The sequence below is a fragment of the Theropithecus gelada genome, chromosome 11 (assembly GCF_003255815.1).
Source record: "Theropithecus gelada isolate Dixy chromosome 11, Tgel_1.0, whole genome shotgun sequence".
NCBI lineage: Eukaryota > Metazoa > Chordata > Mammalia > Primates > Cercopithecidae > Theropithecus > Theropithecus gelada.
The window spans coordinates 108,619,327-108,750,173 of NC_037679.1; the positions used below are offsets into that span (position 1 = coordinate 108,619,327).

A 130,847-nucleotide genomic window follows, 5' to 3' on the forward strand; every position below is an offset into this window, starting at 1 on the left:
TTTTTTTTTTTTTTTTTTTTTTTTTTTTGAGACGGAGTCTCGCTCTGTAGCCCAGGCTGGAGTGCAGTGGCCGGATCTCAGCTCACTGCAAGCTCCGCCTCCCGGGTTCACGCCATTCTCCGGCCTCAGCCTCCCGAGTAGCTGGGACTACAGGCGCCCGCCACCTCGCCCGGCTATTTTTTGTATTTCTTAGTAGAGACGGGGTTTCACCGTGTTAGCCAGGATGGTCTCGATCTCCTGACCTCGTGATCCGCCCATCTCGGCCTCCCAAAGTGCTGGGATTACAGGCTTGAGCCACCGCGCCCGGCCAGTAATTCTTAATATTTGTCCTTCTGTGTGCAATGTCTTTTTTTCACCTTTGACTATCTTCACAATTTTTTTATTTTTGGTTTTCAGCAGTTTAAATATAATATGCCCAGATGAGGGTTTGGGAATTTATCCTAACTGGATTTCTCTGAGATTCTTAAACTTGTGATTTGGTGGCTGTCATTACATTTGGTAAACTCTTTCATTCTTCAGCATGTGGATCTATAGTTTTCTTACCCTTATTTATTGAAGAGACTGTCTCTTCTCCGATGGATGTTTGTAGTGCTTTTCTTGAAAATCAGTTGGATCTAAAGGCATGAATTTATTTCTGTGTTCTCTGTTCTCTTCTATTGGTCTGTCTGTTTTTATGCCAGTAATGTGATTTTGGTTACTGTAACTTTAGGCATTATTTTTTCAAATATTTCTTCTGGATTATTTTGTCTGCTGGGATTCCAATCACATACATGTGAGACCATTTGATATTCTCCTACAGTTCTTAGTAGCTCTGTTTTGTTTCATGCACTTCTTTTTCTCTTTGGTTAGTTTGCATAATTTTTTACTCCTGTGTTAAAGTATATTGATTTTTTAAATTAGTTGTGTGTAATTTTTATTATCTATTTTTAATGTCTTGAGAAACCTTCATACTGTTTTTCATAGTGGGTGTATTTTCATTCCCACCAACAGTGCACAAGCATTCCATTCTTCACATCCTTGCCAGCATTTGTTATTTTTTGTCTTTTTGATAATAGCCATTCTAACTAGGGTAAGGTGATATCTTTATTTTATTTTAATTTTTAAAAATTTAAATAGCTTTACAGGTATGAGTGGGGGTGAAGTGATATCTTACCATGGTTTTGATTTGCATTTCCCTGTTGAACATTTATTTTTTCATATATCTCTTGAACTTTGGTATATCTTATTTTGAGAAATATTTATTCAGGTATTTTGCTTATTTTTTTTTTTTTTTTTTTTTTGAGACGGAGTCTCGCAGTGTGGCCCAGGCTGGAGTGCAGTGGCCCGATCTTGGCTCACTGCAAGCTCCACCTCCCGGGTTCACGCCATTCTCCCGCCTCAGCCTCCAAGTAGCTGGGACTACAGGCGCCCGCCACCACGCCCAGCTAGTTTTTTGTATTTTTGGTAGAGACGGGGTTTCACCGTGTTAGCCAGGATGGTCTCGATCTCCTGACCTCGTGATCCACCCACCTCGGCCTCCCAAAGTGCTGGGATTACAGGCTTGAGCCACCGCGCCCGGCCTATTTTGCTTATTTTTGAAATTTTAATTTGGAGTGTGTGTGTGTGTGTGTGTGTGTGTGTGTGTGTGTTGGCTATTGAGTTGTTTGGGTTACTTATATATTTGGATATTAGTCATTTGTTGGATGAATAGTTTGCAAATATTTTGTTGCACTCAAGCAGGTTGTCTCTTCACTTTGTTGGTTGTTTACTTTGCAGAAATTTTTAGTTAAATATAGTTCCATTTGTCTATTTTGGTTTTTCTGACTATGCTTTTGAGGTCTTAGCCATAAAACTTTTGCCTAAGCCAATGCCTTGAAGTGTTTTCCCTATGTTTTCTTCCAGTACTTTCATAATTTGAGGTTTTATGTTTAAGTCTTTAACAAACTTAGAGTTGATTTTTGTTTATGGTGAGACATGGGGTCTAGTTTAACTCTTTTGCATGTGGATGTATAGTTTTCCTACCCTCATTTATTGAAGAGAGTGTCTTTTCTCCAATGCATGTTCATGATGTTTTTGTTGAAAATCAGTTGAATGTAAAGACATGAATTTATTTCTGTGTTCTCCATTCTATTATATTGGTCTATGTGTCTGTTTTTATACCAGTACCCTGTGGCTTTGGTTACTGCAATTTTATAGTACATTTTGAAATCAGGTAGTGAAATGCCTCCAGCTTTGTTCTTTCTGTTCAAAATTGCTTGGCTTTCTGGGGTTTTTTGGATTTCCATATGGATTTTCTTTTTCTAGTTCTGTGAAGAATGCCATTAGTATTTTGATGGGAATTGCATTAAATCTTTACATTGTTTTGGGTAATTTAAACATTTTCATATTTTAATTCTTTGAATTCATGAACATGGAATCTTTTCCATTTATTTGTGTCCTCTTCAATTTCTTTAATCAGTGTTCTATAGGTTTTATTGCAGAGCTCATTTAACTCCTTTATTAAGTTTTTTCCTAGGTATTTTTTTTTCTTGGAGCTATTGTAAGCAGAATTGCTCTCTTGATATTTTTCTAGTTAGTTTGTTATTGAAATACAGAAATGTTACTGATTTTTCTATGTTGGTTTTGTATCCTGCAGCTTTTCTAAATTTATTTATTAGTTCTAACAGTTTTTGGTGGAGTCTTTTAGGTTTTCTATATATATGGTTATGTTGTCTACCAACAGGGAAAATTTGACTTCCTTCTTTCCAGTTTGGATGCCATCTATTTCTTTCTCTTGCATAACTGCTGTGGCTAGAACTTTCAATACTATGTTGAAATTATGAGGTAAATGTGGGTATCCTTGTCTTCCTTCAAATCTTACAGAAAAAGTTTTCAACTTTTCTTTGTTCACTATGATGTTAGCTGTGGGTTTGTCATTATGGCCTTTATTGTGTTGAAGTATGTTTCCTCTATGTCCAATTTGTTGAGAATTTTTATCATGAAGGCAGGCTGAATTTCATTAAAAGCTTTTTTAGCATCAGTGAAAATGATTTTATGGTATTTATCCTTGATTTTTTACTTTGATGTATCATCTTTATTAATTTGTGTATGTTGAACCATTCTTGCATCCCTGAGATGAATTCCACTTGATCGTGGTGAATGATCTTTTCAATATACTGTTGAATTTTATTTGCTAGTATATTGTTGAGGGTTTTTGCATGTATGTTCATCAGTGGTATTGGTTTGAAGTCCTTGCCTGGTTTTGGAATGAGAATAATGTTAGCCTTGGACAATGAGTTTGGAAGTATTCCCTTCTGCTTAACTTTTTGAAATAGTTTGAGTAGAGTTGGTATTAGTTTTTCTTTAAATGTTGGTAGAATTAAGCAGTAAAGCCATTGGGTCCTGGACTTTTCTTTGATGGGAGAGTTTTTATTACTACATCAATCTTGTTACTGTTCTGTTCGGGTTTTCTATTTGTTTATGATTCAATTTTGAAAGGTTGTATGTGTTCAGAAATTTATACATTTCTTCTAGATTTTCTAATCTATTGTTATTTAGTTGTTCCTAGTCTGTTATGATTCTTTGTATTTCTCTGGCATCAGTTGTCATGTTTCCTTTATCATCTTTGATTTTATTTATTTGAGTCTTCTCTTAGGAAGTCTAGCTAAAGGCATGTTGTTTTGTTTATATTAAAAAAAATTTTTTTTTGCTTTGTTGATCTTTTGTATTGTTTTAAAAATCTCTATTTCATTTAATTCCATTCTATTACTTCTTTTTTCTACTAATTTTGGGTTAAGTTTGTTCTTGTTTTTCTAATTCTTGAGATCAAGTCATCTTGCTTGACATTTTTCTACTTTTTCAATGTGAGCATTTATTGCTATAAACTTCCTTCTTAGAACTGCTTTTGCTGTGTTCCATAGATTTTTGTATGTTGTATTTCCATTTTCAGTTGTCTTAAGAAAAATGTCAATTTCCTTCTTAATTTTTTCCTTGACCTAATAGTAATTCAGGAGCATGTCGTTTAATTTCTGTGTATTTGTAGAGTTTCCAGCATTGCTCCTGTTTTTTTTTTCTTTCTTCTTTTTTCTCACATGCCCATGCCCACTGTGTCAAATTCTCCTGTCATGGATTTCTAGTTTTATTCCATTGTGGTCAGAAAAGATACTTAATATAATTTTGACTTTAAATTTATTAAGACTTGTTTTATGCCCTCACATATTATCTGTCTGGACAAATGCTCCATGCACTTTTGAGAAAAATGTGTATTTTGTAGTTGTTAGGTAGAATGTTCTGTAAAAGTCTGTTAGGTTCATTTGGTCTAAAGTACAGTTTAACCTCCATGTTTATTAATTTTCTGTCTGGATGATATGTCTATTGCTAAAAGTGGGGTGCTAAAGTCCCCTACTACTTTTATATTATAGACAATCTCTCCCTTCAGGTCTATTCATATTTGCTTTACATTTTACCTTAGTATTGGGTTCATATATATTACAATTACTACATCTCCTGTTGTATTGACACCTTTATATTTATATAATAGCTTTCTTTATTGTTTGTATACTATTCTTGACCTGAGTCTATTTTATATGATATAAGTACAGCTACTCCTGATCTTTTTGGTTTCCATTTGCATGGAATATCTTTTCCCGTTCCTTTGATTTCAGTCTGCACATATCTCCAGAGGTGTAGTTTCTTACAGACAGCATGTAATTAGGTCCCGTTTTTCTTTAAAAAAATTCATTTAGCTACTCTGTCTTGTTTTTTTTGTGTTTTTTTTTTTTTTTTTTTTTTTTNAGTGCAGTGGCATGATCTCGGCTCACTGCAACCTCCACCTTCTGGGTTCAAGTGATTTTTGTGTCTCAGCTACCTGAATAGCTGGGATTACAGGTGTGTGCCACCATGCTGGCTAATTTTTGTATTTTTAGTAGAGATGGAGTTTCACCATGTTGGCCAGGCTGGTCTCAAACTCCTGGCCTCAAGTGATCCAACTGCCTCAGCCTCCCAAAGTACTGGGATTACAGGCGTTGGGCCATCGTACCTGCCCTACTCTATGTCTTTTAATTGGAGAATATAATCCATTTACATTCAAGGTTATTATTGATAGGAACATGTTTTCTGTTGCCATTCTTTTAAGTGTTTTTTTTTTTTGCATTTTTCTGGTAATTTTTTTATTTTCTTCCTCTCATACTGTCTTCCTCTTTGGTTAAGTAATTTTCTCTAGTAGTATGTTTTAATTCTGTGCTATTTATTGTCAGTGGCTGTATTATAGATTTCTTTCTTTGTGGTTACTATGAGGCTTACATAAAACATTTTATAGTTATAATAAGTTATTTTAAACTGAAAAGAACTTAGCTTTGATTGCAAAGGAAAGCAAAGCAACAAAACACACTATACTTTAACATCATTCCTCCTCCATGTTTTGACTTTTTGATGTTTTAGTTTACATCTCTTTATATTGCCTTTCAACCAATTGTTGTAGTTATTATTATCTTTAATAAGTTTTAGTCTTCATAAATAAGATATTATCAGTTTATATACCATAATTACAGTATTATTCTGAATTTCTATTCTTACTTTTACCAGTGAGTTTTATACCTTCAGATGTTTTCTTGTTATATGTTAACATTCTTCTCTTTCAGACTGCTGGACTCCCATTAGCATTTCTTGTATGAAAAACCTTATGTTGATTAATTCCCTCAGGGTCTTTTTTTTTCTCCTGGTCTGGGAATGTCTTTATCTGTTCCTCATGTTTGAAAGATAGCTTTGTTGGGTACAGTATTCTTAGCTGATAGTTTCTTTTTCTCAACACTTTGAATATATATCTCACTCTCTCCTAGTCTGCAAAGTTTCTGCTAAGAGATCTACTGCAAGCTATATTGGAGCTCTATTGAGTGTGCTTTTTTTTCTCTTCCTGGTTTGAATATTCCTTCTTTATCTTTGATTTTTGATAATTTTATTATGATATGATTTGGGGAATTCCTCTCTGAATTTGACTGGTGACCTTTGAGCTTCCTGTACCTGAGTGCTATCATCTTTCTTCAGTTTGAAAATCTTTCAGCTATAATTTTTAAAATACGACCCTTTTCTTTCCCATCTTCTTCAGGAATTCTTATATGAAGGTTAGTTTGCTTGATGGTATCCTATAATCCTTTTTAATTCTTCTTTTCTGATGGGTAATTTCATATGTCCTGTCTTCAAGCCTATTGATTATTTCCTCTGATTAAACATGCTATTGAGGCTTTATAATGAGCTTTTTCAGTTTAGCTATTATATCCTTTATGTCTAAGTTTCTATTTTTATGTGTGTTTTTACATTTTTTCCTCTGTCAATTTTCTCATTTTGTTCCTGGATTGTTTTTCAAATTTCATTTAATTTTTTAATCTATACTTTCTTGTGCTTCTCTGAACTCTTTAAGAAGATTTTTCTGAATTCTGTCAGACATGTTGCTGACATGTCTGATAGACCCCAATTATTTGGGGTCTATTACTGGAGCTTTGTTGATTTCTTTTGATGGTATCATATTTCCCTGAGTTTTCACAATCCTTGTGTCTTTACATTGATGCTGCACATTTGAGGAGATGGCCACCTCTTCCAGCTTTTACAGTCATTCTTTGGTGGTGTTAGACCTTTAGTGCTTAATATTGTAACTTAGTCACTGGTCTGCTGTTGCTTCCTGGTCTGGGGAAGCCTTAAGAGAATGCTAGAATTTAAAGGTTGTTTAAAAGAAAAAAAACCTTTTAGTTGTTTCCAAGTGAGAAGAAGATTCCACATTAGCACTGGGCTTTGTGGGAAATCTAACCAGGGATTCAGGCTTTCCTGTGGGTTTTGCCTCTAGTAAGACTGTTGCATCATCCAGTTTTCTCAGTGTGGCATCTCTGCTGATTGGAGCAGAGCAGCTGCAAGGTCTGCATGTCAGTTTCAGCAATCAGCACCTCCGCTTTTCGTCCCCAGTTCACCCCTGGTGTTTCAGCCCACCTGGTACTCACAGTGGTTCATGAGACAGGACCAGAGTGAGCTTCTTGTGAAGATTCTCAGACTGGTGGGGAGATCAAACTTCCATCTCCAATTTTCTCCTTTTCCCTCGTAAACTGTGGGTCTAAGGAAATTATCTGTGAGTGGTGTTACGCCAGCTTGGGGGTGGCACAGTCTAAAATGAAGTGGGTATTAAGATTCATAATTTACTGATGAAAGATCAGGAGCTTGGAGACATGGATTACTTTATAGTTAGAAAAGTACGGTACAGGAACTTGACTTTTGCCTTGGTCCCATACTTAGATCACTGCCATCCACATTGTTAATTGGACAAGCTGAAGCAACACCTCTGTTTAAAGGTCAGAAATTCCCTCACGTGTAGCAGGTGATACTAACCTTCAATGTTCTCACCCTTGAGTAACAATGCTAGCTTTGCCATACTTCAAGGTGAGTGAATGTAGTCAGTTTTTCAGTAAGTGCAAGATGATGTGACTGATGTATTCCAGGAAAATGGGCAAAATAGGTAGAAACGCATACACAGTCTTGGGAAACCTTTAGCTTTTATTCTTTCCTAATATAGAGCATATTTTCTGCAAAAATTATGAGTTAAATATACTTTAATGAAGATAAGGTATTTAAAATATAATTATGACAATTTAAAAAATCTTATGAATACAGAAGGAAAAAGAGCCAGTAAACAAAAACAATAAAAACAAACAAAAAATAAATGAAATAAGAATAAAATCTTCTCAAGTTCTAGATAGTCTATTCATTTCTTTTCTTTTCCAGGTGGAAGCTGCCTGGAACAACTGCTGGAATGAGGCTCCAGAGTGGAAGGTAAGTATTTCACTGAGAACACACATCTGATTCATGCAAAAAGTCCATGTTCCAGACAGGGCAGCCAAGCCTAAGTACATTTCTGCTTCATTGAGGTCTCAGGAAAATGCAGGCTTTCAGGACACTTGAGGTCGCTGCCTCCGTGCAGCTGTATTTTAATTTGCGTGAGTCCTTACACCTCATTTAGGTTTAAAAATAGGTGCTCTCCTTGTCTGTGGTATTCAGTTGCAAGTATTCCAGAGTGCCTTTTTTATAGCTGGCTACTCGTCTGGGTTTTTGGCTTCTTATCCCTGCTGCCTGTCTTTTCTGTAAAGAGTTGGCAATCATGTCTGAAAATTCTGCTTGCAAACGCTGTTGATTCTCCCTGCAAACAGGGTGGGAAGAGAAAATAGAACTTCTCAGCAATTCATACAGAATATTCCTTAGCTCCAGAATAATCAGTTCAGTTCCTCAGTTACTCTTTGAATGCCTATTCTGTGCTAGACACAGGAAATCCAAAGAATACGAAATGATCCCCGCCTTTGATGAGCTTAAAAAACTATTATCTCTGCTAGGAAATTAGACTTCAATTTCAAAGTGAAATGATCTGCTGCTGGAATTTGGAGGCATGGTTGGGACGATCTAGGTTTACATATGCCACTGCAGGAAGGGGAAAAGAAGCAGGGAGGAATGCTCGGCCCCTGCCACACAACCCTGAAAACTCATTGTCCCACACATACTTCACAGTGTGAGTCTTGTTTGGGGAAGGCTTAGAATGGTGGAGGGGGCCACGAGTTTAGAATGGATTTGGGACACTCCAAGTAAGGAGCTAGGTTTCTCATGCCCCAGGGAAGATTTGGCTTGTTTTGGCTTTTCTAGAAGCTTGCCATCTCTCTGGGTCTGCCATCTAGGCCTCTGCAAGACAGTTTCTCAACCATAGCAAAAGCCGAGGAAATGGCCATCTGGTTGCAATAACATGTATTGATAGGCAACTGGATGACAACTTGAGTCACCTTTAGGAGAACTGAAACCTGTCAGTTAACCCTGAAACTTTGTCTTCCTCATCTCGGAGAACACAGACTTCATGTTAAGACCCAGAACCACAGTCTTGAGGCTGAGGCAGGTCCTGTTTTCATTAGGCAACTCAACAGAAAGATGAAGACAGGAGTGGAATGCAGAGAGCCTCTTTGCCCCCAGTGTGCTCCACTCCTGTGAGAACCAGACACGCATGAGGTGAACTCTAAAGTGTCTTCTGTTCCCCCGAGCAAGCCTGGAACACAATGCTAGCTTTGCCATTGCTTTATTGCAGGGCAATATAGTCAGTTTTTCAGCAGGGACAAAATGATGACTGGTACAGTCTAGGAAAGTGGGCAGAATAGGTAGAAGCTCATACCCAGACTCAGGAAACTTTTAACTCGTTCTTGTCTAATATATAGTATATTTTCTGCATAAACTGTAAGTATACTTTAATGGAGATAAGACATTTAAAACATAATTTTGACAGTTAAAAATATCATGAATACAGAGCCAGTAAACAAAATGAAACACATGAAATAACAAAATCTCCTCAAGTTCTAAATAGTCTGTTCATTCCTCCTCTTTTCCAGGTGGAAGCTCCTTCTTGGGATAAAGGATCCAGAGCTTAAAAAAAAAAAAAGGTAGTTTTATACTGAGACGACACATCTGATTCATGGAAGCAAAGTCTATGTTCCAGACAGGGAAGCCAAGGCTAAATACTTTTCTTTTGTCATTGAGGTCTCAGGAAAATGCAGGCTTTCAGGATAATTCCCTTCTTGCAGTCTAAGAAGGGAGGTTTCTAAACCTTCTCATGTATAGTCCCTTCTTATGCAATATATGCCACTTGTAAGGCACTTGCCAACTTAAATTGGCTTTAAGTAGCGTAACTTACAAAGCCAAGATCTCTGATTTCCTCCCTGTCCCTGCCACACCCAGAAGCTTACACAGTAGGAGGGGTTGGCAGGTTGAATTTCTGGTCCTTCATCCCGGTCAGCCAGTAGGTAGTCTCATTTCCCCTTCCCTGGTAAGACAAAAGAGTTAGGTACCACGGAGGCCAATGAGTCAGTTCAGCTGTAGACCACTGTTCCCATAGTGATCTGTTTCCATGACACGTTTCACTTCCGCATTTCTCATCAGTGCCAATATTTAAGCACATCACACATTCCTGTTACGATTTGCATTATCTCTAGACAGATTTTTATTTCCAAGTGCCTTTTTAAAAATAAGTTTCTCATTCAGCAGACATCCTTTTCTTAAAGTAGAGTTTTCTTTTTTTTCCCCAAAAGACATTTTAAAATATCACTCTAGCAACATCACAAGAACTCTAACTTAAAAAGGAAGAAAATTCATCTGCAATTCTGCTACGTCAACAAATCCAACTGCTTGTCATTGTCCATATTTCCTTCTAGCCTTTTTTTCAATAAAGTTTTGTCACAAAACTTTTGCTACAGTTTCCCTATCTTATTACAAACACATGTACACCACAATTAAGAACTCATTAAGTGGCATTTGTGGGGTCCATCTGGAGGCTACGGAATGTATGGAAATTTACTGGAATACTGGAAACTCTGGTTTTGCTAAAGCTGGTATTTGAAAAAGAGATACAAAATACATACTGTCCAAACACAGCCAGTGAACCATTATTTAAAAACAAAAGTGTAATAATATATATCTGTAATATAGATCAATAATTTAAAAATGAATGATATATATATATAACGGTTATATATTATTGAACTCATTTAAAAAAATAGTGGTTCATTGGCTGTGTTTGGACCATAGTAATCCATAAACCGGTTCTATTTTGGGGTAAATGTTCTTTGTAAAAAATGTATCTATGGAGGACTCAAAAAGCAAGTGTGATGATGTTAGGACACTTACATAAAAGGAGACTTTTCCAAGGTTTGCAATCAAAATACAAAGGCCAGAAGCACTATGGCTACTGGAGGCAGGTAACTTACAGTTAATAGTTGCTTTGCCAGTTGTGAAAAGATTGTAATAACTTTGGAAAAGCAGCCTGAGAAGCGACTGGAGACATCTGATGGCTTTGGAGGGCAGCTGTTTTAAATGTGAGGAACTGCATGAAGACGCTAGAGTAGTGATTCTCAAATATTAGTGCGGTCATCTTGTTAAAAAACACATCATCTTGTTAAAAATATAGATTCCTGATCTACACCCACAGAGAATCTTGCATAGCAGGCCTGGTGGAGTGTCCAGACATCTGCATTTTAACAAACTTCCAGATGAGGAGGAGGAGGAGAATGGGGCCACACCTTGTCATTCACTCCTTGTGATTCTAGAGCTTCGGAATAGTAAAGCAACTGGCAAGAGAGGTGACCTCAGATCATAGCAGCGTTGTGTAGTAAGAGTAGGGAAGTAAGTGGGAGGACGAGGGTTTTGATTTAAATTAAATAAGTCCTGGACCAGACAGTATGTAGCTCTTGTGTTTGGAGGGGGAACTGCAGACAAAACCTGGATATGGCAGGGGAAATGGTGGCAGAGTTCAGAATGTCAAAAGGGCTCTTTGGAGTAAAGGAAAATTCTGAGTTCACAGTTTTTGGTGGTCATTTCTCTTGCAGAGGATGGAGGGTGCTCACTGTGACGAGTACAGAAAAGGATGAGCATGCTCCTCAACTTTCCTGGCCAAGGCTCAAAGGAGGTGGCCCAAGCGTGTCTGAGAGCTTTTTCCATGTATTGTCTCTGTGGACTCCTTACCTTTAAGTACGTTTCTCCTCTCACTTCATACAGGAACTGGCACTCAGTTCTCTTCAGAATGGCTATGGTGGAGCCACTCACGTGAATTCTCAAAGCTGGAAATGCAAAATAGATCAATAAAAATATCAGCCATTACATGGCCTATTTGTTTTCCATTGATTCAGGATATCAACAACACCTGAGATAAGAATCCTAAATCAAGAAGAAACAATTGTGGCTATTTTAATGAAAGAACACTTAAAAATAACATCAGAGAGCTAAGAAATGGTATAGTTTGGATATTTGTCCCCACCCTAACCTCATGTTGAATTTTAATCCCCAGTGCTGGAGCTCTGCCCCCCCACCAGGTGTCTGGGTCACAGGGGTGGATCCCTCATGACTTGGTGCTGTCTTTGCGATAGTGAGTTGTCACAAGATCTGGTCATTTAAAAGTGTGTGGCACCCGCCCCCTGCCACTCTCTCTCTTGCTCTTGCTTTCTCCCTATGAAGTGCCTGCTCCGGCTTTGCCTTCTGCCAAGAGTGAAAGCTTCCTGAGGCCTCCTCAGAAGCAGATGCAGGCACTATTCGTACTGTACAGCCTGCAGAACCATAAGCCAATTAAACCTCTATTCTTATAAATAACCCAGTCTCAGGTTTTTCTTTATAGCAATGCAAGTATGGCCTCACACAAGAAATATAATTTCACATGGGAAGAAAGAAGGCCTGGCATCAGTTTTCAGGGCCCTGAGTGATGGTGATCCCAAGGTTTTGCTCCATAGATTCGCATTCCAGCTCAGAGTAGTAGCCTGAGGGACCTTGTTTTAGATTTGACTGGTAGTGCCAAGCTTGGGTGTTGGAGTTTGGCTTTGGGTGCCTGTGGAAAAGTTCCAGTAAATAGCTAAAGACTTGTGGGCAAGGTGAAGATTCGGGAGAGTCGTGGGGTCTTGATTTTCTCCAATTTCCTTCTTCTGGAACATTGTTATCCTTTGACAAAAGAAGTGGTGAGGGCACGCCCATTCACAAGTCCATTGATGTGTACCACCTTTCCCAATATAGGGGCCTAATAGCAATACCACGAACAATAACAACAGTAGGAATAATGACAATCCCAAATTGTATACCTACCATGTACCATGATTGCTAAACGCTTAACTTGACATCATCCCAAATGTTTCAGAAACCCTCCTGGCAAGGTTGGTATTCCATTTTCAATTTATATCTTTATCTTTCTGAGGGCTAGAAGGATCAGGTAGCTTTCTCCCCAACTTATACTTACAATGATTAACATAATTTCAATCATAACCCGAGTGTGTCTGACCCCAACCATATCCTTTTCCTTGACAGCATGATTTGCCAGGACAAACTAGTATCAGATTGTCAGTACACTACCAAAATACCATTCTGCCTCCTGTGGTTTTGTAAGCTCCAGCCATGTCTACCAATGCTTTTTTTCTCTCTTCTATATATTTCTACTACTAGCACTGTCATCAATATTTATTGAACATCTACTTCATGCAGCACAATCCAAGCAAATGCAATATATACCTTTGTATATAACAAATCTTAGATTTTTCTTTACTAAAATCAATTTTCAGTTGGGCATGATGGCTCTTGTCTGTAATTCCAACACTTTGGGGGGACCAAGGCAGGAGACTTCCTTGAGCCCAGGAGTCTGTGGCCAGCCTAGACAACATAGGGAGACCACACCTCTACAGAAAAACTTAAAAATTTAGCCGTGCATGGTGGCATGCCTGTAGTCCCAGCTACTCAGGAGGCTGAGGTGGGAGGATCACTAGAGCCGATGAGTTCAAGGATGCAGTGAGCTGTGATTGTGCCATGGCACCAAAGCCTAGGCGACAGAGTGAGACCCCATCTCAAACAAATACACAAAAATCGATTTCCAGAAAAATCGAATATGCTTTGGGAGGCCAAGGTGGAAGGATTGCTTGAGGTCAGGAGTTTGAGACCAGCCTGGGCAACATGGTGAGACCCAGTCTCTATTAAAAATTAGCTGGATGTGCTGGTATGTTCCTGTAATCCCAGTTACTTGGGAGGAGGAGGCCAGGAGTTCAAGTTTACGGTGAGCTATGATCGTGTCACTGCACTCCAGCCTGAGTGACAGAATGAGAGCCTATCTCTAAACAACAAAAACAAAAAAGCAAAATAAGAGGGAAACAAGAATGTGAACCAGGGTGTATAGTTCTTACCTTGCCTACTGATTTTTATTTTAACGTTCATGATTCTATGGTAAATGCCATGACTATTCTAAGTAGAATATCCCCGGATTCATTGTATATGAGCCAAAAATATAGAATCAGTCTAAAACTGAGCAAAAGTGGAAGAATAAAGTAATTATCAGTAAACAACAACAAAAGCAAATGTAGCAAAAGCTGGATTGACACAGGTTTGTGTTCAGCTAATGTGAAGAATTATTGTACATCTCGCTGGCACTTTGTATCTACTTATTGTGCATTTTATCTCACAGTCGCCCTCTGCTGGAAGACGGAATATTTGTCCTCTGAGAAAAACAATCTCCCTTCTTACGGAGGCCAGTGGATTCCATCCTAGAGGCTGTGTTGACTGTATCTCCAAATAGACAATAACGAGGCATCTTGATTCCCACAACTCCAGCAGCGCAGGGACCTGAAATGAAGGACAGAAAGCAGGAAGTGGAGGCCATAGAAATTGCAGAGTAGAGTGAAGACAGGTAAGCCTCTCTGCATGGTCACAATCTGAATGCTTCCTGTCATGGACAAGTGGCTGAGGATGTGAAATGTGAGCTGGGGCTTTCGCTTTAAATGGATGAATCCAATGAAGCATCATTATTCAGTGCATGCGATCATAAAGTATTTTGCTCTCGCAAAGAAAACGATATTTGCAGCAAATAGGAAGGCATCCAGAGTTCCAGATTGCAAAGGTGATTTTGAATAGAAGGCTCTCGGGAAGGATGAAGATGAGCCCCACTGCTTGCTTACTAGGCCAAACCGCACAACCCTGAATTTTACACTGCTGGAGGGCACTGTAGACTTGAAACTTCAATGGCTCAAGTTTGTTTTATTTTTATTTTAAGGTGGCATTTCTGGGATTGGTGCCATGACAATGGAAGACAGAAGACAAGACAAAGGCATAACCTTCCTTAAGCATTTCATGGACCAGGCAGATGCAGCTGGATGGGGAAGCCTGTGGCACAAGGAGGTTCTAACAAGCAGAACAAAAGCCCAGGCTAGACTATGCACTGTGGCGTATTGGGTAGGAAATAAGGGTTATTCAGTCAAGCATTTGCGTAGAATGACTGAGTGCAAGGAGTTAACAGTTTTAGAAGTTAAAGATTAACTCAGAAACTGCAAAGCTGGGTTTTAAGCAATGCTTTGCAAAAGATTCATCTAGATGACTTCTGAGTTCCTCTTACTATGTTTTTCTATAACACCTGTAACTCTTCTCAAATCTTGACGTTCAAGGCTGTTGAATTAAACTAAGTTTGGCCTGAGGCTGCCTCTTAGGGGTCCCTACAAAACAAACTGCAACCTAGCTTGATACATAAACAAACTAAAAGCCTAACTAGGGTATACTTATGTTACAGATAGCTGAGTCTCAGCCAGTCGCAGTAGCTGAGCTTCAGCCAGTCACAGGCTGTCAGCTGATCTGACCTTGATCAAATCAGGGAAACACGGAGCTGTGACCAATCAAGTTGCTTCTGTCCCTCACTTCTGTTTTCTGTCTATAAACATTGCCTGCCCACCTTGCCCATGGAAGCTCTCTGAACCTCTTCTGGTTCTAAGGGCCATCTGATTTGAAAATTGTTCTTTGCTCAGTCAAACTACATTAAATTTAATATGCATAAATCTTTTCTTTTAACAAGGCTATGTAACTTTCATGGTCTTTGAAAGCGACTCATGTACTTTCTGTACTACTGCAGTGGCAGGGAGGGGAGGGGGCATAAATAGTATAGAAATTTCACCAGCTGTTTTTTATTTTCCCTGGTAGATAATCTGATCCACTGAAGATACTATAATATTTTAGTGGGAAAATATATTGAAGTTGGGGGTGGGGAGAAAGGGAATGGGGAGGAGATAAATGAAATCATAGGTATGGTGATTTAAATAGGAGTGCAAAGCTTCTTGTTTTTGTACATGTTATTTCAGCAGTCAGTGGTGCCCTCAAAGGTCTTGTTCTTAGAGCTCTTTAGGAACTGGGTCTGAATATCTCAGGATGCATAGTGGGACCTCACATTTGGCAAAAAGAATTAAGAGTAAACGTGAAGTCGATCACACTTGAAGACCTTTTATCCTTTCTGATTTAGTTGGTGCCCAGCAGTACATAGTTCCCAATTTGCTAAAATGCTCAACTCCATACCAGAGTGAACGCCAATGCGAATCCATATTGGGAGGCCAGGAAGATGCTCCAGCTCAAAGGTCCCCATGAAGCTGAGGATTTCCAAGGCCATCTTGGCAATGTCTATTGCATGCCGATTGCCATTTCTCTTAGGCAAACCACTAGCCACCATGTAGGCATCACCAATGGTTTCCACCTGTGGAAACAGTTTCTCATGAGTGGCTCTGCCCCTTTGAAAAGCATAGACATTAAACAGAAGTAATTAATCACATATTAAACACAAAAAGTGGTTTGGGAACACAGTATGAGCATAGCCCTTTACACTTTTTCTGGGGCCAATTCAATCAGTTCTATGCTGATTTCTTCAGGGTTTTTATAGTCTAGTTAATGGGTGATAAAATAGCTATAAAGGAATTTAGCCATTTAAAAATACTTCATAAGTATATAAATTGTCCAGATGTGGTGACAGTTCTAGAAATATTCAAATAAATAATCTGAATGGTTTTATGTAATTTGAGGAACACCCTTAGTTACCTGAAAAGTAATCCTTTAGCAAATGTCAACATACTATTTGACAGAATATTACATTTTGTAATGTGTAATTGTACACATTCTTGTAGTACAATTTTCTATTTATTATAACCCCAGTGTCTTTGCTTCATTTGCAGTCAGCTTAAACACTGCCCATTCTTTTGGAGGTGATTTAAGAGTATGCCATTTTGTCTAAATTTAGTACTTTAAATTCATTCCTGCTGAACTTCCTGTTGTACCTTTTGTGCTGCTTTTTTTTTTTTTTTTTGAGACGGAGTCTGGCTCTGTCGCCCAGGCTGGAGTGCAGTGGCCGGATCTCGGCTCACTGCAAGCTCCGCCTCCCGGGTTTACGCCATTCTCCTGCCTCAGCCTCCCGAGTAGCTGGGACTACAGGCGCCCGCCATCTCGCCCGGCTAGTTTTTTGTATTTTTTAGTAGAGACGGGGTTTCACTGTGTTAGCCAGGATGGTCTCGATTTCCTGACCTCGTGATCCACCCGTCTCGGCCTCCCAAAGTCCTGGGATTACAGGCTTGAGCCACCGCGCCCGGCCCTTTTGTGCTGCTTCTTAAATGGTAATTTTCACTTCTCACTCCTCTAATTCTACTTCTCTTCACCTTTAGCTCAGATTCAACCACCAATTCACTAAATGTGAAACTAGAGAGGACAAGAGTAGTAACAGAAATAACCAATTCAGGCTCTGATGACCTCGGGTTGTACAATTAATGGTTTCAGCCTGTTAGGTGATGTGGTTACCTTGTAGACATCATGATGATCAACAATGTGGTCAAAACTCTTATAGATGTCATTAAGCATGTCCACCACTTCCATGGGGGTGCTGTATTTGCAGATAGTAGTGAAACCTACAATGTCACTGAAGTAGATTGTAACTTCCTCATATAGTTCCGGCTCTACAAAGCCTTTCTCTTTCAGAGACTTTACCACTAGCCTAGATGAACAAAGGAAACAAAATGCCTTCAACTTCAGCAAATTTTTTTCTTGTTTCACATAAATCTTTCAGGTAGTAGTGATTGTCTACTAGAAATTCTAGAATTTGAGACTTCCAGTGAATTGAGTGAATAGGAAACAAAGAGAGGTTGTTTACATCATATACATGAATATATTACACACATACACATACAATAAATGTTGTGAACACAGATGAATATAAGCAGGTTCAACATTAACTTAGTGTTTGATTATTAGCCCTAATACACATGAACAGAGAACTTTAATAGCCTAAAAACTCTCATATATACACACTTGCCCACTTTTTGCTTCTCTATTGATAATCAACTTCTTACAGATATGGCTCTATATGCAGAGGCTGAGGAGAGTGTGGTATTACTTAAATCACCACAGGTATCAGATCTGAATTTCCCAACAAAATTGATAGTTTTACTTTCCTGGAATGTGTAACACGACATTGCTTAATATTACTATGAAATAATTATGAAATTAATATGATTTATTACTATGAAATAATATTACTCTGAAAAATTACTATGCATTTAAAGAACCAGAGTTTGATACATTTTGAACCAGATTTGGGTCATTTAAAAAGCAAAATTAATCATGTAAATAAATTACACTAAAATTGTAGAAGTCAAATTAAAGCAACTTTTAGAATATCTTTGGTGAATGAGGAGCAACATATCAGATTCAAGATTGAGGAAAGAAAACCAGAAGGGACTCCATACTTGGTGTGCCAAGTTACCTCTTCATTGAGAAAAGGGAGTGGAGGCTGACATGAAGTGGGATGTTCCCTGTCTGTCCTTGGCATCACTTTGTAGTGGCCCTGAGTATGGAACCACTAGAATCAGAAACTGGAAGCTGGGAGGTTCCACAGAAGTCATTGAAAATGAATCTTTTATTTTTACAGATGAGAAAGCTGAGTTCTAAAAAAGTATGATTTCCGTAAGGTCCCACAGCCCATTAGAGACAGAGCCAGGATTAGAACTCAGGAACGCTTCGGTCGCACCCACCAGTCTTTTTTTGCACTATACTCCCTGCATAACCCAGGCCTTGGATATTCAGGGAGATGGGGAAGATTTGGAGGTATGCTGACTGTAGCAAAGGAGGTGGGCTGTCCCAGAAAGAAAACAACCAATCAACCACAAAGATTTCTAACACTCATTTGGAGAACCCCCAGAGCATCTGGAGAAACCTTTTTAATTGGTGCAATGACAAAACTTGGAACCTTTGAAAAACATTCCTTTGCTGTGGCTTGGATTCCTAGGGACACATCTGGAGTGGTTGTTCTTGATGTGCCCTGTATAAAGTACATAGTATTTTGGAGGCTACATAGACGCAATGACAAAATTGGATATTCTGCCATATTTGCAATTCATTGTACTGCTTATATCTGAAAAGTCATATGAGTTTGGTGATATGGTTTGGCTCCGTGTCCCCACCCAAATCTCATGTTGAACTGTAATCCCCAACGTTAAGGGAGGGACCTGGTGGGAGGTGATGGGATCGTGTGTGCAGATTTCCCCATTGCTGTTCTTATGTTAGTGAGTTCTCATGAGATCTAGTTGTTTGAATGTGTGTGGCACCTCGCCCTTTGCTCACTCTCTCTCTTGCTGCCATGTGAAGAAGGTGCTTGCTTCCCTTTCACTCTTCCACCATGATTGTAAATTTCCTGAGGCCTCCCCAGCCATGCTTCTTGTACACCCTGTGGAACTGTGAGTCAATTAAACCTGCTTTCTTCATGAATTACCCAGTTTCAGGCAGTTCTTTATAGCAGGGTGAGAACAGACTATTACACTTGGAAAATAGGGTGTTTTCCAGAGAGAGAAACTCATGTTGTAAATAAATGAAGGAAGGGCTGGGACTTAACATGATGAGCTTTGATAACAGGTCGTTGCTGACATAGATAAAATTAGTATACAGAGTGGATCTCTTAGAAAGTCTTCCCATAAGAAAAAACTTCTGGCCAGGCATGGTAGCTCACGCCTGTAATCCCAGCACTTTTGGAGGCAGAGGCGTGTGGATTACCTGAAGTCAGGAGTTTGAGACCAGTCTGGCCAACATGGTGAAACCCTCTCTCTACTAAAAATGCAAAAATTAGCTGGGTGTGGTGGCAGGCACCTGTAATCCCAGCTACTTGGGAGGCTGAGGCAGGAGAATCATTTGAACCCAGGAGGCAGAGGTTGCAGTGAGCTGAGGTCATGCTATTGCACTCCAGCCTGAGCAACAAGAGCAAAACTCCACCTCAAAAAATAAAATAAAATAAAATAAAAATAAAAATAATTAAAAAAGAAGAAACTTCTATTTTAATGTATTTACCCCAAGGGGTACTGTTCAAATAAATGTTTAAGTGATATCTGGTTCCTACATGCAGTCTTAAGTTTATTTGCCCTCTGCTACACGTATTTCTTTTTGATTCTTCTAGTTACTGCTCATGCATGTTTTAGTTTTATCTTGCAAATATAATTTTTACATGAATAACCAAAGTGAGCTGTGTGGAAACCATGATGTATTGTAGCTCCTGAAGAGGCTTGTGTGATATAATCTTTGGAAATCCAATAAAAACATCTACCAACTAATGGTCCAAGTGGCATATTGAACTAAGGCTAGGAAAAAAGCTGAAATGGTGAGCCAGCTGATTCAAATCACTTGAGTGACATTACTGGTTAAAACCACCGCCAATGAAACCCTGGGAAGGCAGCCAGATAACCAGGATATGGTTTTTGTCACAACTCAGCATTAAAGACCAGGCAAGGAATTATGCATTATGTACCCAACATTTATGGAGCTCTGATAGAAATTATCATCCTTGAAGCGAGTAGGAAGGGTTCCCTACTGTTTCCAGGGACTCTGAGGGCTCATGGGTTCTGCCCTTCTATCACAAGGTTACGAGACACCATTTGCCAAGTGTCTTCCAACTCCTTTCCCCCAAGCTGTGATCCGCCTCCTAGTTTTCTTGCAGGTGATTTGACTTTCAGAGGTTTGAGATTTTGAGGTCAGAGTTGCTAAAGGAGATCAGGGACTCCAGCTTGGGCCTCTTGGGTAGAATCCCATCTCTGCCATTCACAGGTGACCTTCAGGACATTACTTAGTGGAGTACAAACTGAAACAAAGCTTAGCAAAATACATGCATTTTAAAACCAATAATCTACTGAAGAATATATAAAAGGAAACAAATCCTATATAGACACAACGAAAAGCAATGCTAGAAGGATATGCTGAATATTTCAGCTCCCACATCAGCAAGACTTGCCTTACCTTGGAAGCAACATAAAGTTAAGTCTGTCAGCCCTGTCCCTCTCTGCCTTGTATAGCTGTGTCCTTTCCTCTACCAGATGTTCCAGGTTTCGAGAATATAGCTGTAGACGTCGGATCAAGGTATCCATATAGCTTTCATTTTTTTGGTCATGAAAAAGTCTGTAGGTAGTAATAGATAAAGAGCTCTTATATATTATTAAGAAAACGTGAACATCCAATAAAACAATGGACAAATATGATGAACAGATAATTAAAGAAAAATAAAAGCCAACAAACACAACAAAAAACTCAACCTCGTCCAGGCACAGTGGCTCACGCCTGTAATCCCAGAACTTTGGGAGTCCGAGGTGAGAGGATCACTTGAGGTCAGGAGTTTGAAACCATCCTGACCAACATGGTGAAACCCTGTCTCTACTAGAAATACAAATATAACCTGGGCATAGTGGCGCTACTCCAGAGGCTGAGGCAGAAGAATTGCTTGAACCTGGGAGGTGGAGGTTGCAGTGAGTCGAGATCGTGCCAGCTACTCCAGAGACTGAGGCAGGAGAATTGCTTGAAGCTGGGAGGTGGAGGTTGCAGTGAGTCGAGATCATGCCACTGCACTCCAGCCTGGGTGACAGAGTGAGACTCTGTCTCAAACCAACAAACAAAAAACCCAACTTAACCTCAGGACAAAAATAAGATTAAAAAAGGGAAAACAAATGTAAAAATGATGGTAATCAGTGTAGAAGGAGGAAATACATACAGGACAAAACCTTCCTGAAGAGCAATTTGGTAAAAGTCTGTCACAAGCTTTAAGAATGCATATACCAATCAGCTTATAACTCTGTTTCTGAGAATTATCCTAAGGAAACAATCATGAATGTGTTTAGAGTTAACAACAAAAAAAGTCACAGTATTCTTTACAAGAGCAAACATTTGAAAATAATCTAAATATATAACAAAAATGTAGTTAAAATATGATAGGACAATGGAACATTAACATTCTAATTTGTATCATAAAATACAAATTGGTATTGTCAAATACATAGAAAGACACTCCCTCTGTATTATTAAGTGAAAAAGTCAGTTTATAAAATAGCAAAAATTATAATCTCAATTTTATTTTTTGAAGACTGGTGGTCACCTATTGGGAAACAGGTGACGTTTTACTTTCTTGCTTGCTTATTTGTATTTTCTAAAATGTAAAAGAAACAATTTGCAATAAAGGAAAATCTCTTAAAAGCTGGTCTAGAAGTGATAAATGAAAGTGTAGGAGAAGGACTAAGAAAAGCCAAGCCAAGCCTCATATTAGCTCCTCAGTACAGACAGCCAGGGTCCTGACACCAGAAGCCTAACTCTGGATTATTTTGTCAGATCAAGGAGACTTAGATGAGATGCCAGCTTTGTGTGACAGTGGGTGGTATGACAAACCTTGGTGCAGAGGTCGGGGAGAAGACACATTGAGTTCTAGCATTGTGAGGATCAGAGATAACGTTCATAACATCTAAGGCACAATTGAAGGTGCTGAATAAATCACAGTCATTTTACTATTACAACAATAACAATCACTCTGATCTCAGAAGAAGATGGCCTGCATCATCATCCCCTGGGACAGGGAGAGATGTTTGTTAAAAATCCAGCACAGTTTTGTGCCCTACACCAGACCTATGTGACTGAAAATTGCTAGGCTTGGAATGAAGAAACAGAATCTTTTAACAAGTTCCCCAGGGAATTTTTACTTGAAACTGCCAGTACAGAGTCTAGTTGGGTAGAATGGATGTGGGAACAGGTGTAAGAGATGAAGTTGGGTAATCTTGCTCTAGGATGAAATGATGCAATTGAAACCATTTCTCACCTTTGACTGCATATTTTAATCACCTGGGAGCTATTAAAAATCCTGACACCAGCGTGTACCCAGACCAATGACATCAGCCTCTCTAGGGTAAAACCCCAGTATCAGTATTTTTAAAGTTCCTCAGGTGATTCCAAGCTGCAGCCAAGTTTGAGAACCACCACATACATTAAAGGCTGAGTGTCAAGGACCCAGTGTCTTCATGAGCATACATTTTATCAGTCACACATAAAGTCTCATCTGGACAGGACAGCAAAGGAGAAAAAAAGGGGGGCTAGAATTAATTAATTATTATTTCCTGCTCCATTCCCACAACTGACAGCTTAGTTCTACTAATTAATGACCACATGTTCATTAACTTCACTCCACCTCATCTCCTCCAGCTCTAGACTTTTAGTCTCATTACGTATCTGAATCTTTTGACCTAATGAGAACTACAGAAAGACCTGAAAAAAATCATAAAAATCATCTTGTTCAATCCAAATTTTCTAACAAGAAAAGTGATACCCAGTGAAGCTAAGTGTTTTGTCTAATGCCCCACAGCAAACTCTTATCAGATTTTAGTCTAGAAATTGGATTGCCTAACTCTTAATTCAGTGTTATTTTTCTCATTCTGCAGTGTATTAACTGAAAACATGGGTTATCTAGAAATTAATCTCACCAGATAATTATGTACTTTTCTCCCCCACCTTGAATTATGCTCTGATTCATGACATGTCTTAAGCACCTAGGGCCAAAGCTGGAGATTATAAGACTTTAAGATCCTAAGAACATGCGGACGTTAACAATTGTCTAGGAGCTTTACAGATTCTCAGAACTCACGCTACACTTCTAAATCCTAATTACCCACAGAAGGACCCAGAAGCTCTATTTGTAACAGACAAATTTATAATCAGCTAAAGTTTGCTTTTTAATCAGATAAGTTTTGACCTTGACTATTTAACTTTTCAAGTGATTATTTCCCTGGGAAAATGGTCTGATAGTCTCCATATCATTTTAATGTTATGAAACAGGTGTTGGTTGCAACCTGGAATTTTTCACTGGAATAGACATTCTCATTCTTAGGTGCCACTGAATGTCAACTACAATTTTTTTAAAACCCTGAAATTAGTGAATAAAAGTAAACATTGCAGCAATACCCAAATATCTTGGCAAGTGTAGTCTCAATTTTTTTGAAATCTGGTCTCTTTTCTGGATCTTCTTCCCAACAGCTTTTTACAAGTAGGTACACCTGGAAGAAAAAAATGGGCAAATTAGCTCAGTGGATAGTAAACTAAATCAAGAGAGAATTCTTATTCCCATTGATGGGAGTGATTAAGAGAAGGAATAGTTTAAAAATATCTTCAAGTCTGTCAATGCGGACTAGAGATCTCCAGCTCTCTGGTTTCTGTCTCAGGCATGACCACCTGCATTATCTTATCCAGTTATTCCCTTGGGTGAAATTAATGAAAAATGTGATACCAATTTAGATGAGGCCAGGTTGATAGGGGAGACTAAGTGAATTTACAAGAGCTTGCAAGATTTACGTTGGAGCAAGAAAAACGTAGTGAAGGTGTGGCAGGCCTCTATAACAACTGTTTCAGTACTGACTGCATGGTGAACTTAAATATTAAAAGCCAGTGCCCTTATACAAAGGCTGGAATGTAACAAAAGTCCACCAAGAGTTTTGCGTAGGCCTTTCCTGGGCCTTAAAGCATGACAAAATAACGAAGGAATTCTTAACAGGACCCATTTAGGATTAAACAAGTTTTATTGGGGGTGTGAAGAAACTCCCCAGACCTCCACAGAGAAGTTTATTGGGGGTCTGAAGGAACTCCCTAAACCTCTGTGATTTAGCAGGAGACAAGATAAGGGTAATCATCCCAGCACCTGGATGATTTAGATTAAGTAAACTTACTGAGGCTCTAGAAGAAGGTCTTCAGGACTCAGACCTTAGTTATAGATTAAAAGAACTTAATCACGTATGTCTTTAAATGAATGCATACTTACATGTAGACATATAGAAGGTATAGAAGCTCGGAAAAAAACTGTAATTTTCAGTTGGTCTGGTGATAATTTCCAGGCCTTCTCCCTGTAACTGGTTACAGAAATAAAAACTCTCTTCCTCCTCAGTTCATCTACATCTTGTTACTGGGCCACGAGAAATATCAGCCCAACCCTCAGTTTGGTGGGGGAACAAAGGCTCAGTGAGTATGAGGCAAATGGCTCCAAATGAGAATAAAAGCCCTACTGTCCATGGTTCTAACTTATAGCAAACAATAGTATCACCTGGGGAACATTTGCACAATTTCTTATGCCTAAGCCCCACCCTAAGTCATTCTGATTTAATATATTTTGAAGTGGTCTTACTAGGGTTTCCAGATTTAGCAAGTAAAAGTAAAGGACATCAAGTTAAATTTGGATTTCAGACAAATGATGAATAATTCATTAGTATAAGTATGTCCCAAATATTGTATGGGCAAAGGGCAGTCGTAGATTTTTAAGCTCTTCAGGTGATTATAATGCACAGCTGCAGTAGAGAAGTGACATGGAGAAAAGGAGGTATGGAGGAAGAGGTAGGGAGACAGGAGGAAGCCCGTGGAAACCTCATCTTATCTGCTACCACCTGTTTGCAGCTTTTTTTGTTTGTATCAAAATGTGTGGTGAAGACCATTTGTCTTAAATAAAGTTTGTTTTTCAGTCTGTCTAAAAACAAGATCGTAAGTGACACTAGATGCAATCCCTGTCCCTGTACTTTGCCTGAACAATTCCCTGGGAAGGAACTAGAGCCGCGGTATAGCCTGTGGTTGCCAATATTCACCACTAGATGATGCTCCTGCCTTGGTAAGTCATCTGCTGACTCCCTTAGAGCAGTATAAGCAGAAACAACAAACAACTGGGCCGATCCAGTGCCACAGAGTGAAGTACTGTCAGCCCTGTCTCCATGGAGTCTGCATTCGGGATTCAACCAATGGGGATGGAAAATATTTGTAAAAAACAGGATGGTTGTGTCTGTATTGAACATGTACTGACCTTTTTTTTTCTTGTCATTATTCCCTAAACAATACAGTACCACAGACATTTACATAGTATTTACATCATATTAGGGATTATAAGCAATCGAGATAATTTAAAGTACATAGGATAATTTATGTAGGTTATATGCAAATAATATGCCATTTTATATCAGATCCTTACGCTGCTGTGGATTTTGGTATCCACAGGGGTTCCTGGGACCAATTCCCTGTGGACAGAGGGATGACTATACCGGGTGTTTCTGGGCATTGCTGAGTGATCTAGTTTCGACTCTGTATTCTATTGGCATCAGCTACTTGACATGAAATTTTATTCCTCATTTCTAATTCCAGAACTGTCCAACTACACAAATGAATTAAAGACGATGCTGTTTTAGCGAATAAGGTTTTAAATATTTGGATACACTCAGATTAGAAAAAAAGGGCTTGAGAAAGGATATGCTGATTGTGTGGAGGAATCCTGGAATTCAGAAAAGCAGGAGGAAAGAAAGGAATGAAGAAAGAAAGGAATGAGGCTAGGAGCAGCTGTATTTCAGAAAGTTGTATTTCAACATACTATTACTATTGAAAAAGAAAGGGAAGGGGAGAGGTAAAAATGGCCCACTCATGCCGTGCAGAGTCTGGCCATAAAACTCATCTGGCAGTGTCTTTGTAAATGGAAGGAAAATGTTTCTATTTTTATCCCACAAGGAAGAAAATATGTTTTTATTTAAAAATAAATATCTTAAAATACTTTACTCGCTATCTTCTTGGATTATTAAGGCTCGGGTAAAATGCTAAAAAGAAAAATAATTAGAAAATTTTCACAGGGCTTCAAGGCCTTTTTGAGGGACTATTTAAAAAGCAAATGTAAAGAGCTTTTGCTCCATTTCCTTCAGAGGAAGGATAAAATGAGTGAAAGTACATTTCTCTATTCTTTCTAGAAGTTGGCATATTTCCTTTTAAATCATTAGATGGTATTTATAAGTCTAGTAAGTATTACACATGCACACCTTGTTCATTGAGCTTATAAAAATTGAGAAGGACCCCTGCCTACTGAAGCCAGTGCCTGTACACACCACGGGGTGGCGTCTGAAGACAGGTCTGAGGACAGGTTCACCTGGCTCACTTGCACCCTCCCAGTGCTTCAGCATACCATGCAGGGGCCCTAGAGATCTCCTAGCCCAGTCCACCACTGTTGGCACCTGAGTACACCTTCTGGGGCCCACATAACCTGCTACTACCACCACAGCTGGTACCCACCAGCATATACCACTTGTGGACCTGCAGACTGGCCTGCCCAGCCTGTCACAGCCACTACCAACACCAGTGCAGACTGCTTGAGAACCAGAAGCTTGTCCTATCATGGCTACTTCCATTACTCATGCCATGCCTGCTGCCCAGGAACCCAGGAATCCACCCACCAGCCTAGGCCACTGCTGCTACTGCTGGCACCTGAGGAAGTTACTTGGAGGCCAAATAATTGATCTGCCTAGACCCACTAACATTGGTACCAGCATAAGCTGTCCTGGGGCCCAAGGACAGCTTATGCTGGCACCAGTGCCTCCAATGGGCCCTGAGGACCAGTCCACCTGGCATTCCAGTCTTCAACAATATGTCACCACTGCCTCCCCTAACAATGACATCCTAACCCACTAGGGAAATAACAGACCCATTGACACTGCTCACAGATGAGTAAATTATGTGGAGACTACACTAATGCATGCACCCAGAATCAAAGCCAAAGTGCCTCACCCAACCAGTACTATAGACACATCTTCAGGAAAAAAGTCTTCCCCTATGAAAGCAAATGTTAAAATTTGGAAGAAGTAATTGTTACACCAGATGCACAGATATCAACATAAAGACACAAGAAGTATGAAAAAGCAAGGAAATATGACACCTCCAAAGAAACACAGTAGTTCTGCAGTAACAATTTCCAATGAAAAGGAAATGAATAAAATTCTGGAAAAATAATTAAAAATAATATTAAAGGAGCTCAGTGAGATACAGGAGAATAAAGAAAAATAATACAAAGAAATTAAAAAAAAAACCTCAGGATATGAATGAGACATTTGCCAAAGAAATAGATAACATAAAAAAGAATAAAACAAACTCTGAAACTGAAGAATTCATTCAATAAAATACAAAATACATTAGAAAGCTTCAACAATATGCTAGATCAAGCAGAAGAATTTCAGAACTTGAAGACAGGTCTTTTGAAATAATTCAGTAAGACAAAAATAAAGACAAAATAACAAAAAAGAATGAGCAAAGCCTACATGATGTATGAGACACCATAAAGTGGCTAAATATTTAAAATTTTTTGTGTTCCAAAAGGTGAAGAGAAAATAAAAGGAATACAAAACCCATTTAACAAAATAATAGCAAGAGATTTAGACATTCAGATACAGGAAACTCAGAGATCCCCAAATAGATATAATTAAAAAAGATCTTCTGCATGGCACATTATAGTCAAATTGTCAAAAGTTAAAGAGAAAATTATAAAAACAGCAAGAAAAAAAGCGTCTGGTTACTCATAAGGAAACCCCCATCAGATTAACAGTGAATTTTTCAGCAGAAACCTTACAGGCCAGGAGAGAAGGGATGATGTAGTCAAAGTGTTGAAAGAAAAACCAAATTCCAGTCAAGGATACTATATCCAGCAAACTTATGCTTCATAAATGAAGAAGAAATAAAGGCTGTCCCAGACAAGTGAAAGCTAGAAAAATTTATCACCACTAGACCTCCCTTACAAGAAATACTTCGGGCGTCCTATGCCTGAAAGTGAAAGGATGACATCTACCACCATGAAAACACATGAAAGTATGAAACCCACTAGTAAAGCAATCACACAAAGAGGGAAGAGAAGGGCCTCAAATGTTACCACTACAGCAAATGAGAAACCATAATGATAAACAAGGGAAAGAAGGGAACAAAGGATGTATAAAACAACCAGAAATCAATTAATCAAATGAAAGGAATAAGCCCTTACATAATAATAACCTTGAATGTAAATGGATCAAAATTTTCACCTAAAAGATATAGACTGGTTGAATGGATTTTTTAAAATGACCCAACTATAGGCTGCCTACAAGAAACTCATCTTGTCTGTAAAGAAACATGTAGACTGAAAGTAAAGGGATGGAAAGATATTCCCTGAAAATGGAAACCAAAAGCAAGCAAGAGTAGCTATACTTATATTAGATAAAACAGACTTTAAGTAAAAATCTGTCAAAAGAGACAAAGGTCATTATATAATGATAAAGGACTCAATTCAGCAAGAGGATATAGCAATTCTAAACATATGCACACCCAACTTTGAAGCATACAGACATTTAAAGCAAATATTATTAGATCTAAATGAAGAAGTAGATTCCAAACTAATAATAGCTGGCGACTTCAACACTCCACTCTCAGCATTAAGCAGATCATAAAGACAGAAAATTAACAAACAAACATTGGATTTAAACTGCACATTAGAACAAGTGAACCTAACATTTACAGAACATTTCATTCAATAGCTAAACAATAAACATTCCTGTGTTCAGCACATGGAACATTCTCCGGGATAGACCGTATGTTATGACACAAAACAAGTCTCAACATATTTATAAAGAACCAGAGTTATATCAAATATGTTCTCAGGCCACAAGGGAATAAAAGTAGAACTCAATACCAGGAGGAACTTTGGAAACTACACAAATACATAAAAATTAAACAACATGCTTCTGAATGACCATTGAGTCAATAAAGGAATTAGGAGAAGTTTAAAAAAATTAAAACAAATGAAAATTTAAACACAGCATACCGCAACCTATGGGATACAGCAAAAGTACTGCTAAGAGAGAAGTTTATAGCAATAAATGCCTGCATCAAAAAAATAGAAAAATTTCAAATCTAACAAGGCACCTAAAGGAATTAGAAAAGCAAGAACAAACCAAACCCAAAGTTAGTAGAGGGAAAGAAATAATAAAGGTCGGAGTAGAACTAGAGAAAATAGAGGTTGAAAAAATAATACAAAGGATCATTGAAACCAAAAGTGTTTTTACAAAAAGATAAAGTCAATAAACCATTAGCTAGACTAACCAAGAAAAAAATGAGAAAAGATCCAAATAAACACAATCAGAAATTAGAAAAAGACATAAAAACTAGTTGCACAAAAACATGAAAGATTATCAGAGACTATTATGATCAACTATATACCAGCAAACTGAAAAATATAGAGGAAGTGGAGAAATTCTTGGATAAATGCAATCTACATAGATTGAACCAGAAAAAAATAGAATACCATAGAATACATGAACAGACCAACAATGAGTAATGAGACCTAATCACTAATAAAAAGTCTCCCAACAAAGAAAAGTCCAGAACTGGATGACTTTACTGCTGAATTATGCCAAACTACCAAAGAAGAACTAACACTAATTATCTTCAAACTATTCAAAAAAATTGAAGAATAGGGAATTCTCCCTCATTCTACAAGGCCAGCATTACCCTCATACCAAAACCAGATAAGGATACAACAAAAAAGGAAAACTGTGGGTCAATATCCCTGATGAACATAGATGCAAAAATCCCAAAAAAAAAAAAAAAAAAAACTACCAAACTGAATCTAACAGCACATCAAAAAGATAATATGCCATGATCAAGTGGGATTTATCCCCAGGAAGCAAAGATGATTTAATATATGCATATCAATAAACATGATACATCAACAGAATGAAGAAAAAAAGCCATGTGATCATCTCAATCGGTGCAGAAAAAGCATTTGATAATATTCAAGATCCCTTCATGATAAAAACTCTCAAAAAGCTAGACATAAAAGGAACATATCTCAACATAATAAAGGCCAGCTATATATCACACACCCACATAATAATAAAAGCCACATATTACAAACCTGTAAGTATCACACAGAATGAGGAAAAGCTGAAAGCTTTCCCCCTAAGAACTGGAACTAGACAAGGATGCCCACTTTCACCTCTCCTATTCAACATAGTACTGAAAGTACTAACCAGAGCAATTAGGCAAGAAAAAGAAAAGGCATCCAAATCGGAAAACAGGAGTCAAATTGTCCCTCTTTGCAGATGATATGATCTTACATCTAGAAAACCTAAAGACTTCACAAAAAAGCTCTTAGATATGATAAATTCAGTACAGTCAGAGGATTATAAAATTAACATACAGGCCGGGTGCGGTGGTTCACCCTTGTAATCCTAGCACTTTGGGAGGCCAAGGAGGGCGGATTGCCTGAGCTCAGGAGTTCAAGACAAGCCTGGACAACATGGTGAAACCCCGTCTCTACTAAAATATGAAAAAAAAAATTAGCTGGGCTTGGTGGCAGGTGCCTGTAATCCCTGCTACTTGGGAGGCTGAGGCAGGTTGCTTGAACCTGGGAAGCGGAGGTTGCAGTGAGCTGAGATCACTGCACTCCAGCCTGGGCAGCAGAGTGAGACTGTCTCAAAAAAAAAAATTTAAAAAATTAACATACAAAAATCAGTAGTGTTTTTATATGCCACCAATAATAAACTCAGCAGGAAAGAAATCAAGAAGACAATCCCATTTACAATAGCTACAAAAAAAAAAAAAAAACCCAAAAAACAAAAAAACCCACCTAGAAATAAATTTAACAAAGAAGGTAAAAGACCTCTACAAGCAAAACTACAAACACTGATGAAACTGAAGAGGACAAAAATAAATGGAAAGATATCCTATGCTCATGGGTTGGAAGAATTAACATCACTAAAATGATTATACTGCCCAAAGCAACCTATAGATTCAATGTAATCCTATCAAAATACCACGGTCATTTTCTCACAGAAATTGAAAAAACAATCCTAAAATCCATATGGAACCAAAAAAGAGCGCAAATAGCCAAAGCAATCTCAAGCAAAAAGAACAAAGCTGGAGGCATAACATTACCTGATTTCAAAATGTTCTATAAAGTTACAGTAACCAAAACAACATGTTACTGGCATAGGAACAGACACATAAACAATGGAACAGAATAGAGAACCCAGAAATAAATCCACACATTTACAGCCAACTGATTTTCAACAACGGCTCCAAGAACATACAATGGGGAAAGGACATCACATCTCTTCCCATATACAAAAATCAACTTAAGATAGATTTAAGACTTAAACAGAGGACCTGAAACTATGAAACTATTAGAAGAAAACATAGAGAAAAGACTTTAGGACATTGGTTTAGGCAAAGACTTTATGGCTAAGACCTCAAAAGCACAGGCAACCAAACCAAAAATAGACAAATAGGACTATATTAGACTAAAAGGCTTCTGCACAGCAAGGGAAACAACAGAGTGAAGAAACAACGTGTTGAATGGGAGAAAGTATTTGCAAACAATCTGACAAGGGTGATATTCCAAAATATACAAGGAACTCAAACAACTCAGCAGTTAAAAAAAATTCCATTAAAAAGTGGGCAGAACTCATGAATAAACATTTCTGTAAAGAAGATTTATAAATGACTACCAGGAATACAAAAAAATGCTCAACATCACTAATCATCAGGGAAATGCAAGTCAAAACCACAATGAGCTACCATCTTACCCCAGTTAGAATGGTTATTACTAAAAAGCCAAATAATAACAGATGCTGGCAAGGACGCAGAGAAAAGGGAACCCTTACACACTGTTGATTTGATGGGAATGTAAATTAGTATGGGTACTATGGAAAATAGGATAGAGATTTCTCAAAACACCAAAAATAGAACACCCATATGATCCACCAATCCCCCTGCTGGGTATTTATCCAAAGGAAGAGAAATCAGTGTATCAAAGGATGCCTGCACACTCACATTTATTGCAACACTATTCACAATAGCAAAGATACAGAATCAACTTAAGTGTCCATCAATGGATGAATGGAAAAAGAAAATGCGAGCTGTGTACACAATAGAACACTATTTAGCCATAAAAATAATGAAATCATGTCATTTGCAGCAACACATATGGAACTGGAGGTCACTATGTAAAATGAAAGGCACAGAAAGACAAATATCACATGTTCTCACTCAAGCAGGGGCTAAGAAAGTTGATCTCATGGAGGTGGAGAGAATAACGATAGCCAGAGGCTGGGAAGGGTGTAAGTAGGAGAGGAGATGAGTGAAGAGAGGTAGGTTAATGGGTACAAACATATAGTTAGAAGGAATAAGTTATAATGCTTGATAGCAGAGTAGGGTGACTACAGTTAACAACAATGTATTGTATATTTCAAAACAACTAGAAGAGAGGACTTGAAATGTTCCCAACACATACAAATGATAACTACTTAAGGTGATGGATCCCCTAAATACATGACTTGATCATTACACATTCTGTGCATATGACAAAATATCACATGTACCCCACAAATATGTACAAATATTATGTATCAATTTAAAAATAGAGAATGAGGTCAGGCGCAATGGCTCACACCTATTACGTAATCCCAGTGCTTTGGGAGGCCAAGGCAGGTGGGATTGCTTGAGGTCAGGAGTTTGAGACCAGCCTGGCCAACATGGTGAAACCCCATCTCTACTAAAAATACAAAAATTAGCGGGGCATGATGGCAGGTGCCTGTAGTCCCAGCTACTTGGGAGGCTGAGGCAGAAGAATTGCTTGAAGCCGGGAGGCCAGGGTTGCAGTAAGCCAAGATCCTGCCACTGCACTCCAGCTTGGGAGACAGAGCAAGACTCCATCTCAAAAACAAAAACAAAAACAAAAACAAACAAAAACATTAGAGAATGAGATGTGTGCTTTAGAAGCCAGATCATTCCTGAGTTGGGGAGTGGTGGAAGGGCATGGGGAATGTGGTAGGCTGAGGCTGGCTCCCAAAGACATGCTGCATCCTAATCCCTGGATCCTATGAATGCTACTTTATTTGGAAAAAAAGCCTTTGCAGATATAATTAAGTTAAAATTATTGAGATGAGGTGATTATTCTGTATTTTCTGAGTGGACCCAAATGCAATCACATGGGTCCTAATAGAAAGGAGATAGAGGGAGAATAGACAGAAGAGAAGCTGTGACCAAGAGGCAGAGATTGAATTGTGTGGCCGTAAGATAAGAAATGTTAATAGCCATCAGAAGCTTCTGGAAGAAGTACAGAATGGATTAGCCCCTTAGCTCTTCTGCAGGAAGTGTGGCCTTGCTGAGCACTTGATTTCGGACTTCTAGCCTCCAGAACTGTAAGTGAATAAATTTTTGTTGTTTTAATCCATTACATTTATGGTAATTTTTATAGCAGGCCAAGGAAACGAATATGGGAAGGTATACTCACTTCTAGCTCTTTTTCCTCTGCTGTTTCCAAGAATAAATCTGGGCGGAAGGGTTTCATTCCATTGGAATTTTCCACTCTGAAAATCTTCTCTGGTTGGGTGAGAAAATTTTAAATTACAAAGAAGAATACAGCATGAAGAAATGGAAGGAATTTCAACAGAAATCCAGTTGGTTCACTCCCCTGGATGGCTCTTAGCTCAGTGAGAGTGCTGCAGAGCCTAGATCAGCACTCAGTAGACAGGTGTTAATTCGATGAGGCACCCAGTGAAAAGGTCTCATCCCACTTATAACCAGAAGGTTACCTTAAGGGATAGGCTACTGGGTGGGGCACAGTGCCTCACACCTGTAATCCCAGCACTTTGGAGGCTGAGGTTGGGGGATCACTTCAGCTCAGGAGCTCAGTCTGGGCAACATGGTGAAACCCTGTTTCTACATAAAGTACGAAAGTTAGCCAGGCATAGCGGTGTGCACCTGTCATCCCAGCTACTTGGAAGGCTGAGCCAGGAGGATTGCTTGAGCCTGGGAGGCAGAGGTTGCAGTGAGCCAAGATCATGCCACTGTACTTACTCTAGCCTGGGGGCAAGAGAGCAAGATACTGTCTAAAAAAAAAAAAAAAAGAAAAAAAAAAAGAAAGAAAAGAAAAAAAGAAAAAAAATGCTACTGACCCTGTAAAACTCAGCTCAGGCACCACTGCCTTCAGTAGGCTTCTTCTGTTCATACTTTGACCCCACCCTCTCTACATCCCTTAGTCACCGTACTCCCCACCAACCAGTTAACAGTTAGCACATAATAAATGCTCAGTAAGTGAGAATTGAATGAATGGAAGGAAGCATTTTCCCCTGAGAGGACACGTGGCCAAAAACTATAGATCTACTCCTAGTGAGAACTAAACTATGTATGTCAACCTGTTAGAGTGTTCTAGTTTAGATGTTAAGCAGGTACATTCTCTTATTGGAATCAAAAGGAAAGAGGAGAATCGTAAAGGAAGATTGTTAACAATAATACCGACAATAATAACACCTGGCAGTGTATGTTGTCTTATGCTTTTCAGTGCACTCTAATATTTAATCTTCCTAATCCTCTTATAAAAATGTATAATGCCGATGATAAGTCATTAATTTTGCAGACGAAGGAATTGTGATGTGGTTACAAACAGATTAGGGTCTCAGTAAGCCTAGAAAGCAGGTTGGCTGACTCCCAGAGGGGGCACGTGAAGGGGTTTAGGTGTACCGTTCCGGTCTCGACAGCTCGAAGTGTAGAAGGTTTCTTTCCGCAGGATGATCTCCTGTGCGATGATCCCGTAGCTGTACACATCTCCTTTCTGAGAGACGTTGGCTTGGCGGAGGTGCTCTGGAGCTGTCCACAGGTCTGTAAATGCAGACATTGAGATTACAAAATTGAGCGGGGTGAGTGGCTCATAGGCCTCCAACCTACCTTTGCTCTCTAATTGCCTACACCGTCCACTCTATATATGGGTGATCGCTTATGAGTGGCCTTGAATTGATATGATTCCAAGTTTTTGAAAAATTTTGGCTAATACCGGTGATCAAAGAGAGAACACACACCTTTTAGACTAACTATGAAATGTTAGGATTTGGGTGAGGTCATATGGCAGTATGTTATTTAAAACTGCTAGGATTACAGCCTTGAAAACTCTCAAGGTTTACCTGGAATGGGGTCTGATTGTGGTAAATGCTCAGTAGATATATGTTGAATGAATACAGTAGAATATGAGAGGTTGAAGAATTTAGTAGTTTATGGGACATATGGAATGAACCTATGAAATCCTTTAAAATACAAATTTTGGCCCAGCACGGTAGCTCATGCCTGTAATCCCAGCACTTTGGGAGGCTGAGGCAGGCGGATCACAAGGTCAGGAGATTGAGACTAGCCTGGCCAATATGGTGAAACCCCGTCTCTACTAAAAATACAAAAATTAACCAGGCATGGTGGCGGGTGCCTGTAGTCCCAGCTACTCAGGAGACTGAGGCAGGAGAATAGCTTGAACCCAGGAGGCGGAGGTTGCAGTGAGCTGAGATGGCTCCACTGCACTCCAGCCTGGGTGACAGAGTGAGACTTCATCTCAAAAAAACAAAAAAATTTATGTATACTAAATATATTTTATTTAAATATTATAATTTATTATTTAATGTGTACATATACATATTTAAATATAAATTTACCAAAAGAAGATAAAGACAGTACACTAAGACAAAGAGACTATGACTGATATTTTCGTTTTTTTTTTTTTTTTTTTGAGACGGAGTCTCGCTCTGTCGACCAGGCTGGAGTGCAGTGGCCGGATCTCAGCTCACTGCAAGCTCCGCCTCCCGGGTTTACGCCATTCTCCTGCCTCAGCCTCCCAAGTAGCTGGGACTACAGGCGCCCGCCACCTCGCCCGGCTAGTTTTTTGTATTTTTTAGTAGAGATGGGGTTTCACCATGTTAGCCAGGATGGTCTCGATCTCCTGACCTCGTGATCCGCCCATCTCGGCCTCCCAAGGTGCTGGGATTACAGGCTTGAGTCACCGCGCCCGGCCATGACTGGTATTTTCTAGGCATAACATACTGGCAGCTTCCAACTCAGCTAGGGCCCACAGTGGCGTTTTTGTTGGTTCCCGCAGTATTCTTAAAAAAGTAATGCATGTAATTTAGTCACAGTTTACTCCTGTCCCTGCCACTCCCTAGTGTCTACATCTAGTTCACTCACTTCACATGAGTGCAATGCTGTATTTAGCTCCCATAGATACTCAAGTTTTGAATCTTTATTACACATCCTATTTAGTAATAACAGGGGCATGCAATTAATTTTTCTTCAACATGCTTCGCAAATTTTTCGGGATCACCTTACTCCTTATAAACTTTCTCAGACTTGTCTTCACCAGTTTCAATGAAACCTGTATAGATTCGTGTTGTTAGGTGCAGTAACATGTTTATGATGATGCACATTTTCCTTATTTGGTTCTCTGTCCAAATGTACATCACCTTTTTGAATTTATGTCTTGTGAATTTTTGTGACTTGTGATTCATGTCCAGTTGATCGTAAAGGTTAGAGGTTGTAGAAAAGGTAAGTAAATCTACTTATGCTAAAATTTCAGGTAACCGACACCATAGGTAGGTAGGTATAAGTGAGTGCTGTTCAAGATGATAGGATTTGACTTGTAATTTATCTGATTTTTGTCATGCTGGGTTATCTGATGATGATTTGTACTACTATGTCATGAACGATGCTTGGCACACAGGTCTTCAATAAGAAATTACTGGATTGAGTTCAATATTATATTACACTTTACATGATGTGGATGTAGGGACAGAATTGCAATTTTTCTTTTATTAAGGAAAAACGAAAGGATCGCAAAGTTGAATTAGAAATATAATTTAGTGTTTGGATCTAGGTAGTATTTCTTTTTTTTTTTTTTCTGGAGACAGAGTTTTGCTCTTTTTGCCCAGGCTGGAGTGCAGTGGTGCGATCTCGGCTCACCGCAACCTCCGCCTCCCGGGTTCAAGCGATTCTCCTGCCTCAGCCTCCTGAGTAGCTGGGATTACAGGCATGCGCCATCACCCTGGCTAATTTTGTATTTTTAGTAGAGACGGAGTTTCTCCATGTTGGTCAGGCTGGTCTTGAACTCCCGACCTCAGGTGATCCACCTGCCTCAGCCTCCCAAAGTGCTGGGATTACAGGCGTGAGGCACCGTGCCCGGTTGATCTAGGTAGTATTTCAAGGCAACGTGAGTGCTAGATATCTGAGTCTGTTTAACTGTGAGTCATAGTAAATGTTCAACATGAAAAGCCCTTTATACTTTACAACTCTGTTTTCTTTATGTTATCTTTTTTGACTCTCACCACAATCCTGCAAGAGGTAAGAATATATTTTACTGGTTAGAGTTTTTTCCTTAATATTTCTTATTGCCACAGATAAATGAATGATGTCTCAAATGGAAAGTCGGTCCTCTGGTTTGTACTCTACCTTCTTGGACAAATCTGAGTCTCAGTGCTGTCCTCCATAAAGGAAAAAGGTTAAATTAGATGATGTCTAAGGTCTTTTCCTGCTCCAACCTTCTGTATTTTTTTCACCTAGTTCAAATCCTACAAGCCATTAAGTTATTCATGATTTCTCAGTGATATCAAGGGACACATGGATGAAGGAAATCCACAGAGGACATTTGTTTAACTCAGGAAATACTTGCTGACTGACAAGTGGGAAGGTCTGGAGAATGAGCCAGCTGTTGTCTCTTGTGGCTTTAAGTGCTTATCTTCTGATCAGTATTACAATTTCCTGACCATGCTACATGGGTTTGAAAAAAAAAATCAGTTAGGTAACTAGTGAACACTTCATTCATTACAGACCTTTTTTTGGAGGTAAAATGGAATTGCAGCCAAAATCAGTGATCTTCACCACCATTCTACTGTCCACTACGCAGTTGGTAGATTTCAGACGACCATGGACTTCTGTCTTACTGGAGTGCAGATATGACATTCCCTGTAATTTTTCAGATGATAGAAAAACCGAAATGTGACACACTTCAGCTGCTTCATTATTTTAAAGAAAAAAGTGACATTTGGAAACCATTTCAGCAGACAGTCACACCATCAGGTTTTAATTTTAGTCCCACTATTTTTACTTTAATGTTACTGAAGCCCTAATATTTGCCTACACATTATATCTCGTTTAAAAGTCTGTTTAAATGACAGAGTAGAAGGGAATTGTCTAAAATCTCTGCTTAAGTAGTTGTATATAATATGAGGCAAAGGGTTGATTTTTTTTTTTAAGTGTTTCTACTTACCACCGTGACCCTGGGTAGGTCTCTGGTCCTTTTTTACATGAACTTAAAATAAACATACAAATAATAGTGCCTTGTCTTTCCAAAGGGGCAGGGGTGCCAGGCTAGATTATTTCCTAAAGTGGAACTGGTTTCATCCTATTTTGAAACAATGTTTCATTCATTCTGTTTCAAAAGGGGAAGCCTAGCCCCTTGCAATGGCTCAGGCCTGTAATCCCTGCACTTTGGGAGGCCGAGCTACTCGGGAGGCTGAGGCAGGACAATCACTTGAACTTGGGAGGCTGAGGTTGCAGTGAGCTGAGATCGCACCACTGTACTCTAGCCTGGGGGACAGAGTGGGACTCCGTCTCAAAAAAGAAAAACAGAGGAAGCCTGTTTTTGGCTGATGTGCTTCTCTCTGGTGGTTAGAGGGTGTCTCAGCTGAAGCTGGTTTGCAGCCTGGATCATAGGAGTGAAATGTGTGTGGCAAATCGATTTTCGTAACGCATTTTTCAAACTGATTCTGAACCCATATAACTTTCAGATGGGTTAAGACTGTATCAAACAGCTTCCTCTCATAACCAACTTTTCTTCATTCTTGAATGAGGCCCTGGTTACTCATGTCCACTTCTGTTTTCCTATCACGTCTGAAAATACACATGTCCACATTTATTATTGATTCCTGCAAGATGGTTTCCTGTACTTAATATTTTCTCTTATAAAGTTGAGGATTCAGTTGTCTTTTTTATTTTTGAAATGGAGTCTCACTGTGTCACCCAGGCTGGAGTGCAATGGCTCCATCTTGGCTCACAGCAACCTCCATCTCCTGGGTTCAAGCAGTTCTCCTGCCTCAGCCTCCCAAAGTGCTGGGATTACAGGCTTGAGCCACTGCGACCAGCCCAGTTGTCTTTCTCGTAGTTTTATATGATTTCGATTTCTGGAAAATCTATGAAACTGCGTGCCCCACACACAGACTACAAAGAATATAATAACATAATAATAACTGATGTATATTGAACATTTCCTTATACCAGGTCTTGTTATAAGCACGTGCATTATTTCACAAAATCCTCACAACCTAAAATCCTACAACCCTATGACATAGCTATTATTATCATTTTACAGATGAAGAAACCAATGCACAGAAGGTTGAATAACTTGTTAGATCTGTTTTCTTATATTTAATTTTCATATTTTCTGTGTGTGTGTTTCTCTTACCTTAGCAATGTCATACAAGACAGAGATCTTAAACTCCCAATCCATGAATGTGCCATCAGGGTAGGAAATTGTGTCATTTAAAACTTCCTGAATAGGAAAAAAAGAAGAAAAGTTGCAAGAAAGGATATTATGGAGAGACTATTATGAAACAAATAATGAACTTCAAATTATGAGACCTTAGGATCAGGAACAAATTGGAATTCCACTGTCTGGGTTTTCATGAACCTATTTTTGTTTTCTTTTCTGCATAAGAAGCATTGGGTGGTTTTTGCCACCTGGATATGAGCAGGAGGTACCCATAGCACCCCAAATTTCAGTTCTCCCATCAGACAGATGTAGAGGAATAAGCAGCAGGCCAGGAGACTGCTTAACAGGTGACTGCCCTGCGTGTTCTGTCTCATCTAAATTGGACCCATGTTTTAAAACAGGCAATTGCTATAAGAAAATTCCTTCATTAAGCTTGTGTTTGTACTCACCTAATCAGTTACATAAATTGGCTTAATTGCTTTTATTTTTAGAGTTTACTAAGTCCTCTCTCAATAAGAGAGATCTTGGATTTTTTTGTGAATTGTATGACCTGGGATTTTTTTTTCTTTTTTTTGTTTGTTTTTGAGACAGAATCTTGCTCTGTGGCCCAGGCTGGTGTGCAGTGGCACAATCTCAGCTCATTGCAACCTCTGCCCCCAGGGTTCAAGCGATTCTCCTGCCTTTGCCTCCTGAGTAGCTGAGATTACAGGTGCATGCCACTATGCCCAGCTAATTTTTGTATTTTTAGTAGAGATGGGGTTTCACTACATTGGACAGGCTGATCTCGAACTCCTGGCCTCAAGCAGTCTGCCCGCCTCAGCCTCCCAAAGTGCTGGGATTACAGGCGCAAGCCACCACACCCCGCCTATACCTGGAATTTTCAAGTCACTGTTTTAATATGATGATGGTTCTACAAAGTTGCAGGATTTTAATTAAGCTAATACGTAACTGTTCTTCACGGTAGAACTTTAAACAGGACTCTAACTGATAGCAATAGTTTCTTATTTTAGGAAAAAGCCCAATTTGATTTTTAATTTTAACTCAGGCACCGTACCAAGAATTTCCAAGGAGGGGTCTGAAGTCCTTAATCATTTCAGGTAAGGCTGGTTGGGCTGTGGTACCAGGCCAAGTTGATGGAGGGGAGTTATGGGCAGACAGATTCTTTTCTATGCCTTCTCTCCCTCTAGCTCACCATTCACCCATCCTACCCTGTTCTCATCTGCCAAATTGTAAAAAGCATATTATTCTGTTTTGATGATAAAAGGAATACATGTTTACTATACAAAATGTGAAAAAATTATACAATATAAAAAGGAAGAATATAAAATTATGGCTAATTGCACCATCTAATTTATTCTCATTTTGGTATTTTCTTCTAGTTTTCTTTAATGTAGATATGGAAAGTATATGTAATAAATATTATAAACGTGGGATCGTAATGTATATGCAGATTTATATGTTTTTTTCTGAGCAATTTTAATAGGTGACCTGCATGTTTGTTTTTTAAAATTATTGAGTGTTATCTCTAGAGCAGGGACTGTGTTAGTGCTGGGATTATAAGGGACCTGTTAAAGTGTGCACAGTCTGGTGAAGGAAACTGACATTCATAAAACAATCAGACCAATAAACATAAAATTATCACTGTGATAAGTGCAATGAAAAATTGCCTAAAATCTGGGAATTTGACCCCTAAAATCTGGGGTTTGTTATAAAGATTAAATATGGCTTCCTTCAGGAAATGGCTGTTGAGCTGAGATCAAATGAAATAGGGAGCCAAGAGTTTTGGGAAGAGGTAACAGCAAGGGAAAAGAACCTTTTGTGGAAAAGAGAATGGAAAGGTCCTATTATCTCAGCACCCATTTTTTAAATTACCCTTCTTTAGTTATATTTGTTATACACTTAATGGTATTCCTGGCCCATATGTTTTTCTTCCATAAATCATTTGCTTGTTCATGAGCTGTCACTACACTGCCTTGATTATAATAACTTTCTAGTAAGTGGCCTCTTCATTCTCTTTTTCAAAACTGTTCTGGTTATTATTGCTCATATATATGTGTGTGTGTATATATATGTATTTCTGATGATCTCTGTTAATTAAGAAAAGTCTTTGCCTTCGATTGCAAGTTCGTTTTCAGAAGAATTTATACATTTTCAATGTGAATTTGTCGGTATAGGGTGTTGGTAAACTGACTCTGTATTAGCAACAGCCCTGATTTATAATATGCTTGCTGAGTACGATGTGAAATATTTCCACCCTGAATGATTTCAGCTTCCAAAGCTTTAACACTGACTGGTAAATTCTTGAATAACTTAACAGTCAGCTCTGAGCTAGTACCAGCCAGTTCCAGCACATCATTGATTCCTATCTAAGAACCTGACTGAGTTCTGTTAAGATTTATTTAATGTCTTAGAAAACTTTCAGTGTTCTTAACTGATTCTTTGCATTTCACGTTGCGTATTTTCAAATAAATATTTTTGTTAAAAATATTAAGGAGGATTTTTCGAGTTGTATTTTCTGACCAATTACATGATATACACATTATATATGTAAATTATTTTCTATATACTTATTTTGTTTCTGGTCATCATATAAATTTCTTATAATTTTTAGTATTTGAGGCTTTTGCATTTTCTAGGTAAACAATCATATCTTTATATTTATTTATTTATTTGAGATGAAGACTCGCACTGTTGCCCGGGCTGAAGTGCAACGGTGGGATCTCGGCTCATTGCAACCTCCACCTCCTGGGTTCAAGCAATTCTGCTACCTCAACCTTCCAAGTAGTTGGGATTACAGGTGGCCACCATCATGCCCCACTAATTTTTTGTATTTTTAGTGGAGACGAGGTTTCACTGTGTTGGCCAGGCTAGTCTCGAACTCCTGACCTCGTGTCCCGCCCCCTACTCCCACCTCTGACTCCTAAAGTGCTGGGATTACAGGCATGAGCCACCGCACCTGGCCTCATCTTTAAATTAAAAAAGAAAAAAAAATCTATTGCTTTTGTGAAAGTTGTCAAAATCAGAATGGAGTCGCAAATGTTGAAAAAATCCTGACACATACAGCTAGAAAAGGCCATGAAAAACAGAGTTGTCATGCTTGTGTACTTCATAACAAAAACTATCACAAAAGACTCCACAGAAACCTCAACCTTCCACAAAGGCCGTCGCAACCTCACACACAAAAAATACTTATACAAGGACATCTGCTCAACATCTGCCTGTCCAACCTCTGACTGGCATCATCCTTGCTAGTGATCTTTGTAACACAACAATTATGTAATCCTCTTTGTTTTTTTTTTCCCCTTAAAATCCTTTGTCTTCCTTTATCTCTCTGAATATGCACATAATTTATGATGGCATATGTATTCCCATTACAGTGTTCTTTTCCAAATAAACATCTTTCTTTTAGAGAGCCACTCTCTGTTTGTTATTTATCTTGACACCTTCCAATAACCGTGTATCTTATTCCTGTTTCATGCATTAGTGCTTTGGTTAGAACTTTCAGAAGTTAACTAACAGTAGTAAAGGGTGCGGCTAGGGAGTCTTTGCATTAATAGAGATGAAGTCAGTTGTTATTTTATGATAGACAGTCTTTGCAATGTTAAGAAAGTATTGTTTTATTTCTAACTCTACAGGAGTTGTTATTATGGGGGAGCCTAAGAATATTTCTGAAATGAGGTCTGGGAATTCTCTGGCATATCACCATTTAATTGTTGTTTTCCTTGTTGAGAACAGGAAATTCTGGTATTAAATCTGGTATCCTCTTCCCTGAGCTATGGTTTCACAGCTTCATTCCATGCAGGTCTTACTCTAACGTCATCTTGCCAGAGAAGTCTTCCGTGGCTATCTTATCTTAAGTAGCATAACTCAGGTATGTTTGAAAGGAGGTTATTATAAATAACAAAAGAGCTTTTCTCACCCCCACCACCCAGTAACAACAGGTTTTAGGAACCAAGAATGAAGACAAAATGTATTTCTTACTATGTCACAATATCACATTAATAGCCATAGAAGAAATGATAATTCCCATAGAGAGAATACCAAAGTCAGCTTAATTCTTCTAATGTTGAAGTTCAGTAAAAATAATTCTCATTATCTATATAAAAACTATTTTCAAGTTAAACAAACACATGAACATACTCCAAATTCATTTAACATTGAACAAAGTTAGCATGAGATTGAAACTAAAATCTGACCAAAGGCTAACTGTAGTTGTGAATACAGAGGAAAAAACATAATAAAAGAAATGCTAAGCCAGTTGTATATACAAAAAGCATAACACAAACAATTGGATATAGTTAATTCTATGAATGGAACAATATTATTATAATGTACCAAATCAAAAGGTCATAGGAGAAAAACCACATCAGTGTTTTAATGGATGATGAAAGTGATCATTTTAATTGATACTGATCAAATAAATACACATTTCTAGGAATAACAATAACTATTTCACATCTTTCAGAATTAGAAATATTTTTCACATGAGGTCTAGACCACACTCTCATTTAATTTCAATGAGACAGAAATTTTAGAATACTAATTAATAGAGCCTGGTCAAAGGGTTTCACATGGCTTATTATTGCCTGAAACTGATTCAGAATTGGTCTAATTAAATTTTTTTTTGGAAACAGATTTCATGATTATATCGCTTCTGAAAGTTTCCCTTTTTAAAGATTATAATTTAATAGTCGTGAAGTATTCTTTCACAATTAAAACATCTTTTCACTGCTTTTTTATTCTCAATTTTGTGTATTTGCATGTTTGTTTTAAAAATAATATCTAGAAATGAAAGGCTTGTGTGTTTTAATAATTTTGTTTTTTAAGTTGCAAGTGCATTTTAAAATCCTATCCTATTTTATTTGATTTATAATGATTGATATTTAATAGCTTCCTTTCCTTATGTTATAGTTATTCTTCTAAATTTTGCATTGGATACTTAAATTGTTTATTATTGTTATTATTTATTTTATTATTATTTTTTTGAAACGGAGTCTCACTCTGTTGCCAGGCTGGAGTGCAGTGGCACGATCTCAGCTCACTGCAACCTCTGACTCCCTGGTTCAAGCAATTCTTCTGCCTCAGCCTCCTAAGTAGCTGTAATTACAGGCACACACCACCACGCCCAGCTAATTTTTGTATTTTTAGTAGAGACGGGGTTTCACCGTGTTGGCCAAGATGATCTCGATCTCCTGACCTCATGATCCGCCTGCCTCGGCCTCCCAAAGTGCTGGGATTACAGGTGTGAGCCACGGTGCCCAGCCTTGTTTATTATTTTTTAAGAACTTCTACCTTAGCACCATTTTCCTCTTTGATCTTAATTCTCCTGGCCAGCTGCCTGCTCAAGATTTCTCTACCACATTCCATTACGCTAGTCCCTCATGGGCTTGCTTTCCCTTCTGCTATACAGCAAATGAATTCTCAAAGTGCTAAATATAGTTAATGGCTTAATGTGTCACTTTTTCCTTATACCACTGTTACATTTCATAGGGATTAATACAGAGAAGAGCCCTCAGATGTCAGAATAACAAGCATGAAAGAATTTTTAAAAGAAATAGTAACATTTAGGGCTACGATTTTTTCTTGGAGGGTAGATTTGAGTTTATACTGCATAGTGTGAAAGCTAATATTCTCGCTTTTTATCTTAGTTTCTCTGTTTGCTTTGGACTTGCTCAGTCCAAATACCTGACCTCATCTGGCAAGTCCTGGATGATTCTTAGTCCAAGAGTGGAGTAATAATTTGGACAGCAGCAGAACCAAGAACGATGACCAAGTCTTCTAATGCTTATTTGGTGCTAACATAATGATTATCCATTTCTCTTTTAGTACAAAAGCAAGTATTCATGTAAAATAAAATGTATTTGGAGGTAATCACTCATTTTTCCACTTCCATTCTCTGTTTACTCCCCTCCCTAAATCTATTATCTTTTTCCTGAATTTTTTTTGGGCTTGTTTATAAAAACATAGTAAGACTGAAAAAATCTCAGAAAAAGTCTGGAAAGCTTGTGATCCCACCAACTTTCCATGATAACGCTTTAATATTATTTTACTCGATAAATATTTTTATTTAAAGTCCTGCTGAATATTTTAATATGATTAGAACATTGGAAATGACCATGGTTTCTTACCCGGAGGGATCCTCTCTCACAGTATTCTATCACCCCGAAGATCATGGTATCAAGTTTCACGGTGCCATAGAACTTGGTCAGGTTGTAATAGTCAATCTGAAGCAACTAGAAGAACATATTTGTTTACAAAGCAAATTAGGCAGAACAGGGTGCCAAAGTAAAAATTAATATGCCAATAAAATGTATTTTCTTTCAGATCTATGAGAAGATGTGTTGCTCTTAACAAATTGAATGTCAGTACCCATTGCTTATCACACATTATATTAATCTCATTCAACAACCTTTCCTTTGTCAGTAAGAGGCCTTGAGTACAAACTTTACTTTCAAATAGTATCAGGTCCACTTTCTAGGAAAGACTAGTAGATTTCCAGAATTTTTTATGCCATCGACCTCACTTGCCAATATCTCTTCGTAGAATTTTCAACAAGAAATATAGTCACCATTTCTTGGCCTGAGGGCTTCTCTGTCAGCCTCTTACTCCACGAACAACCTCAGTGATTAGAAGAAATGGAGTGAAGTTATTTCTCAAGAGTTTGAAGTAAGGGCTACATACCTTGTTCAATTCTATCTTCTGTTTTTCAGTGAAATTACCATCATTGTGCTTGAGATCTTTGAGAATCACTCGCTGCAAAAATCAATGAAATTTAGGAGACACTGTTGTGGTGTAACTTGTTACATGCATATTATAACAGTTTGTGTGTCTCACTAGACTGTAAACTTTTGAGAACAGTGACAGTATTTGATTGATTTTTTTTTTTTTTTTTTTTTAAAGACAGAGCCTTGCTCTGTTGCCTAGGTTGGAGTGCAGTGGTGCAATCTCGGTTCACTTCAACCTCCGCCTCCCAGGTTCAAGCAATTCTCATGCCTCAGCCTCCCCAGTAGCTGGGACTACAGGCATGCACCACCATGCCCCCGGCTAATTTTTGTATTTTCAGGAGAAACGGGGTTTCGCCATATTGGCCAGGCTGGTCTCGAACTCCTGGCCTCAAATGATCCACCCGCCTCAGCCTCCCAAAGTCCTGGGATTAGAGACATGAGCCATTGTGCCGGGCCTTGATTGATGTTTGTATCCCTGGTGCCTAGTACCTGGGATATGGTAAGTTCAGTCTTGAATGTTTCTTTAAGAATGACTAAATGGAAGGAAGGCAGGCAGAAGGGAGGGAGGGAAGAAGGAAGGATGGAAATAAGATGCAAAGCTCTCATATGAGATTGTTGTATTTCTCAGCAATGAGCCAAAATATAATACTAGGGTTGCCCTCGACTACTCTGAATATCTTTTATATTTCATTTTTCTGCCTACACTCCACCCTTCCCCAACATTCTATTTGTCTTCCATTTTCCCCAGGATTGTGAGTTTTGTAACCCTAGAAGCAGGGCCCTGGCCACCCCTGTGAAGCTCTAAGAACAGCCCTTGGGAACAGACTGGGCACTCCCATCATTGTGATACTGACATCAGGGGCCGGGGCAACCAGGGGTCAGAAGGCCCCGAGCATACCCCAGTGGAGAGTTCAGAGAAGTGGGAGACGTCACCTTTTTGTCGTATTTGCATTGTCGTAGTCTCTGGATTGTATCTCGTCTTTTGTCATCATCGATCTGGCACAAGAAAAGGCTAATTATTCCAGAAACTCCATATCTCTTCCCTCCTTTGAGTTTACTGTCCCAAAGACTTATTTCCTTAGCCAGATGACTCATTCATTCTGATGAACGAATAAAATCTGTACTCATACACATTTTGTACAGAAACTGACAAGAAATAGATGAATTATACTTCTAGGAATATTTAGATTTTAAGAAAACATACAGAGACACATGTTTTGGGCTTACTCCAAAAGAGAAAATATGAAATATGGGGTTTTGAGGCAGTGGGGGGTTGCTTGAGGAATGACACCAAGGCTGGACTTGTGCAGAGGTGGCGCGTGTGGGAGCCCATCGGGTGCTGTACAGAGACAGAGGTGCACACGCTCCTTCTGAAAGTCCCCTCTCCTCTTCCTAGTGTGATATTAAATAGACAGGAGACCATTGGCATGAGACTGTCTTTGTATTATGAGTTCCTATAAATGGCAGACCTAACTTAGTATATAGGCAAACTGAAAACTGATCTGGGAGTCTATTTTTGTAACAAATGGCTCGATTTCAGCCAATCACAGGCAGCTAACTGAACAGACCATGCCCAAATAAAGCAAATGCCTAGCTGTAACCAATCAAGTTATTTGTGGACTTTACTTCCTTGTACAACCTATGAAAGCTCACTGCCCATGCTGCGGGGTGGAGCTTTCTGAATCTCTTTTGGTTTTGAGTGCGACACAATTCATGAATCACTTTTTGCTCAAATAAATTCTATTTCGTCTGTCCAGAAGTCATTTAGGTCAACAAATTCTCTCTTTGGAAATTCAGTAGTCTTAAGGTTGTTTATACCTGACTGTGAATTACTGTTAAATTGATTTCATCCTGACACTTAGCTGAGACAGATTGGTCTTTGTGAATAGAATTTTTCTGTTGGAGGTTCAGCAGGAGGAGGGTCACATTGGAGCATGTCATATTTCTGAAAGAAGGGAAGACCTGGTCCATGGATAGATATGAGGGGATCGGAGCCATTAGAGGGCAGCACGCAGGACTTGGAGAGGAGGGTCAAGAGCTGGTAGAGAGGTTCCAGAGACAAACTTAGACCAAATGCAATTATATTTCTGCTGATTTTAAGCAAGGAAGCATCTCAAATCACACTACACTATCAGTTTGGCCCTAGTCTGAAGGAGTCCACGAATTCCCATCTGTGGAGGTCCTGGGTCTCCATATTCTCTTAATATGCTTTGGTATAAAAGCTAGGATAATTATATGGTATATGGAATGTGTTACAATCTCAGGCTTTGCAGTTAGACAGACTGGGTTTAAATTGTAGCTGTGTTCCTGGAATTTCCGCCCTGCTACTTCACAGTGTTCAGGAGAAGATGAAATGGGTTAATGCATGTGGTGCATTATAAGTGCTCAGTAAGTGTTAGCTATTATTACTTACAGTAATCTTACTCATTAGTTGCATGTGTCCCTGCACTGTTTCTTAATCTTTTGTCCTTCAATTTCCTCATCAGCAAAATTATGATGATAAAGCTTAATTTTGGGTTCCTGGAGTAGGAGGAGTAGATGAGACAGCACAGATCCTGCATTGACTGTGCTAAATGGAGTAAGTTATTATTGGCTGCTGCTATTTCCTGGTTGAAGGTGAATGTGAGCAAATATAAGCAGAGGAGGCCTCTTTCTTCAGGAATGAGTAAGACAAGTCATAGGTCCTTAGTACGGATAGATTAGCATCCAAGGATTAGGGGAACTCAAATGCTCTGCCCATTCCTACATCCCTTCCATGGCAAATTCCCTTTATGTGTATTTCTCTTCTGGGTCAGATGCAGAGAATGAGAACACACCATATCTCAGCCTCCAGGGAGTGCTCACTGGATTAACTAGCTGACATGTAGGAGAATGGAGAAACAAGGGGAAGGCAGAGAGTTGAAAATTAGAAAGCACCTAAGTCTTGCTTTCTAGAACAACTATCCCTACTTGGCACATATCCTGCAATGCTAAGTCTTGTCAAATACCTGGCAAATTGCGCCCATTCTTCAACAAGTAAGGTAGGCTTTACCTTCAGGCTAACGTGATTGGTCTCATTGGTCTCCAGAGGAAAGATATTTTCAGGAGGAATGTGGGACCATTTTTTCTGACGAAGTTCATAATCTTTTTTATATTTTCTGTGAAAGGAATAAAGCCGGTCAATAGGTTTTTCTTAGTATCCACGCCATTCAGCTTCTGAAGACTGGGAGAAGTTTAGAACCCTGGTATGCTCAGGTAGATGTGCGTGGGGGAAGGTAGCCCAATGACAGAACACCATGTTCTCCAAACTGAAAAGTGCTCACTGCCAGTGGACCTGCAAGGGTTTCTGATGGGCTTTTACAGCAGTGGCCCTCAACCTTTTTGACACCAGAGACTGGTTTCCTGGAAGACAGTGTTTCCATGGAGGTGGTAGGGGGTGGTTTCAGGATGAGACTGTTCCACCTCAGATCAGGCATTAGATTCTCATAAGGAGCATGCAACCTAGATCCCCCGCATGCGCAGTTCACGATAGGGTTCACGCTCCTATGAGAATCTAATGCCCTGACTGATCTGACTGACAGGAAGGGTTGCTCAGGACGTAATGCTCGCTCACCCGCTGCTCACCTCCTGCTGTGCGGTCGGTTCCTAACAGGCCATGGACTGGCGATTGGGGACCCCTGTTTCCTAGTCTTTCTTTTCTTTTCGCTTCACTTTCCCAGGTTTTTCACTAAGGCAGTCGTTCACGATAGTAAAGGATTTAAACTCATGACATAGAAGGAGTTAGGAAAAAATATAGGAAACAAATGTAAAGTTGGTAACGATGACAGGCAAAAATGTTAATTTTTAAACCACCAGAGAATACACCAGATCCCTAAATAAGCCAGTTCCTCTTACCCATCTGTGCCTTTTCAAAAAATATGTTTAAAGAAAATGGAAAAGTACAGAGAAAATGTAACAACACCTATCTCAACTACAAAATGTTAAGAATGTATAGTTTCCTTCAGATAGTATCGGTCCCCAGATAGTGTAGGTTGGGGATTAGGCCCCCAACCTCTGGGCTGCCAACTGGTGGTGGTCCATGGCCTGTTAGGAACCAAGCTGCACAGCCGGAGGTGAGAGGTCAGCATTACCACCTGAGCTCCGCCTCCTGTCACATCAGCAGTGGCGTCAGATTCTTATAGGAGCGTGAACCCTATTGAGAACTGCACATGGGAGGGATCCAGGTTGTGCACTCCTTATCCTTATGAGAATCTAACTAATGCCTGATGATCTGAGGTGGAGCAGTTACATCCCGAAACTCCCCCCACCCCCAAAAATTGTTTTCCACGAAACCAGTCCCTGGTGCCAAAAGGCTGGGGACTGGGTATAGATGAAGCAGAATTCTTGGGCTATAGAGGATTTGCACTTTCAACTTTACAGATATCACCAAATTGCTTCCCAAAGCAGTGGTTATCGATTAATTTACCTTCTTATCTTGAGAATTCCCATCTTCTATATTCTTGTCAACATTTGGTATTGATAAACTTTTTTTTAACCTTTGTGATGTAAGCGAAGCAGTGTTTCATTATTGCTTTACTTTGCATTTTCTTGATTACTAGTGAGATTATCCTTTCAAATATTTTCTAGCTATTTAGTAGAATATATAGACTCAGAATTATATAGAATTATGTATTTATAATTTTGCTCATTTTTCCCTAGTGTGTATCTTTTTCTTATGCTTGTTAACTTACATATGTTCTTAATATATTTTGAGAAATAAATCCTTTGTCCTTTTGTTTTTCAAGTACCTTTTCGTAGTTTATTACTTCTTTTAACTTTGTTTTCCAGAAAGTTTTGATTTTTATTATGGTCATATTTATGTATTTTTTCTTTGACTTCTCCTTTTTTATCTTGACTGAGAAGTACTTTCCTAACCTGACATCATAAAGTCATTTTTATTGGACAGGCACAGGGGCTCACACCTATAATCCAGCACTTTGGGAGGCCAAGGTGGGTGGATCACTTGAGGTCAAGAGTTGAGACCAGGTTCCCAACATGGTGAAACCCCGTCTCCACTAAAAATACAAAAGTTAGCCAGGTGTGGTGGTGCACGCCTGTAACTGCAGCTACTACTGAGGCCAAGGCACGAGAATTGCTTGAACCCAGGAGGCAGAGGTTGCAGTGAGCCAAGATGGCGCCACTGCACTCCAGCCTGAGTGACAGAGTGAGACTCAGTCTCAAAAAAAAAAAAAATTTTAAAAACTCATTTTTATTAATTTATTCTAAGTTTTGAAGTTTGATTTTCACATAATCAAACATTTAAAACTCCACATAAAGTATGCTTTAACATTTAAAACTCCATATAAAGTAAACTATGTCTTTGTGTATTCTTTTAGATATATAATAATAAAATATAACATGATACAACATAATAAAAATAACTATTTTCATTTATATAATGCTTATTATATGGTAGTTTGTGTGCATGTTTCATTTCTAATCCCTACAACAGCTCAGATGAAGAAATTGAAGCTAAGTTACCTGTTTTAATTTTGCTTTTTACATGTGGAAAGCCTACTTTACCAACATCATTTCTTTTTTTCTTTTTTTTTGAGATGGAGTCTCGCTCTGTCGCCCCGGCTGGAGTGCAGTGATGAGATCTCGGCTCACTGCAACTTCTGCCTCCTGTGTTCAAGATTCTCCTGCCTCAGCCTCCCAAGAAGCTGAGATTACAGGTGCCCGCCACCATGCCCAGCTAATTTTTTGTATTTTTAGGAGATTTTTACCAACGGGGTTTTACCACGTTGGCCAGGCTGTTCTCGAACTCCTGACCTCATGACTCGCCTGCCTCGGCCTTCCAAAATGCTGGGATTACAGGCGTGAGCCACTGTGTCTGGCCACCAACATCATTTCTTAGCTGACACATACTGTCATCTTTGTCATATTATAAGTTCTTGCTTGTATTTGTTTCTGGAACTGATATTCTTTTCTATTGACCTGTTTTGTCCCTAGTTTGCCTTTGCTTTTTGGTTATTTGACAAACTCATACTCACCTTCTCAAGGCCATGCCTTCCTTAATGTCCCCTAAGCAGAAATGATTATTTTCTTCATATGCTTCCATCTAAGTCTGAGTATTCTTCGAGTAAATGCATAAAAAATAGCATATTACTGACCCTAAGACCTGGAGGCAAGTAGAATGAATATCAAGACCTTAAAGGCTCTTGGGCTCTCACCTCTGTACCCCAGGAGACTCCTGGGACTCTGCAGAGCCAACTGTCATTCATACTGAATTAGGGGATTTCTTAAATGGTTTGCTAGTTTTCTTGCATAGGCCGTTGTAATGGCAAACTGCATGTGTACCACCTGTCTGCCAGGCCCCCTCATGGGCATAGCATTGCACTGGCCATTAGGAAGCCCTATCTCTGCCTCCTATGTTTAGAGACAATGAGAAACACCTGTTATTATCTTTGATCTTGTGATTTACCCCTATTTTAAACTGATTCCCATTTAGACTTGCTTTAGGGGGGAAGTTTTGGTTTCTTCTCACTCTTCACTAAATGGTAATGGTCACCACACACTGTAGACCATCACCTATATTTCTGAGCAACACAGTTACAGGAGCCAAGCACTGTTGTCAGATTGAAGAAAATAGTCTACTTCCTTTTCTGGAGAAAACATCAACATTATATGGCAGGCTGGACATTCACATGAGAAAGAATAATGACACACAGACCAAAGTGTATAATACACAGATAAAACTGTTGTCTTGTTGAGCTAGGAAATGCAAGTGAACCTGGTAGTATAATAGGGTATTATAAGTTTGGCATTTAACATATGCAGATTAGGAGGTAGTGTGGTATTTACTCGCTCATTTATGTATTCAACAAATATTTCTTAGTACACACAATGTCTCTGGCTAGGCATTTGGTAGATCCAAGTTGAGCCGAAAAATCTTGGAACTGATGGTGAGAAGGCTTGAGTTCTAGTTCTGGCCCCACCCACTACCTGGTGATAAGATTCTAGAGAAGCCATTTGAGTTTCTGGGCTCTCTCTCCTCAGGCTAAAATAGGAGATTTGGAATAAATTATTTCTAAAACCTCCCCCAGCCTAAATAGCATGCAATGTAATGAGTTTGATGTCTCCCATGATATACCAACATAATAAAAATAACTATTTTCATCTATATATGCTTATTATATGGTAGTTTGTATACACGTTCCATTTCTAATCCTTCCAACAGCTCAGATGAAGAAATTGAAGCTAAGTTACCTGTTTAAGTCACTAAGTAACATGCTTAAGACCGCAGAACTAGTAACTCAAAGAACTGGGATTTGAGTTCAGGCATCTCTGGCTCCAAAGCCCTAATCTATTCACTCAATAATATTCTGCCCTTCACATAGTCTTTGATGCAGAATGTCTTCATTATCTTAGGTCAGTCTACAGGCCTCTTTGTGAATATTCATCATCAGCAGAAGACAACAGGCCTCTCCTGCTTTCCCTCCTTGCCTCTCTGGATACCGAGCACAGGCATGATAGAGGCAACTGTACCTGAGCATCAGGAGAGCGACAAGCAGGAGCAGCACCACAGCTCCGGTGAGGGTGAAGACTGCAATCATCAGGATCTGAGGGCCTGTGGAGGAAAATGCGTTAGGAAGGACCTTTGTCAAGAGAGCAAAGGCATTTCCAAGATTCTAGCTGTACAATGTAATTTGGGGACGGGAAAAGAGAACCCTTTAAAAAAATTGATCTTTTAGCCCGGCGCGGTGGCTCACACCTGTAATCCCAGCACTTTGGGAGGCTGAGGCAGGTGGATCACGAGGTCAGGAGATCGAGACTATCCTGGCTAACACGGTGAACCCCTGTCTCTACTAAAAATACAAAAAATTAGCCGGGCATGGTGACGGGCGCCTGTAGTCCCAGCTACTCGGGAGGTTGAGGCAGGAGAACGACGTGAACCCGGGAAACGGAGCTTGCAGTGAGCTGAGATTGAGCCACTGTACTCCAGCCTGGGCGACAGAGCGAGACTCTGTCTCAAAAAAAAAAAATTATCTTTCATTAATTTCTCTCTGGTAATGTAAGTCCCGTGTCTCTACTCTCTGAACAGTCAGGGAAAGTGGTTTAATTTTGGCTGTTCTGACAGCATATACATCTCTATTCTTACTAACAGCAATCACCAAATGTTACACAAACATAAAATAGTTCACAGCACACAAAAAAATGTTGGTGCTAGAAGTCTACCTTGTGTCCTTGAAACCAATATACCTAAGAAGGGTTCATAGAGGATGAGACACGTTTTTGTTTTTGTTTTTTTTTCTTTTTGAGACGGAGTCTCACTGTCACCCAGGCTGGAGTGCAGTGGTGCAATCTTGGCTCACTGCAACCTCTGCCTCCCTGGTTCAAGTGAGTCTCCTGCTTCAGCCTCCAGAGTAGCTGGGATTACAGGTGTGCGCCACCATGCCAAGCTAATTTTTATATTTTTTGTAGAAATGGGGTTTCACCATGTTGCTGGTCATGAACTCCTGGCCTCAAGTGATCCGCCCGCCTCAGTCTCCCAAAGTGCTGGGATTACAGGCACGAGCCACCACACCCAACTGAGACAACTTGTTTTTAAATACAGAGCACACACTGGAAGAAGAGTAAGTCAGTATAGAACATTAAGTGACGGTGTTGCATGCCAGTTCTTTCTAAGCTCTCCTGGGTTAGTGAGGGAAGTCAATGAAGAATGGGATTTTATTTACTAGAACACTAGTGTGTGGGTGGAGTTGTATAGATGGAGTAAGTTGACAGACTGTCAGAAGAGTAAGTGGAATCCAGGAAAATGTGGATCCAACCCAAGGAAGCACTGAAGCAGTGTCTGAGTATGCAAAGGAATACTCCTACACAGAGAAGGACAGCAACAATAAGACTGCATGGGAAAGTCGTGGTTCATATATGCTGCAATGAATCCCTATTAGGAAGTCAGTAGGCTCAAGAACTAAAAACGGAATAGATTCCAAGCAATAGACAGAATGTGGAAGAAGCTGGGAAGTGATTAGGAATATGGTGAAAAAGACATGTTTCTTTATACAGCAAGGAAAGAAAAGAGAAACCTAATCAGGAATTCTAAGGAAAAAATGTTCAAGGAAGTTGAACATTTGTCCAAAATGAAACAAAGTAAAATGTGCCCTGACTTTCAGAATTAGGTATTCAAAAAGGAGAGAAAATCAATTTTCCTTTGTGGTACAAAAGGGAGACATTGGGGCTATATAGAAAGATGTTGGCCGGGCATGGTGGCTTATACCTGTAATCCCAGCACTTTGGGGGGCTGAGGGGCAGATCACCTGAAGTCAAGAGTTCAAGACCAGCCTGGCCAACATGGCAAAACCCTGTCTCTACTAAAAAAACAAAAAATTATCTGGGTGTGGTGGTGGGCGCCTGTAATCCCAGCTGTTTGGGAGGCTGAAGCAGGAGAATCGCTTGAACCCAGGAGGTGGAGGTTGCAGTGAGCCAAGATTGTGCCACTGCACTCCAGGAGACACAATGAGACTCCATCTCAAAAAAAAAAAAAAAAAAAAAAAGAAGAAAAAAAAAAGAAAGATGTTATTATGTATACACAATGAAAATGTTTCCTTGTTTTCAACTTATAGAATCAAGTTATAGGTAAAGAACAGAGGTCTTTATTTTGGTTACCAAATAAATATTATCAACCCTGGCAAAGACAAAATATAGGAGAAGTTTGGAGATGGGAAGGAGGTAGAAGAAAGAATTGTGGCACTAACATCTTCATCTTACAAAGTGGGAGGCAAGATATTTTATATACAACTGATAGGACAACACTAGAAGCTCATGCATATTAATTAAAATGAAAAAGGTGTTCAATAATTGTACTGACAAAAAAGATATAACTATATGGGAAGAAGTGAGAAAGACGGCTAGCGAAGATGAGCTAAATCTTCATGTATCAATACAAAAAATTAATAGATAACTGCTAAAGCTTATACATCAAGAAATAGAAGCATCTTATTTAGATATGCAAAACACTAAAAGCAGAAATGACTGAGAGAGCGGAGATGCGCAGAGGTGGGATCAGGCACATTCACTTTCCATTAGGAACACATCTGCTACTGGATTTTAAAATCATGTGTGTGAATTTTTCTTTTTCTGAGACAGAGTTTCGCTCTTTTTGCCCAGGCTGGAGTGCAATGGCACGATCTTGGCTCACTGCAACCTTCGCTCCCCTAGGTTCAAATTCTCCTACGTCAGCCTCCCAAGTAGCTGGGATTACAGGCACACGCCACCACATCCAGCTAATTTTTTGTATTTTTAGTAGAGGTGGGGATTACAGGCACACGCCACCACATCCAGCTAATTTTTTGTATTTTTAGTAGAGGTGGGGTTTCACCACATTGGCCAGGCTGGTCTCGAATTCCTGACCTCAGGTGATATGCCCACCTTGGTCTCCCAAAGTGCTGGGATTACAGGCGTAAGCCACCGTGCCCAGGCATACGTGAATTTTTCTGTGCTAAAATATAATTGATGTAGGTGCCCCTGAAAAGGAGGTATTAGGATCTCTTTATGAAAGCAGCATCCTAAACCCTCACGTTGTATTCTCTATCATGGCACCGTAATCTAAACTCCTGGGGGTACAGTCCATGTCCTACTTATTCATTCCTGTTCATCCTTATACCTTTGGCACCCAGCACAAGACCTGGTATGTGGTAAAGTATCAATAAAAATGGCTAATAAAAAATAATAGGAGAAAAACCTGGCCCTGGTCATCTTATTGCCTGAGAAGAGGCAAGGAGAAGGTGCTTGGACATTAAAATACATAAATAAATTCATATAGAAAGACTCCTGTGCCATTAGGGGTCTCATGTCACGTGTATTTTAAAACTGTTTTTGTTTAATCACATTATGTCCTTCTGAAGTAGATGGTTTAGCTTGGGATAAATACTACAGCTCCTTTGTATAAGGGCTGAATTTGAAGAGTTTATGCTTTGCAAACATGTGACTTTGCCTCTATTAACTTGTTTTGTGTTCAGGGGAAATTTTCAACAGTGAAAATGTGAACTTCGGATTTCTACTCTCAACTGAGCAGAAATAAATTCATACTTTGGAGTTGAACTTGCATTATGGGCACATCTAACTGGTGAATTCTGTTTGTTACTACAATCACCACTTCCATCACTATCACCACCATTGCCACTACCACCATTCTCACGCCCTAAACCCCAGACAGAAAACAAAAGTGAGTACAAGAAATACATTTTCAACACTCACTGGTCTATCAAATTCTATGAAATTTGCACATCCCCTAGACTAGAGTATAAACTGGAGGGAATATAGGGACTCCTCAGCCCACCTCAATTCTCTGCCTCCTACAGTATAAACATTTCACTGTACTAGATATAATTGTAATATTTATATATAGTACTTAAATATACTATGTAAATGTAGTCATTTTTAATTAAACAAGCTTTTTAGTTTTGCCTTTTAGATAAACACAGTATCACGATCTAAATTCCAAGGTTAAGCTTCTGCTGCCTTCTGGTGGCTGCTGTAGTTATCGCATTCTATTTAACTCATCTCACAATGAATGAGAGAGTATAACCTCCAGGTCAAATGATATTACGGTTGGAAGGAACCTGATAAACTCTTGATTTAACAGGGGAAGAAACTCACACTTAGAAAAGAGAAATAAATTGACTGAAATTAACAGTATAGATGAATACTGAAGTCCAGAGTAGAAATATACTCCCTTATCTCACGTTGTCATTCATTCATTCATTTATTCATTCCAAGGCTCTGTGTTGGGGCAAGGAGATATGAATAAAGAATAAGCCCTGAGGGTGCGCAGTGGCTCATGCCTGTAATCCCAGCACTTTGGGAGGCCAAGGCGGGTGGATCACGACGAGGTCAGAAGATCGAGACCAGCCTGGCCAACATGGTGAAACCCCGTCTCTACTACAAATATAAAAATTAGCCAGCCACGGTGGCAGGTGCCTGTAATCAATCCCAGCTACTCGGAAGGCTGAGGCAGGAGAATGGCGTGAAACCTGGGAGGCGGAAGTTGCAGTGAGCCGAGATCATGCCACTGCACTCCAGGCCGGGCAACACTGCAAGACTCCCTCTCAAAAAAAAAAAAAAAAAAAAAAAGCTAAGGAAACATGAGATTCAAGTTAAATCTTGAAGATGAGTAGATGTTTCCCACCTCTATGGAGATGTGATAAATTCTATTCAGAGGGAGCAGCATAAATAAGGACACAGTGGCATAAATTTGCACGACTCTTTAAGGAAGTAGGGAGGAAGTTGAGGGCATGGGGAAGGGATAGGTGAGTAAAAGATAAGGCTGGAGAAGTAGGGAGAGTACGGGCACTTTGTGCTGTATTAAGTATTTTAGACTGTATTCTGTAGGTAAAGCAGAGTTGCCAATTGACATGTTAGCAACAGGGCAGTGACATGACTGGACTTGTGCTTTCTTTCTGGTAGCAGGATGGGTTGGATGGAAGTGGGCAGGACTAATGCAGGAAGTCAGTTGGACGTCATTGTGATACAGGAAGCAGATGCTGAGAACTTGGAAATGAGGACGGGCACCAAATCTGCATTGTCCATTGCTGTTTCCCAGGTGCTCAGAACATTGTCTGGCATTAAGTAAACATCTTTGTTAAATAAACGAAAGAACGGGGATAGTGTAATCTCCCGGTGAAATGTTTCGTTACTTAGTAGCTGTGTGCGCACAGATGAAAGTTCTAGTCATGCATATCTTATTTCTATACTATTTCAAAGGTTGAGTTGCTGAAGCGGCTTCATTGTCTGGGGACATACCCAAGGTTCGTCATCTCGTGACGAGAAGGTTAAGGACACAGACACAAACACGGAGCGGGGTAAGGAGCGGAAAACTGTAATAGGCAGGAAAGAAGAGAGCAGCTCACCCCTAGAGAGGTAGGAAGGCTCTGAAGGGGAAAATCCCTGCTTGTGGTGGGAAGCAGTAGGTTATATAGGGATGCTTGAGGAGGCTGTGTCTGATTTATATAGGGCCCAGGGGACTGGTTTGACCAGTGTGCCATTAACACAGCCCACGAAGAAACTGATCCTCTCACCCTAATCTTGTGTTATGCAAATGTGGCCTCTGCCTGGCTGGCGCCATGACACCCACACATGTGGCTTTACCTGGCCGGCACAACGACACCCCCTACACATGGCTACAAAGAAAAGGGAGGGGAAATCGCTATATTGGGTGGACCTGGCTTTTAGTACAGCTGCGGGCATTCATCTATGCGAACTTCCAGCTTGCTTATTTATTCTTGCAGCTCAGCTTTTCAGGCTGCTTTTTGCTAGAAAAGAAATGGTTTGGAGGCTGTTTTCAATTAAAAGAAAAAGCCTGGCTGGGTACGGTGGCTCACACCTGTAATCTCAGCACTTTGGGAGGCCGAGGTGGGCGGATCACATGAGGTCAGGAGTTCAAGACCAGCCTGCCCAACATGGCGAAGCCCCATCTCTACTAAAAATACAAAAAATTAGCCAGGCGTGGTGGCAAGCACCTGTAATTCCAGCTACTGGGGAGGCTGAGGCAGGAGAATCGCTTGAATCCAGGAGGGAAAGTTCGCAGTGAGCCAAGATTGCACCACTGTACTCCAGCCTGGGTGATAGAGCCATACAGTGTCTCCAAAAAAAAAAAAAAAAGAAGAGTAAGAAAAGAAAAGAAAAAGACTTACTGACTGAGGACTCTAGTACCCTCGCTACCTGCCTAAATAATTTCTTTTTAACTCCTATATTATCGCTTCATTGGTAAAGTTTAGAGCTAAATGTAGTAAGTAAGGAGAACTAAGTAAGGAGAACTCTCTCAAAAAATACTTTTTGAGAAGTTCAGCACTTTACAGATCACATACCTACTGAATAACCAAAACACCAAAAAACTTGAAGGAAATATATTAAAAACACAAACCTAACATTGTCACTGACAGTTATAATTAAGAAGAAAGAAAGCATAATTTCAACTCAAAAAGTTACAAAAGGAAGAAGTTGAGAGTTGCAGAAGCCCATGAGAAAAGAGATATATTTCAGAAGTCAAGTTTGGTTTAAAACTAGAAAACCTGAAGATGGTTCCAGAAATAGTTTTAAAAGCTTATTAAATAAAACTCAACTTTAAAAAGCAACCATAGCAATAAATCTGAAGTCAGCTCAGTATTGCTTATTGTCTAGAAGAATGCCATCTTCATCCCCCCCTCCCTCATTGCATTAATCAGCTGCTAATACCTGTTGGATAAAAGTACGGGAATCATTTTGGACTAAATTTGACTCATAGAGTGAAAGAAAACTAGAAATGTAGGTATAGCTCTGACAGAAGCAAGCCCTTCAAACCAGAAACATTCCCTTTATATCAGATCAAACTTTCAGAGTTTCTGGCTATAGAGCGGAGCTGGTATAAAAATATTTGTAGCTTATAATTTTTAATACTTTTTGAAAATAATAAAGTAATACAGAGTCATTGTGGAAATTTTGGAAAATTCAGAAAAATAGAATAAAGCAAAAAAATATCTTCCAGGATCCCATCACTCAGAGGACACCACTCTTAACAGTTTAACATATTTCTTTCCAGTCTTATTTCTATACATTGTTTTACAAAGTTAGAATCTCATTAAATAAGAAGCTGTATTTTTCTATTACATTACATCATAAGTTTTCCCATGTCATTTAACATTCTTTGTAAATAATTATTTTAATTGGTTGCCTGATGCTCTATTTGTAAATATATCATAATTTTCTAATTTTTTTTTTTTTTTTTTTTTGAGGCAGGGTCTTGCTCTGTCATCCAGACTGGTGTTCAGTGGCACAATCATGGCTCACTTCTGCCCTGACTTACTGGGCTCAAGTGATCCTCCCACCTCAGCCTCCTGAGTAGCTGGGACCACAGGTATGCACCACTATGTCCACTAATTTATAATTTTTCCTTTTTTTTGAGACGGAGTCTCGCTCTGTTCCCCAGCCTGGAGTGCAGTGGTGTGATCTCGGCTCACGGCAACCACTGCCTCCTGGATTCAAGCGATTCTCCCACCTCAGCCTCCTGAGTAGCTAGGATTACAGGCACGTGCCACCATGCCCAGCTAATTTTTGTATTTTTAGTAGAGACAGAGTTTCACCATGTTGGTCAGGCTGGTTTTGAACTCCTGACCTCGTTATCCGCCCACTTCGGCCTCCCAAAGTGCTGGGATTACAGGCATGAGCCACCACTCCCAGCTTTAATTTATAAATTTTTGTAGAGATGGGATCTCACTGTGTTGCCCAGGCTATCTTGAACTTCTGGCCTCAAGCAATCCTCCCACCTTGGCCTCCCAAAGTGCTGGGATCACAGGCGTGAGCCACCATGCTTGGCTCTAAATAATTTTATTGATGGTGTTTCTACTTTTTTTTTTTTTAATCTTTGGACTAAATATCTGTCCAGATTTAAGACTTTTTCCTAAAGACTTTTTCCTAGTCACATGGAATTACTGCTCATTATGGCAAGCCCTGGCCAAGCCAGTCATGGACAGATTTTCCTGAGACCTCATTGCCTAGGAGATCCTGACTGGCCCTGCCTGCTGCGGATGGTCAGTGTGCAGCTTGCACGGGTGAAAGCTGGCCAAGTCATGTTAGGGCTATTCATGACATGATAGGACCTAATCTTAAGTAGGTGGGTAACTATCATTGCAACCCAAATATGTGTCCAGGGAGGGAACAGGGGAGACTATAAAGGCCAGGATCACTGGTCACCCCTCAGCCTGATATGTCAAGTATTTCTTGCTGAAATATACAACCTTTTAGCGTATTGCAGTAAAATGTAAATGGAGTAAGAATGTATGTCTCTGTGCTCATTTTTGCCAGTTGTCAAACCCGGTTTTCTGTGGAATAATTTATGTCAAATGGTAAGACATATTTTAAAGACAGGTATAGCTAAATGAGAATAAGAATATTTTCTTTCTTTCCTTTTTTTTTTTTTTTTTTTTTTTTTGAGACAGGATCTCACTCTGTTGCCCAGGCTGGAGTGCAGTAGAACAAGATAGCTCATTGCAGCCTTGATTTCCTGGGCTCAAGTGGTCCTCTCACCTCAGCCTCCCAAGTAGCTGGGACCTCAGGTGCACACCACTATGCCTGGGCAATTTTTTTTTTTTCTTTTAGTATTTTTGGTAGAGACAGGGTTTCACCATGTTGCCCAGGCTGGTCTCAAACTTCTAGGCTTAAGTATTCTTCCCGCCTTGGCCTCGCAAAGTGCTGGGATTATAGGCATAAGCCACCACGCCTGGCCAGAAATCAGTGTTGAATCAGAACTATAATATCATTCATTGTGCAGGGAAGTAAAGACCACATTTACAAACCCAGCAAATCAAACTGGGACAGCAGACAAAACACAGCAAAAAGCACAGGCTAATTACATAAACAATAGAGTTTACTTTTCTTATCAGGAAAACAGTGTTAGGGAAAGAAAATTCATTAGGGATATCTTACCCCGGTCTGTAATATCATTAGGAAGTTTAGAGTTCTTCCAAGTGAATGTGGGGCTCATATCCACAGGATGGGTCTGATTTACGTGGGTATCATAGGTCAAAAGAACCTTGTACTGTGTCAGGGCACAAAAAAGGAAAAGGATGAACAGTAAATCATTTTAGAACAAATTCTGGTGAGATTAATGATTCTACTCAATGACACTTGATTTACATAACACTTCTCAGTGAAAAAAGGCAACTGTTAACCAGCTAGTTAGGATCGTTTATTGGTTCCCAGCATGAACATAGATATAAGTTCAGATGGACCGATTACTTTTCTATTTCATTATGCCCATACACTACACCATTAACTCCTGTCTGTCCAGCACAGATTCTGTGGGCCTTTAGTGAACTAGTTCAAGTCTTTCATTTTTCAAATGTTAAACTAGAGGCCAAGAAATATTAAACGGCTAGCTCCAAGTCACATGACAAATGAAACACTAGTGTTTTCCACAATATTAAGTTGCTTTTGAAAAAAGCTCTCAAGAAAATGCAGCAGAGCTAAAATCTATTATGTCATTTTGATACATGTCAAGGGGCCCTGAAATAACTACACTTCTCAACTTCTATCAGTTACTTAATTTTCTAATCTCTTCTATTCCTTGGCTCTAATATACTTTTCTTGTACATGACACTAATTAGTTTCTAAAATAAAAGATTTCATTTTCAAGTAATTTGCCAATGGAAATATTAATATATTCTTAAATTACTGCTGCATATATTGAGTCAATTTTGTAAGGGAGATCTGAAAGATGACTTGATATGGTTTGGCTGTTTCCCCACCAGAATCTCAACTTGAATTGTATCTCCCAGAATTCCCACGTGTTGTGGGAGGAACCCAGGGGAGGTAATTGAATCATAGGACCGGTCTTTCCCCTGCTATTCTTGTGGTAGTGAATAAGTCTCACGAGATCTGAAGGTTTTATAAGAGGTTTCCCCTTTCACTGGCTCTTATTCTCTCTTGCCTGCTACCATGTAAGATGTGCCTTTCGCCTTCCACCATGATTGTGGGGCCTCCCCAGCCATGTGGAACTGTGAGTCCATGAAACCTCTGGGCAAAACAATTTTTTCTTCTCGTTTTTGGGGAAGAAAAGGAGGTTTAATTTGACTTACAGTTCCACATGACTGGGGAGTTCTCATAATCATGGTGGAGGGTGAAAGGCACTTCTTACATGGTGGCAGCAAGAGAGAATGAGAAAGAAGCAAAAGCAGAAACTCCTAATAAACCCGTCAGATCTCGTGAGAACTTATTCACTATCACGAGAATAGCATGGGAAAGACCGGCCCCCATGATTCAATTACCTCCCTGGGTCCCTCCCACAACACATGGGAATTCTGGGAGATATAACTCAAGTTGAGATTTCGGTGGGGACACAGCCAAACCATATCAATGACCATCCTTTTAAATTTACCACTGTACCCTCAAACTGTTCTGGACAACGATGTTATATTTTCTTTTTCTTTTTCTTTTTTTTTTTTTTTTTGAGACAGAGTCTCACTTTGTCACCGAGACTAGAGTGCAGTAGTGTGAACTTGGCTCACTGCAACCTCCGCCTCCCAGGTTCAAGTGACTCTCCTGTCTCAGCTTCCCAAGTAGCTGGAATTACAGGCATGCACCACCATGCCTGCCTAATTTTTGTATTTTTAGTAGAGACGGGGTTTTACCATGTTGGCCAGGCTGGTCTCGAACTCCTGACCTCAAGTAATCCACCTGCCTCGGCCTCCAGAAGTGCTGGGATTACAGGGGTGAGCCACTGCACCCAGCCCAATGTTATATTGTCATTACTTTTTCTTTCTCTCTTTTTCCTGTACATTAGGATGTGGCATATTGAATCTCTCTTGAGACCTATCCTGGATATAGATTATCATCCTTTTAACCTTACATTTTGAGAAGATCCCATTTCCCCAAATATACATGTTATATACCACAACCTATGGTATTACATTATTGAAAAATTCAACTGAATTTGCTTATAGAGAGAATAAATGCACAGAGCAACATTTTCCATTTAGAAGTATAGTTATGAGACTGACATTAGATCTCACCTGTTTCTGCCTGCCTCTGTCTATGAAGGTCATGGGCACCATCCCAGATGCGAATAACTCAGAGAGGAATGCATGTACCTTTGTAATCGCTATTAGTAACTGAAGTATTGATAGGATCTTATGTTAAGGTATTCTTATGGAATGTATGCTAAACATAACATTATATTAAAGGTTCAATATAGGATCTAGAAACTACGAATTACATTTATGGAATGCTGCTAGCAAATTTCTGGTTTAGCTTTCTCAACCTGGACATCTTTTCTCTAGCTTTTCACATTTTCCATTGCAGATGTCTTTTACAAAGCTGGGTTGATAGACACATTTAGTATATGACTTAGGGTGTCATAACACTCACATTGGAAAATTAAAAAAAAAAGAATACATCTTATGTTATGTTAGGACCTGGCCTCCTATATAAACCTTTTTACCGACCCCTTGGTTAGCTGGAACAGTGGCTTTTATAGTTTGGATGAATACAACATTGGATGACATGAAGACAGGTGTTTTGTTTGTTTGTTTGTTTTTTGTGATTAAATGTTGACCAGCCATCAATGGTGTGCCAGATAAGAAGCTATGCACTGAAGAGATGGAGAGGTGAGTAGACCACTTCTTTTCTTTAAAGAACCTACTATGTAGGTGAGGGAAAAAAATGAATATAATATGAATAAAAGCATAGCATTTTAGGGCTGTTTATTTGGGGCTCAGATGTACCCATTTAATGATTTTCCTGAGAGTTCAAATGGAGATAACAGGGAATATTTCATTGAAATCTTTAGTTGTGAAAATGAGTAAAAAATTATTAGGAAAGACTTGTGATGGATATAGATATAGATATAGAGGTATAGACATATTAATAGTAAATAAAGTGGATATTCTGAGTAAGAAGTTTTATGGGTCAAAATGCTTCAGGAATACTACCCGAAGTGGGGTGTAATTATGAAGTTGAAATGAACTGTCTTCAGATTCTAAACATAGTTTCTCTAATTCCTTTGCTAGTGCTCCTCTTCTAAGTTATCCCTCCTCACCCAGTCACAGCACCCTGCATTTTCTGACAAGCAGTGAGACATACTTTCTTGGTGTCCACAGAGGTATACAGAAGCACCATGGTACTGTCCACATCCCCCCAGTCATCCAAGGTCACTGGACCGTCATACCCTAGGGCAAGATCAGAGTATGTTAGAGGCCATTGTTGATTTTTGCCTGACACATAATTTGGATCATGACAGAGAGGGTAAAACGGGTTCAAATAGCTCTGTTTCAAATGTACTGAAAACACTGTTGACATTAATAGTCTAATCAGATGGCACCTGGATTGGCTTCTTGGCCCAGAGATCTCTGGAGGGCATTTTTATGGGAGATGTATTTATTTAGAAAAAACAAAAAACCTTTTCATTGCATTTAGGGTGGTACTAAATGTAATGAGTCAATAAGTCTCTTGATTATTAGTGATACATTTTTGCTAAGAATATTTCCAGAACTCCTAGCATGGTATATAGGGTCACTGCGCAATCTTAACATAGACTGTAGGAAGATCAAAATTTTTTCACTATCACTTGTTTGCTGAAGACATTGAAGAAAATTACTTAAGTTTTCTGAGTTTCAGTTTTGTCATCTATGAAATAGCAATATAAGATAAACCTATTTAGTTAAAAAAAAAAGTGATCAAATTAGCAACTTCACATGGCTCAACGTAACAATGAACATTTATTTCCTGTTTACAATATACCAGGCTCTGTGCTAAGTGATTATATGCATTATCATACTATTCTTCCTGGAATGTCATGATATAGAAACTATTATTATCTCTGTTATATTGGTGAGAAATAATTTATTTAGTCAGAGATATTAAGGGTCATACAGCTGGTAGGTGGCGGGAACCAACATTTGTTTGTTTCCTAAATGTTAAGCCAAATGTTAAGCCCGTGCTAATCCATTAAAATGCTCAACCATGGTCATGGAAGTGAGGAAATTAAGAGTTCATATAAAGTGCCTGGTAGAACCTGGGACACATGGGATGACCAACAAATTACTGTGTCTCCCTCGCTGCATCTTCAGTGAAGCAGAAGTGATCTCTTCCCACCTCTGTCATACACCGTAGCCACTGGTGCAGCCCTCAGTCCTAATGCTGGGCATCTGCTGCCCTCCGAAGCCTACAGAGACAGTCACTTACTCTGCAGTAAAATAAAGGTGTCCTAGAGTAAGACTCTGCGGCAAGTTAGAAAAGGCCACTATAATTTTTCTTTGACTTAGTACACATTATATTTAGAGGAAAATTTCTTCACAGTCTCAGGATGAGATCTGGGAAATGAAAGATGGGAGTTTCACTAGGGACTTGTAGGAAAGGGCAATGCTGATCCATGCAGTTCAGGAGATTCATGTTGTTTTGGAGGGTATTATTTTGTGGAGTTTTGATAGCTAAAGGTTTAACACAGGGTCCCAGATCCTAGAAGGACAGAAAGGAGATATGGACGGACCCAAATCAAACTGCAAATATTTATCCTCTTGTTAGTCTCCAAGCACAGTCAGGATATCACCGCTCAAAATGCTTTATGAGGAGCTTGGTTCATAAGTACAAAACCTGCACTACCTGCCCTTTCTGTGACATCCAAAGATTCTAAAAGACTGAAGCATAAACTGGGGTTCAGTTATCAATAACAGCACCCTCAAAGTTTATGTAATGATGTTTGCATCCAGTTGAGTTTAAAGGGATTTAGCTGTGGAATCATCTATTGTTAAACCCTCTTTGTTGCCCCAAATCCACTCAAAAAGTCCATATTTCTTCACCTTGGGGTTATTTGCTCTTTATAGATCAGTACCTTCAAAAGTGAGATTCCTGAAAGCATGAGCGAATTTGGGGGTGGTAATATTTTCTCCATTTTCAAGAAATATCTTCAGCATATGTCCAAAGAGCAGGATTCCATTCAAATAGGCAAGAGCAAAGTCTCGTTTTATCTAAATAAAAAAAGGAAAATATCAAAACGGGTCCTTCAGAAAAGAATCTGGTCTTGAGCCTAGAACAAAAGGTTGTTGTGATCAGCAGGGTAACTGGAAAGTTAAAGGGATATCGGGGGAATTGAAGGGATGTTATTTAATGAGACTTTTAGAAAACTCTTCCTTGGAGGCCGGGTGAGACGGATCATGTCTGTAAACCCAGCATTTTGGGAGGCCAAGGCGGGTGGATCACCCGAGGTCAGGAGTTCAAGACCAGCCTGGCCAACATGCAGAAACCCCATCTCTATAACAATACGAAAAAATTAGCCGGCTGTGGTGGCACACGCCTGTAATTCCAGCTACTCAGGACTCAGGAGGCTGAGGCTGGAGAATCACTTGAACCTAGGAGGTGGAGATTGCAGTGAGTTGAGATCCCACTGCACTCCAGCCTGGGTGACAGAGTGAGACTCCATCTCAAAAAAAACAAAAACAAAAACAAAAAAACCAAAAGAAACAGAGAAAGAAAGAAAAATAACTCTTCTTTGGGTCAGTGTTCTTTATGATCCCATGTCACAATTCTGTCTTCTCTTGGAATCAATAAAATGAGGGAAGTAACTATAAGCAGTTATACTTCATTCCCATGATGAAAAAAATACAAATCAACCAGGAAAGGCAACATGAAGCATTTTCATAATTCTTATAAGATTTTATATAGAAATAATGTTAGCTTGTAGTTGATTGTTTTTATTAAAGTGCAAAAGAGAAACCCAAAAATCAGAAACCAAAAACAATCCCTGCATTTCAGTATTCTGAATGGAACATGAGCAGTTTTGATTGGATGATACCACTGAACTTGCTTTGAATACAATTCTGATTGGGTATTATTTCATGTCCCAAATGCCTGCCCTGGGAAAAATAATGGAGAGGGTCAGAACTGCTGTGCCTTGGCTGCTGGAGAATGGTGACCTTCACAGGGCTGAGTGATGAATTAAAAGCCCTTGCTGAACTCAGACCAAGTGGGTTCCATTACCTCGGGCACGTTGAACTGCCCGTTTGCAAAGAATCGTGTTTTTGTTAGAACCATGAAGAGGGTCAAGTGATATCCAGATATTACACTCAGAATTATATTTGCTGGAAAAATGAAACCCTTTCATTGGTTTCAGTTTCTTTTGCTGAAATCATTTCATGAGGTAAAAAGAATCCAGTTAAGACCCAGCTCCAAAAGAGGATGCAGTCTCTAATTTTGGCACGGTCGTAAATGGGGGGACTTAGAACTTCTAGCTGGGAAAAACTGTGACACCCCAGAGATATCCATCTTTCTTTGCAGCTTTTTGGGCCTGGCCCTTGACTTGCCATCCCAAAGCTGTTTTAATGTCATCATCATTGCCCCTTCCTTCTCCTCCCATCCCAGTCTGCTCTCAAAGGTTTGTCTCTGTGGGCAGAATGCATCTAATAGATTTAATCGTATGAAAGTACAGGGACTGACAAAGCCCAATATACTATTAGAATCAGGAGCCCTGCATTATAATAAGGTGGCCACGATTGAGTGTCCAAATGGAGGCTCTTATTTCTGCACAAATGCTAAACCAGATGGTATAGTGGGATAACAGGAATACACCAAAACTCTCCTGGGCAAATTTGGACAATGGTCAACTTAATTATAATGGAAGACAATGTCTTAACCTAGGAATACACATTTCTAATGGGAGGATTTTAATATCAGTGACAGGAAAATCTTGCCTTAGGACATAGGGAACTTTCCCGTAACCCTTGCTTTATTTTACATTGTTTAATGTCTACCTCTTATAAGTGTAAGATTGACCCTCATTAGCGGGGCTTCTTCCTGTCTTTCCATATTGTTACTTTCATGCCCATGTTGCACATGTGTCTGCTGTTGGGCTGTTCTATAGTCTAGCAGAGTGACCTACAGTTAAGCGCTTTGATAGGGACCCTGCTGTTTCAAAATGCCGTACGTGTAGTTGGTTTCAGTTAACATTTGTTGAGTGAATTGGAGCAAGTAAAAATAATTGCTCATTTTAGAATTTGGGTCCTAAATGGACAAAAAGTATCTTACCCTTGACAAAGAAAATAATAATATATAATTTATACTATAACATAAAATAATAGCTTACTGGGGATAGATTCCTGGAGAAAGAGCTATTTAGGAGGGAATTCCCAGGAGACCGCGTCAGAACAAGGACATTTTTCATATAGTCAGGGGCTGTGACATTGTCCTCAAAGTACTGGTCACTGTAATAAAAAGCACAGGTTCCTCATGAAAATTAGGAAAAATAGAGATATATCTTCTACAGTTCACACAAACTTTATCATCAACCTTGAAAATAGTTTAAAACATTTTTTTTCATTAATCTGCAAAACTTTCTACTTTCCCCAGATAGAATTGTTTTCTTCTGTGCTTGCTAGGTTAAATAAGAGAATTTAAGCAATTGTGGTTAACATACATAAAGGAAAAGAAAACGAGAATACAGATATTTCTTGATTTCTTTGAGATTTTGGGGGGCTGTGGACATGTGAGCTCATGCTTGCTTTTCTTGGTTTATAGGTAGAAACTTTCTTTTCCTTAAGTGCTTTTAACAATTTAGAGATATTGAGACATGGTAGAGAGAAATTTCATCACTAAACTTATGTTTTAGATGGTGAAATATAAGCATAAAAAGACTAAACCTCTCCTCTAACACGGTAAGCTTTTTGATATATGGAACATTAGCTTATTGATTCTTGTACCCTCAACTCCTAGACAATGCCTGGCACATTGTAGACTCTCAATACTGTCTAAGATTGCTGTGCAAATGCTATGGTTTATTTTTACTTTTACTTTTTATTTTATTTTATTTTTAGATGGAGTTTCACTCTTATTGCCCAGGCTGGAGTGTAATGGCATGATCCCGGCTCACTGCAACCTCCACCTCCCAGGTTAAAGTGATTCTCCTGCCTCGGCCTCCCGAGTAGCTGGGATTACAGGCACCCACCACCAGCCCAGCTATTTTTTTTGGATTTTTAGAAGAGACGGGTTTTCAGCATGTTGGTCAGGCTGGTCTTAAACTCCTGACCTCAGGTGAACTGCCTGCCTCTCCTAAAGTGCTGGGACTACAGGTGTGAGCCAATAGCCTGGCCTCAAATGCTATGGTTTCTAAGCTTCCTGTTATTTTGAGGTTTGAAAAGAATCTGATATGTTTGAACTGCTGTAATTAGGCTGACCATTATTAAATGTTTTTATTTAAAAACATTTTTTTTTTAGGAGACAAGGTCTTGCTACGTTACCTAGGCTGGTCTTGAACTCCTAGATTCAAGCTATCCATCCTCCCGCCTCAGCTTCCCAAGCAGCTGGGACAACAGGCATGCACCACTGTGCCCAGCATATTTAATATTTGAACACATCTACTATGTGTTAAGAACTGTATTGGATATTTTACTCCTATTATCACATTAATCCTAGAAGCACCCCTATGAAGAAGGCATTTTAATTCTCATTTTACAAATGAGAAGATTTAATCTCAAAATGCTAACAAAAATCCAAGAGTCAAAACAACCAGAAGTGTCAGAATTAGAATGTGAACATATTATGTCTAATTTAGTCTCATGAGCTTTCCAAAACATAGCCAGGTGTCCTTTGGAATTAGTGACAGAGGAATGCCAGCACTTTGGTGGTTTATTGAGGATTTCTGAAAGTAAAATTACACCAACCTGGGTACACTAAGGGCTCCTTCCAGGGGCAAAGCAGCTATTGAAATCAATGAGGTTCTTGAAGTGAAATATCGGTAACTCTGCCCTCTTCCCTGTACTTCTGTAGTTAAGAGTCTAGTTGGTTAATTAAATTACTTTCATGAATGTCTGGCCATCAAACAAGCCTGCAGTTCCTATACTTCATTTCCATTCATGCTGTGAGAAGTATTGTTAGTGTGGGTGAAATGATCAGGCAAATACGGGAAAGATCTAGACAGTAACAGCCTCCTGTCTGAGTACAGACAGGTAATGATTAATGGTCCAGTCAGATAAGTGAAGTCATGTGATCTGGCTTCTGGAGACAAGGGGCATGGGCATGGCAGTGACACCTTCTTCAAGCCTAACTTGATTCAAATATTACCTTGGCACAGCTTGTCAGTGGGGTCTCCAACCATATCAGATAATTAGCGATTAAAAAAAAGATGGGATGTGATCAAAGGTGCTTTCTACTCTCCAGCATTTTTTCTCCTTGGCCCAGAGAAATGTGGAGGAAAAGAGCACCACCTAGTGACTACACCACAGAGGGTGAGGAATAATTGTGTATATCAGACTCATATAACTGAAACTTCAAGCTTATCAGAGGTGGCTGAAGGAAAAGTAATCTAGGACCAAAGGCCATTAGCAACTGAAGGAAGAAAATGGGGCTGGCATTACCAGGAACAATATTATTGAGTCTTTAGTTGATTTATTATTTCCTGGATAAAGACTTTAAAATCTGGCTAGAGATCAGGGTCATATGTTTTTTCTTTCTTCTTCCTCTTCTTCTTCTTTTTTTTTTTTTTTTTTTTTAATAGAGATGGGGTGTCACTGTGTTGCTCAGGCTGGTCTGAAACTCCTGGACTCAAGCGATCCTCCTGCCTAGGTCTCCCAAAGTGCCGAGATTACAGGTGTGAGCGACCATACCCAGCCAGGATTCTATGTTGACTGAGCAGGCCTCAGTCATAAATGCACATGTGGGTTTAATGGGGGCTATAATAAACCTTTTATATTTACAAATGGTGAAGGTGTCAAAGGAATGCATCTCTGCTAAAGCCACAATTAGGTAAATAAGAATGAGGGTGTGACGGAATTCAAATATTATCATCATACGTAACCCCATAAGGGGTTGTGCAAAGCAAGAGAAAAGAGAATGCGCCTTTTGGAAATCCTTGGAATACTTCCTTTTTGAAAGGAGGAGGGTTTTTCGAAATATTATACCTACTTGAAAAGATCCACTAGAATAATGACAATGTCTTCAGCCACTGCTCGGTCACCCTTCAACTTGTAGAGGAACTCTGGACCACCGCACATAACAATCACTGGAGGAGAAGGTAAGACAAGGAGATCAATATATGACAGTCTACAGACAAACAGAGAGGGAACCAGTTGCCTGAATATGAACCCAGTAGGTTAACGTAAAATTTTTTAAAGATAAACTCCAATTTCTTAAATTCCTCCTTTTTTTTTTCCATTTACAATTATAGAGTCAGAATAGAGCTGAATGGGATCTTTTTTAAAAAATCATCTAGTCCATCATTCTTTTAATTTTATAAATTTAAGGAGGCTGAAGCGAAGATGCCAAAGGGCCAAAGAACTAGTAGATGACAAAGATAGCTGTGACAGTCAAGTTCAGTTCTTATTCCATTATGCCAGGCTGGAGTAATTACAGAATATGTTGTCACAGATAAGTGAAGTATACCTCACCATTTGTAAAAGTGGTTGAAAAAGATATTATAAAAGTGAGAATGGGGAAGAATTTATAAAGTCTCCCTAAGCAACTTGGGCTTTATCTGTAGCCTCTTAACTCAAAACTTCATCTTAGTAACTCCAATGCCAGAGTCCAATCTGAAGTCTACCACGAATTTCTGCCAGCTATCCTGAATGCACAGTTCTATGAGTGAGAGGAGTCAGGGGAGACTTCATTAGATCTTTTTAGATGCTGTGCCATTATGCTGCCCTGTTGAATTGTAAAGTCTTTAGAGACATAAATACTCACATATTTCTTTCCCACCATATCTTGGTTAATGTTTTTGCAACTGGTAGGTCATTAATATAACAAATGCTTGATAATGGCAATAAATGATAGGGAATCCACCAAGCAAGTATCTTCCCTTGTAGAAAATTCTCACAATTGATTCCTTTGCCCCTGATACATTCTTGTTTGTAGACAGAATTCTGTGGAAAGTGCAACAAATCCCCTAATATCTTAGTGAGGATGAGGTTTTTTTTTTTTTATTTGAATAAGTTTTTGGGCGAACAGGCGGTGTTTGGTTACATGAATAAATTCTTTAGTGGTGATTTCTAAAATTTTGGTGCACCTATCTGCCAAGAAGTGTACACTGTACCCAATGTGTGGTCTTTTATCTGTGGATAAATTTTATCCAATTAGGCTTTCATACTTGGTCTCTAGCTGGTAGATCACTGGGCAGGTAAGATACAGAAAGATTAGGAAAGTGAGATAATCTTTGCTTACCTTATAATTTTGCATGAAGCTATATAATCAATAAATTCATCCTCTTGGTCACCAGGAGGACTGGGGCTCAGAATGTGTGAAGATTAGTCACAAATCCAATAATATGTTGCATTGAGGTGAATTTTATAAGAGTTTGCTGAGGGTGGGTCATAATATCATTTGGGTTTATAAAAGCTGGATTTTAGCATTATCATTATTATGTTAATTACTCAGTCATACTTATGGATTTTCTCTCAGAGGATAAGGTTTTAGTCAATAAAAGGAACAATATAATGAAGTTGCACGCAATTATAGATCTCCCAAAATAGACAAAATATGTAGGAGGAATGATGATAGCTCTGCGGTGGAAGATTTGTTGAAATGACTTATAAGGAGGTGGTAGTCATAAAGAAGAAGTTAGCAAAAAAAAACCAACAAAATTATCTTCATGTCTTCTTACCATTGCTTTTCCTGTTGTGGTCCATTAAGATATCCTGAAACTCCTTATCTTGTCTTAACACCAACTTAAAACTGAGTTCGTGGGAGAAATAGGAAACACTGGCCTCCAAAGCGTTAAGGTACCTGGAATAGGAAAGAGAGAAACTAAGAAAACAGCTTAGTTCCCTCATGGCCTTTCAGGCCTTTCACTTCTTTTTTGCAGATCTATCCTAAGATTTGTTCATCTAAAATTCATTTCTGCTATTAACACGATAGACAGCACACACCATGATACCACTAGTTTAGATTGTGAAGCTCTAAATTAGTGAAAGGATGGGGGAGTTTTTAGGGATCTTCATGTATACATGTAAATAGTAGACATTTTGTGAGTCCTTTGTGATGGCTTCCAGCTGTTTGCAGGAAGAGGGTTCTCCTCTGCTTTATCAACTAGTCCCATTATCATAGATAAGTTGAAACCCTTGAATCTACAGTACAAAAATTCAAAGTTGATAGGAATAATTTCTGCTCCTGTTTAAACCTCACATTAGATACCGTGGGTTGATTCCTGTAGGTCCCTAGATGTGCACCCCTGGTGGTATCCCATCTTAGTCTTTTGCATAATTAGGTGGAGAGAGACTGCAGAATTAAGCAGCATCCTGGAAGTACAGGCAGCAACCCAGCCAGAAGATTTCCTCTACCACTTTTGTTGGAGTTGAATGAATCTTTCCATTTTATTTTAGTAATGATACCTGATATGGTTAGGCTCTGTGGCCCCACCCAAATCTCATCTTGAATTGTTATCCCCATAATCTCAATCATCCCCACCTGTCGAGGGAGAGACCAGGTGGAGGTAATTGAACCATGAGGGTGGTTTGCCCCATGCTGTTCTCGTGATAGTGAGTAAGTTCTCATGAGTTCTGATGGTTTTATAAGGGGCTCTTCCCTCTTCGCTTAGCACTTGTCCTTCCTGCTGCCTTTTGAAGAAAGTGCCTTGCTTGTCCTTCGCCTTCTGTCATGATTGTAAGTTTCCTGAGGCCTCCCCAGCCATGCTGAACTGTGAGTCAATTAACCTTTTTTCCTTCATCAGTTACCCAGTCTCGAGCAGTTCTTTATAGCAGTATGAAAACAAACTATTATTAATACAATACCCATTGTTCCTGTTTCTCCCCCACCTCTTGTTCCTCTGAAGAAGTGTGAGATCATCTTTTTCTAATTAATTGTAGGAATAGGCAAGATGCATGTTCTCTGGTATTGTTTCTTACACAGGAGTGTGAAAACATTAACCCCTGGCTTTCATTTTCTTTATCTGTAAAATAGGGATCCTATTACTTGTTTTATTTTCTTCAGATAACGTACTGTAGGAAATCAATAAAACTGATGTGAATGTACTTTCAAAACAGTAAAGAGTGTTGCAGATGCAAACTATACTGATTATTTTTACAACTCTATATTTACTTGATCCCCTTTGCTTTTATTTATGTGTGAGAAAGTGAACTGGTGTCTATACCCAATGCTGTTACCGGTGGAAGGTGTATCTGATAATAACTAGGTGGCCTCCATGATCCTATGGCTTCTTTCCATGGCAAGTGCTAATGAAATTTCATGATCCTGCTTACCAGAAACAGTCCTCGGACTCCGTACCATTCTTGTAAACATACGAAGTGCTCCAGGAATAAGTTTTGAAGGGTAGATCATTGGTTTTCCAAAAGTTAACCAAGAAGTATGTCAACTTTCTAGCTGGAGACATCAGCCTGGTTAAGGTTTCTTTATAGTCACATGACAATCCAAAACTTCCAGCTGAGATCATGGGGTAGCTCAATTCCGTGTCAAGGCTGTGTCAAGAGGTTGAGAAGAAAAAACCATTATCAGGATTAACTTTAGTAGCACAAATAAGATCCCTCTTTAACCTGTTTCAGCATGTATGTATGAATGGTAAGAATGAAATCAGGTCATTAAAGCAGATATCTCATGTATATAGGAGTCTTTCTCATAAAACTGAGTTTAGAAACACTTATTGAGCATATGCTGTGTTCTAAGCACCCTCTAGGCAATTTTGTGAATATGCGGCTGGGTTATTTTGATTTATTCTAAAGTGAGTTGTCATGATATCTGGGCTGGGATACTAGGGAAGTCGGACTCAGAAAAAGGATGGACCACCACAGCCACCATCGTTGTAAAGCCAAAAAGATGCCATCTACACTTTGCTGTGCATTGCCTTCTTCCCAGCTCTGCAATGAACTGCCTGTGAGACATCAGCTGGGGATTTGAGAGCTTTCCTTCCCTTGCTCAACACCTGGACCATTTCATAGTTACCTAAACTTATCAATCTTCATTCCCAATCAGGGCCTTGACAAATGCCAGGAATGATGTTCACCTGCCTCTTTGCCAGACTGATTCTTACTCATTCTTCAGCTCCTAGATTATGTATCTCTTTATCTATCAGGAAAACTTTCCATGGTACCTAAGACCAGGTCACTATTTGGGTGAGTATCTATTTAATATCTGTTTCTTCCACTAGACTGTAAGCTCCCTGAAAGCAGGGTCATGCCTGGCTTGTTCACCTTGGTGTCTCCAGTCAGCTAGGCTCATATGTAGGTGCTTAATATGTATTTAACGAAGGAAGGAAAACAACATCCCCTTCCTTCTTCAGTGCTCCATCAAAAGGTTTTAGTGAGCTTCCTGCTTGCATCTCAAACTATAATGTTCACAGTCAGCATTCTCTTTCATTTCTGTTCCTCCAAACTGTTTTTCATTTATTTTAGTGTTTTGAGATTTTTTTCATTTTAGTGTTTTGAGATTGTAAAGGCTTCTTTGACTACTTTCCATCTCTCACCCCAGCATCATACTATTGATTGATTCTACCTTCAAATATCTTTGCAGTTATTCTCCCTTTCCATGTCCACTTCCTTCTTGCTAATCGAGGCCCTCCTTCTCTGCTGACTTTCCTGTCATCAGTCTCTGCCTGTGTCTTTCCTATACACTGTGGTCAATCATTCTTCTGAAAGTTGGGCTGCTTCTCTTGGCATTCCCAAGCTTAAAACCTTAGTGATTTCTGATGCGAATCTCATTAAATGCAACTTCCTTTACCTGGACTTTCCTCCCATGAACTTCCAAATATGGTCCTACTTAATTTTGCTAGTCTTATCTCTATTATTCCCCTATACATTTCCTGAACTCTGGTTAATACAGAGTTCTTCATTTCCCTGCTTGTTTGCTTTTACACGTACTTCTCCCTCTGCCTGGCTAGAAAGCTCATCTCCTCATCTCTCTACCCATTAAAATTTTACCCATTCTTCAACATGCAAACAATTGCATCTCCTTCATGAGGTTTCTTTCCCCCATTGAATCTTAGTCCCCTCAAACAGAGGTGACTCTTCCTTTCTGTGCACACTACAGCTTCTCTTTTCTTTTCCCTTTTCTCTCTCTCCCTTCCTCTCTCTTTCTTTTTCCTTCCTTCCTTCTATCCTTCCTTCCTTCCTTCCTTCCTTCCTTCCTTCCTTCCTTCCTTCCTTCCTTCCCTCCCTCCCTCCTCTCCTCTCCTCTCCTCTCCTCTCCTCTCCTCTCCTCTCCTCTCCTCTCCTCTCCTCTCCTCTCCTCTCCTCTTTCTCTCACCTTTCTCTCTTTCTCTTTTATAGGGTCTCACTCTGACACCCAGGCTGGCGTGAAGTGGTGTGATCCTGGATCACTGGAGCCTTGACCTCCTCAGTTCAAGCGATCCTCCCATATTGGCCTGCCACATTGCTGGGCATGCATGACTACACCTGGCTAATTTTTTTATTTTTAAATTTTCTGTAGAGCAGGGTCTCGCTATGTTGCCTAGGCTAGTCTCAAACTCCTGGGCTCAAGGGATCCTCCTGCTTCGATCTCCCAAAGCCCTGGGATTACAGGCGGGTGCCACTGATCCCTGCCCTCTGCAATTTCCTGTGTCTATTTCCCTGGTGGCATTGATCTCACTGCCTTGTATTGGTCAGGAGAGTCCTTGTCACCTTCTCTATTTGGGTGGGCAGGGGCTGTGTTTTACTTAATTCTCTCTACTCTGAAACAGCTAAAATGCTTCTTTGCACGTAGAAGGTCTTCATAAATGGTGAATCAGTTTTTCCAATCCTCCTTTCCTTTTGAGCATACTCTATAGCAATATAGTAAGTGATCAGGTTAGATGACAATTGGGAACAAATGCAAGGAAGAGTAAGATTCTGGATCTGTCTGCATTTTGGTATGGAAGAGAAGCTGAAAAAGTGCTCAGTGAGCCTGAGCATCTGAGACTGATTGTAATGGTGGGTGTGAGGTGACAAAAGCAAACTTCGCAACAGAATTTTCAGAGGTCTAATGTTTACCCTCCAAAATCCATTGAGAGTGATCCTCTGCACAGTTTTCTCTGTGTAGATGAAGGGTGATTCTTGATTCAGGGTCAGATTGAACAGGCACAAAAAAGGAACTTGAGCAGGATTTTGATTAGGGAGGTGTAATTAGCAGAACACAGTATATTTTGGTGATAATTACATTGTGTAAAATGAATGAAAGAGATGAGGGTAACTTTCCCAGAGCCAGAAAAATATATTCATTCTAGAATATATTGAGAGCTTTGTTCTAAGATAGTAAGGGCACTGTACAGAGGACTTTAACATCTCATTTATATAACCCTCAAATAACCCCATGAACTAAACATGTTGTTATTTTCCCCACTTTCACAGACCTACAGGATAGAACAGAACTCTACTAATACCCTGGGGTGCTGCACTTTCTTTTGTGTTTCCCAGCCCTCTACCCACACTTTTGTGAATATTTTATTTATTAAACTCCTCGAATTATCCAATTTCACTATGTTTCCTGCTTTTGCTCAAAACTCTGACTTTTTACTCATACCATGCTTTCTCTCAAGGTCAGACGTTAATGACTCAACCTGGATGGCTACAGACATTCACTCCATGCTGAGCAAGGGAAGTTACCTGGATAAGAGAGTGACAGTTATGGAGAGATGGCAAAATACTAGACCTCAACACCTCTGATTGTGTTGCCTGGACTAGACTGTTGTTTCTTTAAGTTGCAATATCATGTCCTGACTTCAGTTCACAGTAGTATTACTTACTACATCTGGAAGGTGGAGTATGTACATGAGGGCCCCATGAGGACACAGCCCATCCGTTTTGCATTCTGTAGGAGAGAAAACAACAATGAATTCCTAAAACTAAGAAAAGTACTCCGTAGACAGGAAAGAAGTAGCAAGGGGAAGGCTCCCAGAGGTTTAGAAAGTGAGGCCTCCCAAGATGCTCAAACTCAGAGCAGCATAGGGTGCCTTGAGCTGGACAAGGATCAACTGAGGCATGAAGAGGTTCAAGAGCGAAAAGATGCTACAGGGAGGGAAGGTATTTTGCAAAGGTGCACTGACTGGAGGTGAACCTGGCTTCCTCTCAGTGCAGGATGGGAAGAGGCAGAAGAGGGACTGGGAGGCTGTAGTATTAGTAGTGTCTGTAGGCCAGATAGTGGTGAGATGAGATTTGGAGGTGCTTTGAAGGGAGAGGGCAAGTTTCAGTTGTGGAGAGAACTATAAAACAGGGCTGAAGTGAGTAAAATGCTATGCAATTGATTGGGTGATTATTGATCTTATTTTCTCCTATTTCTGAAGGGGAATCTGGTTGGGACCATCTCATCCCTGGTTTTAGAGAACCAGGTTATACCTCTCTCTGTGGAGGCAGAGAAAGGTAGCATACATTTCTGAAATTGTGATGTGGAGTTTATCGAACTATGCTTGTGCACACCTTACCTTCCCAAGATTGAGAATCACTGCTGTAGGGGCCATTGTTCCTGATGGGAGTGTGGTCTGCCTGGTTGGTGTGATATTATTGATTAAAGTTTAGAGGCATGGCTCTACTCCCAGTGCTCTGCTGCTCAGACAGCCTTTCCTTTAGTTTCTGTAGTAAGGGGGTGCATCGCACATCTGTTTGTCTCTAGAGAGCTTGTAATACTCTTTATCTCCATAAAGCTCTGGTTGGGACTGTGGTTTGGGGATTTGGAGGAGGAACTAGGCAAGAATCTCCCTCTTCCCATTTCCATCCTTTGACATTGCAGTTACTACTTTAAGTTAGGTGTCAGATTCAACCCTTAAGCAATTAACTATGATCTGACATATGGCGATGACTTGAAACAGAGATTTCTGGTGTGGGGCCTTGAAATATGTTTTTAAACATGATTTCTCAGTTATTTCTTGAGGGACACAAAGGCATAGCAGTTTATACTATTAAATAAAGAAACTTAAAAACTGGCTGGGTGCAGTGGCTCACACCTGTAATTCCAGCACTTTGGGAGGCCAAGGAGGGCAGATCACTTAATCTCAGGAGTTCGAGACCAGCCTGAGCAACATGGTGAAACCCTGTCTCTAAAATAATATAAGAAATTTTCTGAGCATGGTAGCACATGCCTGTAGTCCCAGATACTTGGGAGGCTGAGATGGGACAATCACCTGAGCCCAGGAGCTCAACTTGCAGTGAGCCATGATTATGCCACTGCACTCCAGCCTGGGCAACAGAGGGAGACCCTGTCTCAGAAAACAAATAAACAAACAACCAAAAAAACAAAACAAAGCAAAATTTTAAAAACAATTTAAAGCAAAAGAATTCCTCTCCTTACAATTGAAAGTGTACGCACAGTACATAGCCAAGGCTCTCCTCACTTTCCTGGATTCATGGAGGGCCCCTGTCATTTGGGTAATCTGTAGGGATAAAGCCAGAGTCTCCTGCCTGGTACTTGGCCACTCATTCAGCTATGTGGCTAGAAATGATAGGAGAGCTGCCTCATGGTTATGTGCTTACATTTTACACTAAGATTATCCGGTACCCGTAGGCCATGAGGTGCATCCACAAAAGCAAATACTTACTGAAATTTTCCTGAGTAGGTCAAGGCCTTCACAGGTGCTGCTCCGGCAGTCGCCGGAGTTATGAATCAGACCATCCGAATACATGAAAGAAGCATTCACAGTCACATTTAGGCCTGTCATCCAGAGATGAGGGAAAATAGAACACTAGCGTTATTTTTCAGTAATTGATACCAGCCATGAGATTGATTCCGGGAAAAAGTGGATATCTATTTTCAGGCCTAGGAATATTTACATCCCGGGCCCTTGTTTTACTCCTGGTCACTTTTTTCCTCTCTGTGTCTCTGTCTCTCTATGTCTTTGCATCTGTGTTTCTCTCTCTCTCTCAACAGTTTTATTGAGGTATAATTTATCCATCATAAAAATCACACATGTTGAGTTTACAATGCAATGACTTTTAGTAAATATATATAGTTGTGCAACCATCCACGTGGTCCAGTTTTAGAACATTTTCATTGTGTTCACTGCCCTCTTCATCTTTTCACAACCCTAGATGCAGCAAGTCTCCTGTATGGACTGGAGAGTGTTGGGAAGCAAAGACATACACATTATGATAACCTGTTCTTTCATGGTCCCCAGGTGCTGTTTGCTGCCAACTTGCAGGAGGCTGCAGTCTTCCTTGGTCTCTGATCTTTATCCATCCAGTCAACAAACAGTTACTAAGTTTCTGCTATGTGCCAGGCGCTCTTCTTTGTGCTCATGATACAGCATTGAACAAAAGTTCCTGCTTTCAAGAGGCTTACATTTTCTTTGGGCGTTACACAGAATAATGCATTTCTGATAGGGTGGTCACCAAAGCCCTAGGGGGAACTGGGACCTGCGTGAAGACTGAGCCATGCGATACATGGTTTCTCTGGTCAGAGGGAACAGCAAGGGCAAAAATCCCAGGCAGGACCCTTCTTGGCATTTCAGGGAGAACAGGGAGGCCAGTGTGGTCCTGACAGAGTAAGTGAGAGGTAGTATGGGTGAGATGTGAGGTCAGAGTGAGGGCCACACCGTGCATGACCATGTAGGCGTTAGTAAGTGCTTTCAGTTTATTCCAGGATAAGAGTTTTGGAGGACTTTGAGCAGAGAAATGATATTTTCTGACTATTATTTTTAAAGGACATCTCTGGATCTTGATGCAGAGAATAGATTGTGGGCAACAGAAACAGATGCAGGGAGACTAGTGAAGATGCTCTTCATAACCTAGGTTAGATTGGACTACAGTAGTTGGAGCAAAAGTAGAGAAAAATGGTTGCATTTAGGATGTATTTTGAAGGTAGGAAATTAATAAATGCAATATGAAATATGAGAAAAAGAGGACTCAGGATAACGCCAATATTTTTGACCTGAGCAAGTGGGTGAAGGGAACTCCTATTGACCAAGATGAGAAAGAATGTGGGAAGAGCAGGTTTGCTAATGTGGTGTGTGTGGTGATGGAGGTGGACAAGTCAGGTGTGAGATGCCTGTCACACTTCCAGATAGAGAGGACACTAAGCAGTTGAAATACACCCATCAGAAATAGTTATTAATGCAATCATACTTATTGATAAAAAGCTGTCACATCTGTGTCTCAGATTTACCATTCTTGCTCAAAAGGGGTGTCTTGGTCAGTTTTCTACAAATCAAAGCCTGAGACAAAAGCTTTATTGAGTTTGTCTTACCAGAGTCCCATATGCAGTAAATAGTGGGATCTGAAATTGAAGCCATGTTTGTCTCGTCCTAAACCAATTATACATTTTTGATATCTCAAATCAAAACTCATACATGAGGGAATGGCCTTTTACCAGCTTAGTGACGCATCAAAGCGTTAAATCCAAAATTTATCAATGGGTATGATTGTTTGTTCTCAACGAATCTTGTTGTATTACAATCTTTAGCCCCTGTCTCTCCTGGAGCATTCAAGATACAGAGTAAATAGACGATGAGAAAAATACTTCCTGCATGCCCTCAGGAAGTTCCCTGCAGCCGTGGCCACACTTCTCACATGAAATGAACATGGTTAACAGTCTAACTGTCATCTATTTTTCCCAAAGAAGGTGCTGCAAAATTCTGTTTTCTTTCTTAGTAGACAGGGAAGGAGATTGTGTAACATTACAAAATTTCCAGAAAACCCCTTTGTCTTTAAAACACGTCCTCTTACTTTAAAATGTTTTTCATCATGGATAAAGAAAACAAAAATGTGTTCATTAGCATCTTAAATTAGATGAGAGTTTTGTTTGGATTTCACTCTGACTCACACATTTCTCCTCTTATAAATTGAAAACAAGTGTCTCTTTGAAATATCTGTTTGGATGGCTGGCCTTACTGACCAGAACACCATTCCTGGTGTTAGGCATTTCCTCTGTGGGCTACTCCCAAAGCCAAAGTGAATTATGTTCATTCTGGCTTGGGGTGTTTGTATAATGGAGAACTCCCATATTTAGATGAAAGCAAGGGTCTTGCCGGTGATATCCCTGGGGATTGCTAGGCACCACGTTTTAGAAGGTAATAGCAGAACCATTTGACCTCAATCTGTCTATTACATTTTGGTTCCTTCCATTAAAAAATAATCAGGACAAATGTCTGATTCCCAAGCAGGGATGTTCTTAAGTTTGTCAAGTCCACAGGGAGTCTGGAAACCTCAGTCCACAGTCCGAGATTATGAGTGATTTCTTATGTGTTCTTGTACAAGCCATTTTAATTTCTCTGACTTAGTTTCTCGCATGTAAAATGAGCTTAAAACCAGGTTTGTAAAATTGGATAATTTTTAATCACACCTTTAAAAGAGCAAAGCGTGTCTATAATAGAAGTTGTTCTTCTGAACAAATAATGTTTTAAAAGGTAGAGACTTGTTTTTTCAAAGAATGGAGGAGTCTTTGTACTTCTACAGCCACTTGAGAGATGTCTACCAACTAGGCTGCAAGTCATGCCTTGCTTTTTTAAGTTTGAAAACCCTGATACTTTATTTATAAGAGAGCTTAATGAGAGATGCCAGTACTTTGGTAGGACTAGCCAAATAGGAGACGTCAATGTAATTAGACCAGTCAGGGCTATTTAATGGAAGAGAAGAGGGGAGTGATGGGTTTAATAGCAATTCACACTTAATTGAGTGTAACCATGAGCCAGCTTCAGTACTAAGCCCCATATGCCCTTTATTTTCTTTAATTCTCATGCCAATAGAGAGGATATAGATAATTTGAAATGAGGAGAACAGAATGAATGAGGCTACAGTGCACCTGGGGGAATGGCAGAGGGCATGTGAGGAACTATAGAAAATAGGGTTGGAGAGGGTCTTGGAACACTGCAAGAGGACTCAGAAAGTGACGTGAAGGGCAGCACACAGTCACAGGAAGATGGCCACACTTGCAGCTCCTCTCTCTTGACCTCCTGTCTCTATGAGGGCTCTGTTCTCTCCTACCACCATGAGGGACAGTGAAAATGACACTTTAAAATCCAGTGCTCCAGGCAGCCCATGACTGACACAGCTAAACTGAAGTAGAAACTCGGGCACAGTGCCTGGGAAAAAGGGAACCAACATCTGCTGAGTGTGACCTTGCACAAGTGACTTCCCTACTGAAGCCCCAGTTCCTCATTCACTTATTAACAGAATAGAGCCAGGTGATCTCTTTCACTATATGCCTAGCTTTGGGCTTTGATTTTTTACAGGTATTTTTTCACTTAATCCTCTCTGAATCCTTCAAGGTAATATTTTGTCATCCTCATTTAAACATGAGACAATGGAGGTCTGGAGAGGTAGATTAACTTGTTTAAGGCTACACAGCTAGTAAGTAGTAGGGCAGGGATTTGAACTTAGGGAAGTCTAATTCTAGAACTTGATACGCTGTAGAACAGCAGTTCTCCAAGTATGAGCCACTGAGGTACCCTTAGTCCCTTTCAGGGGATCCATGAGGTCAAAGTTATTTTTATAATTATACTAAGACATTCCTTACTTTTCCCAGTCTCCTTCTCTGATGAGCATATGATAGGGTTCTCCAGAGGCTATATGACATATATTATTGCAACAGATTGAATGTAGAAGCCAATATGAGAATATAGATCTCTACCATTAAGCTTGACATTAAAGACATTTGCAAAAGTGTCAACCAGTCTTCTCACCCACTTGTTTTTTTTTTTGGCTTGAGAAATATAGATTTTCTTTAATAAAAATATTATTTATGCTAACAGGTATTTATTTGTTATTTTTGATGAATTTATAAACAAATGTTTAAAATGTTTCTCAGTTTTAATTTTCAGTACAATCAATACTGATCCATGTAACCACATAAACGTAACTCTTCAGCACCCTCAATAATTTTAAAGAGTTTAAAGAGGTCCTAGGCCAGGCGCGGTGGCTCATGCCTGTAATCCCAGCACTTTGGGAGGCTGAGGCGGGCGGATCACCTGAGGTCAGGAGTTCGAGACCAGTCTAACCAATATGAAGAAACCACGTCTGTACTAAAAATACAAAAAATTAGCTGGGTGTGGTGGTGCATGCCTGTAATCCCAGCTACTCGGGAGGCTGAGGCAGGAGAATCGCTTGAACCTGGAAGGTGGAGGTTGCGGTGAACCGAGATCACACCACTGCATTCCAGCCTGGGCAACAAGAACGAAACTCCATCTCAAAAAATAATAATAATAAATAAAAATAAATAAATAGGTCCTAATACCAAAATATTTGAGAACGGCTTCTATGGAGCATAGTATAATATGCTGCCTCTCAATATTTTACCTGTATGTGTACTACTTTCTCTTATTTTTAATTTGATGGGGGTAATATCTTCCTTTTTATCACTCCAGAACTCAAGTGATTTCTCTAGAAAATACTAAACATTTTTCGGACAAGTTTAACTTGTCCGAACTTCAAATCAAAGGTTTACCTTTAAAATAAGCCATTTCTCCCACTGCAACTTTTCATCCTCTCCTACCGGCACTGTCCATCCCACAGTGATATCTCATTCCTGGGAGGATGGGAAAGCTGAACAATATGGGATGAGCTCAGAACTCTCTCTTCCTATCGAAGGCTTTAAGGATGGGGTTGGACCAACATGGACCAACATGAAGCTGAAGCCTCTGGTGGGACCGGCTCAGCACGAGGGAGCACACCCAGGGTATGATGGGTCATGTGATTAGCCTTGGAACCTTATATCCTCAGGGAGGTGATGTCATGAAGTCGAAGGAATCTCTTTTTTTCACGTTCTTTCCCACTAGATCCTGAATGTTCTTCAAGACCCTCAAAGCTTTTCTGATTCCTAGAAAAAATACTGGTCATTTCCCCTTTGAACATCACCTATAATGCCTGAACTTTTACTTTTCTTCAATGTAATCCTCAGATATATTGTCTTAGAATTTTTCCCAAATAATGATGCTCAACATGTTTAGAACACGAGCTATCTTTCCCTCCAAAACCTGTACCTTTTGTGTTTACTATGCATGCATATCCATCCAACAAAATGCATTAACAGATGTAAAAGTCTCGGCATCACAGCTCATTCCTTCATCTCCAAAGAGCTCTCCACTTAAATGATCCATTTAACAACTTGCCCACTAATAACTGTATTTTACAAATGACATGAGTGAAACCTGGAGATGATAAACAATGCACCCAATGTCATCAGCTGTAAATAATGGAGTAGGAATTCAAATTCAGGTTGTACGAGTCAGGGACCAAGGCTCTAACTAATATACTATTTAATTATTTTAGGTGCTTGGTAATATGTTCTAGCAGTAGCAACAGCACAGCAACAATAAAAACAACTACATTAACGTCCTCAACAATAACAACAATGACAACAAAAACTACCATTTATTGAGTTCTTACTATGTTTCAGTCAGTGAAGGAGGTACTTTATATGAGTTTTCTGATTGAATCCACATGCTATCCATATGAGGTAACTACCACTTATTCTAATTTATAGGTGTGGGAACTCAGGTTCCAAAAATTTAGCTGCTTAAGGTCAAAGCTGTCATAGAATGCTCTGGCTGGAAAATAAATCAAGATCTGTCAGGTTCCAAATATCTGCTTCTAACCATAATGTTCCACTGCCTTGTTTTAGTTAGAAAGTTAGTTCACACTGGGTAAAGATATTACAATGGATTCCAAAGAGTGACCCATGTACTCCCTGGGATCAGACAGATGTGGGTCTGAATTTCACTTCAAACAGACAACCTGCATTACCTTACCAAAGTTGTTGAACTCCTGCTGTGAAACCAGTGTCAACCATGCTAACGTCACAGAGCAGTGGTGATTAAAGAGGTGATGTAATTGAAGTACCTAGAACTTAGCTACCCCATGACAGGTACTTAGTAACTGAAGAAACCAAGTTTCAGGGAGACTAACCCAGGATCACAGGGAGAGAAAACTTTGGGGCAGGAATCCCAATCCGGGTCCTCAAAGGACAAATCAAGGGTTCTTTCCATTGCACCACATTGCCGTGGTAAATAAGGGGATTTTATGACCTCCTCGTTCCTTTATGGCTCTAGCTCAGATCCGTTCACTTACGTGTGAATCTAGTTTCAGAATTGCAGAGATGTTGTATGTGTACAGAAGTAACTTATTATTCATATCTGAACAGCTGGCCTACTTCCACAGAATTTTAAATAGAGACAATTAAGACATACCATCCTTAAAACCACAAATAACCATTAAGATGCATTAAATACTCATTGACTCAGTAAGTCTATATCTGGTAATCTAATCTCAGGGAATGGAGAAAAACTACATGAAAATATTCATTGAAGTATTATAAAAATAATGAGAAGTTTAAAACAGATGAAATATCCTACATCAGAGAATTATTATATATATTAACATATGTATCCCCCAAATTAGGTAATTTATATCCAGTGGATATGATACATACTTGATATTATAATATCCAGTGGATATTACACATCAATTCACGTGATGACTAGAAAGGCCATGCCGCTCTAGGAAAGTCACTTGTGCAATAATGTGAAGTGAACCAGAAGGATTCAAAATTGTTTCTATGCCATAGTGATCACCAACCACATTCTTAAAAACAGGAAACTAAGAAGCACATGAAAACAGACTGGAAACATCCAGGTGGCTGGGAATCATGGATGCTTTTTTTCCCCCTTTATTTTACACATTTTATGTAATGTTATAAAATTTATTTTTATAACTAAAAGATACAATGAAGAACTGCAACAATGAATTTGATTGCAAATGTTTTATATTAACTATGTCTGGTAATGACAGCCACAGGATATGTAAAGAGTGAACAGGCTACCCTGTCTCTACTAAAAATACAAAAAATAGCCGAGCGTGGTAGCAGGCACCTGTAGTCCCAGCTACTCGGGAGGCTGAGGCAGGAGAATGGCGTGAACCCGGGAGGCGGAGCTTGCAATGAGCCAAGATCATGCCACTGCACTCCAGCCTGGGTGACAAAGTGAGACTCCATCTCAAAAAAAAAAAAAAAAAAAAAAAAAAAAAAGAGTGAACAGTCTAGAGACAAATGTCTTTGGATAAAAGGCCCAAAGAAAGACTTGGTGTCTATGTGAAACTGACTGTCTGAATTCATCTTCTTGATTAGTATCCCTGTGAAATCTTAGGTCTAGACCAAATCTTACCTCTGTGTACAGAAGGAAACATGATGCCTTCCTGGAACTGGGCAATAAACTGACTTTATCTATTTTATTTTTGAAGAGATGGAGTCTCGCTATGTTGCCCAGGCTGGTCTGGAACTCCTGGGCTCAGTGTCCCTCCTTCCTTGGCCTCCTAAAGTGCTGGGATTACAGATGTGAGCCACAACATCTGGCCTAAACCCAGTTTTAACTGGGACATTTTACTGCCATGAACACTTTACATTTCCTGAGTCAGGGCTAGTCCCAGAGCAAGGTGAAGTGTGAGTGAGCACAGCATAATAGGGTTCAAATTCTACTCTCTAAGGATCTACTGTCATGAAACAGAGGTTTAGGGACAGCCCTTAGAGAAAGTTGTGTGATCAGACAAAGAACACAAGGTCTTTGCTTAGCAACATTTTGTCCCCAGAGGTAATAACAGAGTGGAGGAGGATTCTATTAACATTTTCTTACCAGCGTTTTGCAGACGTCCTCTCACTATTTCCAGCCCCTCATTCACCGCATCTTCCACGTTTTCCAGGGGCTCTGCAAAGGCTGAGTTGTCCATCATCAGGACGCTGATTTCATAGCTGCCATTGTGGCAGTTCTGACTCACCTGGGAAGTCAGGTACAGCCACCCAGGCTGGAAGAGCAGTGACCACAAAACCAAGTCCAACAGCAACGTCTTCATGACCCTGATCACGTTAGAACCATACTCCTTGTGCCTACTTGCTTTGCTCTGTTGGGCTCCTTGGGAGGCAGGGAATCCAGATGGTCAGCCTCTAGTGGAGTCCCTCAGCCCACTCTTCCCCACGCTTCTCTCTGGCCATGCCCAATTGGTCACATGGGCCGTGGAATACAGCCTGCTTGCCAGTAATTAGCAGCTACATTATGGCAGGAGATAAACCAAAGTTCACTTTGTGTTTGCACCCAGAAAGGTCAGAGCTATAAACAGAGATTACCTGGGCCTCACCCAATAAAAATGCAATAATTTTTGACGCATCACTGGGAAGAGGGAAAAGAGAAGGAGGGCAATATATCACATACATAACAAACTTTGTGAAATGGAAAATAAAGGTCAAAGGGCTTTAGGAAAACACAGCTACAATGGACTATTAGTGCTTAGGTTTTAGCTGCACATCGAAACGAAATCCTTAACTAGGAAAAGCTGTGTTTCAGTCACTCAAGCAGCAACTGTAAGTTGCTGGGATACATGTGCAGAACATGCAGGTTTGTTATGTAGATATACACATGTCATGGTGGTTTGCTGCACCCATCAACCTGCCATCTACATTAGGTATTTCTCCTAATGCTATCCCTCCCCTAGCCCCCCACCCCCTAACAGGCCCCGGTGTATGATTTTCCTCTCCCTGTGTCCATGTGTTCTCTTTGTTCAGCTCCCACTTATGAGTGAGAACATGTGATATTTGGTTTTCTCTTCTTGTGTTAGTTTGCTGAGAATGATGGTTTCCAGCTTCATCCCTGTCCCTGCAAAGGACATGAACTCATCCTTTTTTTATGGCTGTGTAGAATTCCATGGTGTATATGTGCCACATTTTCTTTTTTTTTTTTTTTTTTGAGACGGAGTCTGGCTCTGTCCCCCCGGGCTGGAGTGCAGTGGCCGGATCTCAGCTCACTGCAAGCTCCGCCCCCCGGGTTTACGCCATTCTCCGGCCTCAGCCTCCCGAGTAGCTGGGACCACAGGCGCCCGCCGCCTCGCCCGGCTAGTTTTTTGTATTTTTTAGTAGAGACGGGGGTTTCACCGTGTTCGCCAGGATGGTCTCGATCTCCTGACCTCGTGATCCGCCCGTCTCGGCCTCCCAAAGTGCTGGGATTACAGGCTTGAGCCACCGCGCCCGGCCGCCACATTTTCTTTATCCAGTCTATTATTGATGGGCATTTGGGTTGGTTCCAAGTCTTTACTATTGTGAATAGTGCTGCGATAAACATGTGTGAGCATGTGTCTTTATAGTAGAGTGATTTATAATCCTTTGGGTATATAGCCAGTAATGGGATTTCTGGGTCAAATGGTATTTCTGGTTCTAGCTCATTGAGGAATTGCCACACTGTCTTCCACAATGGTTGGACTAATTTACTCTCCCACCAACAGTGTAAAAGCTTTCCTATTTCTCCACATCCTCTCCAGCATCTGTTGTTTCCTGACTTTTTAATGATCACCATTCTAACTGGCAGGAGATGGTATGTTGTTGTGATTTTGATTTGCGTTTCTCTAATGACCAGTGATGATGAGTTTTTTTTTTTTTCATGTTTGTTGGCTGCATAAATGTCTTCTTTTGAGAAGTGTCTGTTCATATCCTTTGCCCACTTCTTGATGGAGTTATTTGTTTTCTTCTTGTAAATTTGATTAAGTTATTTGTAGATTCTGGATATTGACCCTTTGCCAGATGGATAGATTGCAAAAATTTTCTCCCATTCTGTAGGTTAAGCAGCAACTACTTATTAAGATTTGACTATGTGTTGAGCATTGGCAAGGCACTGAAGATATGGCCATGAACAACATAGATATGTTAATGTCCTCACTGAACATGCATTCTAATGGGAGAAGGCAAACATTAAATAATTATGTCTATTTTCTATTTTTATTTTTTAATTTTAATTTTTTAAAGCTTTTCTTTACTTTTTTTTTTTTTTTTTGAGACAGAGTCTTGCTCTGTTGCCCAGGCTGGAGTGCAGTGGCACAATCTTGGCTCACTGCAAACTCCATCTCCTGGGTTCACGCCATTCTCCTGCCTCAGCCCCCCAAGTAGCTGAGACTACAGGCACCTGCCACCACGCCCGGCTAATTTTGTTTTTGTATTTTTAGTGGAGACGGGGTTTCACCATCTTAGCCAGGATGGTCTAGATCTCCTGATCTCATGATCGGCCCGCCTTGACCTCTCAAAGTGCTGGGATTACAGGCATGAGCCACCATGTCCAGCGTTCATTTTAATTTTTAGGGGTATGTAGTAGTTGTATATTTTTATGGGATAAACAAATATATGAATAACTAAATTCAACAATGAAAAAAATTCAGAGTGCTACGGGAGCATATTGCAAATTAACATAACCTTTTCTAGAGAGTCAAGGAAGCATCCCTGAGACAGTGTCCACTAGCTAAGACAAGAGGATAAATGCATTAGCTGAATGGAAAGGAAGGAGGGCATACCAGGCAGGGCGGACAGCTTGTGCAAAGACCCAGATGTGAGAAGTGGCATAGCATGTTTGAGAAACTGAAGAGCTACAGCCTGGTTGGAGTGGAGAGAACTAGGGAATCAAGTGGTGGTAGAGGATGCCAAAAGAGTAGGTGGGAGAGGGCATGGACTTTCCTGTAAGTCAATAGGGATTTGGGACTATATCCTAAGAGTCAAGAAAAGGACATGAATTTTGAACAGACTGCTTAGACTTCCATGGAAGAAATGTCCTGGAGAGAGGCAGGCACAGGAACAGGGAACGGATGGGGAGTCTGTTGCTATAGACAGAGCTAAAGAATGCCTGGATAAGGATGGTGGCAGTGGAGATGGGCTCAAAAAATATCTAAAAGGTAAAATGTGAGACCAGCCTGGGCAATATAGTTAGATCCCATCTGTACTAAAAAAAATATATATATATATAAAATAAAAAATAAAAATTAGCTAAGCATGGTGGCTCATGCCTGTCATCCTAGCACTTTGGGAGGCCAAGGCCAGAGAACCATTTGAGATCAGGATTTCAAGACCAACCTGGACAACATAGAGAGACCCCGTCTCTATAAAGAAAAATTTTGTAAAAAGTTAACCAGGATGGTGGCCCAGGCCTGTATATCCAGATAGACACTCAGGAGGCTGGGGCAGGAGGAGGATTGCTTGAGGCCAGGAGTTCAAGGCTGCAATGAGCTCTGATCATGCCACTGCACCCTAGCCTAGGTGACAGGGCAAGAACCTGTCTCTAAATAAATGAATAAAATAAAAAAATAAAAGGTAAAATGGATGGGACCTGGTATTTGACTGGATTCAGGACATTAGGAAGAAGGAGGCATCAAAGATGACCCCTGATATGCTCATCTGGTTACTGAGCTCTAGAATTCTGGAACGGGAGCAGGTTTGAGGGAGAAGATAATGACTTCTGTCTTGGGACATATGGATTTTAAGGTGTCTGCGCAGTTGTGAGAACAGTCCCCATGGAATTTTGAGAAGAGAATCTGAACTTAAATGGGAATTGGGAATTAAAATCAGGAATGTGTGATTTATCAGATAACGTCATTGTTGACAACATTGACTTGACCACTAATGGCAACACTTACGTTTTAAAGTTAAAATTGTGAAAAATAAGTGGTCAACTAGTGCTTCCCTGGAAGCAGCTGCGTTTGCAGTTACCTCACCAATCAAAATATATGAATTGTTGATAAGTTCAACCAATCCAAATAGAAGTAACCCACCAAAAAAAAAAAAAAAATCTTTAACATTTAGACTGCAGCCACTCATGAGGCCACTCGAGTGGCCTTTCTGGGACCTTCTGTTTCTCAGCTGATAGCACCTTGGCACTGGGAGCTGCATCTCCCATTGCAGGAGGATGGACTCCTCAGGCCTCAGCCTGGAACTGACTGTATAAGTGAGCATTGTGGGGATTCTGTCTCCCAGGGCAGGACAGGGATTGCTTGATATAATACTGGTTCCCTTAACTCAGCGTAGCTGGTCTCACAGTCCAGCCCAGGTAAAAAGGGGATTACTGAAGCCAACACCTGGAAGGTAGTGTTGGAGTTAGAGGGTAGATTTTCTACATTACTGATTTGAACAGTTCAGGGCAGCTAAGAGAGGGGAGAAGAAAATGACTTTGAACCAAGGAGCTCAGGGAACTCAGAATCCAGTTTGTTGGACAGGTCACGTGTTGAATATTGAAATCAACCAGATTGATAGTAGGTGCTTGCTGGAGAAGACGATCTATCAATGCAGCAATAGATGAGGGAGAACAATCAGGACTTCAATAATTGACAGAGACTGATGAAAAGGGATTGAGTGTTATGGTTAAATGACATGTGCCTCAAAAGAACAGAGATTGCGTTTTTATAAAATATTTTAAAATGAGGAAGCAGATCATGCATATAAAGGCTATATGTAATGAATATGTACAGATTAAAAGAATATGAAAATGAACACTCATATAGCCAAGTTACAACCTAGGACCTTCGCATTCCTAGGTACTCTATCCCCAAAACATCATCCTTTTCACCTCCCAGTGTAGCCAAGGGGTGTAGGGAACAGTTAACCAAGAGATAAAGAATATTGAGGCATTTGTTGACCATAGCATGGGTGTTTCAGAAGGCACTGTTAAATGTTTGAGATAAAGAATGGGAAGGAAGAAAGATCAGGCGGAGAGGAAATAGTATGAGGGTAAAAGAATACTGGAGGAGACATGATGCCAAGGGCTGTTGTTTTGGAGATGGTTGATGTGGAACAGGATGGGTTCAGTCCTGGGTCTCCTAGAGAGAGGATGGGACCTTCACAGGATTCAGCTTTGATACAGAAGAAAAGTGCTGTGATTATTTTATGGGGCAGGATAGGTCGTGGTAGGTGATTGACAGTGGTCAGGACTGGGTGCCGCATGGGGATTTGTAATGGATGTCAGGCAGAATGGAATACCAGGCTGCAGAGAGGCACATGGCCATCACAAGGAGGCTCAGCCTTTGCTATAGGTAATGATTTTCTGTGTGGCACATTGGTGGCCAAGTTTGAACTCAAACACGGTTTTCTAACTATTAATTTGTTGCTCTTTCCACTTCCTGTGGCAGGAGAAGGAATAGAAGTAAGACACTGTTTTTACTTTTAAAAAATGTGGGCCAGAAATTACAAGTATAAAAGAAAGCCATGTGGAGGGAGTTGATGAGATAGATAAAACTGCCAGGTACTTTGATTCGGCTATCAAGACAGTTGGTAGGTGCAGTTCTGGGAATCCTCTGATTATAGCATGCAATCAGGAACATAATTCCAAATGTGAAGGATCAAAATAGCAGTCCTTCCTGAATCCCTTAAGACAAATAGTATGTCTTCTACATGTCATAAAACTATAAACATGCAGATCATAATTAAATGTAGGTAGGTTCTGCTGGAGAGTTTCAAGAATCAAAACCAAATAATAGAACATTTGAGTTGGCAGCTTTAGGAGACATATTCTTGGCTATGGTCTGAATGTTTAGGTCTCCCTCAAATCCATATGTTGAAATCCCCAAAGTGATGCTATTAGAAGGTAGGGGCTTTGGGAAGTGATTAAGTCATAAGAGGAGAGCCGTCATGAATGGGATTATAAAATGTGGGGCTTCTTTTATAAGGGTCCCAGAGGTCTTATAAAAGAGGCCCCAGAGAGACCTCTCCTCCCCCTACCATGTGAGGACACATAAAAAAGGCAGCTGCTCTGGTCCAGAAAGCAGGCCCTCGCCAGACACGGAATCTGCCAGTGCCTTGATCTTGGACTTCCTCCTTGTAGGCCCTGCAATGGGGGATGCGGCTCCCAGTGCCAAAGTGTTATCAGCTGAGAAAAAGAAGGTTGCCAAAAGGCCACTCAAGTGAACTGATGAGTAGCTGCAGTCTAATTTTTATAGATTTTTTTTAATGGGTTACCTCCATTTGGATTCGTTGAACTTACCAACAATTTGTATCTTTTGTTTGGTGAGGCAACTGCAAATACAGCTGCTTCTGGGGAGGAGTCGTAGTGCTAGTGAAGACACTTATTTTTCACAATTTTAACTTTAAAACATAAAACAATTTCTGAAGTTTATAAGTCACTCAGTTTATGGTATTTTGTTATAGCAGCCCAAACAGAGTAAGACACTCTTCAATACAGAACAAGATCCTTTCAAGATTAGGGAAAAGAAAAAGGCTGGGAGTGGTGGCTCACACCTGCAATTCTAGCATTTTGAGAGGCCGAGGCAGGCAGACCACTTAAGGTCACGAGTTTGAGACCAGCCTGGCCAACATGGTGAAACCCCATCTCTACTATATGTACAAAAATTATCTAGGCATGGTGGCGGGCGCTTGTGATCCCAGCTACTTGGGAGGCTGAGTCACAAGAATCGCATGAACCCAAGAGGCAGAGGTTGCAGTGAGCGGAGATCATGCCCCTGCATTCCAGCCTGGGCGACAGAGCAAGACTCTGGTCTAAAAAAAAAAAAAAAGGAAAAGAAAGGAAATTACTCCACATGGGAAGGGGCAGCTAAGCAAGTCACCTGTGTTTGCCACTCTTTAGTTTCTAACAACAGTTTGGGTCTCTTTTTTATCCTTTCCATTACAGTGCCCTTCCCTCCCTTTGGCCTGTGGGAACACATGCATCTCCTCTGTCTATAGCAATCCTAGTTTTCCCTTGTCACCTCATCTCACTGGAGAAACAAAGATGATTTTTCAAAAGGAATTTTACCAAGGAACTAACTGAAGTAAAACATGAAAATTGTGTGCTAAACACAATGGTAGAAATTCTGATTGAAATGTATTAAAGCACAATGACTGCAGTAAAGTATTTCTTAACAGATGATTTAATAGACTCACCAGATTAACAGAAATAGGCATGGTATGCTTGCCGTCAGTGGACACATGCACTTTTGCTTAGTCCAGTTAAGTTGTCTGCTTACTAAAACTTCCTTCTGTTTGCACCCAAATTTGCCAATTTTATTTATTATTTCATCATGTCCTTAATGAATATAATTAAATGGTGATCTAATAAAATGCATACATAAATTGTTGGAAATCTTAAAGTCAAATTACTAAGAAAATTACTGTGGCAAGACTTTCTAAAATGCTGGAGAATACTATATAAAATCTAAAAAGGTTCTGTCCTTACAGCGCTTGTCAATTGTTTTAAAACATCAAACACTGAGGCTGGGGGTGGTGGCTCACACATGTAATCCTAGCATTTGGGAGGCTGAGGTGGGTGGATCACCTGAGGTTAGGAGTTCGAGACCAGCCTGGCCAACACTGTGAAAGCCATCTCTACTAAAAAAAATACAAAAAATTAGCTGGGCATGGTGGCGGGTGCCTGTAATTCCAGCTACTTGGGAGGCTGAGGCAGGAGAATCGCTTGAACCCAGGAGGCAGAGGTTGCAGTGAGCCAAGATCACACCATTGCACTCCAGCCTGGGCAACAAGAGTAAAACTCTGTCTCAAAAGAAAAACAAAAACAACAACAAAAAACATCAAACACTGAAATAGACGATGCACTATGTGTGGTTTACTTACAAAAGCTGATTCAGAGCTCCAATCAGGGCATCCGTGCTCAAAGAAAATTCATTGGCCTGACTTCAATAGATGAATAAATGAACATGAATATGTTTTGAGACAAAAGTTTTCAGGAATAAATTTATAATTTTTAATGATTCCTGTTTTAACTGATGTTTTTTCCTGTGAAAGGAATACTTGCTGGTCCTCTTCACCTAAAGTAACGTAATGTCAGATAAGTCAGGCAGCAAAAAGGAGACATGATTTTGCTGAGGTCCCACATGGATTTGGATAGGTACGGTGGCTCATGCCTATAATACCAGCATTTCAAAGACCAAGGCAGGAGGTTCACTTGAGGGAAGGAGTTTGAGACTAAATGGATTTAGGTATGCAAACTTTCTGAGTTAGGCATAAATACATATTTTTTAATGTAATAAAATGAGAAAAAGTTGAAGTTTCCAGGAGCAATCCAAGAAGAAGGAGGTAAAGAGGAAAGATAAAGAAAAAGGAAGAGGTAAAACAACAAAATGGCAAGAGGTGAAGCGCTACAAAGAAATAAATGGCCAGTGAAAAAGACATAATGGGATATGGGTTGAAGACTTTTGAGAACAAGGATGTCGGCCAGGCATGGTGGTTTATGCCTGTAATCCCAGCACTTTGGGAGGCCAAGGAGGGCGGATCACGAGGTCAGGAGATGGAGACCATCCTGGCTAACACATGAAACCCCGTCTCTATTAAAAATACATAAGAATTAGCCGGGCGTGGTAGCAGGCACCTGTAGTCCCAGCTACTTGGGAGGCTGAGGCAGGAGAATGGTGTGAACATGTGAGGTGGAGCTTGCAGTGAGCCGAGATTGCGCCACTGCACTCCAGCCTGGGCGACAGAGGGAGACTTTGTCTCAAGTAACAAAACAAAACAAAACAAAAGAACAAGGATGTCTAAAATACACATAAGGTTGCTTTTATTTTCCATGAGGAATAATGCCTACTTCATTCACACAGCAGATATTTATTGAGAGCATTCTAATTGTTCTCAGCATCAAAGTTATGGCACAAACAAACAAATTTCTGCCTTCATGATCATTGTATTCTAGTGGGAATTTAAAACGGATGAAACATGACAATATAGTTAACTTTTCCCAAACCTTCAAGTCTGTGCCATATGCAGCTTGCCTAATTTATGGGAATGATGGAAAGGTGATCAGATCCTTGTCTAGATTGATGCGATAAGAACAGGAACAGGATGTCCAGATGATTCACGGAAGCAGGAGTTTAAAGTAAGAAAGGTCATCAGGATAATTCAAGACTTCAGAGACTTGATCAAACATTGGTGTATTCGTCCATTTTGCATTGCAGGTGTAAAGGAATACCTGAGACTGGGTAATTTATCAGGAAAAGAGGTTCATTTGGCTCATAGTTCTGCAGGCTGTACGAGCATGGCATCAGCATCTGCTCAGCTTCTGGGAGGCCTCAGGAAGCTTTTACTCATGGCAGAAAGTGAAAGGGAAGCAGGTGTGTCACATGACAAGATAGGAAGCAAGAGAGGGTAGTAGGAGGTGCCAGTTTCCTTTAAACAAGCAGATCCTGCATGAACTAATAGAGCAAGAACTCACTTATTACCATAGGGAGACCATTCGTGAAGGATCTTTCCCCAGGGCCCAAACACCTCCCACTAGGCCCACCTCCAACATGAGGGGTCATATTTCAACGTGATATTTGGAGGGGAAAACCGTCCAAACTATATCAGCTGGGGAGGGTTATGGGATCTTCTACAACTATGAAAAGAGATTCAAAGTTGTCTTAGCTAGACAACAAGGTGGGATGACACAAAATCAATGACACAAAATCATTACTAGTGCTTTGCATCTAAACCTAGTGCTAGTGTCTGGGATGCTTCAAGATGACAGACTTGTTTCTTTTCCCTGGTGTACCTGTGTCCTGGATTCTCCCCTCCCCCATTCCAACTCTGTTCAATGCTTGAGGGGTGTCTTCCTCTCCCTCCTTCCCAAACCTTTTAAGTACAGTATTCTCTGTACTCCAGAAAGGCTGGAGCAGGTGATTGCTATACTTGTCAGGGATAGATGAAAAATCTGTTAAATTTTCTTCTGCCTCTTGGATTGGCTCTTCTGTCCAGGTGGTTGTGTTTACATACTAAGGAAAGTGTGTTTGCAGACAGTAGCAATATGTCTCAGCTATAATAAACTTGTCTGTGTGCTGGAAACACTTCCTGTTTTCTCTTAAATCAAACATAACAGAAGGAACAGACAGAGTTCACTCCCTAGGGTGCCAAAGCATGGTTAGTTGGGCTGATATTTCAATAGTTATAAAGAAACTCTGTATTTTCCATAGGAAAGCCAGCGAACACTCTTGGTTTTGCCCTTTAGGGCAGTTGAAAGATTACTTCCTTATGAAGGTTAAAATAGCTTGGAAAAGAAGAAAGAAAGACTGTGATTATTTCTCTGAAGTGTAAACAGAGAAATAGTCAGTTTTGTTTATTGACATATCTTCACCTGGTGGTTAAAAAGGCAGAGAAAGCATTTAAATACAGAATGGCATATCTTGAGATAAAGAGGAGCTTCTTTGAATTCTAGGAGACAGTTTTACACACACACACACACAACTTGGAGCTGGATTTGAACCTTGTTTTGACTCTTTGCTAAGCATATGAACTTTGGGCAGGTTACTTATATTTGCCGATCCTCAGTTTTCTCATTTCTAAAAGAAATTTACTTTCTGTCCTAACCAATTTTCCAACTTAAGCCTAAGCTATGACCCTTGTTGGATTTTGGAAATGGGTAAGTGCACCAGGCGATTGATGGGATCTGCTCAAACAAAATCCAGATACCTGTGGTTGAAGAGTAAGTAATCCATTCTACGAAAAACAGGCAAGCATTGGCGTGTAGAGATTAGCTGTCATATTACTCAAATCTGTCTGCAGTTCAGTTCATAAATTCATACCTTAGTTTGAGGGAGAAAAAGGCCTGGAATAAAAAACTGGAAGAACAATCCAATGGCGCACTGGTTGAATATTAAGACATAGATATCATTGCTTAGGGCCCCTCTACAAGGCTCCATCACATAAAAGTGAGGCTATTGTTCCTGACCTGGGCCCTGTTCATTAGGCCTGAGCACCACCTGATGAATGCTCATGCTCAGTAGGTCCTTGGCAGTACCTAGCACACATAGGCACATTGGACAATGTTCAAAACATGCCCAGCAACATCTAGAAATACAGGGGCAATAACAAGTGAAAATAAGTTATTGTCAGGCCTCTGAGCCCAAGCCTTCATGTATACATCCAGATGGCCTGAAGCAAGTGAAGAATCACAAAAGAAGTGAAAATGGCCTATTCCTGCCTTAAGTGATGACGTTACCTTGTGAAATTCCTTCTGGCTCAGAAACTCCCCCACTGAGCACCTTATGATCCCTGCCCTGGCCCGCCAGAGAACAACCTCCTTTGACTGTAATTTTCCACTACCCACCCAAATCCTATAAAAAGGCCCCACCTCATTTCCCTTCACTGACTCTCTTTTCAGACTCAGCCCGCCTGCACCCAGGTAAAACAAACAGCTTTATTGCTCACACAAAGCCTGTTTGGTGGTCTCTTCACAGGGACGTGTGTGACAGTTACTACTCTTGCTATAAACTTTGCAGATCCCAGTGTGGGGAAATTTGGGCTCACTACATCAGAAAATGGTTTCATAAAGTTCCTGGCACCTAGCTGAATAGGTGCTCAACAAATGTTAATTATTGTTATTGTTCGATGCCTTTCTCTACACAGCAGAATAGATTACTCCTTTCTTTTCGATGCTTTTGTGCATTATAGATATTTCTTCTCTAACATTAATTAAAAATTTATTTAATTGAAACTAATTTAATTGGAATTTTAAAATATATGCCAATTTTATTATATTAGAAAAGAATGGTAGTGGGAAGAAACTTTAGTGATATTCAAGAAATGATAGGCTAGATGTGATTCAAAAATTATTTCTAAAACAAATATTTAGAATCTACCACAGGAACAGAGGTTTAAACTATATTTATTTAGATCTATCTATTTGTTGTCTGAAATATGTTTACAGCAAACCAACAGAACATATTTGAAACAAAAAACAGAATTTAAGAAATATAAAATGGTACATACTCCTTTTCATGTTATGCATGAGATTAGGAAAAAATAATTTCTCTAATGCTTAAAACTTGGCAGAATTATTCAAAGGATGAACAAATGTCTGATGGAAAGAATCAGATTTAAAGTGATAAGAAGATCAAGGAGGAGAAAAGACTTCTTAATCCTTCAAGATTGCAAAACCAGCTGCCCAAAGACTCATTAAATCAAATGTATTAAATGCAGTCACATTCCACACACATTATTTTTCTGTTAAAAACAGAAAGGAGTTGTACAGTTTTGCTGTTGGGATAATAAATTAGTTTTGGTTTTGTCGTTATGTGGCAGGAAAATAGGGTCTGGAGGCAGGGAACATAAGGCCGATTCACACTTCAGCTATGACAGGAAATATCCTCTCCATGGGGCATACACTGAGTAAACAACTTTGTAACTTTACTTCATCCTCTTCATTTACATAGGGCAGACCCCAAGTAGAGGGTATTTAAACTCACAAAAACTCTGTAACAGGATCTTTGAGCCCCTGTGCTCAGGCTGGCTCCCACACTGTGGAGTGTACTTTCATTTTCTATAAATTCCTTCATTCCTTCCTTGCTTTGTGCATTTTGTCCAATTCTTTGTTCAAGAGGCCAGGAACCTGGACACCCTCCACCGGTGACAGTTATATTTGTGTACTTTGGACCCAATACTTTTTCCTCCAGCTCTCAAACATCATTGTAGGCTTTTAAAACTCTCAGAGACCAAGACAGTGATAGAGTGACCTTGATGACTAAGGATGGAAAATAAACAGAGGGAAGCCAAGGCCATTGACAGCTGGCGCCCACAACATCCTTGGGAAATAAAAGGGGAGAGTATTTAAATTAAGGCATTTGCAAGAGAAGCAGAAGCTAAGAGTCAACAAAATACAAAGCTGTAAATTTGTGGGGAAAGAAAATACTATTATATAGAAAATGTGAATGTGGAGGCTAGTGAGAATTCTTGGAAAAAATCTAGAAATTTGCAAGAGCAGGTTGCAACATAAACCCGAAGTTAGCAAGAATGATAACTGATACAGGAGGTTTGGTTTTTAGCATGAGAATATGGAGGAAGTCGGATCATGAAGTTTCTGGTGTCAATTTTCTTGCGTCTTCTTGTTGTGTAACTGCCATGCAGAAGACATGTGGACTTTTTACATGACCCCCACAGAAAAATTGGAGACAAAAAAATAGTTGGGCATTTGCTCTTAAAAGGAGGATGGTTAAGAATCACATAATAGTTTTACAGCTCAAAGCTTTGGAAACTAACTCTAAAAAGGAAAGAAGCGATGACAGCAGTTGAGATGCAGATTTCAAATTCCCTATCTTCAAGTTGAAGGGTTCCTGGAAGTGGTATGCTCAGACAAAGAAAAAAATCATTCCCAAATCAAAACATGTAAACAGCGTGGCGAAGAAGATTGCTGAGAAGGAGGAGAGGGCTGAGGACCTAAAATGGACCTTCAGGAAAGTTCGACGCAGGAAAGTATGAAACTGTTGAGGCCCTGCCAGAGAACAGAGGGTTTGACTTCATCTGACTCTGTCTCCTCCGCTTGTGTTTGCTTAATAAATGTCTGCATGTGAGGCAGACAACATACAAAAATCTGTACTTAAAATAGAAATGATTGGGCTGTAAGATAATGAAGTGGCTCCGTTGTCTGAGGTATATACTCTGGTTCTTTGTCACGGTCGAGAAAGAATTCACGACAGGGGCACACATGAGGAGTGGGTTTAAGAGTGGAAAGTTGGATAGCCAAAAAGGAAGAGAGACAGAAAAGGTTTCTTCATTCAGAGAAAGCGGGTTGCCAAAGAGAGGGTCTCTGGTTTGTGGCGAAATGAAATCGATTTTGTACAGAGGCTTGAGGAGGCCGTGATTGATTTACATACGGCCCAGGGGATTGATTCGACCAGGTGTGCCATTTACACAGCCCCAAAAAGACTGGCCCTCCCACCCTAGTCTTTCATTATGCAAATGTGGCTTCTACCTGGCTGGTTGCCATGATACCTGTACACATGGTTTTACCTAGAGACTGCCAAAACACTGGCACACGTGGTGACAAGGGAAAGAGGGCGGGAGCTGCCATATTGAATGTACCCGGCTTCCAAGTAGGGCTGCCGGTATTTACATATAAAATCTCCTAGTTTGCATACCTATGCCTGACTTTTCAGGCTGCTCTCTTTTAGGGAAGAAATGATTTGGGGCTGCTTTTCATTAAAAGAAAATTTCACCAACAACTTGTACCCTTTCTGGCTGCCTAAAAATAATTTCTTAATAAATCCTGTTAATAAGAATTTAGGGAATCATAAAAAGGCCACTGAAATGAAAGTGGGAGAAAGCTCAAATGCTGTGAATTAACATCTGCCATTTGTTGAGCACCTGCTGGGAACCTGCCACTCAGATTATCTGTCAAACACCCAAGTCTGAATAACCATAATTTGCCTTTCAAGTAAAAGTCATTTCCATAAAACAGTGTCTATTTCAGCTTATGACTCAAGCAAGCATACAAATAAGTTGTAGTGGATGAAGAATATAATGACCACTAGTGGAGTTTGGTGCCACTGCTTTGATCTGTGCTGAGGTTGTAACGCCTAAGGTTCTTGCCTAGCCACGCCAAAGAATTGGTGTGGCGGCTAACTGCAGCGAGTGGTAGAGACACGGACGGAGAGAGAGAGAAAGCTGTAGGCTTTATTGAGCAGAGTGAAAGTGCAAAGCTTCCACACCGTGGAAAGGGTCCCGAACAGGTAGCCACTGCTGGTTTTGGGAGATTGCCTTTTGAACTCTTTAAGGCAGGAGATATGTGCGGCGGGAAGATGTTACCAGGGGGAGAAACAAAGGCAGTAAATTATTTTATGACATGTCTTAGATTTTGAGGAAAACTGGAATTGCAACTTAGGTTTTATCTACTTTATGACCTTGCAGCGGCATGGCAAAGGAGACAGGATCTTACAGGACTTTACAAAATATGTTTACAAGGAATTGGAATTGGGAGTATAGATAAGGTCCGCTGATCACAGAAAAACGGGCAGTTAACATTTCTTTTACTTTAGTTTTGGGGGAGGAGGAAGGGAGACAGGGAGAGAAGACACAGGGAAACTTACAGCAAAGTTTTTGCTGTTGATAGCTTTCTTGGGGAAGAAAACACATGCACAGATCCTGGTGTTAGGAATATTTTAAGCATATATCTTCAATATTATTCACCCAGGACTAAAGTAAGTCCTGATGCAGGAAATGAGTGAGTTTCACAGCTTTCTGAGCCCCTACTCAACCCAGGAAGCCCAGCTGGCACCTCCTCTCAAGGTTACAGTGGTTTTACCGTTATTGCTTTTGTATAATACTATGTGAACCCAGAAATCTGAGACAGGCCTCAGTTAATTTAAAAAGTTTATTTTGCCAAGGTTGAGGATGTACCCATGACATAGCCTCAGGAGGTTCTGACCACATGTGCCCAAGGTGGTCAGGGCACAGCTTGGTTTTGTACATTTTAAGGAGACATGAGACATCAATCAGTATATGTAAGAAGTACATTGGTTTGGTCTGGAAAGGTGGGACAACTTGAAGCAAAGGCAGGAAGACTCAAAGTGGGAAGGGAGCTTCCGAGTCACAGATAGGTGAGACAAAAACAGTTGCATTCCTTTGAGTTTCTGATTAGTCTTTCCAAAGAAGGCAATCAGATATTCATCTATCTCATGAGCAGAGGAGTGACTTTGAATAGAATGGGAGGTAGGTTTGCCCTAAACAGTTTCCAGCTTGCATTTTCCTTAGTGATTTTTGGGGCTCAAGATATTTTCCTTTCACACTATTAACATGAATGTCAATATAGAAAAAAGGCAAATAACATTTTAATGTTCTTATGATATTGATCTCATTGACCCCTTTAAGTGTCTTGGGGACCCTCACCAAGGTGTCTATGAACCACACTTTGAGAAGCACTCCTCTGCATGATAACTATCTTGCTCACATTGCAGGTCTCATCTCCTATCACTCTCTGCTTGGCTCTCCAAGTTCCACCCACTAAAGGACATTTATATCTGCTGTTCCCGGAAAACTCTGCCCCCTGGTGTCCTTATTGTTATCAGATCTCAGCTCAAATGTCACCTTGCAAAGACACTTTCTGTGATCACCCAGTTTAAAGACACCCCTTACCCATAGTCATTCCCTATTACATTATCCTACTCATTTTCTAGAAAAATTTTATCATTTGATATTAGTTTACTTTTTGAATTCAAGGAATTGAACTATCTTGTTCATTTCTGTATCCCTATCTTTTAGAACAGTATAGTCAAAATTCAATAAATACTTATTAAATAAATAGGTTTTCAAAGGACATTGAGGAATGCAAAAGAAAAGGTGAATATGACAGTGATTTGAATCATATAAAGCCTTACAAAGTTGTTTACTATAGTTTTCAATATTAATCTCCTGATGACTATGATCTTCTGATGATTAGTTTCCATTTTTTAAATGTTATTATAGTCAGATTTTAATATTCTCTATGTAGCAATATGGAACTTGTATTCTTTTATTTTTCCTTCCTATTATTACACTTAGGTGAAGTGCAAAATATTTTAAGGTATACCAATATAATCCTCCTTATATGTAAAAAAAAAAAAAAAGGATTTCTTCCATTAGTGTCTTTAGAGGATAGCGTAAAGGTTAAAAACTATGGACATGATCAATTTGGGGATAACTGACATCTTTAGTATATTGAATCTTTTTATTCAGGAACATGGTATATCTGCCCCTTTATTTACATCTTTCTTAATGTATCTAAATGAAGTTTTATACTTATCTTCCCAACTATTTTATATATTATTTATTAGAAGTATTCATAACTAGTATATATATGTTTGTTTTACTATAAATCATATGTTGTATATTTTAAAAATAAGTTCCTGGGTAGAAACTTAAATTTCAAAATATTGATCTTGTATCTGATAACCTTGCTAAAGTCTTTCATTACATTCTAGTAATTTCTAGATAAAAGAAGTTTTCTATGTATGCAAACATATCAACTGCTAAATATTCTTTTCCCTTTCTTCTCTCTTTATTATACTGCTTCAAATAGGAGCGGGGAGATTCTACATCTTAGCTTGCCTAGGTGGGGAGGTAAGACAGTTTTTATACTCTTATTTCCCCTCTTGTCTTATCTACTGTTTTACCTGACAGTTTATATCTTGTTATGTTTCTGATTTTAAAGGTAATGCTTTTAACATTTTACTACCAAGTAAGATATTTACTGTAGGCATTTAGCTTTTATTTTATTTTATAGTTTTAGATTTTTTTTATCAGGATAGAGAGATTTTTTTCTATCCCTAGTTTTTAAAGTTTTTAATCACAAAAACTTTATTATTTAAACTTCATATTGACTTTTCTGCATCTATTGAGATTATCAAAATGCTTTTTTAAACTTTTTTTTTTTGAGAAAGAATCTTGCTCTGTTGCTCAGGCTAGAGTGCAGTGGCATGATCTCAGCTTATTGCAACCTCTGACTCCCAGGTTCAAGTAATTCTTGTGCCTCAGTCTCCTGAGTAGCTGGGACTACAGGTATGCATCATCATGCCCATATTATTTTTGTATTTTTAGTAGAAACGGGGTTTTGCCATGTTGGCCAGGCTGGTCTTGAACTCCTGGCCTCAAGTGATCCTCCTGCTCTCGGCCTTCCACAGTGCTGGGATTATGGGCATAAGCCACAGCACCCAGTCAACTTTTTACTTTTTAATAAGAAAATTACATCAGCATATTTTGTCATGTTGAACTATTCATGGAATAGTTGCATTCCTGAAACAAATGCAACTTGGTCAAAATATATTTATTTTCTTATTTATATATTGCTAGGTTTGGCTTGCTAGTATGTTATTTGGATTTTTGCATCTGTATCTTGAGTAATATTGGTCCACAATTTGCCTTTCTCATATGAGAAAGAACTGCCTTTTTCAGGTTTTGGTGTCAGAGTTGTTCTAACCTCATACAATTAGTTGATGAGCATTATTTCTTTTTCTGTTCTTTGGAAGAGTTTACATAAGGTTGGAATCATCTGTTCTTGAATGTGTATGGAAGATATGATTTTTTAAACAAACACAAAAAAGTACAAATCATAGAGGAAATGCTAATTTTTTTCTTCCTACATTAGAATTAAGAGGTAAAAGAATTTATCAAATGCACTATGAAGTGAATGAAAATACAACTAAGAAATAATTGCTGTGTGCATAATTGTGTATAATAAAACTTTTACAAATTAATAAGAAAACAATTGAATATAAAAGTTATCTGTATAATCTTATTTGAATCATTCTCCTCTGTTTCACCCACCTAATGTAGGAAATAATTTTTATTACTTTTACTTTAATCATTATAGTTTTTCTAATGCTTAGAGCAATATGTATTCGTGTTTCACCTCCTTTTGTATCTAGTGACACGACTTAACGGCAAAAATCCTGGAGATATTTCCATATCGGTATATACAGATCTTCATTCTTATTTTTTAAATAGCTGCATAGTATTTTTATCTTGTGGGTTTCTTACTGTTTTTAAAGAAATCTCCTGTTTTGTGAGTGTGAACTTTTCCCAATTTTTGGCTATTACAATATGCTACAATGAGTTACCTTATACACATGTCATTTTATAGTTGTATAAGTGTATCCCAGAAATACTTTCAGAAGGGAGATAGTTGGGGCAAAGAGTAAATGCAGGCTTTGGTTTTAGTAGATATTGCTAGATTACTCATTTTGCCCTAACTATCTCCCTTCTGAAAGTATTTCTGGGATACACTTATACAACTATAAAATCTCATTTTTATAAGTTTTTTTTTTTTTGAGATAGGGTCTTACTTTGTCCCCCAGACTGGAGTGCAGTGGTGCAGTCATTGCTCACACAGCCTCAACTGCCTGAGCTCAAGCAATTCTTCCATCTCAGCTTCCCAAGTAGCTGGAACCACGGGCATGCGCCACCACACCCAGCCATTTTTAAAATTATTATTCATGCAGACGAGGTCTTGCTATGTTGCCCAGGCTGGTGTTGAACTCCTTGGCTCAAACAGTCCTTCCACTTTGTTCTCCCAAAATGCTGGGTTTACAGGCGTGAACCACTGTGCCCGGCCTACTTCACAGACTCTGATGCAGAATCTGTTGTTAAAATTTTTGACTTTTAGTTATTTAATAGGTGAGAAATGATATTTCAGTGGTATTCCTATAACATCTTATTAACGGATCAAGAATCTTTTCTTAATGCTGCTTGTTTGGTTGGTTAAAAGAAAATAATTAAAAATAAAATAAAAAAATGTTATAAGTTTAAATAATTCTCAATAGCTATACAACTTTAGGCTGACTGCACTTTAAAGACATATTCTGCTGTCCCTTGGCATCCATCATTCCTGTTAAGAAGTTATCTGTCTTATATAATTACTTTATCTTTTTTCTGTAGCAGCTTTTAAAGACTTATTTTTGTCTTTTGGGTTCTGCAGTTCCACCACAGAGTTTCTAGGTGGATACTTATTTTTATTTATTCTACTTGTGATTCACTGATCATTTTGATTATGAGGATTGGTTTCTTTCACCATTTCTGAATATTCTCAACTACTAGCTCTTCAAATATTGCCTCATTCTCATGCTCTCCATTCTTTCCTTTTGAAACTTCTATTAGACAGAGGTATGCCTTCTCACTTTATTCTCTGTATTTATTCTCAACTTTTATTTTAGGTTCAGGGCATACATGTGCAGGTTTGTTACAAGGGTAAATTGCATGTCACTGAGGTTGGGTGTATAAATGACCTCTCTTGTCATACAGGTAGTGAGTATAGTACCCAATAGGCAGTTTTTCAACCCTTTCCCCTCCAACCCTTCCCACTCTAGTAGTACTCAGTGTCTCTTATTCCCATCTTTATGTCCATATGTACTCAATGTTTAGCTCCCACTTATAAGTGAGAACATGCAATATTTCATAATTGTTTTAGCTAATCTAGGTCTTTTGGCATTCCACATTAATTCTAGAATAATATTGCCTATGCCTTTTAAAATCTCACTGGCATTTTGACTGACATTACATTAAACCTATACAATTTGGGGACAATTAGCATCATTACTATAGTTCATTTCCCAATTCATGAACATAGTATGTTTCTCCATTTATTTAGATCTTTAAAATTTTTTTAAATTGACACATAGTAATTGTGCATATTTATGGGGTACATGTGATGTTTTGATATGTGTATACATTTATAACGATCAAATCTAGTAATTAGTATATATATCACCTCAAACATTTATCATTTACTGTTGTTAAAACATTCACCCCGTCTCTACTAAAAACTACAAAAAACTAGCCGGGCGAGGTGGCGGGCGCCTGTAGTCCCAGCTACTCGGGAGGCTGAGGCAGGAGAATGGCGTGAACCCGGGAGGCGGAGCTTGCAGTGAGCCGAGAGTGCGCCACTGCACTCCAGCCTGGGCGACAGAGCGAGACTCGGTCTCAAAAAAAAAAAAAAAAAAAAAAAAAAATTCAAAATTCTCTCTTCTAACAATTTTGAAATGTACAATACATTATTGTTAACTAATTTTACCCTACTGTGCAACAGAACACCAGAACTTATTCCTCCTGTCTAACTGTACCTTTTTACCCATTGATCAACTTCTCCCCATTCTTTCCTGTCCTCTACCCTATCCAGCCTCTGGTAACCACTATACTACTCTCTACTTCATCTCTTTTATATTCCACATATGAGTGAGAATTTGTTTTACTGTACCTGGTTTATTTCACTTAACATAATGTCCTCTAGGTTTATTATGTTGCCACAAATGATAGGATTTCATTGTTTTTATGGTTGAGTAGTATACTGCTGTGTGTGTGTGTGTGTATATATATATAAAAATATGTCACATTTAAAAAAATCTATATATCAGGCTAGGTGTGGTGGCTCATGCCTGTAATCCCAACACTTTGGGAAGCCAAGGTGGGCAGATCATTTGAGGTTAGAAGTTCAAGACCAGTCTGGCTAACATGGTGAAACCCTGTCTCTACTAAAAATAAAAATAAAAAAAAATAGCTGGCCATGGTGGTGGGTGTCTATAGTCCCAGCTACTTGTGAGGCTGAGGCAGAATTGCTAGAACCCAGGAGATGCAGACTGCAGTGAGCCAAGATTGCGCCACTGCAATCCAGCCTGGGCTACAGAGCAAGAATTCATCTCAAAATAAATAAATAAATAAAAATTTACTTATCTGTTGATGTACACTCAGGTTGATGGTTGATTCCATATCTTGACTACTGTGAATAGTGCTGCAATAAACATGGGGTGCAGGTATCTCCTTGACACACTAATTCATACTAATTCTATTTTTTAATTTTTGGATATATACCCCATAGTAGTACTATTAGATCATATGGTAGCTCTGTTTTTATTTATTTATTTATTTATTTTTTTTTTTTTTTGAGGCAGAGTCTCATTCTGTTGCCCAGGCTGGAGTGCAATGGCACCATCTCGGTTCACTGCAAGCTCCACCTCCCGGGTTCACGCCATTCTCCTGCCTCAGCCTCCCGAGTAGCTGGGACTACAGGCGCCCGCCACCACGCCCGGCTAATTTTTTGTATTTTTAATAGAGATAGGGTTTCACCGTGTTAGCCAGGATGGTCTCGATCTCCTGACCTCATGATCTGCCCGCCTCGGCCTCCCACAGTGTTGGGATTACAGGCGTGAGCCATCGCGCCCAGCAGCTCTGTTTTTAATTTTTTGAGAAACCTCCATACTGTTTTCCCTAATGTCTGGTACTAATTTACATTCTCACCAACAGTATATTAAAGTTCCCCTTTTTCCACATCCTCATCAGCATCAGCATTTGTTATTATTATTATTATTTTGTCTCTTTGATGAAAGCCATTTTAACTGAGATGAGGTAATATATCTCATTGTGGTTTTGATTTGCATTTCCCTGATTAGTGATGCTGAGCATTTTCCATATCCCTTGGGCCATCTGTATGTCTTCTTTGGAGAAATGTCTACTCAGGCTTCTTGCCCATTTTTATGTTGGGTTTTGGATTTTTGGGGATGCTGTAGAGCTGTTTGAGTTCCTTGTATAATCCAGATATTAACTCCTTGTCAGATGCATAGTTTCAGGTATTTTCTCTGGTTCTATAGGCTTTCTCTTTGGTCTATTTCCTTTGCTGTGCAGATGTAATTGCTTGATGTAATTGCATTCATCTATTTTTGCTTTTGTTGCCTGAGTTTTTGAGGTCTTATCAAAAAAATTCTTGCTCCAGGCAAATACCATGAACCATTTACCATAGATAAATAGACAGATAGATAGAGAGATAAATGTTTTGAGACAGAGTCTGCCAGGCTGGAGTGCAGTGGCATGATCTTGGCTCACTGCAGCCTCCACCTCCTGGGTTCAAGTGATTCTCATGCCTCATCCTCCCGAGTAGCTGGGATTACAAGCACACACCGTCACACCTGGCTAATGTTTGTATTTTTAGTAGCGATGGGGTTTTGCCATGTTGGTCAGGCTAGTCTCAAACTCCTGACCTCAAGTGATCCACCCACCTCGGCCTCCCAGAGTGCTGGGATTATAGGCGTGAGTCACTGCACCCAACCCATTTACCCTATATTTTATTCTTGTAGTTTTGGATCTTTTTTTTTTTTTTTTTTTTTTTTTAGAGGTAGGAACTCACTATGTCCACTACGTTGCCCAGGCTGGCCTTGAACTCCTGGGCTCAAGTGATCCTCCTGCCTCAGCCTCCTGAGTAACTGGGTCTATGGATGTGCACCACCACCTGACTACATTTAAGTCTTTAATCTATTTTGAGTTGATTTTGCATTTGGTGAGATAAGGATCTAGTTTCTTTCTTCCGCATATATATCCAGTTTTTCAAGCACCATTTATTAGACTGTCCTTTTCCCAATGTGTGTTCCTGGCACTTTTATTGAAAATTAGTTGGCTGTAAATATGTGCATTTATTTATATGTTCTCTATTCTATTCCACTGGTCATTGTGATTTTTTTTTTTTTTTTTTTTATGCCAGTGACATGCTGTTTTGGTTATGATACTTTTGCAGTGTAATTTGAAGTCAGCTACTGTGATGCTTCCAGCTTTCTTTCTTTTTTTTTTGCTGAAGATTGCTTTAGCTATTCAGGGTCTTTTTTGGTTCCATACAATTTTTTTCTTAACACAGTTATTTTGAATTCCTTGTCTAATAGATCACACATCTTCTCTTTGGGATTGATCACTAGCCCCTTATTTTGTCTGTTTAGTGAGGTCATAATTCTGATTGTACTTGGTGATTGTGGCTGCACGTTGATGTCTGCACATCGAAAAATTAGGTATTTATTTTAATCTTCAGTCTGGCTTTATATATGCCCATCCTTCTTCAGTGGACCTGTTCAGTTATCCAAGCCAACTGTTATGAAAGACTGTGAACATTGCAGCTGTTCCAACACTAGAGGGTGCCCTAAACCCATATTTGCTGTGAGTTTCACAAAAGTTCCAAGATTGGCATGCACTCTGGCAGAGATGGACCTGGTGAAGATCCAACGAGTGTACCCAAGTAGAGTGAGAATATTGGCCAGGGACCCAAGTCTGGAAGCCTGTCCCATAGGCCCAGACAGGCGAGGTTTCCAGGCCAATTCCCCAACTGCAACAAGAGGGGATGGAGCTCAGCCTGGACCACCTTGGTACCTGCTGTGGGATGGGGGCTGGTGGCCCATATATGCATGCATCCCAACAGTTCTCAGGAGATGCTGAAGTTGAGACTGGTTCCCCTCAGAATTCACTGTGAGATGAAGGCCAGTGAGTTTACCCCAGTAGGTCATGTGGGTACACATCCCAGAGTCATTTCCTGCACAAATGGGACAGTTCCCAGACTGAGGAGCTGGAGCTGACTGGGCCCCCTCAGGAACTGCTTTGGGATGGAGGCTGATGTTCCCATCATGTAGGCTTACATGACTGACATGTGTAATCCCTAGACTGTGAGATATTGGCGAGTCTTTCTCTTGAGTTCTTGCACAAACAGTAATGAGCTGGGATCCCAGATGAGGAGGGCTAGGGCCCAGTTACAAGGTAACTTTCAAATTCACTTCAAAGACCATTGTCAGTGGACAGACAAGCCTTTCTGCTAAGGCACTAATGTGCATGATTCCTCCTGGACCCCTTGGCAACTTGTTCTGGTTCAAGGATAAACAGGACTGTACCTAAGCCTTTTGGGAAACAAGGCTGTTTCTAGATTTAAATCCCAGGGGCATGATCAGCAGGTCTGCCACCTGGCTGTTGGTCTGCACTCTCAGAACAGTCTTTCTAGCTCTTGGGCTCCCCAGGGATTCATAGCTTCCTACCTGAATCCTGCAGAGACTTGTCTGTGGATGAATGCAGAATTCTCGTTTTGAGAGGATGTGAGTGGATGACTTCCTATTACACCATTTTGCTGACTTGTCTGTTACACATGTCCATGTGAAGAGACCACCAAACAGACTTTGTGTGAGCAATAAAGCTTTTTAATCTTCTGGGTGCAGGTGGACTGAGTCTGAAAAAGGAGTCAGCAAAGGGAGATAGGGGTGGGGCAGTTTTATAGGATTTGGGTAGGTAGTGGAAAATTCCAGTTAATGGGGGTTTTTCTCTTGCGGGCAGGAGTGGGGGTCACAAGGTGCTCAGTGGGGAGCTCTTGAAATTCATTGTCCAGGAGAAGGACTGTCACAAGGTCAATTGATCAGTTAGTGTGGTGCAGGAGCAAATCGCAATGGTGGAATGTCATCAGTTAAGGCAGGAACTGACTATTTTCACTTCTTTTGTGGTTCTTCAGTTGCTTCAGGTCATCTAGATGTATACGTGCAGGTCACAGGGGTTATGATGTCTTAGCTTGGGCTCAGAGGGTTGAGAGTCTCTAGATTTTATTTGATTTCATTCATCACTGTTTTGTAATTTTTAGCATTAAAATAATATACATATTTTCTTAGATGTATACCTAACTATTTCATTTTTTGAGTGATTGTAAATGATATTTTAAATTTTGATGTTCACATATTTATTGCTGGTATACAGAAATAGAATTAATTTATATAGGTAGATCTTGGGTCAGTGACCATGCTGAACTCACTTATTAGTTCCAAGACCCTTTTTATAGATGCTTTAAAATTTTCTACACAAATGATCATCTAATCTGTAAGTGAGGACAGTTTAATATTGTTTTCACTGAAATATATGCCTTTCAGTTTTCTTCTTCCCTTATTCAGTGGCTGTAATGTCCAGGACTATGTTGACTAACATAGTCAACTGGTGAGAGCAGACATTATTTTCAATCTTGGGGTTCACAAGATTCAGTCTTTCACCATTAAATATCATGTTAGCTGTAGTTTCTTTGTAGATGATATTTGTCAAGTTAAAGCATTTCCTCCATCTTTCTCATTTTATGAGAATTTTTATCATTAATGAATGTTGAATATTAACAAATGATTTTTCTGCATCAATTGATAAAAATTGTGTAATTTTCTGTTGATGTGATAAATGATATTGATTTTTCAATATTGAACCATCCTTGTATCCTGAAATAAACCCCACTTGACAGTTGTTTATAATTCTTTTTATACATTGCTAAATTCTACTTGCTAGTATTTTGTTAAAGATTTTTTATCTATGTTCATGAAATATTGGTCTGTAGTTATTAATACCTTTTCCTCATTTCTTTTTTTATTTCTCGCTTTCTTGTGCTGTTTTTGTCTGGTATGGATATCAAGATAATTCTAGATTTATAAAATTAATTGAGAAAATATTTTCTCCTTTTCTGTTTTCTGGAAGAGATTGTGTAGAGTTGGCATTAATTCTTCTTTAATGTTTGGTAGAATTCTTGAATGAAACCATCTAAGCCTGAAGAGATTTCTTCTTGGAGAGTTTAAAAAAATTTGAAGTCAATTTGCTTAATACTTATCTGTCTATCAGCACATATTTCATTTTGGTGAGTTGTGGTAGTTTGTGTTCTATTTTATCTAAGATAAATTTATCTTAGATATCTGAGATAATTTTAATATCTAAGATAATTCTATCTTAGATATAATAGAATAAAATAGAAATTTGTCTACTTTATCTAAGTTGCCAAATTTATGTGTATAGATTGGTTTCCTTATTAATGCTTTTAATGTGTGTAGGTCTGAAGCACTATCCCCTATTTTATTCTTGATATTGGTAATTTGTGTCTTTTCTCTTTTTTAAAACAACTTTTCAAGAGGTTTGCCAAGTTTATTGACCTTTTCAAAGAATGATTGTCACATTGATTTTTCTGTATTGCCTTTCTGTTTTCATTTATTTCTGCTCTTATTCTTTTTAAAAAAGTATACATTTTATTTATTTATTGTTATTTTTTGAGACAGGGTCTTGCTGTGTTGCCCAGGCTGGAGTACAGTGGCACAATCATGGCTCATTGCAACCTTGAACTCTTAGGCTCAAGCAATCCTCCTGCCTCAGCCTCCCAAGTAGCTGGGACTACAGGCCTGCACCACCCTTCCCAACTAATTTTTGGTACCTTTTTTGTAGAGGTGGGGTCTTGCTATGTTACCTGGACTGGTCTTGATCTTCTGGTCTCAAGTGATCTTCCCACGTTGGCCCCTGCAACTACTGAGATTACAGATGTGGGCCGCTGCTCCCAGCCCATCCTTATTATTTTCTTCCATCTGCTAGCTTTGGGTTTACTTTGCTCTTTCTCTTCTGTGTTTCTGAGAAGAGAGTTTAGATTAATACTTTGAGACTCCTCTTTTCTAATGTACGTAATTTAGTGGTATAAAGTTCCTTTTTAGCAATGCTTTGGTTTTAGCCCACAAATTTTGATATGTTGTGTTTTCATTCAATTAAATGTATTTTTTATTGCCCTTAAAATTTTTTCTTTGAAAGAGAACAAAGTAAAATGTGTTGTTTGGTTTCCAAGTGTTTGGAGGTTTTCCTGTTATCTTTCTGTTATTGATTGTTAGTTTAATTCCTTGGTGGTTAGAGAACACATTCTGTATGATTTAAATTAAAAAAAAAAATTTGAGGTTTGTTTTATGGCCTGGGATGTGATTTATCTTATTACATATTTCTTGAGCACTTGCAAAGAATGTGTTTTCTGCTGCTGTTGGATGGAGTGTTCTATAAACATTGATAAAATCCTGTTGGTTGATGGTGTTGAATTCATCTATCACCTTGCCGATTTTCTGTCTAGTTCTATCAATTATTGAAGGAGGGGTATTGACATTTCCAACTACAATTGCGGATTTGTCAATTTTTTCTTTTATTTCTATTTGTCTTTGCTGCACATATTTTTCAACTCTGCTATTTGGTACCTACACATTTAGGATAGATATGTCTCCTTGGTTGATTGACCTTTATCATTACATAGTGTCCCTCTCTGTCTCTCTCTCTGTTTCTGGGTGTTTTTTTTTTTTTTTTGTGCTCTGAAGTCCACTTTGTCTGATATTAATACAGTCACTGACACTTCTTTTTTAAAGTGAAACATGGTGGCTCTTTATTGAAATTTTCGTGTGAGGGCAGAAACTATTATAATACATTTAATTAACTTGGAATATTTGTGTGAAGATATAAACGAATACCTTCAAATGTCCTAGAATCTATCATTTCTAAGCCAGATTATGCTCTTCTATCATTTTCATTCTTTAGCATATGACACAAATGGGAAATATGTCAAGGGGGTGTATGGTGTGTATTATGGAATGCTATTCCTGATGGCTTGCTATTGTATGGTTTCCAAAATTGTGCTGAAATAATTTTACATTTGGTTGCCTTACTTATTCTCAAGCATTTAAAATAAATATGCATGTGAGAAAGAACACAGATACACTTATATCAACCAGTAAAATTGTTCATTAATTATCAAATACAGTATATGTTAAAAGCCTATAGGGTTTAGGTTGCTATGTTAGTGACTGGCAAATAATACTTTTACTAGATGTAGAGGTTTTACTGGAAAAGACAGATGCTTTATTTTTTAATTATTATTGTTATTTTTGAAACGGAATCTTGTTCTGTCACCCAGGCTGGAGTGCAGTGGTGCAATCTTGGCTCACTGCAATCTCTGCCTGCAGGGTTAAAGTGATTCTCCTGCTTCAGCCTCCCAAGTAGCTGGGATTACAGGCAACTGCCACCATGCCTGGCTAATTTTTTGTATTTTTAGTAGAGATGGGGTTTCACTATGTCAGCCAGGCTGGTCTCCAACGTCTGACCTCGTGATCCACCCACCTCAGCCTCCCAAAGTGCTGGGATTACAGGTCTGAGCCACTGCGTCCAGCCAAGACAGACACTTTAAAAATTATAATAATTTACTTAAATAAATAAATATACACAATGTGTGTGTGTGTGTGTGTGTGTGTGTGTGTGTGTGTGTTTCAGACGGAGTCTTACTCTGCTGCCTAGGCTGGAGTGCAATGGTATGATCTCAGCTTACTGCAACCTCCGCCTCCCAGGTTCAAGGATTCTTCTGCCTCAGCCTCTTGAGTAGCTGGAATTACAGGCACAAGCCACCATGCCTAGCTAATTTTTGTATTTTTAGTAGAGATAGGGTTCACCATGTTGGTCAGGCTGGTCTTTAACTCCTGACCTTGTGATCTGCCCACCGTGGCCTCCCAAAGTCCCAGCATTACAGGCATGAGCCACCACGCCCAGCCTACAGTATGTTTTAAAGGAAGAACAGGAATTTATGTAAACCCATATCAAGGCACTGGAAATTAGAATTGGAAGGGAGAATGGTTGGAAAAGCATGTGATAGAGTTTTTTCGATAATTTTTATTTTGTTTTTTCAGCTGTATTAAGGTTTAATTGATAAATTAAAAGCCTATAATAACAAATTAAACCTTAATAGTATACATTTATGGATTGATAATATTTGTGGCATGAAACATAATGTTTTACTGTATGTATACATTGTGAAATAATTAAATCAAGCTAATTAACATATCCATCACTTCATATGCTTATCATTTTTTATGATGAGAATAATATAAGATCTACTCTCTTAGAAATTTTCAAGTATACATTATATTATAAATTTTATAGTCACCATGCTGTACAATAGCTATCCAGAATGTAAATCCTCCTGTCTAACTGAAATTTCATACACTTTGATGGACATCTCCCATCAGTCACTATTCTGCTCTCTGTTTTTATGAGTTTGACATTTTTAGATTCCACATATAAGTGAGATCATGCAGCATTTGTCTTTGATTAATGTTTGCATGATGTAAATTTCTGCATCCTTTTACTTTCTACCTGCCTATTATCTTTATACTTGAAATGAATTTCTTATAGACATCATATATTTGGGTCATGTTTTCAAGTCTACTCTGCCAAGATTTCTTTTAATTATTTTATTTGGCCCATTTACATTTAATGTAATCAATAATATGTTAGAGCTTAAGTTTGCCTTCTTGTTTTATTTTTTTTCTGTTTGTTCTGTTTTTCATTTTTGTGTTTTATTTTTTATTTTTATATTTTGCCTTCCTGTGGATTACTTGAAAGTTTTGTAGAATTCTGTTTTGGTTTATCTATTGTATTTGTAGTGTATCCCTATGTAATAGTTTTTAAAATTATTGCTCTAGGTGTTATATATAGATAACTTATTATGGTCTACTGGAGTCATCATTTTACCAATTCAAGCAAAGTACAGAAATCTTACTTCCTTTTATATTTCTTTATCCTCCCCAATTTATAATTGTCTTTTCAAAAAGTATTTGTTTTCCTGTTACTATCATTCCGAGTAATTGTCTCTGTGTACATTTAGAACCACATCAGATAGTGTTGTAATTTTTGTTTTAATCATCAAATAGAATTATGGAAACTCAAGAGGAAAAGAAAAGTGCATTGTAATTACTGATGTTTTTGCTTACCATATTCTTTCTTCCTTTGTAATGTTTCATGACTTCTCTTTTTTTTTTCTGTTTTTCTGGTTAGAGAATGTTTCTGCCTTCTGGTTAGAGCCATTATCTTAGAGGGGTCTACTGGGAAAAATTATACTCATTTTCCATGATTTGAGAATATCTCAATTTCCCCTTGATTCATAAAGAATATTTTTGCTGTATATAGAATTCTGGGATGTCAGTTATTTTCTTTTAGCACTAGAAAATTGTTGTGCCGTATTTTTCTGGCTTTCATGGTCTCTGATGAGAAATGTACTCTTCCCGGAATTGTTTTCTCCTCTATATAAGGTGTTTATCTCTCACTGCTATGCAGACTTTTCCTTTCTCTTTAGTTTTCAGAAGTTTGACTCTGATATGTCTTCATGTAAATTTTTGTGGAGTTTTCCTCTTTGGAGTTCATTTAGCTTATTGAATCTATAGGTTTATGTATTTTGGCAAATTTGCGAAGTTTCAGGGTATTATTTCTTTGAGTACTTTTTCAACTCTCTTTCTCCTTTCAGGATTCAAATGACAAAAATGTTAGATGTTCTGTTATATTCTCATGAGTTCCTGAGACTCTGTTTACTTTTTGTGGTCTATTTTTTTTTTTTTTTTGGTCTATTGTTCAGATTGAGTAATTTTTATTATATTTTTAAGTTCACTATTTTTTTTCTTTTGTCTTCTACATTTTGCATTATATCTATACACAGTTTTTAAAAATTTTAAGTAAAATTATTTTCTAGTTATAAGTTTTATATTTTTAAATAGGTATTATTTTTAGAGTTGTTTGGGGTTCACAGCAAAATTAAGCAGAAAATACAGAGAATTCCCATACATCTCTGTCTCCCACACATGCACAGCCTCCACTACTATCAATATTCCACACCAGAGTCATACATTTGTTACAACTGATGAATCTACATCAACACATCTTTATCAACCAATGTCTACAGTTTACATTAGGGCTCATTCTTGATGTACATTCCATGGCTTTTGAAAAATGTGTCATGATATATATCTTCCATTATAGTATCATACAGAATAATTTCACTGCCCTAAAAATCCCCTATATAGCTTTTTGTATCTTCTATTGTTTTGCTGAGACTTTTAATTTTTTGTTTCAAATGTGTTTATAATTTCTCATTGAAATATTTTTATGATAGCTGCTTGAAAAAGATCATTCTAACATCTCCATCACCTCAATGTTGGCATCTATTGATTGTCTTTTTCATTCAGTTTGAGTTCTTTATGCTTCTTGACATACTGTGATTTTCTATTGAAATCTGGACATTTATTATGCAATGAGACTGGATTTTATTTTAACCTTCTCTTTAGTCCTTGAACATCACTCTGGCAGAGCAAGGGAGGAGCACTGCTTCATTGCTGCCAGGTAGAAGTAGAAATAGTGGTCTCCCACTCAGCCTCTGCTGACATCCAGTGTAGATGCTCCTCATTCCTGCTGTGTAAGAGTGGAAATTCTAGCTGCCCATGAGGTCTTCACTGATAACTCCTTAACTGGGAGGAATTGGAGTACCTGCACCCCGGGTGGCCTCCCCTGACACCATGGTGAGAGTATGTGTACATGGCTTTATTATTACTGACTGGGTGGTTGTGGAAGTCCTTATTCTCCAGTAGGGCTCTGTTGTCACCACCCGAGCAGGTAGTGGTAGGGGTGCCTAGTTACTGTCATGTGGCAGTAAAAGTTCAGGTTCCCATGTAGTCTCCACTAACAACATGGGTGAGGGTGTGTGTTGTGACAGGGGAAGCGGGTGCTTATTACCCAGTGAAGATAAAATTTCTGACTCTCTACTTGATCCTCTCTGATACCATCCTGGGGTATGGGCCTTTGGAGGACCTTCTTACATCCTGGCAAGGATGAAAATCTGGGATTTCACTCAGCTTTTGCTGCTGCTGGTGGTGGTAGAGCTAAATTTTTTTCTGTGATATTTGGCTGGAATACAGCAGTTCTTATCTAAAACTTTTCTTACTAAGCTGCCCTTTCCTAGCCCTCTGGATAGAGACAGCAGGCTTTTGTTGGGAATTGTTTTGTCTGCACCTGTAGTGTTTCCTGACTGCCACTTTCTGCAGTTCCATGTCTGGGATATATGAGGCCGGAGGAGGACCCAGGAAACTCACCACCATGTTATTCACTGCATTCTAAGTCTCCTCATTGGTCTGTGTTTTTCTCTCCACCTTTCAGAGTCTTCTTATGTTTGTTTTATACATAATATACAAGGTTTCTGGTGTACTTAGCATGAGGAATAGGAAAAAGTACATAAACTCTATTTTTCTGGAAGTGGAAGTCTATCATTGAATTTTGCTATAATTTTCTTCTTTTACACCATGACTTCATTTCTAGATCCTTAGCTTGCAGATAGCTTAGGTGGGGAGGCCAAGCAATTTTTCTATGGCATTCAATTAACTGATAAATAAACAGTTAAAGACCAGAGATTGCAGGAGCTGTTTTTCAGTTTTGGGAGGATGGAAGAATGGAGGTTAGCTGTGAGTGGCATTACTGGCTAAGTGCAAAGCTGATCTGTGGATATGAGAGTTAAAGAGAAGAAAGGAGGTAACAAGGAAAGTGGGCAAAGATTATGTACCTGTATGACTTATCTACAACAATGGAAGAGTACTTAAATTGTAAATAATGCATGCAAGACTCTTATTTTGTCAATATATTAGTCTAGTTTATATATAACACAAAATTTATTTTGACATACAATTATTAATTCAGTTTTAAACATGTTGAGGAGGAGGTGACTGTGGAAATTTTAGAGGAGATAATATTAGGTAGGAAATCCAGGTTTGGAGCTAAGGAGATTGGTCTGAATTGGTCTGAATTCTCAACAGAGACTTGGAGTCCATAGATAAGAGGTAGTAGGTGGAGCCATGGAAAGGTGTGAGATTACCCAGGGAATGTGTTGAGACACAATATAATAAAGAGACAACTCACTGAGAAAGATAATCAGGACACCCTGGCATCTAGAAGGAAGGCAGAGCCTGTAATCCTACCACTTTGGGAGGCCAAGGTGGGCAGATCACCTGGGGTCAGGAGTTCAAGATCAGCCTTGCAAACATGGTGAAACCCCGTATCTATCAAAAATACAAAAATATTAGCCAGGTGTGGCAGCAGGTACTTGTAGTCCCAGCTACTTGGGAGGCTGAGGCAGGAGAATTGCTTGAGCCAGAGAGGCAGACATTGCAGTGAGCCAAGATTGCGCCACTGAATTCCAGCCTGGGTGACAGAGACTCCACCTCAAAACAAAAAAATAAAATTAAATTAAAGGAGGGCAGAGGACAAGGATCTTGGAGAAGAGACTGAAGAGGAATAGCCTGGGAGGTAGGAGGAAAAATAGAAAAAAGATACATAATGAAAACCAAGAAAGGATGAATTTCTCAGTGTGCCCTTGAATATGTAAAAGAAAAAATATAAGAGATACACTCACCAAAATTTTCACTACCTGGTAACATTTACTGAAGACTGACCTCTGCAGAGAGTTAAACATTTTGTACACCTGGAAGTGGTGATGGCCACATATCTCCTTTTCATCCCTTGATATGGAAAAGTCTATAGTTTTATGAGCCTAGCAGCCTTTTATCTGGTTTGCTAAAGTCTCCTAACCCCAGTTTGTTTTGTACACAGATATCTCTATCACTTTTCACAAATGTAATCAGATTCAATAACAAAAACAAAATGTATTATTTACAATATGGCCACGAATTTGCTGAATTCTGCTTATCGAAATGTCATTGCTTAAAATAAAGAAATACAGTGTGGGAGAAAGATCTGTGGGTGAGATCTTAGAAAACCTGAATTAAAGTCCCTGCCAAAATCTGGAACCAGAGGAATCAGGAACCTCTACAAGTGCCCCACCTGGTAGCGTTTTACCGAAGACTGACCTTCGCAGAGAGTTAAACATTTTGTACACCTGGAAGTGGTGATGGCCACATATCTCCCTTTCATCTCTTTTTATGGAAAAGTCTGTGGTCTTATGAGCCCAAGGTGGGGACTGCAGCACATCTGATTTGAAACCAGATTACTAGTTAAGAGGTTAAAATGAGGTATCGCAAAGAGTCCACACTGAGGAATCAGGGCTTATACTTTTTAAAAAGGCTGTTTCTTCTAGAGAAACATTTTAACTAAGTGTGGTGCTGAAGTTTCATTATTATCCACTGTTTTATTTTTGTTATAGAATGAATTCCGTATCAGTATATGTGGTTCCATGGAAAAAAGACCAATTATTTTGCAAAAATATTATATAAAATCTCTCTGTAAGAATTAAAGAAAGAGGAAAGAAACATGAAAGGTGACTTGACAGCCAAGGACAGGTTTATTTTAGAGAAAACAAACCTGAGAGGGGCTTCTGGCTGAGTTAGGTCAGAACCCGCTCTCTTACAGACTTAAGAGTTTTTAAGGATTCAGGGTGGAAGAGTTTATCAGAGGCTTGGACTGCTTCTGTGTCTTTGTTGTGTTTATCTGGGAGGGAGAGTTTGTGTCTGTTCCCATACATCTTCCTGCAGCTGCAGGAATACCCCCCCAGTCTGCTTTTAGCTTCCCTGTCTTAGTGCACCTGAAGGGAAAGGAATGCACTTTTTAAGGCCCACTGTTTACTGGGACCCAATGTATGAAGGTGAAGTTTGGCAGAGACTTTCCCCGCACTTCCCCCTGTGCTGGAGCTGTCTTATCTTTGTTTCACTGTCTGCTCTTTCTGGCTGCTGCTTGTTAGAAGGGAAGTGATTTCCTTGAAATCCATGAGGCTAGAAAGGGAGCTGGAACTTAAAGTGGCAGTGTTTGTCTGAGATGATGGTGCTCCTGCTCTGTCACTCACCCTATTGTTGAAAATGGTACAAACATCCTCCTTATCCTGCCTATTATTTAATGCATCTCTCTCTTCTGCTTTTTGATATATCCCATCAATATTTTTCTCCATATGCCATCTTAGTTCAGGTCTTTATCACTTCACATGGTTTCAAATATCAGCCTTTTATCTGGTTTGCTAAAGTTTCCTAACCTCAGTTTGTTTTTTACACAGCTATCTATCACATTTCACAAATGTAATTAGATTCAGTAACAAAAACAAAATGTATTGTTTACAATATGGCCATTAATTTGCTGACTTCTGCTTATCAAAATGTCATTGCTTAAAGAAATAGAGTGTGGAAGAAACATCTGTGGGTGAGGATCTTAGAAAATGTGAATTAAAGTCCCTGCTATATACCATATAATGAGTTTTATTTTCTTCATTTAGGCTTTAGTTTTCTCATTTGTAAAACAAAGTAGTTTAAATAGATGATCTCCGAAGCTTCTAAATCTTGATTCTGAATATAGCTTGACTGGCCCATGGACATGCAGGTCTTTGCATTGAGTTCCCCATTAAATTCCCTGAGGCATTTTTTTTTCATTCAATAAGGTTTAAGGAACATGAATCAGTAGCGGGTCCTATGTTGGACCCTGGTTGTAGAAAAATTCCCTACCCAGAGAAACAGAAGAGAGCCATCCATCCACATATTTGTACTACATCAATATGTAATCAAGGCAGCAATAGCAGAGTTGTACACAGTGCAATGGAAGGGCAATGATAAAAAATAGCTTTGCCTGAGGATGCTAAACTAAGATAATAGGCAAGCCTACATGGTAGATACAAGAATAGAAAAAAAAAAAAAAAACCTGAAAAGCAAGGAGGCAGAAAAGATTCAATAAAATGTTAGGTAGACATCTGATTAAAGTGGATTATTAAATACAAACTCCTAGTTAAGTGCAGTGAATTAAATGTATATGCTTACCTTTACTTCTCCTTATTTCTCTAAAATGATAATGCATAGATTAAAAAAAAACAAACTGTAAAAGAGAAAAAAAGAGAAGATAATAGCAGACCAGAGATAGCAAGAAAATTGGGAAAAATTGGAAAGAATATGGACATGAGAAAATTCACTTAGAAGACTGAATAAAGATGAAAACTATGTACTCCACAAGTTCAGGGGCGAGCCAAAAAAAAGCAACCTCCGTTTGCATTGAGGAACTCCAAAAGTGTCACAAATTAAAAATGCAAGGTGCCTCTGAAGGTAGTTGCGCAGATAGTGCTGAAAAGAGAAGGTTTGGTTTAAAGTTGGTTTGAGAAGCAGTTAGAGCCTGTGAGGCCCACCCTTACCTCAACAGAGATGGGAGGTTTATTCTCTGGAGACACTGAATGAGAGGATTCAATGTGAAGGATAGACATCTGCTGTCCTTCACACTGAGGACAGCAGAAAGGTGAGGAGGCTGGACTGAAAAGGGTAGGGACTAGAAGCCTACACACTGAAAAATGAGACCCCAAGCTCCATTCCACAACTCTGGGTTTGTTTACATGTAGCCTTATTATTCTACAGGCGGAAGATTCTCCTCATGGAAAACTGATACAGGAAAAAAAAAAAAAAAAATCCAAAGATACTGGCAGCTAATGATTCACTTAAAAATAAGTCCCTACCTATTACCAAACAGAGAAAGTCATTGGTCAACAGGTAGAATTTAAGTACAAAGCTTGCAATCAGCTTTCCAGTGCCTCACGATTAAATATGAATGGGAAGCTTAAATATTATCTGGCATTTAGAGGGAAGCCTCCATTATAAAAGATACAGAAAAAAAAAACAAAACCCGAAAAAGTACTCCAAAAAATTAAAAGTGTAAGGAGAACAATGAAGCATTAAAAAAAAAATCTAAGCAGCCCCAAAGATATGAGATAATATTGCAACCCTCAAACAAGTAAAACTCTATGTTTATGTAAAAAGCAACATTCAAAGACCAAAACAACATCTCACAAAGAAATAAAAAAACTATTAGAAAATTCCATTAGGATGAAAGATAAAGCTTAAGAAACTTCCAATAGTACAGCAAAAAGTGCAAAGAGAGAATGAATAAAAGTATAATAATAAATAATAGATTTCTATTAAGAGGGAAGAGAGAAAACAGAGAAGAGAAAATTATCAATAAATAATAAGAAATAACAGGCCTACCAAGTACCCTGCACAATAAATGAAGACCTACACCAAACACTATGAAGAAATTTCAAAACACAGCTAGAAAGATACAATTCTAAAAGCTTTTAAGACGTAAAAAGTCAAATACACAGGATTAGAAATCAGAATGTCTTTAAATTTCTCAATAGCTTGATGGAAACTAGCTGATATAGTTTTGACCTTTATCCCCTCCAAATCGCATGTTGAATTGTAATCCCCATGTTGGAGGTGGGGCCTGGTGGGAGATGTTTGGGTCATGTGGGTGGATCCCTCATGAAGAGCTTGGTTTCCTCCCTGCAGTAATGAATTCAGGTTAAGATCTGGTTGTTTAAAAGGGTGTGGCACTTCCCCAGTCTCTCTTGCTCTCTCTCTCCTCCTGTGATGTGCCTGCTTCCCTTTGCCTTCCGCCATGATTGAAAGTTTCTTGAGGGCCTCACCAGAAGCAGATACCAACGCTATGCTTCCTGTACAGTCTGTAAAACCGTGAGGCAATGAAACCTCTTTTCTTTATACATTACCCAGTCTCAAGTATTGCTTTATAGTGATGCAAATGGACTAACACACTAGCAGACAATAGAAAAATGTTTTCAAATTCAAGGGAAAAATGATGTTTTATACTCAAAAGTATCAGTCAATTTTAAGAGGAGAATAAAAATTAATTTAGACATATAAGTTCTCAAAGACCTAGAGACCAACCCATACAGACTGAATCAGAAGGCTTCAGAAAAAAAATTCAACATTTTTCACTTCTATAGGGGGAATTAAAGGATCAACCATGATTGATAATTTTTAGCTCCAGGGAAAACAAAAATTTTTACAAGAAATTTAATCATAAAATATATGGCTCAGTTATGAATAATATTCATGTAGTTATAATAATATAAATACTTGAATACTGATCTAAACAAAAACTTTGAAATAGACTTGACAGATGGGGGTTGGAAAAGTTCATGAGTAGCTAGAAGGGAGGGATATGTAAGAGAGGTAATTTTTCCTCCTTCGTGATAGGAAGTTTATAGATGAAATCCAAAACTAAAAAGTTTAGATGTAGCAGTTGTTATATGTTATTTAGAAGTATAGAGATAATTACCAGAAGAAAAAGCTGGTTGACATCTGGAGAGCAGAAACTGGGTGCTGGGATAGGTGCAGCAAAAGATTTCTGTCATTCATTATACACTTTGTAAAACAAATTTTGAAGACTAAATAAATGTTTTATTTTGATTAAAAAAACAAGATTAAATTACAAAAAGAAACGCTAAGATTAAATGGAGAATTTCTTGTGAAAGTATGTTGAGTTCACATATTCCTACTAATCTCCAAGACTCCTGACAAAAAATAAAAGTAAAGATAAATAACAATTTACAAAGAGCTAAAAACCAAATAGCCAGAAAATGTTGGTAATTGAAAACAAGGGTCTGATGCTTTCAAAGGAGGTTTAGGTAAGAAACATAAATTCGAGCATCATCTTTAGCGAGGTGGTAAATTAATCCATTAATTTGAACGAACTCACTTTAGGACACATAATGAATGAGGAGAGAATGAGCCTTCCTGCTAGAAACAGACTGAAGATCCAGAAACTCAAATGTTAGGGTGCAGTGTGGTGAATGGGCAGGTAACATGATCCATTAATGCCTATCATCTGGGGAGAAACTAGGAACTTACATGGGGGCCCTCTCACCTCCGAAGGAATGGCTTAAAACGAATTATAATCCCTGCGGGAGGGGTGGCCTGTGGCAAGCTGCTGCTTAGAGTGGGAAGAGAGAAGACTGGCAGCCTGCATACCAGGACCAGGGCCATGCCAACCTTTGCTAGGTGCACAATAGCCAACAGAGCATTAAATATAAGCTATCAATTTAAGCCTGGAATGGAGCTGAGAAGCCCAGTCAGTCATGTGGGCACAATCTTAAAATAATCAGAGACACAGTAAAATTAAAGAGTGTATGGAGCCTCAACCCAGAATGCCATAGAGAGAGAGAAGATGCAAAACCAAGTGGCTAGGTCATGGGCAATTGACCCAGGTACTTTGGTAAGGAGTTAATAGTGCGGACCCTGAAGCTACGTTATAACGATTTAAATCTCGAATCCATTGTTTACTGACAGTGTGATGCTAGCCAGTTTTACTTATCAGCCAGTGTTCTTAGTTTTCTCATCTGTAAAACAGGTGGAAAGACATCACCTGTTCCATAGAATTTTTGTGAATCACCATTTAAAAAAAGTAAGCACTCAGAAAATATTAACTATAAGTATACTTATATATACTATTTATACTATTAATAATTCTTGTTTTGTCATATTAGTATTTTATGAGTTCCACAAGTAAAAAAAATGAAGAAAATTAAAAACAAGCAATATTTAAAAAGAAAGTGGCTGAGAATTTTCCCAAATTGAAATCCACATATCTTTTTTTTTTTGAGACGGAGTCTCGCTCTGTTGCCCAGGCTGGAGTGCAGTGGTGCAATCTTGGCTCACTGCAACCTCTGCCTCCCGGGTTCAAGCAATTCTCTGCCTCAGTCTCCCAAGTAGCTGGGATTACAGGCACCTGCCACCACGCCCGGCTAATTTTTTTGTATTTTTAGTAGAAACGGGGTTTCACCATATTGGCCAGGCTGGTTTTGAACTCCTGACCTCATGATCCACCTGCCTCGGCCTCCCAAAGAGCTGGGATTACAGGCGTGAGTCACTGTGCCTGGCCAAACCCACATATGTTTAAGTATACTTGAGGCAAAACACCTCAAAGACTGAGAATCTAATGGAAAGCATGCTTCTTTTTCATGCTACAGTAGCAGTTGCCAGAATTAAATAGTTCTAAAGTGCTGAGAGAAAATTTCTCTCGATCTAGAATGTCATAAATAGCTAACGTATCATTAAAAAATAAAGACCAAATATAGCCATTTTCAAACATACAAAGATAAAGAAAGTTTGCAACCCACACATTCTTGCTAAAAGAAATACTAAAGGGACCTGGTTCAGAAAGATGTCAAGTGAGTCCAGGAGAGGGAATAGGATGCAAGAAACAACTGTGAATCAGGTGTCAGTAAAAAATACTGGTAAATGCAATTAGCTACTGATTATAAAAAACTTAGCTTGTAGTTACTCATAATGTTTTCTTAAATTGTTTTTACATTCTTTATATATGTGTGCTGTTTAAAATTATTCTTAGCAGGCTGGGCATGGTGGTCACGCCCGTAATCCCAGCATTTTGGGAGGGTGAGCGGATCACTTGAGGTCAGGAGTTTGAGACCAGCCTGTCCAACATGGTGAAACTCTGTCTCTACTAAAATTACAAAAAAAAAAAAAAAGAAAACCAATTAGCTGGGCATGGTGGCACATACCTGTAATCCCAGCTGCACGGGTGGCTGAGGCACGAGAATAGTTTGAACCCGGGAGACGGAGGTTGCAGTGGGCTGAGATGGTGCCATTGCACTACAGCCTGGGCAATAGAGTAAGACTCTATCTCAAAAATTAAATAAATAAATAAAAATATAAAATAAAATAAAATAACTCATAGCAGACATTTTTCTAATTTATTATTGTTTACAAAAAGTTTGCTTTTAGCTTTGGTTCTCCTTTTTTTTAAAGTTTTTTTGGTTTGTTTTCTTAATGTTTTTATTTTACTGATCTCTTTTATTTTTCTTATCTTTCATTATTTCTATAAATTAATTCATTTTTCTGTTTTCCTTATTTTTGAAATGAGATCTCACTTTGTTGCTCAGGCTAGACTTGGACTCCGGGGCTCAAGTGACCCTCTGTCCTCAGTTTCCTGAGTAGCTGGGACTATAGATGCATGCCGCCATTCCTAGCTCTTTTCCTTTTTTTTTTTTTTTTGGGGGGGGATGGAGTATTGCTCTGTTGCCCAGGTGGAAGTGCAGAGCCACGATCTCAGCTCACTGCAACCTCCCCTTCCGGGTTCAAGCAATTCTCCTGCCTCAGCCTCCTGAGTAGCTGGAACTACAGATGCGCACCACCACGCCCAGCTAATTTTTATATTTTTTTAGTGGACATGGGGTTTCACCATGTTGGTCAGGCTGATCTTGAACTCCCGACCTCAAGTGATCTGCCCATCTTGGCCTCCCCAAATGCTCAGAGTTACAGGCATGAGCCACTGCGCTCAGCCAAAGTGGTCTTTCTAAAACAGAAATTTGGTTTATACAACTCCTCTGATTATTCTTAAATAACTTCACATTCATTCAGATGAAAACCTAAATTCCTTAACAGTGGTATAGTCATTTCCTATGCCCCTGGCACCATTTCTCCCTTCCCTCTATTAGAGACTAGGTCAGAGGTGTAGTGCATAAATTCTGGTATAAATTTCCTGACTCCTCTTTAAAAATCACTCTTACTGGTTCTTTTTATACCCATATTCTTTTCCTTATTTCTAGTGTTACACTTATAAAACAGTTTTGCAAATACTTGTTTTTACTATATGTAATTGTACAGACCCTGAGGCCTATGATGTGTTTCACTAGGGTATAAGAAAATACTTGTCATATGTAATATGTATGATTATGGTAAATAATAATGCATTGAAGAAATTATTGCCCCATCTTCTTTTCCGAATCCTCTAAGGCAGCACTTGAGATTTGTACTTAGCATACATACTTGGATGTGTCGGGAATGGTAGGGTTGAATTCCCTAGTGGAATACAAATTTAATAAATTGGAGAGCAGTCATAGAACTCTTATCATGCCTGCTGGTTTCCTTTTTTTCTGTAAGCCTCTAATGGTAAGCAAATCTTGATTTTATTTCATGAGAATATATCTTCTTTAAAGAACAAAACTATGATGTATTGAGCACCCTTATCCCAGACTGTGTGAAGCTTTTTTTTTTTTTTTTTTTTTTTTTTTTGAG

General features: G+C 39.3%; 1 protein-coding gene across 1 annotated transcript; it reads right to left on the reverse strand.

Annotated features, from left to right (window-relative positions):
* Positions 1-7,529: 7,529 nt before the first annotated feature.
* Positions 7,530-89,704, reverse strand: GUCY2C (guanylate cyclase 2C). The gene is made up of 27 exons (XM_025403755.1): positions 89,321-89,704; positions 81,305-81,417; positions 79,520-79,584; positions 76,050-76,265; positions 74,456-74,577; positions 72,766-72,862; positions 69,953-70,070; positions 67,706-67,841; positions 65,959-66,044; positions 62,806-62,917; positions 53,893-53,974; positions 49,418-49,523; positions 47,320-47,382; positions 46,343-46,414; positions 45,790-45,894; positions 39,635-39,721; positions 38,004-38,136; positions 34,888-35,025; positions 33,659-33,747; positions 23,521-23,612; positions 20,548-20,706; positions 17,074-17,266; positions 15,811-15,985; positions 14,002-14,100; positions 11,479-11,573; positions 9,708-9,784; positions 7,530-8,131 (listed from the first exon to the last, which is right to left on the reverse strand). The coding sequence occupies exons 1-27, from the start codon at positions 89,535-89,537 to the stop codon at positions 7,957-7,959; spliced, it is 3,222 nt and encodes a 1,073-aa protein (XP_025259540.1). The 5' UTR covers positions 89,538-89,704; the 3' UTR covers positions 7,530-7,956.
* Positions 89,705-130,847: the final 41,143 nt, after the last annotated feature.

What these genes read in the sequence shown, in the direction of transcription:
- GUCY2C (XM_025403755.1), bottom strand. Translation starts at nt 89,537, where the DNA reads ATGAAGACGTTGCTGTTGGACTTGGTTTTGTGGTCACTGCTCTTCCAG. An exon ending in CCAATCACGTTAGCCTGAAG is followed by an intron (nt 47,383 to 49,417) that starts GTAAAGCCTACC and finishes TTCTTGTGCCAG; the next exon opens with ATCGATGATGACAAAAGACG. An exon ending in AGAAGATAGAATTGAACAAG is followed by an intron (nt 45,895 to 46,342) that starts GTATGTAGCCCT and finishes ATGTTCTTCTAG; the next exon opens with TTGCTTCAGATTGACTATTA.